Source organism: Dipodomys merriami, unplaced genomic scaffold (genome assembly GCF_024711535.1).
Source record: "Dipodomys merriami isolate MVZ:Mamm:240054 unplaced genomic scaffold, mDipMer1.0.p SCAF_11, whole genome shotgun sequence".
Taxonomy (NCBI): Eukaryota; Metazoa; Chordata; class Mammalia; order Rodentia; family Heteromyidae; genus Dipodomys; species Dipodomys merriami.
In genome coordinates this window covers 17,272,396-17,405,058 of record NW_027202382.1, presented here as the reverse complement: position 1 = coordinate 17,405,058, position 132,663 = coordinate 17,272,396, and the positions used below count along the sequence as shown (strand labels likewise).

Sequence of the window (132,663 nt, the reverse complement as noted above, 5' to 3'; positions counted from 1 at the left end):
GAAAGGTTTGGAAAAAATTATATTAAGTGAAGTAAGCCAGGCCCAAAGCAACATAGGTCCCATGGTTTCCCTTATTTGCAATATCTAGTATAGGTATGAGTCAAGCGGAAAAGGTCAGATAATGTGATGTTAGGAAAATGAATCCTTAAATATGTATTTTAATGTTTTCGTTTGTTTCATGCATGTGTTTCTAACGCATTTATAAGATTATTTCTTTGTTGCTTTGTATGTCCCTCCCCCACAGTGTAACCCCCGCTTTCACTTTATTTGATGTCAGTATAACATGTGGAGGAGATGGGGACAAACAAGTCGTTTAAGGATTCAGGTGGACCTGTTGCAACAATGAGAAGTACAAAATGTCATGTCAAAACCAACTTTACAATGTCGGTGTGTGGGGGGGGAGGGGGGTATAATCGGGTGGGGGGAGGAGGGAGGCTGGGAAGGGAGGTGAAGGATAAACAAAGGAGGAGGCTGCAATGCTTGGTAAGAAATGTATGCATTATCCTGCCCATGTAATTGTAGCCCCTCTGTACAGTATGTTCTCAAATAAAATAAAATAAAATTAAAAAAAAAAGTCCCCAATAATTAATGTCTTTAGATTTCTGTGAGATTTGAGGGAAAGTAGTGTTTCTTGGATAAATTTGGGTGCTCTGTTGTTTGGCAAATGGATATTTAGAATTGTAATAACCTCCTGAAGGAGAGATCCCTTAATTAATATTTAGCGAGCTCCTTTATCTCTTCTCACTAATTTTAATTTGAAGTCTATTTTATATGATATTAGGATTGCAACTCCTGCCTGTGTATGGGGGCCATTTGCCTAGTAGATTTTGTTCCAGCCTTTCACTTTCAAAATGTGTTTGTTTTTATGGGCAAAGCGTGACTCCTGACCATGTTTGTTTTCAAAAGTTCAATGTGTGATTGAGGTGGGCAAATATAGGGAAGATAATTAGAATGATTGATTATTTCTGTTTCTCTGGAATTTACATATTTATGCCCCAAATAAAATGTGCACATTTGTCATGAAGTATTTGGTTTCTGAAGGACATGCACAAATGATTACATGTAATGTGTTAATTAGGTGAAGTACGTTTAACTGTCCACATTTTCATAATGGAAAATTCTTTCATGAAAATACTAAAAAGTAAGAAAACATATGAAGATAAAATGATCAGGACTCATACTGAATTGTATGCTTCATAGAATTTGTATCTTTGATTTAGAAAGCAACAACCTAGAACAATGGATTAAGCTCAACAAATTAATCTCTTTAGGGGAAGGACAGAGAAGCAAGGTAACTACTGACATACTGATGGTAACTCCCACTCCTTGCCAGATTTGGAACAGTGTGTGAGGTGCCCAGATCATCAGTATGCCAACACAGAGAAAAACCTCTGCCTGCTGAAATCTGAGAGCTTCCTGGACTCTAGGGACCCTCTGGGGATGACTCTAGTCTGCTTAGCTCTCTGCCTCTCTGCACTAACCACTGCTGTTATTGGGATTTTTTACCAAGCACAACAACCTTCCATTGTCAAGGCCAACAACAGGGCTCTCAGCTACATCTTGCTCATCTCCCTCAACTGCTGCTTTCTTTGCTCCTTCCTCTTCATTGGACATCCCAATACAGCCACGTGTGTCCTCCAGCAGACCACATTTGGAGTTGTGTTCACTGTGGCTGTTTCCACTGTCTTGGCCAAAACTGTTACTGTGGTTCTGGCCTTCTCTGTCACTTCTTCAGGGAGAAGGATGTGGTGGTTGCTGGTGTCAGGAATGCCTAACTTCATCATTCCCATCTGTACGCTGATCCAGCTCATTCTGTCTGGAATCTGGTTGGGCACTTCTCCTCCATTTGTTGACACAGATGCACACTCAGAACATGGCCACATTATCATCCTGTGCAACAAAGGCTCAGCCACTGCCTTCTATTGTGTCCTGGGATACCTGGGCTCCCTGGCCCTGGCAAGCTTCACTGTGGCTTTCTTGGCCAGGAACCTGCCTGACACCTTCAATGAGGCCAAGTTCCTGACTTTCAGTATGTTGGTGTTCTGTAGTGTGTGGGTCGCCTTCTTGCCTGTCTACCAAAGCACGAAAGGGAAAACCATGGTGGCCGTGGAGGTCTTCTTCGTCTTATCTTCCAGTGCTGGCCTGTTAGGCTGCATCTTTCTCCCTAAGTGCTATCATCTTGTTGAGGCCAGATAGAAATTCTCTGCATGGTATACAGGACAAAACAGTCTTGGAGAAAAAACACATCTTAATATTAAATATAAATCTTCTAAAATCATAGTGCCTCCATTGCACCTCTCTACTAATTTTCTCCTCAGAACTTAGTTTAAGTTTGTGAAAATACATTAAATAATAATAGTTTTTTTACTCATCCTCCTAGTTTTATAATGTTCATTGCATGTAGACTATTTGTTGATGAACATTGAATTGATTACCCTGAATGTATTCCAAATGATTCTGGATTTATTTTTCCTATCTTCTCTATTCTGTTTTATTATCTTGAAGTAATTGTATAAAGGAGCTGCCAGATTCAAAGCAGTTCATGCATACATTGCATTTTGATCAATGTGTCTCCTTTCCACTTTTCTTATCTAATTATGAGTATATTATTTAGTTTTCTTTTAATTCACTTTCTTTTTTCCTTTATTGTCTCAAAATATTTTTGAGAATTTTATATATCACCAGTCCTTAATATTATAATCATTATGTATTTGATTTTCCTATGATAGATATATATTTTGCTGTTTGTATATTTGGCATTGTAGCCTCCTCCTTTGTTTCCCCTTCCCATCCCTTCCCATCCTCCCTCTGTTCCCCCCACCAAATTCTCCACCTCCTGCCCCCTCCACCAAAGTTGTAAAGCTCGTTTTTTGACATAACGACTTGTACATCTCGTTGTTGCAATGGGTCCACTTGTATCCCTATTTAAACGATTTGTTTTTTCCCTTCTCCCTCACAAATTATAGCAACCTCAAGTACAGTGAAAGCAGGGGTTATATTGTGGGGGAGGGACATACAAAGCAACAAAGAAATAATCTTATAAATATGTTAGAAACAATCGCATGAAAGAAAAAAATCATTGAAATACATATCAGGGTTCATTTCCCTAACATCAACTTATCTGACCTTTTCTGCTTGACTCAGACATATACTAATTATTGCAAATAAGGGAAACCATGGGACCTATGTTTCTTTGGGCCTGGCTTACTTCACTTAATATAATTTTTTCCAAGTCTTTCCATTTCCTAACAAATGGGGCAATGTCATTCATTCTAATGGAGGCCCAGAATTCCATAGTGTATATATACCACATTTTCTTGATCCATTCATCTACTGAGGGGCATCTGGGTTGGTTCCATATCATAGCTATGGTAAATAATGCTGTAATAAACATAGTTGTGCTAGCAGCTTTAGTATGGTCTTGTTTGTGATCATTTGGGTAAATGCCCAAAAGTGGGATTGCTGGGTCATAGGAGAGTTCTATGTGGAGTCTTTTGAGAAACCTCCATACTGCTTTCCAAAGTGGTTGAACAAGTTTAATCTCCCACCAACAGTACAGTAGAGTGCTCTTCTATCCACATCCCCTCCAGCATCTGTTGTTATTAGAGTTCTTGACTATAGCCATTCTAACTGGGGTGAGGTGGTATCTCAATGTTGTTTTGCTTTGCATTTCTTTTATGGCTAGGGAGGTTGAGCATTTCTTCATGTGTCTATTGGCCATCCTTCTTTCCTCTTCAGAGAAGTTTCTCTCTAAGGTTTTAGCCCACTTATTTATTGAGCAATTGTTTCTTTGAAGATTTGTTGTTGGGAGATTTAATTTTTTGAGTTCTAGGTATATTTTAGATATGAGACCCTTGTCTGTTGTAAGGCTAGTGAAGATCTTCTCCCAATCTGTGGACTTTCTATTAATCTTGCTAGCTATGTCCTTTGCCATGCAGAAGCTCTGAAATTTCATGCAATCCCATTTGTCCAACCTTTCTTTGATTTGTTGTGTTTCTCGGTCTCTGTGTTTCTGGCCAAGGAGACCTAGGGTTTCTCTTATTCCATCCTGTAATGTTTTCAGGGTGTCTACTTTGACTCCGAGGTCTTTGCTCCATTTGGAGTTGATTCTGGTGCAGGGTGATATATAAGGATCTAGCTTTAGTTTTCTGCAAGTAATTAAACAATTTTGCCAGCACCATTTACTGAAGAGGCTGTCTTTCTTCCATTCTATTTTTTTTAGCTCCCTTATCGAAAATTAGATTGCTATAGGTCTGTAGGTTTGTTTCTGGATTTTCAATTCTATTCCATTGGTCCTGAGGTCTGTTCTTGTGCCAGTACCAAGCTGTTTTGATTACTATGGCTTTGTAGTAGAGTAGGAAATTTGGTATTGATATTCCTCCAGGAGTGTTCTTTCTGTTGAGGATCGTGTTTTGCTATTTGGGTTCTTTAATTGTTCCATATGAATTTTTGGATTGCCTCTTTCATTCATTTTCTAAGCTGTTTTTCAGAATAGTATATATTGTAATTTCATAATTACATCATCTTACATATTTGTTTCCTCTAGTGGGAATATATAATATTTTTCTTCTTTAAGATATCTGTGTTAGAAATGTTGGGACAAAGGTGAACTAACTCAGCAGTGAATTCACTAAACAAAATGTTGAAAATAAACTATACAACTTGTGTGGTGAGGTATGGGCCATAAATTCTGAGAGTAATGGGGGATGGGAATATATTGATCAAAGAAATGTACTCATTCCCTGATTTATGTAACCATAACCTGTTTTGATTACTATAACTTTGTAATAGAGTTTGAAATTTGCTATTGGTATTCCTCCAGCACTGTTCTTTCTGCTAAGGATTGATTTCACTATTTGTGGTCTTTTATTGTTCCATAGGAACTTTGGATTGCTTCTTCCATTTCATTGAAGAATGAGATTGGGATATTGATAGGTGTTGCATTGAATTTGTAGATAGCCTTTGGCGGTGTTGCTATTTTCACGATGTTAATCCTCCCAATCCTGGAGAATAGTTCTGCTTTAATTTCATTTTTTCCTTTTTTATATTATTCATCACAGAGGTCCTTCTCTTCTTTAATTAACTCCTAGGTATTTTATTTTCTGTGTGGCTATTACAAAAGGAGTTACTTTCCTGATTTTGGCCACACTCTTCTCATTGTTGGCATACAGAAAAGCCATTGATTTTTCAGGATTAATTTAATACCCTGCTACTTGTCTGCAAATTTTTTAGAGTCATAGTAGCTAGAGTTTCTTTTATACTATTATCTTTGGGTTGGGGCACATAGAAGGATTATTTATTACATAGCCTCATAGTCCCAGTTCAAATGGGTACAGACTTCTGAATGGCTCATACCAGCAATATTCTCTCACTGGCTTTAGCCATGGTGGTGGGAGGTTCTCCCCATCATTGATTATGGAGGGTGATGGTCAATGACTTGGATAGGGCCTTTATTTGAATAACACTTTCTGTCCATTTTCTCTTGCACCTCACATTACAACCTTGATTCAGAACTTTTACATGATCCCATGAGGCTTTATTTGCAAAGTTTCTCACTACTGCCTGAGGGCCAATTCCAACAAAGTTGCATCCATCTCTGGAGTCTTACACCCTTCGGTCTTGATGAAATTTTAACACCTGGAGTGGAGAAGGGAACCATCCAAATATTTTGCATTGCATGTTTTTGACTTGGAGATAGGACCTCAGATGCAGAGCCCAATTATGAAAGAACACATTTGTCTACAGAAAGACAGCAGGTTATGGTGAAAGAAATAGGGGTGGGGGCAAAGTGGAAATATTAGACGATAAAATCACACTCGAATATTGTTATATTCATATATTACATATTTACTTATTTGCTGGCTACCACAAGCTCCACATATGTTCACAAGTAGGGTTTACATACCATTCTATGATGTTTCCTTTGATTTGTATATCAGTTATACTACAACTTCCATTTCTTGTCAGTTCCATCAGTGAAAGAAAATGCTTGCTCACCAAAAAGGAGACTACATATAAGAGTGGAGATATATCCAGATTGCTGGGTTTTTTCCCCTCACTTACATGGAAATAGCACGTAATGTTCCAAAATCCTCTGTTTGGGCCAGGAATGCTGAGATGGTGAGGTAAGTAACTTCTGAATTTTATTTTTATTCTCTGCTTGATTTTCAGTCTGAGAAGATCATTTGTCAATTAATGCTCTCTATATTCTCTACCATTTGCTACTATGCAACATTTGACTAGAAACAGCCCTGTATTTGTTTGTGTTTCTCAGATGAATACCATTCTGGTTTCCAAAGGGAGGGTACAATTTTCTTTTTCTGTTTTTAAAGCGTTATTGTAAAGATGATATACAGAGGGCTTACCATTTCCTAAGACAGGTAATGAGTACATTTCTTTTCGAAAAGTGTTACCACTACTTTCCTTTCACTTGGCTTTCCTTCCCATGATTGAAAACACTCTGCACTGTGAAGCCTCTACATTGTCTGTCACTTTCTCATTGCAAGAATCACACAATGCTACTTTAAAAAGCCATTGACAGAGGGGGGACCAAGATGGCGATGGGGCAGTAGGGAAACGCCACAGCTCTCCCCAACCAAAAAGAGAGTTCGAGTTCCAATGCTAATTTCCCCAAGAGACCGACAACAACAAAAAGACGAACACTCAGAGAAAAACCGGAGGTGGAAAATAACAAAAAAAGAAAGAGAGGAAAAGAAGAATTTCAGAACAGAGAAAAGCGAAGACCCCTCCCCCAACCTTTACTGGCCGCGGGGCAGTGCGCCAAGCCGCCGGCCAGCCGGCCCGGCGGGGGCTGCCGGAGCCCCAGAGACACAGGGGGCCACCTGCAAATCACCTACCTGAGGTACCGGCTTACAGAACAACTGATCGCCAGGAACAGAGAAACCTACAAGCCGGGAGTGTCCGCGAGGATCCCACCCCCACCCCTCACTCCCCACCCGAGCAGAGAGGCTCCATCCCACCAAAGCTGCCCGGCACCAGCAGCTCAACAAAGGGACCTGTCTGCAGATCACCCGAGCAGAGGCTGCCTGAGGTTACCGGACCTGCCCGATCGCGATCGCAATGACCCGGCGGGGCTGCCCAGGTCCAAGAGGCACAGGGGGCTGCCTGCAGATCACCCGAGCAGAAGCTGCCTAAGGCTGGTGTCAGACGCACCTGATCTCTATAACCCGTGAAGAAGCCGCCTGAGCGTGGACACTGTGGACCCGACAGTTTCGATAGAGGCAGAGACAGAAAAGAATCACACAGAGCCACCACCGCCCAACCCAGCCCACAATCACCCCAACTGAACTCGGATTGCAACAACAACTGACGATCTACACCACACAGAAACAACCAGCTCCAGTGTGAGTACCCCACAGGGGACAGTGTATCCCTCAAGGGAGACCAGAGCTGGAGGGAATCCCCAGACCCTGACCTAGACTCCCTACCCCAACACCCGGATCACAGGACCCACTAAAACTGGGAACTGTTCAAGAGCTCCACCAGCCTGTGGAGCACACTCCGCTGGCCAGGCTAGAGCAAGAGCGCCCCTGGAAGGGAGCTTAAATGCCCAATCCAGGAACAGCACCCCTGGGTCAAGACTACCAACAGTAGAAGAAATTTGAACTGTGTCCTCCAGGCTGCATAACCTAGGTGGTATACATATCATCACAGGCCTAACGAGCATGCTCCAGGCTGCATAACCTAGGTGGTATACACATCAGCACAGGCCTAACAAGCGCGCTCCAGGCTGGGGCCGGAACCAGGCCCGGGGATCGGGCACCTGAACACAACCAACTCCTCCCAACTGAAGTAAAAAGCTGAGCATACGCCTCAACAGAGGGGAGAAAAACAGGGAACAGCACTCCCTGGGAAGCACGCCTGTGACAATAAAAGACCTGGAGGCCCAGGACAAGAGAAGCCCAAACCCCACCAAAACTCCACCCATATACCCTAGACTGGGAATTGGGCAACACAGGCTGCCAGCACCTGATAGTAAGCAGGAGCTCAGGCAGATAAAGTGGCTCAGCAGTAGAGTGATAGTCTTGGATGTATGAGGCCCTGGATCTGATTCCTCAGCATCATAAAAGCAAAAAGGGTCAGAAGTGGTACTGTGGCTCAAATGGTAGGGTGCCAGCCTTGAGCTGAAGAGCTGAGGGACAGCACTCAAACCTTGAGTTCAAGCCCACAACCAACCCAAAACAAACAAACAAACAAAAACATACCAGGAGCCCACAGCAGACTCCAGTATTTGGGAGAGTGCATCCAGAGCATCTGATCTTCCCAAGAGCACCCATAGGAGCAAACACAAGCAGTCTAGGCTGCTCAACCTTTCCAATGGTGGGAATTGCCAGCAATCTACAGCAGAGAGCTGAGAGTCCTAAGTAAGTCAGAATAGCAGTTGGAAATAGGCTCCCAACAGAACCCGGATCAGGCACAGACTCTCTCTACTAATACAGAATCAGCAACCAAGCAAAGACAGACACAACAAAACAAAATTGCAGAGCAGTCTCCTGAACCCCCATGCGAAAATCACAGAGAAAAATCACAAGGTTTACCACCACCCAGGACAGCAAGCTCACCTCAAAAGCCAGTAGCCACGCAGGGGAGAGCCCCAGTGGGAACAAAGCAGGAATGGAAGACAAAAGCTATATCCAAGGGTTGCTGGAGGCAATGACTCAAGAAATAAAGCGAGAAATTGATCAGAAATTGAAAAAGCACAAGGATGAACTATCAAAAGAGATACAGGGTATCAAACAAGAGATGCATGCAAAAATAGAAGCTGCACAAACCTCAGTAAGAAGTGAGATAAACGCCAAATTAGAGGTAATGCATACCTCATTGAGAGGTGAGATCAGTACTCTGAGAACCAACATTGAATCCATAAAGGGATCCATTTCCTCCATGCAAACCGCAATAGAAGCCACAGTCAACAGAGTGAATGAAATGGAAGGTAGAGTGCCAGATACAGAAGACAGAATACACCAACTGGACCAAAAAGTGAAAGATATGGAAAAATCACTCAAATTAAACCAAAGGGAAATTCAAGAGCAAGCAGATAATGCTAAGAAATTTAACCTTCGCATAATCAGAGTGGACGAAGGTGAGGAATTCCAGAGCAAGGGAATGCAACACCTATTTAATAAGATAATCAGTGAAAATTTTCCCCACCTCAAAAAAGACCATCTTACCTACATTACAAAAGCTTATAGAACACCAAACAAGCAAGATCCCAGGAGAAACACTTCTAGACACATTATAGTAAAAATGATAGATCTGAATAATAAGGAAACAATCCTGCATGCAGCAAAAATGAAGAAGGAGCTATACTACAAAGGGAAAAAAATAAGAATCACTGCAGATCTCTCCACACAAACAATGAATGCAAGAAAAGCCTGGGAAAACACCATACCAGCCCTGAGAGCCAATAACTGCCAACCCAGACTGATATACCCGGCAAAGCTAGCATTCACATTCGATGGAGAACTGAAAACTTTTAATAGCAAAAAAAACTAAATGAATACATAAACACTAAGCCAGCATTACAAAGAATTCTAAGAGGGGGGACACAACCTGAAGAAAGCAACCAGGAACTGGGGCCTGCCCCAAACAGGCGTTACTCAAAGTCTAAATGAGCAAGCACAGGAGGAAAGGAAAGAAGAAAAACTTAGGAAAATGGAATGGCAGGGACAACAATGCATCTCTCTATACTTTCTCTTAATATAAATGGGCTGAATTTGCCAATTAAAAGAAAACAAACTGAGGACTGGATCAGAAAACAAGACCCATCCATCTGTTGCCTTCAGGAGACCCACCTCTCAGCCAAACATACAAACAAACTCAGAGTGAAGGGGTGGAAAAGGATCTACCAATCAAATGCCCCCAGTAAGAAAGCAGGTGTAGCTATCCTGATATCTGACAAAATAAACTTTTCATTAAAATCAGTACAGAAAGACAAGGACGGACACTACATTTTAATACAGGGAACAATCCAAGAGGAGGATATAACCATCATCAACTTATATGCCCCAAATATTGGTGCACCCAGATATGTCAAACAAATGCTCTCAAACTTACAGAATAAAATAGATACCAATACGATAATACTAGGAGACTTTAACACACCACTCTCACCAAAGGACAGGTCTACCAACCAGAGGATTGGCAAAGAAGCTACCGAATTAAGTGAGGCCATACTTCAAGCGGAATTAACTAACATCTACCGAGTATTTCACCCTAAAACAACACAGTACACATTCTTCGCAGCAGCTCACGGAATTTTCTCCAAAATAGACCATATCATAGTTCATGCAAGGAACTTAAGCAAATACAAAGGGATCGACATAATCCCCTGTATCCTATCTGACCACAGTGGAATCAAGCTAGCTCTCAATAACAAAGCATACCGCAGAAATTTTTCTAATACATGGAAATTGAACAGCACACTCCTTAACAATGCCTGGGTAAAGGAAGAGATCAGAGAAGAAATAAAGCATTTCCTACAACTCAATGAAAATGAAAACACCTCATAAAGAAACTTGTGGGACACAGCAAAAGCAGTCCTGAGGGGCAAATTTATTGCCCTCAATGCCCATATGAAGAGAATGTGACAGACCAAGTAAATAATCTCATGTTGCAATTAAAACAGCTAGAAAAACAAGAAAAAATGGGACCTAAAGCTACTAGATGAAGCCAGATAACCAAATTAAGAGCAGAGATTAACCAATTAGAAAATCAGAAAACCATAACCAAAATAAACCAAACAAAAAGCTGGTTCTTTGAAAAAATAAACAAAATTGATGGCCCATTGGCTAGATTAATTAAAAAAAGAAAAGAGGAAACCCATATTAATAGGATTAGGGATGCCACGGGAAACATCACAACACGTACCCAAGATATCCAAACAACTCTGACAGACTACTTTCAAAAGCTATACTCTCAAAAGGAAGAAAATCGGGCAGAAATGGATGCATTTTTAGAGAAATACAAGTTGCCCAAACTGAGCAAAGAAGAAGTTAACCAATTAAATAAGCCAATATCCTATAATAAGATACAGGAAGCTATCAAAAATCTTCCAACAAAAAAAAAGCCCAGGACCATATGGATTTACAGCAGAATTTTATAAGACCTTTAAACTAGAACTAATACCCATACTCCTCAAGCTCTTCAGAGAAACAGAGAAGGAGGGAGCTATCCCAAACTCATTCTTCGAAGCCAATATCACACTCATCCCCAAACCAGGCAAAGACCCAACCAAAAAGGAGAATTACAGGCCAGTTTCCTTGATGAACACAGATGCAAAGATCCTTAACAAGATTCTAGCTAACAGAATCCAGAAACACATTAAAAAAATTATACATTATGACCAGGTAGGCTTCATCCCAGAGACACAGGGATGGTTTAACATACGTAAGTCAATAAATATCAACAGAGCCAAGGTCAAGAATCACATGATTATTGCCACAGATGCAGAAAAGGCCTTTGATAAAATTCAACATTCATTCATGCTAAAAGCTCTGGAGAAAATAGGAATAGAAGGAACATTTCCAAAAACAATAAAAGCCGTTTATGACAGACCAATAGCCAATCTTATACTTAATGGGGAAAAGCTACAACCAATTCTCCTAAAATCAGGAACAAGGCAAGGATGCCCACTGTCTCCACTCCTCTTCAATATAGTCCTGGAACCCTTAACCATGGCAATAAGGCAAGAAAAAGACATTAAAGGGATCCACATAGGGAAAGAAGAAGTTAAACTATCCCTTTTTGCAGATGACATGATACTATACCTTCACGATCGCAAAAACTCCATCCCCAAACTCTTAGAAATCATAAATCACTTCGGCAAAATAGCAGGATACAAAATAAACCCAAAAAAATCAGTTGCCTTCCTGTACACTAACAATGTACAGGAAGAGAGGGAAATAAAGGGAGCAAACCCATTCACAATAATCTCCTAAAAAATAAAATATTTAGGAATTAACCTAACCAAAGATGTAAAAGAACTATTTAATGAGAACTGTAAAAAGTTAAAGAAAGAAATTGCAGAAGACACTAGGAAATGGAAAGACCTCCCATGCTCCTGGATAGGCCGACTTAATATAGTAAAGATGGTAATACTTCCAAAACTAATATACAATTTCAATGCAATTCCTATTAAAATCCCAATGATGTACATCACTGAAATACAGAAAACAGTCCAAAAATTCATATGGAACAACAAAAGACCTAGAATAGCCAAAACAATTCTAGGGGATAAAGACAATATGGGAGGGCTATCCATGCCGAACTTCAAACGCTACTACAGAGCTATAATAACAAAGACAGCATGGTACTGGCACAAAAACAGACCCGAAGACCAATGGAACAGAATAGAAGACCCAGAAATAAATCCACAAGCCTACAGCCAGCTGATATTGGACAAAGGAGCCAAAGACATACAATGGAAGAAACACAGCCTCTTCAACCGCTGGTGCTGGGAAAACTGGGCAGCCACATGCAGAAAACTAAAAGTGGACCCCAGCCTATCACCATGCACCAACATCAACTCAAAATGGATTAAAGACCTTAACATTAAACCTGAATCTCTGAAACTACTGCAGGACAGAGTAGGCGAGACACTTGAACTAATAGGCACAGGAAGGAACTTCCTGAACAAAGTCCCAGGGTCACAACAAGTTGGAGAGAGACTCGACAAATGGGACTACCTTAAAATAAAAAGCTTCTGCACAGATAAAGCTATCGCAACCAAGCTAGAAAGACAACCAACTAATTGGGAAAAAATATTTACCAGCAATATATCAGACAAGGGTTTAACATCCTGTATATACAGGGAACTCAAGAAACTAATCCCTCCCAAACCTAACAAACCAATTACTAAATGGGCAAGGGAACTAAAGAGGGACTTCTCAAATGAAGAAATAAAAATGGCAAAGAAACACATGAGGAAATGTTCATCACCCCTGGTGGTGAAGGAAATGCAAATAAAGACAACCCTGAGATACCACCTTACCCCAGTCAGAATGTCCCACATCCACAAATCAGCCAACAACAAATGCTGGAGGGGATGTGGAGAACGAGGAACGCTATTACACTGCTGGTGGGAATGTACACTTATACAACCACTTTGGAAAGCAGTCTGGAGGGTCCTTAGAAAGCTAAAGATTGACCTCTCTTACGACCCAGTCATACCACTTCTAGGCATTTACCCTGAACAACAGGAACCAATATACAAGGACATGTGCACCTCCATGTTTATTGCAGCACTGTTTGCAATAGCTAGGATATGGAAACAACCTAGATGCCCCACCACAGATGAATGGATCCAAAAATTGTGGTATCTATACACAATGGAATATTATGCAGCCATTAGAAATGACAAAATAATGACATTTGCAGGGAAATGGATGGAGCTAGAAAGAATCATGTTGAACGAGGTAAGCCAAGAAAGACAAGACAAACGGTACATGGTCTCCCTGATAAGTGGATGCTAAATCCAATATGTTAGGCGATACGACAAAACTAACAGAACTTAAGAAACAAAGAACTCCCACTCATCTGGTTGAACCACTACTAAATATCCCCATGCTGCTGATCACATATATGGTATATAACATGTGAACACCGTTATATGTTACAGACTGTGATAGACAATTTGCTCCAGGAAAGTTAGAATGAACTTTTGACTTTAAGTGAACATCATTATTCCACAATACTGTGAAATTCCGGAAATTATTTAATCACTTAATCACAATTAAAAAAAAAAAAGAACCTTGGGGAAGGGAGGGAGGGAGGGGATGGTAGGGGGAAAACAATGGAGGGGGTAACAATGTTCAAGAGGAAGTGTACTCAATACCTCACTCATGTAACTGCAGTATCTTTACAATAAAAATTCGAAAAAAAAAGACTAACTTGAAAAAAAGAAAGCCATTGACACAAGGTTTGAACTAACACGTTACAGGAACATGTATTTTCCTGTAATCAAATGGCAGATACTTTCTTACATATACATGATTTCTAATATCTGTTGGTCAGCATATTGATGTCCATCTGTTTGAGAAATAATTCTTATTGAAAGGATGCAGTTACTATCTCAAATTCATTGTGGGTCAGAACTTCATGTCAGTGGTGCTTTCATGTATGAGAGAACATTCTGTGAAACCTGAAGCAGGGAGGCAGTATAGAGAGTTTATACCCACCTCTTTGATTCTGGTACTTGTATACACACATTCTCAGTGCTTACATAACCACATGAGTTCTAACACAGGAGATTACATTTTCAAGGTCACATGACAGAATTTAGCATAAGTCAGCATTCTAATTTTAGTCCTATTAGAAGGTAAAATATTACTTGGAACTTTGAGTGCTTGCGTCCTTTCTCAAGTGTGGTAAATCAAGCTTTCCCTATGGTACCTGTTCATATTCAGGAACAGTGATGGCCTCTTCTGAACTATTCTCATGTGTAACACATAACTTTTGCTTATAGTTCATTGGATCAACAGGAATTGTGCTTATTCATTTTCCCATGTATTAATAGTAAGTATTTATTTGCATGTTTCACAGAAGTATTTATTAATATCATTGATGTTATGTTTTCTGCTGATGGGTTTGTCTTAGCTTCTTTCAGATATGCAAGTTCTGTGGGTGAATGTCACTGGAGACTGGTCTGACAATCAGGTATCCTAGAGTAAAACCTTTTGTCTGGTAGTGGCTAAAAATTATCAAATTACTTTTTATCCATGAAGGCTTTCCCTTAATTATTTGGATGAATGTGATGAGGCTTAGCAATGAATGAAATCCATGGAGCTAAATCTTTAGCACAGCATGGCCAAAAGGAACTGGTATTAAAAGTTCAGGATACCAGTTGATGGATGGAAAGTTACTGGAAGAAAATGATGCGTCTCTGCTATTGGTTGGAATATTTAATAGAGTTCATATTCCAGGCACATACTGTCATCTAATCTCACTCTACATCAGTACAGAATGAGGACTGCAGGATATCAAACATTATCACTTATTCAATTTATCACAAGCCAGAAATGATCTTCTAATAGTCCAACAGAGAGATGCAGAATTGACAGGATCTTCCAGGGGAATCAGGTAAGCTATGGCAGCATTCTTTTCTAGACAAGGCGGTAACTTCCACTCATATGTGATGGCAGCCTATGAAATCCTGTATTGTGAGGGCTTAGAAGAAGCCAGGTGAGGCTGCTGGCCTTGGCTTTGTGCTGTCTTTTATAAATTGCTCTATTCAGAGGGAACACTGGAGGCCTGAGAAGTGGCTCTGTACATAGTTTGGCTTGGGAAATCATACTTTTACCTGACACAATACAATCATAGTACCTCAGATTTTCTCCTGTTTGCTAATTCATTCATTAGACAAAGTTAGGAACTGGACGAAACATTTCAGTTCACTAATCAAATCAACAGTTGCAATAACCAGCTTCATGACTTGGGAACGTGATTCCACACACACTTAGAATATTTCTTTCTCTAGAAAACCTTCTGAACCCTTTCCCATTTTAATGGTCCATTGAGCATGTGACTTCATAGATACCTCAGGCCACAAATGTATGTCAATATTCCTATCCTGTATGCTATTTTATCACTGAGAAATAGAAATGATTTTTAAAAGAAATCTTTTCGAGCTTATCTCTTCTAAATATATTTTATTAGCAGACATTTATGAAATACTTACTTTAGCTGATTTTATGTTTTATTATATGACTTCTCTTTAACAACCACTTGATTTTTTCCTCAAGCTCTCTACAATATCTAAAATATACTTGCTTCTTACATTTATTTCTTTTAAGAAATGATTTGGCTTGCAATTTCTCCTCCAAATAAATATAATAAAGCTCTGTATATTGTAAAATAGATTATGTTGTTTACTGTATTTGGGAAATTGAATAATTCACTATTTCTATGCAATTTTCCAAAGTATCCATCTGATGGATACAACTTTCAGATATGAACCAAGGGTTTTTCTTCATTTTTTATGATATCATAGATATGTATCTATCGATTGTGCTGTCATTTCACCACATCGAAGTATTTTTCACAATCGTTATATTTTTTCCTTATCATTCTGAATTATTTTCCTAAAATTGACATGCTTCCAGAAACTGTCAAATGTTTGCAATGAGTATAAAAATCCCTTTTGTAGAAATGTATATATGTTCTTATTGTTGCTATTGAGAAAAGTGTATTTTTATGTGTACTAATACAGAGCTTTGGAAACAGATAGGTAACAGTCCAAAAGCACCACATCCCTCTCTCCAAAGTGTCAGGGTTTTGTATTGTTCTCCTGTTATTGGAATCCTAGCCAGGAACTCATTCTCTGTGCCTACTTCTTGAAAGATTTCTCCTTTGTGTTTCTCTACTGTTTACAAATTTTCAAGTCTCCTATTAAGATCTGTAAACAATTTTGAATAAATCCTTTATGTGATGAAAGAGTGCAATGAGATTTCAGTGTTTTACATGTTCATGTCTGTATTTTCAGAGCAACCACAGGTTATAGAGGCCATTTTTCAGTAAAAGAAGCTGTGTTCAATAGTCACATAGTTACAACTACATGGATTTTTATTGGGCTTTCTTTTGTATTTTGCAGTTTTCTCTGCCTATGAATAGACATGTTGAAATTTTCATAGTCTTTAGATAAAATGGTCATGCAATTATTTTCTGCCAAGGCTGTATCTGAATCACACTTCTCACAGCTCAGCATCTTCAATTGTAAGGAGTCTAGCCTTGAGGAAGATGCACATGTCCCTGACTTCTACTAGTCTATTTCTAAATTATACTGGGAGTGAATGGTGAATTTAAGATCTGGTATTGCCAATCGTTGTATTACTAAATTTTTTTAATTTTTTTTGTTTTCTCTTGCCTTTTTAGTATATTTTTTTTATTGTAAAGATAATGTACAGAGGGTTCACAGTTACATGAGTAAGGTAATGAGTACATTTCCTATCGAGCATTGTTACCTCCTCCTTGGTTTTTCCTGTACCATATCTTCTCTCCCCAAATATATGTTTTGTTTTGTTTTGTTTTTGTCAGTTGTGGGACTTGAATTCTAGGCCTGGGCACTGTATCTCAAATCATCTGCTTAAGGTGAGCACTCTACCACTTGAGCCACAGTACCACTTAGTGACTAGCTGATTTTTCCAAAAGCTTAGGTCATTTGAGGATTTTTTACTTAAAAGTTTTTCATTGTTTTTCTATTCCTGTGATGAATAATTCTGATATTTTGGTATGGACTCCATAAATATGTAGATAATTTTTACTACTGTGAATATTTTAACAATATTTATTTTTCTAGTCTATTTATGGAAAGATATGTTCAGGTACTTCAGTTTTGCTGTTGGTTCTTCTTTTTCATTTAAGAAATGGTTGTTCTAGTTGGGCGCTGGTGGTTCACACCTGTAACCATAGTTACTCAGGAGTCTGAGATCTGAGGATCTTGGTTCAAAGACTACCCAGACAGGAAAGTCCATGAGACTCTGATCTCCAATTAAACACCAGAAAACCAGAAGTGGCGCTGTGGCTCAAGTGGTAGAGCACTAGCCTTGAGCTGAAATGTGCAGAGACAGCACCCAGGCCCAGAATTAAAGCCCCAAAGCTGACAAACAAAACAACAACAACAAAAAATCCATATTCGAATTCAACATTGTTAGGGGTAAGTTTTCAATATATGCATGTTTTTTTCCTCAGGAAACACTTATTGAGGCTGGGAATATGGCTCAGTGATAGAGCACTTGCCTTGCATCCATGAGACCCTGGGTTCGATTGTTCAGCACCACATAAGCAGAAAAAAAAAAAGCTGGAAGTGGCACTGTGGCTTAAGTGGTAGAGTGATAGCCTTGAACTGAAGAGTTGAGGGACAGCACTCAGGCTCAGAGTTCAGGCCCCACGACCAGATCCCCCACCCAAAAAAAGAAAGAAACATTTATTATATTCCCTTAAGTCAATGCATAAGATTGAAGATACTTCCTGTGCCCTCTCTACAGCTATAACTTCAACAATTACCAGTTTATTCTAGCTTTGGCTTTTGCTGTTGAAGAGATCAACAAAAATCTTCATCTTTTGCCTAACGTCAGTATGGGATTTTCTATCCATTCAAATGGAATAAGATACCATGTGCTGTATAAGAGTCTTGTCTTAAGCCTCTCTGGGAAAGATTTTATCCTGAATTATGACTGTAAGAGAGAAAGTCAGACTGTAGGAACACTGTCTGGACCATCAGGCCAAATCTCTTCCCAGCATGCAACAGTGTTGGACCTCTACAGATTTCCACAGGTGAGAACAGGAGGGCTGCTGAGGGATGAAAGCATGACTAGTTGATGCCATTCTCAGGTTTTTGATGCATTTAGAAGAAGAATGTTGAATTGTAAATGCTCCAAATGAACTACCTTTGGTGAGATGTCCGTATGGGCTTGCTTTAGTGTAAGAACAGCCTATAGCAGACCACAGGAATACCTCCATCTCTTACCTGGTTCTTTTATTTTCTACATAGGCCTCAGGAATTGAAGATGCCACTAAACATGGGATAAACAAGCCTTTTTTGTAATTTAGGTGTTCCTTAATGCGCATCAAGATTGAGGATTGGTTTATGTCAATCTAATTGCTCACTTTCACATTTTCTTCTAGCTTAACTTTGGACATTTTGTTCCTATCCTGAGTAACTATCTCCTGTTCCCTTCTGTCTATCAGATAGCCCCCAAGGACACATCTCTAGCTTTTGCCATGGTTTCCTTGATGGTTCATTTCAGCTGGAAGTGGGTGGGTCTGTTGATCTCAGAAGATGAGAATGGTTTGTGGATGCCCCAATTGAGAGAAGAGATGAATAAGCACAAAGTCTGTATACCTTTTTTTTTTTCCTTTGGGGGGGTCCGGTCATGGGCCTGAACTCTGGGCCTCGGTGCTGTCCCTCAGCTCTTCAGCTCAAGGCTAGCACTCTGCCACTTGAGCCACAGTGCCACTTCCGACTTTTTTTTTCTTATGTGGTGCTGAGGAATCGAACCCAGGGCCTCGAGCATGCAAGGCAAGTGCTCTACCACTGAGCCACCTTCTCAGGCCCCTGTATAGCTTTTTTTTTTTTGTACTTACATTGTACTCTTTTTTTTTTAATTTTTTTATTGTAAAGATACTATACAGAGGGTTACAGTTACATGAGTGAGGTAATGAGTACACTTCCTCTTGAACATTGTTACCCCCTCCATTGTTTTCCCCCTACCATCCCCTCCCTCCCTCCCTTCCCCAAGGTTCTTTTTTTTTTTTTTGATTGTGAGTAAGTGATTACTTAATTTCCGGAAATTCACAGTATTGTGGAATAATGATGCTCATTTAAAGTCACAAGTTCATTCTAACTTTCCTGGAGCAAATTGTCTATCACAGTCTGTAATATATAACGGTGCTCACATGTTATATACCATAGATGTGATCAGCAGCATGGGGATATTTGGTAGTGGTTCAACCAGATGAGTGGGAGTTCTTTGTTTCTTAAGTCCTGTTAGTTTTGTCATATCACCTAACATTTGGATTTATCATCCACTTATCAGGGAGACCATGTACTGTTTGTCTCTTCATTCTTGGCTTACCTCGCTCAACATGATTGCTTCTAGCTCCATCCATTTCCCTGCAAATGCCATTATTTTGTCATTTCTAATGGCTGCATAATATTCCATTGTGTATAGATACCACAATTTTTGGATCCATTCATCTGTGGTGGGGCATCTAGGTTGTTTCCATATCCTAGCTATTGCAAACAGTGCTGCAATAAACATGAAGGTGCATGTGTCCTTGTATATTTGTTCCTATTGTTCAGGGTAGATGCTTAGAAGTGGTATGACTGGGTCGTAAGGGAGGTCAATCTTTAGCTTTCTAAGGACCCTCCAGACTGCTTTCCAAAGTGGTTGTATGAGTGTACATTCCCACCAGCAGTGTAATAGCGTTCCTCATTCTCCACATCCCCTCCAGCATTTGTTGTTGGCTGATTTGTGGATGTGGGACATTCTGACTGGGGTAAGGTGGTATCTCAGGGTTGTCTTTATTTGCATTTCCTTCACCACCAGGGATGATGAACATTTCCTCATGTGTTTCTTTGCCATTTTTATTTCTTCATTTGAGAAGTCCCTCTTTAGTTCCCTTGCCCATTTAGTAATTGGTTCGTTAGGTTTGGGAGGGATTAGTTTCTTGAGTTCCCTGTATATACAGGATGTTAAACCCTTGTCTGATATATTGCTGGTAAATATTTTTTCCCAATTAGTTGGTTGTCTTTCTAGCTTGGTTGCGATAACTTTATCTGTGCAGAAGCTTTTTATTTTAAGGTAGTCCCATTTGTCGAGTCTCTCTCCAACTTGTTGTGACCCTGGGACTCTGTTCAGGAAGTTCCTTCCTGTGCCTATTAGTTCAAGTGTCTCTCCTACTCTGTCCTGCAGTAGTTTCAGAGATTCAGGTTTAATGTTAAGGTCTTTAATCCATTTTGAGTTGATGTTGGTGCATGGTGATAGGCTGGGGTCCACTTTTAGTTTTCTGCATGTGGCTGCCCAGTTTTCCCAGCACCAGCGGTTGAAGAGGCTGTGTTTCTTCCATTGTATGTCTTTGGCTCCTTTGTCGAATATCAGCTGGTTGTAGGCCTGTGGATTTATTTCTGGATCTTCTATTCTGTTCCATTGGTCTTCCGGTCTGTTTTTGTGCCAGTACCATGCTGTCTTTGTTATTATAGCTCTGTAGTAGAGTTTGAAGTTCGGCATGGATAGCCCTCCCATATTGTCTTTATCCCCTAGAATTGTTTTGGCTATTCTAGGTCTTTTGTTGTTCCATATGAATTTTTGGACTGTTTTCTGTATTTCAGTGATGTACGTCATTGGGATTTTAATAGGAATTGCATTGAAATTGTATATTAGTTTTGGAAGTATTACCATCTTTAGTATTTTAAGTAGGCCTATCCAGGAGCATGGGAGGTCTTTCCATTTCCTAGTGTCTTCTGCAATTTCTTTCTTTAACTTTTTATAGTTCTCATTAAATAGTTCTTTTACATCTTTGGTTAGGTTAATTCGTAAATATTTTATTTTTCGGGAGGTTATTGTGAATGGGGTTGCTCCCTTTATTTCCCTCTCTTCCTGTACATTATCAGTGTATAGGAAGGCAACTGATTTTTGTGGGTTTATTTTGTATCCTGCTATTTTGCCGAAGTGATTTATGATTTCTAAGAGTTTGGGGATGGAGTTTTTGCGATCGTGGAGGTATAGTATCATGTCGTCTGCAAAAAGGGATAGTTTAACTTCTTCTTTCCCTATGTGGATCCCTTTAATGTATTTTTCTTGCCTTATTGCCCTGGCTAAGGGTTCTAGGACTATATTGAAGAGGAGTGGAGACAGTGGGCATCCTTGCCTTGTTCCTGATTTTAGGAGAATTGGTTGTAGCTTTTCCCCATTAAGTATAAGATTGGCTATTGGTTTGTCATAAATGGCTTTTATTGTTTTTAGAAATGTTCCTTCTATTCCTATTTTCTCCAGAGCTTTTAGCATGAATGAATGTTGAATTTTATCAAAGGCCTTTTTTGCATCTGTGGTGATAATCATACATTTATTGACTTACGTATGTTAAACCATCCCTGTGTCTCTGGGATGAAGCCTACCTGGTCATAGTGAATTATTTTTTTTATGTGTTTCTGGATTCTGTTAGCTAGAATCTTGTTAAGGATCTTTGCATCTGTGTTCATCAAGGAGATTGGCCTGTAATTCTCCTTTTTGGTTGGGTCTTTGCCTGGTTTGGGGATGAGTGTGATATTGGCTTCGTAGAATGAGTTTGGGATAGCTCCCTCCTTCTCTGTTTCTCTGACGAGCTTGAGGAGTATGGGTATTAGTTCTTGTTTAAAGGTCTTATAGAATTCTGCTGTGAATCCATCTGGTCCTGGGCTTTTTTTTTGTTGGAAGATTTTTGATAGCTTCCTGTATCTCATTATAGCATATTGGCTTATTTAATTGGTTAACTTCTTCTTTGCTCAGTTTGGGCAACTTGTATTTCTCTAAAAATGCATCCATTTCTGCCCGATTTTCTTCCTTTAGAGAGTATAGCTTTTGAAAGTAGTCTGTTAGAATTGTTTGGATATCTTGGGTATGTGTTGTGATGTTTCCCGTGGCATCCCTAATCCTATTAATATGGGTTTCCTCTCTTCTTTTTTAAATTAATCTAGCCAATGGGCCATCAATTTTGTTTATTTTTTCAAAGAACCAGCTTTTTGTTTGGTTTATTTTGGTTATGGTTTTCTGATTTTCTAATTGGTTAATCTCTGCTTTTAATTTGGTTATCTGGCTTCATCTAGTAGCTTTAGGTCCCATTTTTTCTTGTTTTTCTAGCTGTTTTAATTGCAACATGAGATTATTTACTTGGTCTGTCTCCATTCTCTTGATGTGGGTACTGAGGGCAATAAATTTGCCCCTCAGGACTGCTTTTGCTGTGTCCCACAAGTTTCTTTGTGAGGTGTTTTCATTTTCATTGAGTTGTAGGAAATGCTTTATTTCTTCTCTGATCTCTTCTGTTATCCTGGCATTGTTAAGGAGTGTGCTGTTCAATTTCCATGTATTAGAGAAATTTCTGCGGTATGCTTTGTTATTGAGAGCTAGCTTGATTCCACTGTGGTCAGATAGGATACAGGGGATTATGTCGATCCCTTTGTATTTGCTTTAGTTCCTTGCATGAACTATGATATGGTCTATTTTGGAGAAAGTTCCGTGAGCTGCTGCGAAGAATGTGTACCGTGTTGTTTTAGGGTGAAATACTCGGTAGATGTCAGTTAATTCTGCTTGAAGTATGGCCTCTCTTAATTCGGTAGCTTCTTTGCCAATCCTCTGGTTGGTAGACCTGTCCTTTGGAGAGAGTGGTGTGTTAAAGTCTCCTAGTATTATCGTATTGGGATCTATTTTATTCTGTAAGTTTGAGAGCATTTGTTTGACATATCTGGGTGCACCAATATTTGGGGCATATAAGTTGATGATGGTTATATCCTCCTCTTGGATTGTTCCCTTTATTAATATGTAGTGTCCGTCCTTGTCTCTCTGTACTGATTTTAATGAAAAGTTTATTTTGTCAGATATCAGGATAGCTACACCTGCTTTCTTACTGGGGGCGTTTGATTGGTAGATCCTTTTCCACCCCTTCACTCTGAGTTTGTTTGTATGTTTGGCTGAGAGGTGGGTCTCCTGAAGGCAACAGATGGATGGGTCTTGTTTTCTGATCCAGTCCTCAGTTTGTTTTCTTTTAATTGGCAAATTCAGCCCATTTATATTAAGAGAAAGTATAGAGAGATGCATTGTTGTCCCTACCATTCCGTTTTCCTAAGTTTTTCTTCTTTCCTTTCCTCCTGTGCTTGCTCAGTTAGACTTTGAGTAACGTCTGTTTGGGGCAGGCCCCAGTTCCTGGTTGCTTTCTTCAGGTTGTGTCCCCCCTCTTAGAATTCTTTGTAATGCTGGCTTAGTGTTTATGTATTCATTTAGTTTTTTTTGCTATTAAAAGTTTTCAGTTCTCCATCGAATGTGAATGCTAGCTTTGCCGGGTATATCAGTCTGGGTTGGCAGTTATTGGCTCTCAGGGCTGGTATGGTGCTTTCCCAGGCTTTTCTTGCATTCATTGTTTGTGTGGAGAGATCTGCAGTGATTCTTATTTTTTTCCCTTTGTAGTATAGCTCCTTCTTCATTTTTGCTGCATGCAGGATTGTTTCCTTATTATTCAGATCTATCATTTTTACTATAATGTGTCTAGAAGTGTTTCTCCTGGGATCTTGCTTGTTTGGTGTTCTATAAGCTTTTGTAATGTAGGTAAGATGGTCTTTTTTGAGGTGGGGAAAATTTTCGCTGATTATCTTATTAAATAGGTGTTGCATTCCCTTGCTCTGGAATTCCTCACCTTCGTCCACTCTGATTATGCGAAGGTTAAATTTCTTAGCATTATCTGCTTGCTCTTGAATTTCCCTTTGGTTTAATTTGAGTGATTTTTCCATATCTTTCACTTTTTGGTCCAGTTGGTGTATTCTGTCTTCTGTATCTGACACTCTACCTTCCATTTCATTCACTCTGTTGACTGTGGCTTCTATTGCGGTTTGCATGGAGGAAATGGATCCCTTTATGGATTCAATGTTGGTTCTCAGAGTACTGATCTCACCTCTCAATGAGGTATGCATTACCTCTAATTTGGCGTTTATCTCACTTCTTACTGAGGTTTGTGCAGCTTCTATTTTTGCATGCTTCTCTTGTTTGATACCCTGTATCTCTTTTGATAGTTCATCCTTGTGCTCTTTCAATTTCTGATCAATTTCTCGCTTTATTTCTTGAGTCATTGCCTCCAGCAACCCTTGGATGTAGCTTTTGTCTTCCATTCCTGCTTTGTTCCCACTGGGGCTCTCCCCTGTGTGGCTGCTGGCTTTTGAGGTGAGCTTGCTGTCCTGGGTGGTGGTAAACCTTTTGATTTTTCTCTGTGATTTTCGCATGAGGGTTCAGGAGACTGCTCTGCAATTTTGTTTTGTTGTGTCTGTCTTTGCTTGGTTGCTGATTCTGTATTGGTAGAGAGAGTCTGTGCCTGATTTGGGTTCTGTTGGGAGCCTATTTCCAGCTGCTATTCTGACTTACTTAGGATTCTCAGCTCTCTGCTGTAGATTGCTGGCAGTTCCCGCCTTTGGAAGGGTTGAGCAGCCTAGACTCTTGTGTTTGCTCCTAAGGGTGCTCTTGTGAAGAACAGATGCTCTGGATGCACTCTCCCAAATACTGGAGTCTGCTATGGGCTCCTGATGTGTTTTTGTTTGTTTGTTTTGGTCTGGTTGTGGGCTTGAACTCTAGGTTTGGGTGCTGTCCCTCAGCTTTTCAGCTCAAGGCTGGCACCCTACCTTTTGAGCCACAGCACCCCTTCTGACCCTTTTTTCTTTTCTGATGCTGAGGAATCAGATCCAGGGTCTCATACATCCAAGACTATCACTCTATTGCTGAGCCGCCTTAACAGTCTGAGCTCCTGCTTACTATCAGGTGCTGGCAGCCTGTGTTGCCCAATTCCCAGTCTAGGGTATATGGGTGGAGTTTTGGTGGGGTTTGGGCTTCTCTTGTCCTGGGCCTCCAGGTCTTTTGTTGTCCCAGGCGTGCTTCCCGGGGAGTGTTGTTTCCTGGTTTTCTCCCCTCTCTTGAGGCCTATGCTCAGCTTTTTACTTCAATTGGGAGGAGTTGGTTGTGTTGTTCAGGCGTTGGATCCCCGGGCCTGGTTCTGGCCCCAGCCTGGAGCGCGCTTGTTAGGCCTGTGCTGATGTGTATACCACCTAGGTTATGCAGCCTGGAGCGCACTCGTTAGGCCTGTGCTGATGTGTATATCACCTAGGTTATACAGCCTGGGGACACAGTTCAAATTTCTTCTACTGTTGGTAGTCTTGACCCAGGGACGCTGTTCCTGGCTTGGGCATTTAAGCTCCCTTCCAGGGGTGCTCTTGCTCTAGCCTGGCCAGCTGAGTGTGCTCCACGTGCTGGTGGAGCTCTCAAACAGTTCCCAGTTTTAGTGGGTCCTGTGGTCCGGGTGTTGAGGTAGGGAGTCTAGGTCAGGGTCTGGGGATTCCCTCCAGCTCTGGTCTCCCTTGAGGGATACACTTCCCCTGTGGGGTACTCACCCTGGAGCTGGTTGTTACTGTGTGGTGTAGGTCGTCAGTTGTTGTTGCAATCCGGGCTGGGTTGGGCGGTGGTGGCTCTGTGTGATTCTTTTCTGTCTCTGCCTCTGTCGAAGCTGTGGGGTCAAAATTGTCCACGCTCAGGCAGCTTCTTCGTGGTGCCTCTGGGGTTGGATCGTTGCGATCGCGATCGGGCGGGCGGGTGGTCTGCTGACAGGTCCCTTTGTCACGCTGCTGGTGCCGAGGGGCTTTGGCGGGATGGAGCCTCTCTGCTCGGGTGGAGAGTGGGGGGGGGATCCTCGTGGAGACTCCCGGCTGGTAGGTTTCTCTGTTCCTGGCGATCAGCTGTTGTGCAAACCAGTACCTGGTGATCTGAAAGCGGCCCCCTGTGTCTCTGCTGTGTCTCTGGGGCTCCGGCAGCCCCCCCGGGCCAGCTGGCCAGCGGCTTGTTGCACTGCCGCGCGGCCAGTAAAGGTTGGGGGAGGGGTCTTCTCTTTTCTCTGTTCTGAAATTCTTCTTTTCCTCTCTTTCTTTTTTTGTTATTCTCTGCCTCTGGTTTTTCTCTGAGTGTTCGTCTTTTTGTTGTTGTCGGTCTCTTGGGGAGATTAAGCGTTGGAACTCGAACTCTCTTTTTGGTTGGAGAGAGCTGTGGCGTTTCCCTACTGCCCTGTCGCCATCTTGGTCCCCCCTGCCCTGTATAGCTTTTGATCACATACTACCACTTTCTTTCTATCATGAAGTAACTGAATATGTATCCTTTCATCAGAAAATTAGAAATTCACTCATAAATATGGTACTCCTTTATGGTGACAATGAGTTCATGTTCAATTTGTTAAACACTTAATTTAGAAGACATTTAAGTCTAGGAAATGTCTGGGTCATAAACTCCCTTAGTACATTTCTGTCTGTGATGAAATATTTTTTGGTACACTCATTCCATGCACCTCTCATTTTCTCACACCACCATGGAGAGATTTCTGGTTTCAACAATTTTATCAAAACTGCTAATCCATCCAAATACCCAAAAGACTATTACCTTGCTTTGGTGTGGATTCGCTCTTTTAATTGTACATTTTCTTTTTTTTTAATTTAATTTTATTTTATTTGTGAACATACTGTACAGAGGAGTTACAATTACATGGGCAGGATAATGCGTACATTTCTTACCAATCATTGCAGCCTCCTCCTTTGTTTTCCCTTCACATCCCTTCCCAGCTTCCCCCCTCCCCCCCAATCCCAATCCTTCTCCTTCCCCCCCCTTCCCCCCCCCCCCCACCGACGTTGTAAAGCTTGTTTTGGACATGACAACTTGTACTTCTCATTGTTGCAATAGGTCCACCTGTATCCTTAAACAACTGGTTTTTCCCCTTCTCCTCCACAAGTTATACTGACATCAAATATAGTGAAAGCAGGGGTTATACTGTGGGGGAAGGACATACAAAGCAACAAAGAGATAATCTTATAAATGCATTAGAAACACATGCATGAAAGAAAAGAACATTAAAATACACATCTAAGGGTTCATTTTCCTGACATCACATTATCTGACCTTTTCCGCTTGACTCATACATATACTAGATATTGCAAATAAGGGAAACCATGGGACCTATGTTTCTTTGGGCCTGGCTTACTTCACTTAATATAATTTTTTCCAAGTTTTTCCATTTCCTAACAAATGGGGCAATGTCATTCTTTCTGATGGAGGCATAGAATTCCATTGTGTATATATACCACATTTTCTTGATCCATTCATCTACTGAGGGGCATCTGGGTTGGTTCCATATCTTAGCTATGGTAAATAATGCTGCAATAAACATAGTTGTGCTGGTAGCTTTAGTGTGGTCTTGTTTGTTAACATTTGGGTAAATGCCCAAAAGTGGGATTGCTGGGTCATAGGGGAGTTCTATGTGAAGTCTTTTGAGGAACCTCCATACTGCTTTCCAAAGTGGTTGAACAAGTTTACATTCCCACCAACAATGAAGTAAGGTTCCTTTCTGTCCACATCCCTTCCAGCATCTGTTGTTGTCAGAGTTCTTGATTTTTGCCGTTCTAACTGGAGTGAGGTGATATCTCAATGTTGTTTTGATTTGCATTTCTTTTATGGCTAGGGATGTTGAACATTTCTTCATGTGTCTATTGGCCATCCTTCTTTCTTCTTCAGAGAAGTTTCTCTTTAAGTCTTTGGCCTACTTATTTATTGGGCAGTTGTTTCTTTGAGGATTTGTTGTTGGGGGGTTTAATTTTTTGAGTTCCAAGTATATTTTAGATATGAGACCCTTGTCCGTTGTATGGCTAGTAAAGATCTTCTCCCAATCCGTGGGCTTTCTATTGATCTTGCTAGCTATGTCATTTGCCCTGCAGAAGCTCTGCAACTTTATTTAATTGCACATTTTCTGAGTCTTGCTGTGTCACTTGGAAGACCTGAACAGACAATGCATCCTTGGAATGGTTGCCTTGGTACCTTTTGACATGGGCATGATGGAAGAGAGTTACTATATATATAATGCTGTGTATGCTGTGGCTCAGGCCCTTCATGAGATGCTTATTGGTCAAGCAGAAACACAGCCAGTGGGAAATGGAAGAAAATGTCAATTTTCCCCTTTCCAGGTGAAGGATTTGCACTGGTAAATTCTATCAGCAAACTGACATTGTAAGAGGGATTCATTCAAATCAAACTAGATAGTCAAGACAGATTTTTTTAAAAGACAAAGGGAGGGACTAAACTAAGCTTAGCTGTCTGTGATGATTTTTGTTTTTGATATTTTTAGTGCCATTCCTTAGGCTTGAACTCAGAACCTAGGTTTCTTTTGCTCAATTGAGTAGTTGAGCATTTAAGCAAAACTCTACTTCTTATTTTTCTGGGTAGGTAATTGGAGATAAGTGTCTCTTGGTTGTTCATGTTCATGGTGGCTTCAGACTAGGATCCTCAGATCCCTGCCTACTATGTATTTTGGATTACAGTTGTGAGCCACCATTACCCAGTTTGATTTTGAAATAGTATTAAAACCATGTAGAATTTTCCTTGAAAAAAGTGTCCAGAATGAATTTTTAATTAATTTTTTAGATATTGTTTTCTTTCATTCCACCTGTCTGTGACATGTCAGTGCTCAAGCTTTCATTTTTGTATTGACTGATTTTCTATTTGAATTTGTAACAGGCAAGGGATAATTAAACTATTTTCACATCAGTATTTTGCATACATTTGTTCATATTTCAAAAGTGAAATAATTTAATTCTAATTCAGGTAGTTTTTGTAACTTTTCCACTAATTACACAGTGGAGTTATTCATAAAAGAAATCTCTGTGCCTGTGTAGCCAGGCAGTGGAATGTGTATGATTTCTGAATATTTCAGTGAACATACTAGATTTTTTATCTTGAAGTATTACCTTAGACAGTTACTTGAGTTATAAACATTATTTTATATTAGTTCTCCATAGAGTTTAAATTGTTCTGCTACATTACTCTGTTATATATGGATTCTGAAACAGAAATGAAAGTCAATGAGATACACATTCTTTCTTCCAGTTTTATGTGTGAACTTTTGACTAATTTTACTCTGGTCAATGCATGTCTTTTAGCTCCACTCCTTTCTGAAGAACATCCATTTCAACAATCCTGCTGGTGACCAAGTGATTTTGGATGAGACAAAGAAATTGGTGGCAAAGTATGACATTGTGAACCTTTGCAATTTTCCAGAAGGTCTTAGGCAAGTGATGAAAGTGGGAAACTTTTCTCCATATGCACCACATGGTCATCAGTTATCTCTATATGAAGGTAACGTAGAATGGCCCATAACCTTCACAGAGGTTTGTTGAATCAAACAATGATGATCTGAAATAGGAATGAACAAAATGTCTTGCTAGAATTTATTCCTCTTGTCTTCATTAATACTGAGGAAATGTAATTTACCAGTTTCCCACTTAGAACATTTTTAATGAAGTAATGGATTAATTGGTCCACATGGAGCATATTTATTTGCCAAGTTGTTTCCAAATATTTTTCTATTATGTATTCCAAATATAAATATCACGTTACAAGGCTCTGTGTCACTGTAACACAGTAACGTTGACAGTCAATTTATAACATAGAATGTTTAATTTTGTTCATTATTTTATGTTTCAATCATCAATTGGCCAGTTGTCCAATTTTTTTAGATGATTTCCCATCTTAAGAAGAATGGTTACTTAACAGTTCCTATGTTTTCCATTAAGAAGGTCAGAAGAAGGATTTAATGCACTCTTCTTTGAGTATGATATAATACCCGAAGTAATATCATCCAATTAAATATGTACACATATATATATTACTTGCAACTATATAGAAATTTTTATTCTGAATTATCAAATTGCCATAAATACTAGAATTTGAGTGCATTAATAATAACTGACCTGACTGTCATCAACACTAATCTGCTCTTTTTAGACTCCACAGTCTGTCTGCAGTGAGATTTGTGGTCCTGGATTCAGAAAATCCCTTCAGGAAGGAAAGTCTGTCTGTTGCTTTGATTGTATCCTTTGCTCTGAGAATGAAATTTCTAACAGGACAGGTAAGTGTGTAAGTATTGGAAACATTCTCCACACCTCCTTAGTGTTTCTTAATCAATGGTAGACAATAGAAATGATCCATCATAGGTAGATAGCATACAGAGACAAAAGCCTTCCTTTTATTGGGTAGGAATTTACATGTTAGAAAAAGATAAAATCCTGCCAGAAAAGTCATAACACCTGCCACAGTATAATAGATTTGGTTAAGTTTTGTAGACCAGTTTCCATGTATATGATATCCATTCCACCAAATAACATGTTAAACAGTTATCTGCATTATGGAAAAATATATTTTGAAGCAAAAAATTAAACTGAAGAGGCCCGCTTTAACTAAACTCTATCACACAATCCTGGAAAATGCAGCATTTGGGATAAAGGATATTGAAAGAGTACATTGATTTGAAATGAAAGTATATGCTAATGATTTTTATTGTTAGAGGAACATTCTAGACTTTTTGTTTTTTGTCGGTCATGGAGCTTGAACTCTGGGCTTGGGCACTGACCCTTAGCACTTCAGCTCAAGGTGAGTGCTCTACCGCTTGAGCCACAGCGCCAATTCTGGTTTTCTAGTGGTTTATTGGAGATAAGAGTCTCATGGAGTTTCCTTCCCGGGCTGGCTTTGAACCATGATTCTCAGATCTCAGCCTCCTGAGTAGCTAGGATTACAGGTGTGAGCCACTGTGCACTGCTTAGACATTTTTGAATATATATTTCAATTTCTACAGAATGAAGAGTGTATGGTTCAGAAATGATTTATTTGTACCATGAAATCATAAGTCATTAGTGCATTTTTTAGAAATGTTATTTAGTACCTGATAAGCAATGAAATATTAAGAGAAAATTACTGTTGTGATAAACTGTAGATATTGAAGAAACTGAAGTAAAAAATTAAAAGAATATAGAAATAAGAGTAAATATGAAGCCTATATAAGATGAGAAGACTCATAATTTAAAATGAGACTGTTACCAAAATTTGGGTAATGAATTAACGAAATATCCATCAAACTCAACCATGTTTACTTTGAAAAGTTCAATGGGTGATTGAGGTTGGGATACCGAGAGAAGATAATGAGGATTATTGATTTTTTTTGTTTCTCTAGAATTTACATATTCATGCACCAAATCAAATGTGCACATTTCTCATGAAGGATGTAGTTTCTGAAGGCATTGCACAGATTATTACATGTGTTGTGTTAAGTAGGTGAAGTAGATTTATCTTTCCACATTTTTTTCATCGGTTGTGGAGGCTGAACTCTGGGTCTGGGTGCTCTCCTTCAGCTTCTCAGCTCAAGTCTAGCGCCCTACCACTTAAGCCACAGCACCACTTCTGGCTTTTTTCTGCTTCTGCGGTACTGAGGAATCGAACCCAGGACCTCATGCATGCAAGACAGGCACTCTACCACTGAACCAACTTCCCAGCCCCTTTTCCACATTTTGTAATGGAAAATGCTTTCAAGAAAATACTAAAAAGTAAGAAAACATATGAGGATAAAATGATCAGGACTCACATTGAATTGTATGCTTCATACGATTTGTACTTTGGTTTAGAAAGTAACAATGCTGAACAGTGGGTTAAGTTTAACAAATGAACCTCTTTGGGGGAAGGACAGAGAAGCAAGGTAACCATTGTACAACTGACAGTAATTCCCACTCCTTGCCAGATTGGGAGCAGTGTGTAAGGTGCCCAGATCATCAGTATGCCAACACAGAGAAAAACCTCTGCCTGCTGAAATCTGAAAGCTTCCTGGACTCTAGGGACCCTCTGGGGATGACTCTAGTCTGCTTAGCTCTCTGCCTCTCTGCACTAACCACTGCTGTTATTGGGATTTTTACCAAGCACAACAACACTCCCATTGTCAAGGCCAACAACAGGGCTCTCAGCTACATCTTGCTCATCTCCCTCAACTGCTGCTTTCTTTGCTCCTTGCTCTTCATTGGACATCCCAACACAGCCACGTGTGTCCTCCAGCAGACCACATTTGGAGTTGTGTTCACCATGGCTGTTTCCACTGTCTTGGCCAAAACTGTTACTGTGGTTCTGGCCTTCTCTGTCACTTCTTCAGGGAGAAGGATGCGGTGGTTGCTGGTGTCAGGAATGCCTAACTTCATCATTCCCATCTGCACGCTGATCCACCAATGCACACTCAGAACATGGCCACATTATCATCCTGTGCAACAAAGGCTCAGCCACTGCCTTCTATTGTGTCCTGGGATACCTGGGCTCCCTGGCCCTGGCAAGCTTCACTGTGGCTTTCTTGGCCAGGAACCTGCCTGACACCTTCAATGAGGCCAAGTTCCTGACCTTCAGTATGTTGGTGTTCTGTAGTGTGTGGGTCACCTTCCTGCCTGTCTACCACAGCACCAAGAGAAAAAATATGGTGGCCATGGAGGTCTTCTCCATCTTAGCTTCCAGTGCTGGCCTGTTAGGTTGCATCTTTGTCCCTAAGTGCTACATCATCTTGTTGAGGCCAGAGAGAAATTCTCTGCATGGTATATGGGGCAAAACACATTCTTGGAGAAAAAAAATCCTTCCTAATGTTAAATATAAGTTCTTCTAAAATCATAGAGCCTCTGTAGAATGTCTCTACTAATTTTCTCCTCAGAACCTAGTTTAGGTTTGGGAAAATACTTTAAATAATGATAGTATTTTTTTTACTCATTCTCCCAGTTCTATGATGTTCATTGTAAGTTGACTATTATTTATGAATATTGAATTATTCTTGTTATTCCAATTACCCTGAGTGTATTCCAAATGATTCTGGACTTATTTTCCCCTATCTTCTCTATTTTAACTGTTTTATTATCTTGAAGTAATTGTACAAAGGAGTTGCCAGATTCAAAGCAGTTCTGAATACAATGCATATTGATTAATGTGACCCCGTTCCACCCTTCTTATTTACTTTTGAGTGTATTATTTAGTCTTCTTTTACTTCAGTTTCTTTTTTCCTTCACTGTGTCAAATCATTTTTGAGAATTTTATGTATCACCAATCCTTAGTAGTCTAATCATTATGTATTTGAGTTTCCTGTAATAGATATATGTTTCACTATTTGAAAATCTTTTTGGCTTTAAATGTTTTATTTGTAGATTTTATATATATCTTATTTACTTGTGTTTTTTCTATTGTCCCCTAGTTTTTACAAGCTTCCTCCATTTAGTTTTCACCCTTTCTCTATCATAAGTCATTGGAAATTAGATATAGTTATGCTCTAGGCACACACCTCAACTTCATGTGGAACTTGTTGACTTCATGAGATAACATTTAATGGAAGTTAGTCGGTGGACCAAGGATTCACATCCTTCTAGACATAATTGTTTAATCACCACTTGCTAACATGAATGAGGAGAAGAAAATTCACCTATTTTTGCTTAGTCAGGTAGATAAGTTACATTTGTAGCTATTGTGAAGGCCCTCTAGTCAACACAGGTGCACTGTTCTATTTTCAGTGTGCTGATTTCATTTATATTGAATACAGGGAAATGTGGGTAGAAGAGTAAATCCCTTTATATTCCATGCTATTATCCACAAGTGGGGTTCTAATTTACATTCTCACCTACAGTTTATAACATAAACTATCTTATCAGTGGTTTGAGTTACAAATGATTTTCACATTCCTATAGATAAACTTGCAGTATTATTACTTCATTCTTTCTATGTGAATTACATATATCATGGGCTAAACATACGATCTGAAGACAGTTTTTATACTTACAATAAATGATATTATTTATTCCAATATAGTTATAAGTTATTAATCCTTTTGCATACCTATGTGAAAGATGCATGCAAAAAACAAACCTCTGTGATTAGCTCTGTCTACAAAATTGAAATATGTTTGATTTGTGTTTATTTGAGTTGAAGATACCAGTGTTTTCATTTCAAGGTGACTATAGATACCTGTTTTAAGCAGCAAACATTGTATGCTACTTCTCTGTTATGTTCCACTTACTGTAATTCATTAGGCTTTTGTGTTGTATCTGGATTCTGAAGCAGGGATGAAATGCCATGAGGAATACTGATAATGCAGATTTTTTTGTCTCAACATTGAGACTCATTTCACCAAAAGATTATGCACTCATTTTACCTGCATCCCTTTCCGAAGAAAGTTTATTTTAATAACACTGCTGGAGATTAGCTAATTTTTGATGAGAAAAGGAAATTGGAGGCAGATTATGACATTGTGGCACTGAATAGAAGTACAATATTCAGAAATAATTTCTTCTATATTGAAATCATAAGTCATCAGAGAGTGTATTTCTTAAACTATTATATCTGAAATTACAAAATGCTTAGAAGTAGAATGATTGTTACAAAAGATAGTATTGGGAGACAACAAAAATTGTGTAACAGGAAAGACAGGAATATGTACATTTAAAGTATGTTTTCAGGCCAGGTGCTAGTGGCTCACGCCTGTAATCCTAGGTACTGCAGTTCAAAAGTCAGCCTGTGCAGGAAAGTCCTTGAGACTCTTATCTCCAATAAACCACTAGAAAACCTGAAGTGGAGTTGTGGCTTAAGCACTAGAGCCTTTGCCTTGAGCTGAAGAGTGCAGAGACAGCGACCAGGCCCACAGTTCAAGCCCCACGACCGACTTTAAAATATAGTATGTTTTCATCTGTAAACAGCTGCATTAAGATATTAGTTATTCATATAGTTATTCACTGTACTTATCAGTGTAGATCATTCAACCCCAGAATTTTTCTTTCTTTCTTCAGTCATGGGGTTTTAACTCTGGGCCTGGGCGCTGTCCCTGAGCTCTTCAGTTCAAGGCAAGCACTCTACCAATTGAGCCATAGTGCTACTTCTGATTTTCTACTGGCTTATTGGATATAAGAGTCTAACAGACTTTCCTGGCCAGGCTGGCTTTGAACCATGATCCTCAGATCTCAGCCTCCTGATAGCTAGGATTCCAAGTGTGAGCCATTGGCACCTGCAGTTATTTGTATTTCTTTTTTTAGTTTTTTGTGCCCTTTTTCTTGTATATAAGTTTTTTTTATGATTCATAGAGGAGAAAGGGAATCACAAAATAACATGACAAAGTATGAAATACAAAAATGATACTCCCTTGACACTGTGGTGGAAATGAACTATATACAACTTGTGGGGGAGTTAGGAGGGATGAGTAACTGGGAGAGAATGAGAGAGGGCGTAACAGTGTTTAAAACGAAATGAAATGTACTCATTACCTTATTTATGTAACTGTAACTCCCATTCATCACTTTTTCAATAAAGATATAAAATCTTTCTTGTTAAAATTTCTTGGAGTTTATGGGCATAAGAATAATTTTATATGCTCATGTGCACAAACAATTGAGTCTTTGAGATCATCTAAGAATGTCCTCCTTTGGTCTCATGTGTGACTATTTAGAGTCCCATTTAATTTTTTTAACATCTTATCATGTACAGGTATACTATTTCATCTTTTACTACTATAGCATTTGGTTGTAGATTTATAGGCACATCCTAATCATTACAAATGAGGGAAACTATGCAAGCTATATAACTTTGGTCTGCCTTCAATTCATATAATTTTTTCCTAATCTTTCCAAATGAAGCTATACCATTGTTTCTGATGGAAGCATAGAATTCCATTGTGTACATATACCACATTTTCCTCATCTATTCTTCCACTGAGGGGAATCTGGGTTGACTCTCTATCTTGGGTATAGTAAACAGTGCTATAAGGAACATGGTGGTGATGGTAGCTTTAGTGAGGCCTGGTTTGTGGTCAATTGCATAAATGCCCAGGAGTGGGAATGTTGGGTAGCAAAGGTATTTACTAAGGTAGTATATGAAGGGAGAAACTGCAATACTGTAGCCCTGCAAAACAACTAACTGTCTAATGATAATCCCAGAAAACATAAACAGTTTTCAATAGCAATGATTTAAGAAATACTTATGTTTGCTCATCTTGCATTTTATTTACAAATGAATTTTTGTTCCATTCTGTGTCATCCCTCTGTCCATTAGAGTCCAGTGTGTGTGACTCCTGGCTATATTCTTTTTTTTTTTTTTTTTTTTTTTTTTTGGATTTGGTCGTTTGGCCTGAACTCTGGGCCTGGGCTCTGTCCCTCAGCTCTTCAGCTCAAGATTAGCGCTCTACCACTTGAGCCACAGCATCACTTCAGGCTTTTTTCTTTTTTGCTTATGTGGTGCTGAGGAATTGAACTCAGGGCCTCATGCATGCAAGGCAAGTGCTCTACTACAGAGACACCTTCCCAGCCCTCTTTTTTTTTTTGGAAACTCTATTTATTTTTATTTTCTGGTATAATCATTAATGAATCTTCAGTTTGCTCAAAATGTGGCCCAGTTTGTAAGGTAAACTTTTCTTTTTAATTTTTTATTTCATTGTTAAAATGTTGTATGGAGGGGCTACAGTTACATGAGTAAGGCAATGAGTTACATTACTTGTCAATCATTGTTACCCCTTCTCTTCCTTGTGGTTGTCCTACCATCCCTTCCCTCCCCCACTTCCCACATTTCTATTCCCCCACCACCCCTCATCACCTGAAGTTGTAAAGTTTATTTCCAATATACTGTCCACTAGGTATCTTCGTTGCAATGGGTCATCCTGTGTCCTTATTTCAGTGTTTTGCTATTCCCCTTCTTCTTCTCAGATAACACATATGTATATACAAGATGCAGGATATCAAAATCAAGTATAGTGACAGCAGGGGATATACCATAGGGGAAAGAACATACAACAACAACAAAAATTAATAAAATCACATGGTCCATTTAAAACAGTAACAATAAAGATATACCTCTTGTGTCCATATCCTGGGGTTCATTTCACTTAGTATCAACTTACATAGTCATTTGTACATGGTTTTTGAGCTTTTCAGCTCATTTGATAAAATTATCCTATATAGATTTTAATTATTGCAAATCAGGGAAACCATGGGACCTAAATTTCTTTGGGTCTGGGTAACTTCACTTAATATGATTTTTTTCCAAGTCTTTCCATTTCCTAACAAATTGGGTAGTGTTGTTCTTCCTGATAGAAGCATAGAATTCCATTGTATAGATGTACCATATTTTCTTTATCCATTCATCTACTGAAGAGCATCTGGGTTGGTTCCATATCTTAGCCATGGTAAATAATGCTACAATAAACATGGTTGTGCTGGGAGCTTTAGTGTGTCCTTGTTTGTGATCCTTTGGGTAAATGCCCAAAAGTGGGATTGCTGGGTCATAGGGGAGCTCTATGTGAAGTTTTTTGAGGAACTTCCATACTGCTTTCCAGAGTAATAGAATAAGTTTACACTCCCACCAACAATTCAGTAGGGTTCCCTTTTGGCCACATTCCCTCCAGCATCTATTGTTAGATTTCATTTTTTTTGAAGTCTGTTGCTTTTGTGTGTGAGAGAGAGAATACCGTACAGAGGATTTACAATTACATGGGCAAGATAATGAGTACATTTCTTATCAAGCATTGCTGCCCCTCTTTGTTCCCCTTCTCATCCCTTCCCATACTCTCCCCTCCCCCCACCCGATCCTCCCCGCACCCGATCCTCCCCACACCACCCCGCCAAAGTTGTAAAGTTCGTTTTTCTACATAATGACTTGTACATTTCAATTTTGCAATGAGTCCGTCTGTATCCCTAGTTAAACGATTTGTTTTTTCCCTTCCCCTACACAAATTATACCAACATCAAATACAGTGAAAGCGTGGGTTTTACCACGGGGGAGGAAGATACAAAGCAACAAAGAAATCATCTTATAAATATGTTAGAAACAATTGCATCAAAGGAAACAAAAAACAAAAAAACATTTGAATACTTAACTTGGGGTTAATTCCCCTAACATCAACTTATCTGACCTTTTCTGCTTGACTCAGACATTCACTAGATATTGCAAATAAGGGAAACCATGGGACCTATGTTTCTTTGGGCCTGGCTTACTTCACTTAATATAATTTTTTCCAAGTCTTTCCATTTCCGAACAAATTGTGCAATGTCATTCTTTCTGATGGAGGCATGGAATTCCATTGTGTATATATACCACATTTTCTTGATCCATACATCTAATGAGGGGCATCTGGGTTGGTTCCAAAAAATATGGAACTCTTCACAAATTTGAGTGTCTTCCTTGCGCAGGGGCCATGCTAATCTTCTCTGTATCATTCCAATTTTAGTATATGTGCTGCTGAAGTGAGCACTCCTGGCTGTATTAAAGTTAGAGAGTTGCCTGATGTGTGGAATATGCTAAGTAGTAATCATAAATCAGGAACAAATTGACTACATATCCTTCAAGTTCTTCAAAGATGCCTTTATCTCTGCTCTGAAAAATTATGATGTCTACATGTACTTTTAGAGGGTGTGAAATAAATAAATGCCTAAATAAATAAGTAAAAGAAGAGAGTGTGAAATTCCACCCAAATGAAGAGGCTTGCAGATTCACCTAAATATCTGATTTCACAAGTAGGTCTTCTTTATAGAGTCAGTTCTAGAATTTAATAGAGTCAGTTCTAGAATTTCAATGTCAAATATGCTCTTTGTAAGCAAATTCAAAAGATACCTGGTGAAAAAAAGACTGGAGATACAAGAGGACCACAGAGACAGAAGTATAATCAGATTTAAAGAAATACTTCAAGGCTAAGAGAAATTCTGCTTTGTGCTCTTCCTGCTATTCCAAACAGGTTCTGAGACTGCCAAATAGGATGTGCTCAGGGAGCATGATTGAAGAACAGACACAAACCTTATTTGAATACAACTTAGTCATGCAACCAGTTAATTTCTTTATTTTCAGTTTGCTTAATTTGTAAAGAGCCTTTTGCAGGCAATGGAAGATCAGATGCTTTGTGAATCAACTACCTTGACCTAAGGATCTAGCACAGGCTGTTTACCCACAATCCATAGCTTCTTATAAATCTTGTTTAGTCCAGTGAGGCCTACTGTGCCTGATTATGTGCTATGGCCTCTGAATCAGAATGTCTCTTAGTACACAGAAAGTTCTTTAAATGTTTGGGAATTAGTAAAACAAGGTTGGATCTTCCACATTCTCCTTAGTGAAAATTCTTCGATTTCCAAATTTGTTTGAGAGTTGTAGCTTCACACTTGCCTAAAAAAATCCAATGAGAGTAACAAGGTGAATTTCCAGACAGAAGTCCTGGTTAAGTTTAGTGCCTATACAGTCAGGGTGATGTCTAGTCAAGTGTCACATAAGTTCTGAGACTGCATTTCAGGTCAGAGGTACTGCCTGTATTAGAGAACTTTCCATCAACTCAAGAGAAGGGCTGCATCATAAGAGATGTTGATGTATTTATCTGATTCTGCTTTACTTGCACAGATATCTGTGGGCTTCTATATTCTTCACAGGAATTCTTCAACAGTGTGTTCCATTCATAAACTTTTAAAGAAATATTCAGGGAATTTTTTTCCCAATATTTTATTATGATTAAGAGGCTACATAATTTCCCAAATTTCACAGTATTGTGGGATAGTGATGCTTAGTTAAAGTCACAAACACATTCTAACTTTCATGGAACAAATTGTCTATCATGATCTATAACATTTATGAGTTCATTGCAATACAGTTATTTCTTCCACATTGGGTGATATGTACATTTCTTTTGTTATGCATATCATCAGTTGTTCCCTCTTTCCCAATTGTTCCCTCCCTCCCATCCCTGCCATTGTTGACATTTTTTTCAGTTTAATTTCCCTCCTATTAGAAGGGTAGCATGTCATTTGGAACACTGCCTTTTTGCAGCCCTTTTTATATGTGGAAAGACAACCTTTGGCTTTGCTATCTGCTCAGATTTGGGAGCACAGATGGCAATGTTAGGAGTTACAACTTCTTTCATGTCTTAGATGATGCCTGTTCTGTTCTCATGTTATTCTTAGACATTTAATTATCTTTTTTATTACTAACATTTGCATATCTCTTTTATTACCAACCTTATCTAGGTTTATTTTCCCATAACTATACATAGTGTATTTGAGTGTTTTTGTTCATATGCTTTTATGACACTTTGAGGAATGTCGTTGGTGCTAGCAACAGTTTCTTTGTTCCTTCCAGATGTGGAAGATTTGTGTGTGGTTATGAGATATCTTTTCCGACTCTCCTTAGAAATCAAGGAAGAAGAAAAGTATGTCTGGTACTTGTTTGTCAGTGACATTTTCCCCTCAAGGCTCTCTCAGATACATTTGGACAAGTATGATGAGAAAAGTGGGGCTCAGCCTTGAGGATAGCCTGGCCCCAACAAAGTTACAGTCAAGGATGGAAATTTCTAAGAAGAAACCTGTGGCTGTCCAAAGATTCTACAGAGACTGTGTGATTAGTATTCTTGTTCAATGCAAGTTATGTGATCAAATATCTTTTCTGGCTTGTACAGGATGAATCTTGAATGATAAGCTTTGCCTGTGGCAGCTGTACAGATTTGAGAGCACCTGCAGAAGTTCTAGAAACTACAGTGTTTTCCCTGCTGTAGGAGATAATCTAGATATTTTTCACATACCATCCCTAGACCTTTTTATTAACACTTATATTATTAACACTTATTTTATTAACACGTATCACTTTCCTGTTTCCTGTTTCCTTTTCCATTAAAATCCAAGTGGTATTTGGCTATTTTGTAGATGTGTTTATATATTCTCCTTGATGTCTGTGGTTGCTGGTGGTGGTTCTTTCTTAGCTATTACCAGATATGCAGGCTTTGTGAGTGGGTGCCATGGAAATCTGACCCAACTCTCTTCAGACTCCCTGTTGTAAAATTCATACCTCGTAGGTCCTGAAGTTTATCAGCACCATTTTCCCCATGAAGGCTTTCTCATAGATATTTGTGAAGAGGTTTGGCAGTAGATGAAAAGATTGTACTCTACCTTGAACATGTTCTAAATAAATTGTATTAAATGCTCAGGAGAGGATTTGTGAAATAGAAAAAATTACTGAGAGGACATTGTGAGTCTCAAAGCATTCTGGCTAAATTGATTTAATCATGATCATATTCAATTTGTGTATGTGTGATCTAACATCATAGATTAATGATCATATACCAGAGCTGTTTGAAGTATGTATTGAATAGACAAGACAAGAGTGACAGGACTAACAGTGATTTCATGGGATATTCAGGTTAGCTCAGGATGCAGTCTTTGCCAGATGTGATGGGAACTTTGCCTCACATGGTCTTCATCCTAACAGAGTCTGTACTCTGAGAACTTCCTAGAAGCAAGGTGAGGCTGCTGAAAGAGCTCTTGTGCTCCGTTTTCCATGAGATGGCTCAGGAAGTGGCCCTGTACAGAAACTTGTACTCACAGCCCTATCTGCCTCTGACAAAAATACACTTGTTGTTACCTGAGATTTTTATATCCATGCCAATTCATTCAGTAGATAGATGTCAGGGGCTCAGTGGAATGTCTTGATTCATGATCAGATCCATAGGTGCAGAAAGTAACAGTAGGGTTTCACAATGTATTGCTATACAATACATTAATATTTGAGTCAAAATTTGTTTTTTTAACATCAGTGGTCTATTGGGTCAGATAATTTATACACAGCACGGGTACACAAATTTATATCAATATCCTTCTCATATGCTGTACATTATTGTTTACAATACATGTTAAGAGAAATTATTCTCTATCTCACCTTTGGGATTTTTGATCCTTTGGAGTCACCATGGCCAGTTTATATCTGTCTATCGAAGAGCCTCTAAAGACATATCTCTAGCCTTTCACACAGTTTTCTTGATGGTTGACTTCAGCTGGAGCTTGGTGGGTCTGATGATCTCAGAGGGTGAGAATGGTTTGTGAATTTGTTCACAATATAATTATTATAACTATGAACTAGTATGTGTGTATGTACTATAGAAGGGTATCATTGTGATCTCTCCAGACACTGATATAATGAACTCTGACCCAATTCTAATATCTTTATATGTTCTTCTTTATTTCCTCTCTGATTTTACTTTTTCAAACAGTATTTGTTGGGATACTTTTTTTGTATGTGTATGTGTACCTTACATACATGTATACATTGTTTAAGTGTGTGTACTTACTATACACATACCCATTCCAAATACAACTTACTAAGACATACAGGAAAAGACCATAGATCTCTCATCCGGGACTTACAGCAAATTGTTGGATGTAGTCATGTGTTTTTTGTTTGATTATGCTGGCAGCATTTCATGTGCATTCTATGCTCCACAATACAGCAAGCATTGAGAACACTAATGGAAAGGGATTAGCAAACCTACTTGTATGATAGAACCTATGATTAGTTTAAACACTAGTACAATGGCAGGATCCAAACAACTAATGTAGCAGGAATCTACAATAATCCTATTGCCTATATGCTAAGTGTAAGCTGTTCTCTTGGTTGAGTGTAAATTCTATATAGATGAAAATTTTATGTCATAATTTGCCTTGTGTGGGTGTCTCATATCTATTCTCAAAGTACTCAGAATGCTGAAATCTATGTATACCATAAGTAAGGGAGACAATGGAGAGGTGATCTTTAATAGAGGGATATTATTTGTACTTGCCCTCAAATAAGGCATATTACTGGAAACAATACTGAACTATGCTTAAAGCTAAACAGACAGAGGATGAGGCTCCAGCAATACTCCATGGGCATGTGCATCAGCATGTCATTTGGAAAAGTTTCAGAGCAGGCCAATTGAACAAGGTGAATAACGGCACAAAGTGGGATTTCTCAATCAGAAGGGGACAGTGCTTTGTGACAAGAAATTCATATAGAAATCCTCTCTTAAACAGTCCCTCTCTCTTTCTCTGTCTCCCTCCTTCACTTACTTCTCTTTACCTCTCACTTTTCTTTTCTCTTCCCTCTACCTGTAGCTCTACCTTTAAAATACTCAATAATGTTGGAAGGGCAGAGGCTGCCAGAGAGAAGGAATGTTTATCTCAATACAAGTAATTTCTCTTCTTATGCTGCAGTTAAGTTTAGAGAAAACTTGAGCCAAAAGTGCACAATTCAATTGGAAACACTCTCAAAACCCAAATCAGTTTCTTGTATTAGCAAGATACAAGAGCCAGCTTCAATATCTCATCATGTAGGAAAGGGCATTACTTAAATCATGATTCCCATTTTCACTTGCATGTGGTAAAATGATGGGCAACCATACAACAGCAAGTTGCAAAAAGAACAGCATTACGTAAAAGGGCTTCACTGCTTTAGAATGTTTGTATGCCTCCATCAGAAAGAATGACATTGCCCCATTTGTTTGGAAATGGAAAGACTTGGAAAAAAATATATTAAATGAAGTAAGCCAGGCCCAAAGAAACATAGGTCCCATGGTTTCCCTTATTTGCAATAACTAGTATAGGTATCAGACAAGCAGAAATGGTCAGATAAGTAGATGGTAGGCAAAATGAACCCTAAGATAAGGATTCAAATGCTTTTTCTTTCTTGCTATTGTTTCTAACATATTTATAAGATATTTCTTTGTTGCTTTGTATATCCATCTCCAAGGGTATAACCCTGTTTTACTGTATTTGATGTTGGTATAATTAATGGAGGGGAAGGAAAAAAAACAAATTGTTTAAATAGGGATACAGGTGGACCCATTGCTACAATGAGATGTACAAGTCGCTATGTCAAAAAAAGAACTTTACAACTTTGGCACAGAGAGGGGGGGACAGGTGAGGTGGGGGCCAGATGGGAAGAGATGGGAAGGGGAAACAAAGGTGGAGGAAACAAGGTTTGATAAGAAATGAACTCATTACCTTGCACATATAATTGGAAACCTTCTGTATGGTATTTTCACAAAAAAAATCTCTATGTTCGTTGTGCATAGAGTCTTCTGATGGCTCATGTGTGTGTAAACTATTTAGAGTGGTAGGAACTAGAGTTTCTTTTGTACTATTGTCTTTGTTTGCGGCACAGAGAAGAATTATTACACAAACTCATATTCAACTGGGCACGGATACCTGTATGGCTCATACCAGCAATGTTTTCTCACAGGCTTTAGCCATGGGTGTGGGAGGTTCTCCCCATTTTTGATTGTGGAGTGTGATGGTCAATGACTTGGATAGAGCCTTTATTTGAATAACACTTTCTGTCCACTTTCTCTTGCACCTCACATTACAAGTTTGATTCAGAACTTTTACATGATCCCATGAGGCTTTATTTGCAATGTTTCTCACTATTACCTCAGGGCCAATTCCAACAAATTTCCATCCATCTCTGGAGTCTTACACCCTTCAGTCTTGATGTAATTATAGCACCTGGGAGTGGAGAAGGAAACCATCAAAATATTTTGCATCTCATGTTTTGACTTGAAGATAGGACCTCAGATGCAGAGCCCCAGGGGTGAAAGAACACAGCATTTGTCTGGGGAAAGAGAGCAGGTTATGGTGAAAGAAATAAGGGTGGGCCAGAGTGGAAATCCTAGGCAATAAAATCACACTCAAACATATTCTTATACATTCTTTTATTCATGGCATATTTACTTATTTTCTGGTTATCATAAGATCCACATATATTCACAAATAGGTCTTACATGCCATTCTATGATGTTTCCTTTGCTTTTTACATCAGTTATACTACAACTTCCATTTCTTGTCAGTTCCCTCAGTGAAGAGGAATGCTTACTCAACAAGAAGGAGACTGCATATATGAGTGGAGATGTGTCCATTGTTGGATTTTTCCCCCTCTCCTACGTAACAGCAAAGCGTCCTCATCCCCAAGAAGAGAGGTATACTGAGGAGGTGAGGTAAGTGACTTTTGAATTTTATACTTATTCTCTATTTGATTTTCAGTCTGAGCAGACCATTGGTCAATTAATGCACTCTATAATCTCTACCATTTGCTACTGTGCAACTTTTAACTAGAAATAGCTCCATATTTCTTTTTTTGAAGTGCTATTGAAAAGATGATATACAGAGGGCTTCCCATTTCCTACTAAGTGATTTTTTGTTATACATATTTTGTTATGCAGTGTTAGCTCTAATTTTCTTGGACTTAGCATTCCTTCCCAGGATTGAAAACTCTCCTCACTGTAATGCCTCTACCTTGTCTCTCATTGTGTCATTGCAAATCAAGCAATGGTACTTGAAAAAGCCATTGGCATGAGTTTTTAACTATAAAGATAAAGGAAAATTTATTTCACCATAATCAAGAAGAACATATCTTCTTACATATTTATGATTTCTAATATCTGTTGATCAGCATATTGATGCTCATCTGTATGAGAAATAATTCTTATTGGAAGGATGCAGCTACTATTTCAAGGTCAGAACTTCACATCAGCGGTGATTCAGGTAGCAGAGGACATTCTTTCAAATTTGAAGAAGAGAAACATTGCCTAGGGTTTACACTTAACACTTTGAATCTGATTTAATTGTATACATATTCTCAGTATTTATATATCCACAGGAATTCTACCCCAGGAGATTACCTCTACAAGTGCACATGGCAGAATTTAGCAGAAATTAGCATTCTAATTTCAGGCCTATTAGAATGTAAAATATGACTTGGAACATCTATTGTTTGCTTCCTTTTCTCAGTGTGGGAAGTCAAGCTTTCCCTTTGGTATCTGCTCATACTCCAGAACAGAGATGACCTCTTATTTGCTTTAGAGAATGTCTGAACTTTTCTGATGTGTTACACATAACTTGTTTGATATATTTCTTTGGACCAACAGAACCGTGTTTACCCATTTCCCAATGAATTAATAGTAAATATTTATATGCCTGTTTTACATTTATATTTGTGTAATGTCATTGATGTTGTGTCTTCTGCTGATGGATGTTTCATCTCTACTTTGAGATGTACAAGTTCTCTGTGTGGATGTCATTGGAGTCTGGTCTGACAACCAGGTATCCTAGAGTGAAATCTTTTGTCTGGAAGTGGCTAAAAATTATCTTTTCTACATGAAGGATTTCCCTTAACTATTTAGATGAATGTGATGAGGGTTAGCGTGAATAAAATGCATGTTCCTAAATTTTTAGCACAGCATGGCAAAAGGAACTTATATTAAGAATTCAGAATACCAGTTAATGGGTAGAAAGTTACTGGAAGAAAATGATGTCTGTCAGATAATGGCTGAAACATTTAATAGAGTTCTTATTCCAGGTACATGCTGTCATCTAATGTCACTTTACATCAGTACAGAATGAGCACTGTAGGATATCAAACATTATTTATTCAATGTATCACAGCAGAGATGGTCTTCTAATAGACCAAGAGAGAGATGCAGAATTGACAGTGATCTTCCAGGTGAATCAGGTGAGCTATAGCAGCATTCTTTTCTAGACAAGGCGGTAACTTCCACTCATATGTGATGGCAGCCTATGAAATCCTGTATTCTGAGGGCTTAGAAGAAGCCAGGTGAGGCTGCTGGCCTTGGCTTTGTGCTGTCTTTTCTAAATTGCTCTATCAGAGGGAACATTGGAGGCCAGAGAGGTGGCTCTGTACATAGTTTGGCTTGGGAAATCCTACTTGTACCTGACACAATACAGTTGTCGTACCTCAGATTTTCTCCTATTTGCTAATTCATCCATTAGACAACGCTAGGAACTCGTCCAAACATTTATGTGTACAAATCAAATCAACAGCTGCAACAAACAACTTCATGACTTGGGAATGTGCTTCCCCAAACACTTAGAATATTTTTTCTCTAGAAAACCTTCTGAACACTTTCCATATTAATGGACCATTGAACATGTGACTTCATAGACACCTCAGGCCACAAATGTATATCAATGTCCCTATCCTGTATGCTATTTTATCACTGGCAAGTGGAAATGCTTTTTAAAAGAAATTATTTGAGCCTGTCTTTGTAAATATAATTTATTATCAGATATTCATAAAATATCTTAACTGGCTTTATGTTTTATTATATGACTTCTCTTTAATAACTGCTCAATTTCTTCTCAGGTTCCCTACAATATCTGAAATATACCTGTTGATCTTACCTTTTTGTTTTTTCATAAATTATTTGGCTTGCATTTTTCCTCCAAATAAATATGAAATAGGACTGTACATTGTAAAGTAGATTACGTTCTTGGTAATGGAATAATTCATTCTGTCTATGCCAATTTCAAAAGTTACCCTCTGATGGTCACAACTTTCAGATAGAAACCAACGTTTTTTGTTCATTTTCTATTATAACATAGTTACTTATCTATGGATTCTGCTGTCATTTTACTCCATCCAAGTATTTTACACAACAATTAAATTTTTCCCTTATCATTATGAATTATTTTCCTAAAATTGGCATGCTTCCAGAAACTTTCAAATGTTTACAGTGAGCATACAAACCATTTTATAGCAATGCATACATGTTTTCCTTTTTGATATTGAGAAAAGTGTATTTTTATGTGTGCTAATCCACAGCTTTGAAAATGAATAGGTAACAGTCCAAACGTACCACATCCCTCTCTCCAAAATGTCAGGTGTATGTATTGTTCCCATGTTATGGAATCCTAGGCAGAAAGTCATTACCTGTGCCTACTTCCTGAAAGATTTCTCTTCTGTGCTTCTCTACTGTTCTCAAATTTTCAAGTCTCCTATTAAGATCTGCAAACAATGTTGAATAAATCCTTTCTTTGGTGAAAGAGTGCCGTGAGATTTCAGTGTTTTGCAGGTGGATGTCTGTATTTTCAGAGGAACCACAGGTCATCGAGGCCATTTTTCAGTAACAGAAGCTGTGTTCAATATTCACTTTTGCAACTATGTGGTTTTTTATTGGACTTTTTATTGTATTTTGTTGTTTGTTCTGCCTATGACATGACACATTTTAATTTTCATAGTTTTTAGATGAAATAGTCATGAAATTATTTTCTGCCAAGGCTATATATCTGAGTCACACTTCTCACAGTTCAGTGTCTTCTGTTGTTAGGAGTCTAGGCCTGAGCAAGACACATATGTGCATGACTTCTACTAGTCTACTTAAAAATTGTACTAGGAGTCAATGGTAAAGTTAAGATTGGGTATTGCCAAACATTGTATTACTACTTGTTTATTCCACATACCTGTGGTCATTCAAGGATTTTTTTAGTTAGAAGTTTTTCATTGTTTTTCTACTCCCTTATTAAATGACCCCAGCATTTTGGCATGGTCTTCGTAAATATGTAGATAATTTTCACTACTGTGAATATTTTAACAATATTCATTTTCCCAATCTATTTATTGAGAGATATGTTCAGGGACTTAAGTTTTGCTGTTGATTTTACTCTTTGATTTAAGAAATGGTTGTTCTTTCATTTCCATTTTTTTAAGTTAGACTCTTATTGAGTTGGTAAGTTGAACAAGATTAATTCTTCTCTTTCTTTGGTTTATCTACTAAGACTTAGTCTTTTCTGGGTCCAACTTATTGTGATTTCTTCATCATCTTTGGTTAGGACTCCTAAAAACCTATTCTGCAGTGAAGAATAATAGGATCATCAATAGAATTTTTCATGTTTTTGAAGGTCTGTCTTTCACCATTAATAATTAAAAATGATGTGACTGCATAAAATCCACATGTTTACAAATATGAAGCCAAAAAAGAAACATAGCACCTTAAGGAGCTTTTATGTTTTCTCTTTAAGGGATTACCACAGATCAAATTAACTTGCTGATGTATGATAATATTTAGAAAATTGAATTCTTCCCTAGAATTTTTTCATTTTCTTAATTTTCCTTAATATGATTTAGAAAAGACATATTTTCCAATGCAAATCTTTCCTGCTGATTGTAACACCTTTAGTTTGGTTAATTTTTCTAAAGTCAATGGTTCTGGAAAAGGGTTATGAGAAATAACACTGAATTATTTTCATGTCTTCCTCCTCAGGAAATTGACTGCGAATCCTCATGTTCTATTCACCATTGCCAAGGGTTTAAGGAGATACTTTGGAATCCCCTAGCCCACTAGCAATTTAGGCACTCATTGTAATGTTATTTGTCTGGCAGAAGTAACATGGGGCATTTCCAAATACGGACAGCTCCAAGTTTGGCTTGTATCCTGGCTTGTACTCAAAGGCCTGGATTTAAATCTCTTTCTATATCATAAGTAGGGGAACATATATTTGGATGCAGAATAAAGGGAAATTAGTTCCTTTTCTATTTGCCAATGCATCTAATTTTCCTTTCTTTCAGTAAGTAAGAATTTAGTTCTGCTGCCTACAAAATTTGCTATTGTTCTCGGAGGTGTTTTCTGATTAATTTGCTTTTTCTGAGAAGGGGATTATTCTCATGTGTACTCTTGCTTTCCTTTTTATTTTTTTTTTTGTGGGCCATGGGGCTTGAACTCGGGGCCTGGGCGCTGTCCCTCAGCTCTTCAGCTCAAGGCGAGCGCTCTACCACTTGAGCTACTGCGCCACTTCTGGTTTTCTGGTGGTTTATTGGAGATAGGAGTCTCACGGTGTCTCCTGCTCGGATTGGCTTTGAACCGCGATCCTCAGATCTCAGCTTCCTGAGTAGCTAGGATTACAGGCGTGAGCCACCAGCGCCGGGCTGTGCTCTTGCTTTCCATGATTCTCTCACACAAAGTAAGACATTAATTGAGTAAGGTTATCCTCCAACAGAAGGAAAGAATACCAACTTTAGTGTGATAATAGGATTAACTTTGCTTCTTGTAGCATTTACAAGAGCAAACTTCAGACATGGACTGATTAGTTATTCATGAGAAAATGTCTCATGTTTCAAGAACAAGTTACTTGACAAAGGGGAAATGCACGTTCTCTTTGTTCTCTTACAAGAGTATAAATCTAATTCAGGAAAAACACTTTCATGATCCACTTAAAATGAATTACATACTTAAAACACATATTGTGCCAGGTGCTAGTGGCTTACACCTGCAATCCTAGCTACTCAGAAGGCTGAGATAAGAGATTGCCATTCAAAGCCAGCCCTGGCAGGAATGTCCATGATACTCTTATCTCCAAATACACACCAGACAACCAGAAGTGGCTCTGTGGCTCAAGTGGTAGAGCACTTGCCCTAAGCTGAAGAGCTCATGGACAGGACCCAGGCCAGAATACAAGCCACAAAGCTCACAAAAAAATCCCAAAACAATCATACCCTAATTCAACATGTTAGGGGTAAGTTTTCAATATATGCATGTTCTTTTCTAAACAAACATTTATTCCCTCAAGTCAATGCTTAAGATTGAAGATACTTCCTGTGCCTTCTCTACAGCTATAACTTCAACAACTACCAGTTTATTCTAGCTTTGGCTTTTGCTGTTGAAGAGATCAACAAAAATCTTCATCTTTTGCCTAACATCACTATGGGATTTTCTGCCCATTCACATGGAATAAGATACTATGTGCTGTATAGAAGTCTTGTCTTAACCCTCTCTGGGAAAGATTTTATCCTGAATTATGACTGTAAGAGAGAAAGTCAGACTGTAGTAACACTGACTGGACCAGCAGGCCAAATCTCTTCCCAGTATGCAACAGTGTTGGACCTCTACAGATTTCCACAGGTGAGAACAGGAGGGCTGCTGAGGGAAGAAAGCATGACTAGTTGATGGCATTCTCAGGTTTTTGATGCATTTAGAAGAGGAATGTTGAATTATAAATGCTCCAAATGAACTACCTTTGGTGAGATGTCCGTATGGGCTTGCTTTAGTGTAAGAACAGCCTACAGCAGACCACAGGAATACCTCCATCTCTTACCTGGTTCTTTCATTTTCTACATAGGCCTAAGGAATTGAAGATGCCACTAAATGTGGGATAAACAAGGCTTTTTTTAATTTCATGTGTTGCTTAATGCACATCAGGACTGAGGAGGAGGTTTATGTCAATCCAATTGCTCACTTTCACATTTTCTTTTCCTTCTAGCTGAACTTTGGGCGTTTTGATCCTGTCCTGAGTGACCATCGCCTGTTTCCTTCTGTCTATCAGATAGCCCCCAAGGACACATCTCTAGCTTTTGCCATGGTTTCCTTGATGGTTCATTTCAGCTGGAAGTGGGTGGGTCTGTTGATCTCAGAAGATGAGAATGGTTTGTGGATGCTGCCCCAATTGAGACAAGAGATGAACAAGCACAAAGTCTGTACAGCTTTTGAACACATACTACCACTTTCTTTCTTTCGTGAAGTAACCGATTATGTATCTTTTCATCAGAAAATTAGAAATTCATTCGCAAATGTGGTTGTCATTTACGGAGACAATGAATTCATGTTCAATTTGTTAAACACTTATTTCACAAGATATTTAAGTCTAGGAACCGTCTGGGTCATAAACTCCCTTAGTACATTTCTGTCTGTGATGAAATATTTTTTGTTACATTCACTCCATGCACCTCTCATTTTCTCACACCACCATGAAGAGATTTCTGGTTTCACCAATTTTATCAAAACTGCTAACCCATCCAAATACCCAAAAGACTATTTCCTTGCTTTGGTGTGGATTCGCTCTTTTAATTGCACATTTTCTGAGTCTAGCTGTGTCACTTGGAAGAACTGTCCAGCCAATGCGTCCTTGGAATGGTTGCCTAGGTACCTTTTTGACATGGGCATGATGGAAGAGAGTTACTATATATATAATGCTGTGTATGCTGTGGCTCAGGCCCTTCATGAGATGCTTATTGGTCAAGCAGAAGCACAGCCAGTGGGAAATGGAAGAAAACTTCAGTTTTCCCCTTCTCAGGTGAAGAATTTGCACTGGCAAGTAAATGCTATCAGCAAACTGACATTGTAAGAGGGATTCATTCAAACCAAACTAGGTAGTCATGACAGATTTTTTTAACAGAATAAGTGAAGCATGGTGCCAGTGGCTCACACCGGTAATCCTATCTACTCAGGAAACTGAGATGTGAGGATGGAGATTCAAATCCAGCCCTAGCAGAAAAGTCCTTAAGACTCTTATCTCCAATAAACCACTCAGAAAACTGAGAGTGGAACTGTGGCTTAAGTGGTAAAGCTCTAGCCTTGAGATGAAAAGCTCAGGGAGAGCACCCAGGCCCAGATTTCCAGCCCCATGACCAACAACAACAACAAATAAAATTAAAAAAGTAAAGGAGAGAGAGAAAAAGTTAAAAGCTTACTCAGCTTAGTTGTCTCTGATGGTTTTTGTTTTGATTTTTTTGTGCCATCCCTTAGGCTTGAACTCAGGGCCTCGGCTTCTTTTGCTCAATGTGAGTAGTTACCCACTTAAGGAAACACTGTACTTCTTGTTTTTCTCGGTAGGTAATTGGAGATAAGTGTCTCATGGTTGTTCATGTCCAGGCTGGCTTCAAACTGGGATCCTCAGATCTCTGCCTCCTAAGTAGTTTGCATTACAGTTGTGAGCCACCATCATCCAGTCTGCTTTTGAAACAGTTTTTAAAACATGTAGAATTTTACCTGATAAAACAGATTGGCAAGAGTGAATTTTTAATGAATTCATTACTTATTGTTTTCATTCGATCTATCTGTAACACGTCAGTACTCACACTTTCGATTTTCTACTTATTGATTTTGTATTTGAATTTGTAACAGGCAAGCAATAATTCAAAATTTGTCTACCTCAAAGATTTTGTGCACAATTTTTCATTTTTCATATAAGAAATACTTTATTTCTAATTGAGGTAGTTTTATAACTTTTTCATTGAATTACACAGTTGAGTTACTCATTAGAAAATCTCTGCCTGTGTAGCCAGACAATGAAATGTGTATGATTTGTGATTATTTCAGTGAACGTACTAGATTTTTTATCTTGAAATGTTATGTTGAACAGTTACTTGAGTCTTAGGATTTATCAGCATTATTTTATATTATTCATCCATAGACCTTCAGTTGTTCTGCTTCATTACTCTGTTATAAATGGATTCTGAAACAGAAATGGAAGTCAATGGATACATACTCTTTCTTCCCATTTTCTGTGTGAACTTTTGACTAACTTCACCCTGGTCGATGTATATCTTCTAGCTCCACCCCTTTCTGAAGAACATCTATTTCAATAATCCTGCTGGTGACCAAGTGATTTTGGATGAGACAAAGAAATTGGTGGCAGAGTATGACATTGTGAACCTTTGCAATTTTCCAGAAGGTCTTAGGCAAGTGATGAAAGTGGGAAACTTTTCTCCATATGCACCATATGGGCATCAATTATCTCTATCCAATGATAACATAGAATGGCCCACCTCATTTACGGAGGTGTGTTGAATCAATCAAACAATGATGATCTAAAGTAGGACTAAATGAACAAAATATCTTGCTAGAATTTATTCCTCTTGTCTTCATCAATAATGTAAGAATGTAAATTACCAACTTCCCATATAGAAATATTTTTATGAAGTAATTGATTAATGGGTTCTTATGGAGCATATTTATTTGCCAATTTATTTCTTAGTATTTTTTCTTATGTATTCCAAATATAAATATCATGTTACAAAGCTCCATATCACTGTAACACAGTAACTTTGAAAGTTAATTTATAATGTAGAATTTTAATTTTATTCATTGTTTTATGTTTCAATTAATAGTCAATTGACTAGTTGTTTCTTATTTTAGATTTCCCATCTTAAAAAGAATGGTGAGCTGGGAAGGTGGCTCAGTGGTAGAGTGCTTGCCTTGCATGCATGAGGCCCTGGGTTCAATTCCTCAACACTACATCAGCAGAAAAAGGTGGAAGTGGTGTTTTGGCTTAAGAGTGCTAGCCTTGAGCTGAAGAGCTGAGGGACAGTGCCCAGGCCCATTTTTCAGGCCCCCTGACTGACCAAAAAAAAACAAAATCAAAATGAAGAAAAATGGCTACTTTAAAGTTCCTGCTTTTTCCATTAAGAAGGGCATAGGAAGAAGTTAAATCACTTTTCTTTGACTATGATATAATACCTGAAATAATATCATCCAATTGTTTATGTATATACATATTTATGCATGCATCTTTATAGAAATTTTGATTCTGAATGATCAAATATCTATCATACTAGAATTTGAGGATATTAAGAATAAGTAACTTGTTTGTCATCAACACTAATCTTTTTTAGACTCCGCAGTCTGTCTGCAGTGAGAGTTGTGGTCCTGGTTTCAGAAAATCCCCTCAGGAGGGAAAGTCTGTCTGTTGCTTTGATTGTATCCCTTGCCCTGAGAATGAGATTTCTAATGGTACAGGTAAGAGTGTAAGTATTGGAGACATTCTCCATATCTCCATAGTGTTTCTCAATCAATAGTAGACAATAGGAACAATCCACAATAGATAGTATATAGAGACAAAAGCCTTCCTATTATTAGGTAGGAATTTGCATGTTATAAAAGATAAAATCCTGCCAGAAAAGTCACAACACCTGCAGAGTGATAAAAGATTTAGATAAGTTTTGTGGACCAGTATCCATATACATGATATCCTTTCTACCACAAAACATGTTAAATCATTATCTGTAATATGGCAAAATATATTATTATGTAGCAAAATTTAAACTCAAAAGGACCATTTGAGTGCTCGCTTTGGCAGCACATTTACTAAAATTGGAAAGATACAAAGAGGATTAGCATGGCCCCTGCACAAGGATGACACGCAAATTCATAAAGTGTTCCATATTTTTTTGGGGGGGTGGCGTTCGGTTGTGGGGCCTGAACTCTGGGCCTGGGCGCTGTCCCTCAGCTCTTCAGCTCAAGGCTAGCACTCTACTATTTGAGCCACAACACCACTTCCAGCTTTTTTCTTTTTGCTTATGTGGTGCTGAGGAATCGAACCCAGGGCCTCAGGCATGCAACGCAAGCACTCTACCACTGAGCCACCATCCCAGCCCAATGGTTCCATACTTTTTAACCCATGCTTTTACTGTATTTGATGTTGGTATAATTGTGGAGGGGAAGGGAAAAAAACAAGTTGTTTAACTAGTGATACAGGTGGACCCACTGCAACAATGAGATGTACAACTTGTTATGTCAAAAAATGAACTTTATAAGGTTGGTGTGGGGGGGGCGGTGCTGGGAGTGTGGGGGGGACAGGGTGGGGGAGGGGGGAGAAGGGGAAAGAAAGAGGAGGAAACAATGCTTGATAAGAAATGGACTCGTTATCTTGCCCATGTAATTGTAACTCCTCTGTACGGTATTCTCACACAAAAAAAATAAAACTAAAACCAAAAAAGAAAAGAGGACCACTTGAACTAACCTCTAGCTAAATTCCAGAAAAAATGCAGCGTTTGGGGTGAAACATACTGAAAGAACACATTAATTTGTAAGAAAGGTATATGATTATAATTTTTATTGTTATTAGAACATTCTGGACATATTTGAATATATATTTCAATTTGTAGGAATGAAGAGTGTAAGGTTCAGAAATGATTTAATTCTACTTTGAAATCATGTCATAAGTGTATTTTTTAGAAATGTGATTAGTACTTGATAAATTATAAAATAATAAGAGAAAATTATTGTTGATATATACTTTAGATACAGTAGAACATAAGGTAAAAAAATTCGGAGAGGACAGAAATAAGAGTAAATATGAAGCCTATATTGGATGAGAAGACTCACAATTAGGGTACTGAGTCAGGAAAATATCCATCAAACTCCACCATGTTTGCTTTGAAAACTTCAATGTGTAATTGAGGTAGGGAAATCTAGGGAAGATTATGAGGATTATTGATTATATCTAATTCTCTGGAATTTACATATTCAGGTTTCTGAAGCAATAGCACAGATTATGACATATGGTATGTTAATTAGGTGGAGGAGATTTTTATTTCCATATTTGGATAATTGGAAATGCTTTCAAGAAAATGCTGAATTGTAAGAAAACTTATGAGGAAAACATGATTAGGACTCACATTGAATTGTATGCTTCTTAGAATTTGCACTTTAGTTTAGAAAGCAACACCACAGAACAATGGATTAAGCTCAACAAATTAACTTCTTGGGGCAAGGGCAGAAAATCAAGGTAACTACTGACATACTGATGGTAACTCCCACTCCTTGCCAGATTTGGAACAGTGTGTGAGGTGCCCAGATCATCAGTATGCCAACACAGAGAAAAACCTCTGCCTGCTGAAATCTGAGAGCTTCCTGGACTCTAGGGACCCTCTGGGGATGACTCTAGTCTGCTTAGCTCTCTGCCTCTCTGCACTAACCACTGCTGTTATTGGGATTTTTACCAAGCACAACAACACTCCCATTGTCAAGGCCAACAACAGGGCTCTCAGCTACATCTTGCTCATCTCCCTCAACTGCTGCTTTCTTTGCTCCTTGCTCTTCATTGGACATCCCAACACAGCCACGTGTGTCCTCCAGCAGACCACATTTGGAGCTGTGTTCACTGTGGCTGTTTCCACTGTCTTGGCCAAAACCGTTACTGTGGTTCTGGCCTTCTCTGTCACTTCTTCAGGGAGAAGGATGCGGTGGTTGCTGGTGTCAGGAATGCCTAACTTCATCATTCCCATCTGTACGCTGACCCAGCTCATTCTGTCTGGAATCTGGTTGGGCACTTCTCCTCCATTTGTTGACACCGATGCACACTCAGAACATGGCCACATCATCATCCTGTGCAACAAAGGCTCAACCACTGCCTTCTATTGTGTCCTGGGATACCTGGGCTCCCTGGCCCTGGCAAGCTTCACTGTGGCTTTCTTGGCTAGAAACCTGCCTGACACCTTCAATGAGGCCAAGTTCCTGACCTTCAGTATGTTGGTGTTCTGTAGTGTATGGGTCACCTTCTTGCCTGTCTACCACAGCACCAAGGGGAAAACCATGGTGGCCGTGGAGGTCTTCTCCATCTTATCTTCCAGTGCTGGCCTGTTAGGCTGCATCTTTGTCCCTAAGTGCTACATCATCTTGTTGAGGCCAGAGAGAAATTCTCTGCATGGTATACGGGGCAAAACACATGCTGAGAGAAATAATCCATTTTAATATTAAATGGATGTCTTTCTATAAATCACAGAGCCTCTATCATCTCTATACTAGTTTTCTCACTAAAATTTTGTTGTATTTGAAAAAATATCTTAAAAAGTAACAGGGATTTACTCATTTTCTTACTTTTATGATGATTAATGCAAGTTGACTCTGTGAGTGTCAACATTAAAGAATTGTCATTATTTGATTTTCTCTGAATGTATTCCATGTAACTCTGTACTTATTTCTTTCCTATATACTCTTTTTTAATTGTTTTATTATCTTTTTAGTATATGGTTTTTATGGTGAAGATACTGTACAGAGAGTTTACAGTTACTTGAGTAAGGTTATGCATACATTTCTTGTCCAACATTGTTACCTCTTCCTTTGTTTTTCCTCTACTCTCCCTTCCCTCCCCACCTTCCCATCTCCTGCCTCCCTCCCACCAATTTCTAAAGTTCATTTTCAACATAGTGTCTTGTACATCCTATTGTTTCAATGGGATAGCCTGTATACTTATTTCAGGATTTTGTTATTTCCCTTCCCATCACCAAATTAGAAAGGTGTATATACAAGATGTAGGCACTGAAATCAAATACAGTAAAAGCAGGTGTTTTACCATGGGGGAAGAACATACAAAAGAAACAAAAAAAATCACATGGTACATTGTAAATGCATTGGAAACAACAATGAGAAAGATAATATCTCTTGTGTCCCTACCTTGAGGTTGATTTTGCTTAACATCAACTTATATGTTCATATTTACATAGTTTTTGTCCTATAGTATTGTAAATAAGGGAAACCATAGGACCTATGTTTCTTTGGGCCTGGCTTACTTCATTTAATAGAAAATTTTCTAAGTCTTTCCATTTCCTAACAAATGGGGCAGTGTCATTCTTTCTGACAGAAACATAGAATTCCAATGTGGATATATGTATCACATTTTCTTGATCCATTTATCTACTGAGGGGCATCAGGTTTGGTTTCATATCTTATCTATGGTGAATAATGCTATGATAAACATAGTTGTGCTGTTAGCTTTAGTATGGCCTTGTTTGTGATCATTTGGGTAAATGCCCAAAAGTGAGATTGCTGGGTCATAGGGGAGGTCTATGTTTTATCTTTGAGGAACCTCCATACTGCTTTCCAAAGTGAGTGAAACTAACAATGAGGGGTTCCGTTTTGGCCATATCCCCTCCAACATCTGTTGTTATTAGATTTGTTGTTTATAGCTATTCTAATTTGTTTGCATTTCTTTTATTACTACAGAAGTTGAGCAGTTCTTCATGTGTCTATTGGCCATTCTTAGTTCCTCTTCAGACAAGTGTCTCCTTAAGTCTTTAGCCCACTTATTAATCAGGCAGTTGTTTCTTTGAGGATTTGTTGTTAGGAAATTTAATTTTTTGAGTTCTAATATATATTAGCTATGAGACCCTTGTCCATTGTATGACTCCTGACGATTTTCTCCCAAACCCTGGGCTTTCTATTGATCTTGGTAGCTATGTCCTTTGCCATGCAGAAGCTCTGCAGCTTCATGCAATCCCATTTGTCCAGCCTTTTTTTGATTGTTGTGTTTCTGGGTCTTTATTAAGGAAATTCTGCCCTGTACCAAGGAGACCTAGGGTTTCTCTTATTTCTTCCTGTAATGTTTTCAGTATATCTGCTTTGTCTTTGGGGTCTTTGATCCACTTGGAGTTGATTCTGGTGTAGGGGGATCTACAAGCATCTAGCTTTAGTTTTTACAAAAGTTTAATCAATTTTGCCAGCACCATTTATTGAAGAGGCTGTCTTGCTTCCATCTGGTATTCATATAATTCCAGCACTATTCTTTCTATTAAGAATTGTTTTTGCTACTCGGGATCTTTTCTTGTTTCATATGAATTTTTGAGTTGCTTCCTCTATTTCATTGAAGAATGAGTTTGGGATAATCATAGGTTTTGTATTGATTTGTAGATAGCCTTTGGTACTACTGCCATTTTCATGATCTTAATCCTCCCAATCCAGGAGCATGGGAGGTTTTTCCTTAGTTCTGCTTTCATTTCCTTTCTGAGGTTTTCTTTTATACAATTTTTATTGCAAAAATGCTGCACAGAGTGGTTACAGTTACACGAGCATGGTAATGAGTACATTTCCTATTGAGCATTATTTCTTCTCCTTTGTTTCCCCCTACCATCACCTCATTTCGCACCTTCCCAACTCCTCCCGCCCCAACGACTGCATCCCCCCTCCCTCCCACAAGTTATAAAGTTCATTTAAAAAAGTGTGGTTTGTCCATCTCATTGTTAACAATGGATCCACCTGTATCCTTATTTAAGGATTTTTGTTTTTTTTCCCTTCCCATCCCGAATTAAAGAAGTGTATATAGAAGATGCAGGTCATCAACAACAAATACAGTGAAAATGGGGGTTATACCGTGGGGGAGGAACATACAAAGCAACAAAAGTCACATGGGGCATTATAAATGTGTTAGAAGGAATAACAAGAAAGAAAAAAGGTATTTGTGTCCCTATCTTGGGGTTCATTTTGCTTAACATGGTCTTATATGGTCATATTTACATGGCTTTGGGACTTTTCTGTTTGTCCTACACATGTACTAGTTATTGCAAATAAGGGAAACCATGGAACCTATGTTTCTTTGGGCCTGGCTTACTTCACTTAATATAATTTTTTCCAAGTTCCCTACTAGGATCCTGTTAACTAAATTTCTTAAACCTTTAACTTCTGTCTCTAGGCTCTCTTCTACATCCATTAGCCTTAAATTAGGCCTTCTGATGGTGTCTTCTAAATATTGAATCTATCATATTTCTTTGATTTGTCTTGAATACTTGTCTGTTCTTCCTCTATAAGGTCTAGGCTGTCTTCAATCCCAGAGATTTGATCTTCTGCATGGTCTAACCTACTGTCAAGACTTTCTACTTTGGTTTTTATTTCCTTTCCATTCTTATTGCTCAGATTTGATGACTTCAAATTCTTTTTGGAGCTTTGTTTTAGTTCTTGTAAGCACTTCTTTTCCTCATTGATTTGGTTTTCAGTGTTCATTCTCAAATCCCTTAGTTGATTGATTATAGTTTCATTGGACTCCCTTTCCTTCAGTTGGGCTTCATTCAGCATTCCCTTTGTGGCCTCCATGGATTCCTCCAGCTTTCTGTTTGTGGATTCCATGAATTCCTCCATTAATCTTTTTTTTAAATTCTCACCCTGCTATGGCTATTCCTGTATTAATTTTTGATTAGCTCCCAAAATTTCTGTATTAATCCTTGGTTAGTCTCATCACACTTGCTAAGTACCTGTATTAATCTTTGATTAACCTCATCACTCTCACATGTTTCCCTATCATGCTCACACAAAGACCTTTGCAGGCTCTCAATGTTTTAATTCCGCATGTTTAGCAGTAGTGTTTGTAGAGCATTTTAGGGAATCTCCCCCAGATTATTCATTAACTGCTCTGTTGCCTGATTACCATGAGTGGAAGTTGTGATTCCTGGACTTGTCATTTTTCTTGTGTTTCTGCCTGTTCTGCCCATTTGTGTATGATAGCCAAACCAATTCTGAGCTAGAACACTATTTTGAGGCAATATCAACCAGAAGCCTGTAGTTGCACAGGTTGTTTGACACAGTCAAAATGAGTACAGATACAATTTCATTCTACAGATACAATCTAGTTCAACAGCAAACAACTATGGATCATTGGACTAAGAAAATCAAAGAAGAAGGAGTCAGTGGACCACAAATTAATAGGTTTAACGAGAATTATGAGGAGGAAATAAGATTAGAGGAATGTGGGGAGGGAAAAGTAGAGAAGGAAGAAAACTAAGATATAAATTCAGAGAGAGGTAAAGGATAGAAGGAAAGGAGAAGAGAGATAAAGAAAAAAGGAAAAATGAGAAATAAAAAATCTAGACATGAACCAGAAAATTATAGAAAAGCTGGGCACCAGTGGCTCACATCCATAATCCTAACTACCCAGAAGGCTGAGATCTGAGGATCATGGTTCAGAGTGAGCCTGGGCAGGAAAGTCCATGAGACACTTATCTCCAATAAACCATCAGAAAAACAGAAGGGGCACTTTGGTTCAAGCAGTAGAGCATTCCCCTTGAACTGAAGAGCTGAGGGACAGCACCCCGGCCCAGAGTTCAAGCCCCACGACTGACAAGAAAACAATTCTATAAGTATAAAGAAATAATACTACAATTAAAGGAGTTAAGGCTGAGAATTTCTTTTTTTTTAATTTAATTTTATTTTAATTGTGAACATACTGTACAGAGGTGTTACAATTACATGGGCAGGATAATGTGTACATTTCTTATGAAGCATTGCAACCTCCTCCTTTGGTTTATACTTCACATCCCTTCCCAGCCTCCCCCCTACCCCCCAATCCCAATCCTTCTCCTTCTCCTTCTCCCCCCGCCCACCCCCCCACACCGACGTGGAAAGCTCATTTTGGACATGACAACTTGTACTTCTCATTGTTGCAACAGGTCCACCTGTATCCTTAAACAACTGGTTTTTCCTCATCTCCTCCACAAGTTATACTGACATCAAATATAGTGAAAGCAGGGGTTATACTGTGGGGGAGGGACATACAAAGCAACAAAGAGATGATCTTATAAATGCATTAGAAACACATGCATGAAAGAAAAAAACATTAAAATACATATCTAAGGGTTTATTTCCTGACCTCACATTATCTGATCTTTTCCGCTTGACTCACATATATACTAGATATTGCAAATAAGGGAAACCGTGGGACCTATGTTTCTTTGGGCCTGGCTTACTTCACTTAATATAATATTTTCCAAGTTTTTCCATTTCCTAACAAATGGGGCAATGTCATTCTTTCTGATGGAGGCATAGAATTCCATTGTGTATATATACCACATTTTCCTGATCCATTCATCTGCTGAGGGACATCTGTGTTGGTTCCATATCTTAGCTATGGTAAATAATGCTGCAATAAACATTGTTGTGCTGGTAGCTTTAGTGTGGTCTTATTTGTTAACATTTGGGTAAATGCCCAAAAGTGGGATTGCTGGGTCATAGGGGAGATCTATGTGAAGTCTTTTGAGGAACCTCCATACTGCTTTCCAAAGTGGTTGAACAAGTTTACATTCCCACCAACAATGAAGTAAGGTTCCTTTCTGTCCACATCCCCTCCAGCATCTGTTGTTGTTAGAGTTCTTGATTTTTGCCATTCTAACTGGGGTGAGGTGATATCTCAATGTTGTTTTGATTTGCATGTCTTTTATGGCTAGGGATGTTGAACATTTCTTCATGTGTCTATTGGCCATCGTTCTTTCTTCTTCAGAGAAGTTTCTCTTTAAGTCTTTCGCCCACTTATTTATTGGGCAATTGTTTCTTTGAGGATTTGTTGTTGGGGGGTTTAAGTTTTTGAGTTCCAAGTATATTTTAGATATGAGACCCTTGTCTGTTGTATGGCTAGTAAAGATCTTCTCCCAATCCGTGGGTTTTCTATTCATCTTGCTAGCTATGTCATTTGCCCTGCAAAAGCTCTGCAACTTTATGCAATCCCATTTGTCCAACCTTTCTTTGATTTGTTGTGTTTCCGGGTCTCTATTCAAAAAATTTCGGCCTGAGCCAAGGAGACCTAGGGTTTCTCCTATTCCATCCTGTAATGTTTTCAGAGTGTCTGCTTTGACTTCAAGGTCTTTGATCCATTTGGAGTTGATTCTGGTGCAGGGTGATATATAAGGATCTAGCTTTAGTTTTCTACATGTAGTTAACCAATTTTGCCAGCACCATTTACTGAAGAGGCTGTCTTTCTTCCATTCTATTGTTTTAGCTCCCTTATCGAAGATTAGATGGCTATAGGTCTGTAGGTTCATTTCTGGGTTTTCAATTCTATTCCATTGGTCCTGAGGTCTGTTCTTATGCCAATACCAAGCTGTTTTGATTACTATGGCTTTATAGTAGAGTTTGAAATTTGGTATTGATATTCCTCCAGCAGTGTTCTTTCTGTTGAGGAGCGTTTTTGCTATTTGGGGTCTTTTGTTGTTCCATATGAATTTTTGGATTGCCTCTTCTATTTCCTTGAAGAATGAGATTGGAATTTTGATAGGTATCGCGTTGAATTTGTAGATAGCCTTGGGAAGTATTGCCATTTTCATGATGTTAATCTTTCCAATCCAGGAGCATGGGAGGCTTTGCCATTTTTTTAGTTCTGTGTTGATTTCCTTTTTCAAGATTTTAAAGTTTTCATCATAGAGGTCCTTCACTTCTTTAGGTAAGTTAATTCCTAGGTATTTTATTTTTTGTGGGGCTATTACAAATGGAGTTGCTTTCCTAATTTCAGCCACACTTTTCTCATTGTTGTCATACAGAAAAGCCATTGATTTTGGGGGGTTAATTTTATAACCTGCTACTTTGCCAAAGTTTTGAATCAGCTTGAGTAATTTGGGAGTGGAGTCTATGGGATTCTTTAAATACAAGATCATGTCATCTGAAAAAAGGGAGAGTTTTATTTCTTCTTTCCTTATTTGGATCCCCTTTATGTTTGCATCTTGTCTTATTGCTGTAGCTCGGCATTCTAATACTAGATTGAAGAGGAGTGGAGAGAGTGGGCATCCTTGTCTTGTTCCTGAGTTAAGAGGAAATGGCTTTAGTTTTTCACCATTGAGTATAATGCTCGCTGTAGGTTTGTCATATACAGCCTTTATTGTATTGAGGAATGTTCCATGGATTCCTAATTTTTCCAAAACTTTCATCATGAAGGGGTGGTGGATCTTGTCAAATGCCTTTTCTGCATCTATTGAGATAACCATGTGGTTCTTATTCTTGCTCCTGTTGATGTGATGAATAATATTAATTGATTTGCGTATATTGACCAGCTTTGCATCCCTGAAATGAATCCTGTTTGATCCTGGTGTATGATTTTTTGGATGAATTGTTGAAGTCGATTGGCCAAAATTTTGTTGAGAAGTTTTGCATCAATATTCATCAAAGAAATGGGTCTCTAGTTCTCTTTCTTTGATGAGTCCCTGCCTGGTTTTGGGATGAGGGTTATGATGGCTTCATAGAATGTGTTCGGTAGTGAGCTTTCTCTTTCAATTTCATTGAAGAGTTGGAGGAGTATTGGTGTGAGCTCTGCTTTGAAGGCCTTGTAGAATTTCGCTGAAAAACCATCTCGTCCTGGGCTTTTCTTAGTTGGGAGGTCTCTTATTGCTGTTTCTATTTCAGTGCTTGATATGGGCCTATTATGATGGTTTAACTCATCTTGGTTTAGTTTCGGCATGTCAATATTTGCTAGGAAGAGGTCCATTTCTGCCAAGTTCTCAAACTTATTAGCATAGAATTTTGAGAAGAATTGCCTTATAATGTTCTGATTCTTGGTTGATTCTGTGTTGATGTTTCCATTCTCATCTATGAGTTTATTTATTTGGGTGTGTTGCCTGTTTTCTGATAAGATTTGCTAGGTGTCAATTTTGTTAATTTTTTCGAAGAACCAACTCTTCGTTTTGTTGATTCTTTCTATTTTTTTAATGTAATTTGTTTAATTCTGATTTAATTTTAATTATTTCTTTCCATCTACTGGATTAGGGTTCATCTTGCTGCTCTTTTTTAAGGAAGCTCAGATGTCTCATTAAATTGTTGGTTTCAGATCTCTCCAATTTGTTGATGTAGGAACTCAGAGCTATAAACTTGCCCCATAGCATAGCAAAGGCTGAGAATTTCTGAAATGAGTAATCGATATCTGAATTAAGTATGCACACAATGAAAGATAAGGTCTAATAATTGAAGATGAGTATATATCTGGGATTGAACAGACCAGCAATTAAGTGACACAAAAAGCAAAATATTAAAACCAAAAGGAGAGGGGGGAGCAAGATGGCTATGGGACACTAGGGAAACACCACAGCTCTCGCCAACAAAAAGAGTTCAATTTCCATCTGTTAAATTCCTGCAAGAGACAGACAACAACAAAAAGACGAATACTCAGAGAAAACAGGACGTGAAACCATTTTTAAAAAAAAATCTATTTAGTGATTTTTTTTCAGTAGGTAATTGGCAATGTCTCATGGTTGCTCTTGTCCAGGCTGGCTTCAAACTGTGATCCTCTGATCTCTGCCTCCTATGTAGTTTGGATTACAGTTGTAAGCCACCATCACCCATTTTGTTTTTGAAATAGTTTTTAAACCATGTAGAATTTTACTTGAAAAAGCAGTGGCAAGAATAAATTTTTAATTAATTCTGTATTTATTCTTTTCATTCCAGCTATCTCTAACACCTCAGTGCTCAAGCTTTCAATTTTGCACTTAGTGGTTTTCTATTTGAACAGGCCAGCAATAAAGAAAAATTTGTTCACCTCAATATTTTGTGCAAGTTGTTCATATTTCATAAGTGAAATAATTTAATCAGGTACTTTTTTTTTTATAAGAATTCAACTGAATTACAGAGTCAAATTACTCATAAAAGAATTCTCTCTGTCTGTGTAGCCAGGCAGTGGAATGTGTAAGATTTGTGATTATTTCAGTGAACCTAGTAGATTTTTAATCTTGAGGGGTTATCTTAATTACTTGCATCTTAGGACTTGTGAGCATTATTTTATATTAGTTCTCCATAGACTTTCAATTCTGCTACATTATTCTGTTATAGATGGATTTTAAAACAGAAATGAAAAACAATGATATACATACTCTTTCTTCCAGTTTTCTGTGTGAACTTTTGACTAATTTCACCCTGGTGGATGTATATCTTTTAGCTCCACCCCTTAGTGAAGAAATCCATTACAACAATCCTGCTGGTGAACAAGTGATTTTGGATGAGACAAAGAAATTGGTGGTAGAATATGACATTGTGAACCTTTGCAAATTTTCCAGAAGGTCTTTGGCAATTGATTAAAGTGGAAAACTTTTCTCCATATGCACCACATGGTCATCAATTATCACTATCCAAAGATATGATAGAATGGCGCATGGCATTTACAGAGGTTCATGGAATCAAACAATGGTGATCTGAAATAAGATTAAATGAACATGTGTCTTGCTAGAATTTCTTCCTCTTGTCTTCATTAATAATGCAGTAAAGTAAGCAATCAAATTCCTATTAAGAACATTTGTTTTTCCGTCGTGGGGTTGGAACTCTGGGCCTGGGCGCTGTCCCTCAGCTCTTCAGCTCAAGGCTATCGCTCCTTGCTCTTCATTGGACATCCCAAAACAGCCACGTGTGTCCTCCAGCAGACCACATTTGGAGTTGTGTTCACTGTGGCTGTTTCCACTGTCTTCGCAAAAACCGTTACTGTGGTTCTGGCCTTCTCTCTCACTTCTTCAGGGAGAAGGATGCAGTGGTTGCTGTTGTCACTAATGCCTAACTTCATCATTCCCATCTGTACGCTGATCCAGCTCATTCTGTCTGGAATCTGGTTGGGCACTTCTCCTCCATTTGTTGACACAGATGCACACTCAGAGCATGGTCACATTATCATCCTGTGCAACAAAGGCTCAGCCACTGCCTTCTATTGTGTCCTGGGATACCTGGGCTCCCTGGCCCTGGCAAGCTTCACTGTGGCTTTCTTGGCCAGGAACCTGCCTGACACCTTCAATGAGGCCAAGTTCCTGACCTTCAGTATGTTGGTGTTTGTAGTGTGTGGGTCAGCTTCCTGCCTGTTTACCACAGCACCAAGAGAAAAACCATGGTGGCTGTGGAGGTCTTCTCTATGTTGGCTTCCAGTGCTGGCCTGGTAGGCTGCATCTTTGTCCCTAAGTGCTACATCATCTTGTTGAGGCCAGAGAGAAATTCTCTGCATGGTATATGGGGAAAACACGTTCTTGGAGAAAAAAATCCATCCTAATATTAAATATAAGTCCTTCTAAAATCATAGAGCCTCTGTAGCACGTCTCTACTAATTTTATCCCTCAGAACATAGTTTAGGTTTTGGGAAATACTTTAAATAATGATAGTATTTTTTTACTCATTCTCCAAGTTCCATGATGTTCATTGTAAGTTGACTATTTTTTATGAATATTGAATTATTCTTGTTATTCCAATTACCCTGAATGTATTCCAAATGATTCTGGACTTATTTTTCCCTATCTTCTCTATTTTAACTGTTTTATTATCTTGAAGTAATTGTACAAAGGAGTTGCCAGATTCAAAGCAGTTCTGAATACAATGCATTTTCATTAATGTGACCCCGTTCCACCCTTCTTATTTACTTTTGAGTGTATTATTTAGTCTTCTTTTACTTCAGTTTCTTTTTTCCTTCACTGTCTCAAATCATTTTTGAGAATTTTAGGTATCATGAATCCTTAATAGTCTAATCATTATATATTTGAGTTTTCCTATAATAGATATATTTCACTATTTGAAAATTTTGTTGGCTTTAAATGTCTTATTTGTAGATTTTATATATATCTTATTTACTTGTGTTTGTTCTATTTTCCCCTAGCTCTTACAAGCTTTCTCCATTTATTTTTCACCATTTCTTTATCCTAAATCATTGAAAATTAGATATAGGTATGCTCCAGGCACAGCTCAACTTCATGTGGAAGTTGTTGACTTCATGAATAATATTTAATGGAAGTTGGTTGGTGGACAATAAGTTTCACATCCTTCTAGACACAATTGATTAATCACCACTTACTAACATGAATGAGGAGAAAGAATTCTTTTAGACTGTTGATGAGAATATAACCTAGTGCAACCACTATAGAAGGCAGCTTGAAGATTACTCAAGAAAATCAAGCCAGAACTCCCTTATTATTTAGCAATACAAGTTTTGGGCAGTGTTACACAATGTAAATATCTGTTTACGGTAAGGCACAACAGTATTGGTTGCTGCACTATTCCCCATAGAAACGTCATGGAAACAGACCAGAGAGACATATAGTAGTTTTACACATCAATGCAAAAAGATGGTATTATGTCATTTGTAGAGAAATGAAAGGCTCTTGGAAAGTTGTCCTGAAGTGAATAAGTCGTGGTCAGAGATGACAAAGATCATGTTTCCTCTGATATGTGGAAGTTAGATTCTAATTATGAATGCATATGTAAATCTACATATGTTAATTTGCATATAGCTATAAACCTCGTATTGAAAGCATGGTATACACAGGAGCAATATTAGTGGCATAATTCCTTTGAAAGCTAACTTAAAGTTTAGCAAAGATAATGCTAAAGTGTTGGAACTGGGGTTCTCATATCTCAGTCTTTTGAGTAGCTAGGGTTACAAAAGTAAGCCACTAACTCCCATTTGAGATATATGAAATTTAGACACAGTCATACTATATACATATTTATGCATGTATGTATATTGTTTCATGCTTCTTTGGTATTTCTTACAAAAATACACAAATTTAGGTACTGTGAATGTGTTACAATAAGCATGTTGCATTGTATTTTCATTGTGCTGATTTTATTTACTTTGGTTATATGCCAATGTAAATAGAAGGAAATTTTTCTTTTTGCTCTTTTAGCATCCCATGCTGTGATCCACAGGGGAACTCTAATTTGCATTTACCACAATGGCATTTACACTGACCTAGACTTTGCATATTCACAAACAAATTTTTGTGAGACTCTCTTTATTAATAGATTAAATTCCATTGTGATAAACAAGTCGTGTCAAAATTGTGAGTTCATAAAATCTTCAAATTATTTCATTGTTGACCTGTAAGGCCTTCCTTTGCCCATGGAGAAACACCACAAGTTGTCAATATTCTAATGTATTCTTCTATATTTTTATTCAAGACTTTATAGTTTTCCTTTTAAGGTCTTTTAGCTCTTGATTCAGCTTATCCCACAGTGATCTACATAATTTATATAATAGTAATAAACCAATTGTAACAATTCTAGCACAGTAATGCAATATGTCAGTACTAGGAAAACTGTCAGGCACATAATGGTTCATGTGCTCTTTGGGGTCACACATTTACATTTATATTTACAAAAATAAGACAGGAATAGATGCAATAAGATTTAATATAATGTATATTACACAAATTACATGATATTTAAATTGAAGGAATAATTGTTTAATTCTCCATAATTGATGCATGTATGCTAGCATTATTATCCTCATTTATTTTCATTATGTAATGAGATGAAATATATATTCACCGTAATTCAAAGTTGATGTTGTTTATGTATGTATGGTTAGTCTTCAGTAAAGGTGTGTCCTAACTCTCAAATGGAGCAACTCCAGATGTTAAAATTTTTCTCAACAGCATCAAAGGTAGTTTATTTTTAGGGTCCCTTTACATCCAAGCTTATCATGGTACTTCCCATAAGCTAACTTTTTCAAACAGCAATGATGTTCTTCTATATATGTATGGGAAACAGACGTATCTTGTACAAAATGGAGTTTTATTCGGCCATGAATATGATAGAAAACAAGGAGGCAATGTGACAAGGAAAACTTGGACAGTATTCACTTTAAAATGTATGCTGCATAGAATTGGTTTCTTTGGTGTATAAAACAACAAGATGCCATAATGGGCTAAACTGGACAATTGAATTCTTCTAGTGGAACAGAAGAGGAGAAATGAAATTGCTATATAACTGATGGTAATTCCTACTCTTGGCCAGATATGGCGTATGTGTGAGGTGGCTAGCTCATCAGGATGCCAACACAGAGAAAAGTCTCTGCCTGCTGAACTCTGAGAGCTTTCCGGAATATAAAGACCCTTTGGGTCTTTGGGGATTATTCTAGGCTGTTTAGCTCTTTACCTCTCTGCTCTTAGTTTTTTTAAAGCACAACAACACTCCCATTGTCAAGGCCAACAACTGAGCTCTCAGCTCATCTTCCTCAAGTGCTGCCTTCTTTGCTCCTTGCTCTCCATTGGATGTCCCAACACAGCAATCTTTTCCTATCTACTCTTGAGTATATCATTAGCCTTTCTTTTTTGTCTCTCCTTCATTTTATAAGTCCTTTTTCAGAATTTTATATACCGTAAATACTTAATTACATCATCCTTATATATTTGTTTCCTCTAGTAGGAATGTGTAAAATTTTTCTTCTTTAAAGTATCTATAAACTATACAATTTGTGGGGAGAGGTATGGGCCATAAATTCTGAGAGTAATGGGGGATGGGAAGACACTGATCAAAGAAATGCACTCATTCCCTGATTTATGTAGCAGTAACCCCTCTGTACATCACCTTTACAATAAACATTTTTACGAAGTTTGTTTTTTTGTTTTTCTATCCCTATATAAGCTCTTACAAACTTTCCTGTTTATTTTTTATGTTAAATATACTTTTTTATTGTAAAGATACCATACAGAGTGGTTACAGTTACATGAGCAAGGTAATGGCTCCATTTTCTATTTAGCATTATTACCCCCTCCTTTAATTTTCCCCTAACAATGCTTTCCTCTCCACCTCCTTCTCTCCTCCTCCCCACACCCCACAAAGTTGTAAAGTTCGTTTGCAACATAATTTCTTGTACATCTCATTGTTACAATGGGTCAACTGTATTCTTATTTGAGCATTTTGTTATTTCCCTTCCCCTCCCCAAATTAGGAAAAATGTATATACAAGATGCAGGATCTTTTTAATGTACTATGTGATTGTTTTTTGTTTCTTTGTATGCTCTCCCCTGATGGTACAACCCCTGTTGTCACTGTATTTGATTCCTTGGTCTGTTTTTGCAGGTATCTCTCTCAGAAATCATTAAGAGCAAGATGAGAACTGGTCAACTTTAGGTGGAAAGTTTTTGGATATACAAAATAATATTTTAGGAGAGTTAGTAGGTAGACATAGGTTTCACCTTCATGATCAGTTTTGTCTTTTTAGGTACAATTGTTTAATCTCACTCATTAAGGTGAGTGAGGAAAAGAAATGCTTTTACACTATTGGTGGGAATGTAATGTCTTGAAACCACTTTAGAAGGGAGCTTGGAGATTCCTCAAGAAACTAAACATAGAATTCTCCTATTATTTAGCAATAGAACTCTTGCAAATTTTCCCAAAGATTAGAAATCCAAATCCAATAAGGCTTCTCCTATTATTTAGCAATAGAACTCTTGCAAATTTTCCCAAAGATTAGAAATCCAAATCCAATAAGGCTGCTCTCATAGTTCATTGTTGAGCTACTCACCATGTCAAAATTATGCAATTATGTATGTATGTATGTTTTATTACCAACGTTTTCTAGGTTTATTTTCCCATAACTATACACAGTGTATTTGAGTGTTTTTGTTCATATGCTTTTGTGACACTTTGAGGAATGTCGTTGGTGCTAGCAACAGTTTCTTTGTTCCTTCCAGATGTGGAAAATTTGTGTGTGGTTATGAGATATCTTGTCCGACTCTCCTTAGAAATCAAGAAATCAAGGCTCTCTCAGATACATTTGGACAAGTATGATGAGAAAAGTGGGGCTCAGCCTTGAGGATAGCCTGGCCTCAACAAAGTTACAGTCAAGGATGGAAAATTTCTCAGAAGAAACCTGTGGCTGTCTGAGGATTCTACAGAGACTGAGCAATGAGTATTCTTGTTCAATGCAGGTTGTGTGATCAAATATCTTTTCTGGCTTGCACAGGATGAATCTTGAATGATAAACTTTGCCTGTGACAGCTGTACAGATTTGACAATACCTGCTGAAGCTCTAGAAACTACAGTGTTTTCCTGCTGTAGGAGATAATCTACATCTTTTTCACATGCCATCCGTAGACCTTTTTATTAACACTTTATTAACACTTCTTATGTTATTAACATGTATCTTCTTATTAATTCTTTCATGTTTCCTTTTCCATTAAAATCCAAGTGGTATTTGGCTATTTTGTAGATGTGTTTATATATTCTCCTTGATGTCTGTGGTTGCTGGTGGTGGTTCTTTCTTAGCTATTATCAGATATGCAGGCTTTGTGAGTGGGTGCCATGGAAATCTGACCCAACTCTCCTCAGATTCTCTGTAGTAAAATTCATCCCTGGTAGGTCCTGAAGTTTAGCAGTACCATTTTCCCCATGAAGGCTTTCTCATAGGTATTTTTGAAGAGGTTTGGCAGTAGATGAAAAGATTGTACTCTACCTTGAACATGTCCTAAATAAATTGTATTAAATGCTCAGGAGAGGATTTGTGAAATAGAAAAAATTACTGAGGGGACATTGTGAATCTTAAAGGACTCTGGCTAAATTGATTTAATCATGATCATATTCAATTTGTATATGTGTGATCTAACATCATAGATTAATGATCACATATCAGTTGTTTGAAGTATGTATTTAATACACAAGAGTGATAGGACTGACAGGGATTTCATGGGATACTCAGGTTAGCTCAGGATGCAGTCTTTGCCAGATGTGATGGGAACTTAGCCTCACATGGTCTTCATCCTAGCAGAGTCTGTACTCTGAGAGCTTCCTAGAAGCAAGCTGAGGCTGCTGGGAGAGCTCTTGTGCTCCATTATCCATGAGATGGCTCTGGAAGTGGCCCTGTACAGAACCTTGTACTCACAGACCTACCTGCCTCTGACAAAAATACACTTGTTGTTACCTGAGATATTTATATCCATGCCAATTCATTCACTAGACAGACGTTCGTTGCTCAGGGGAATGTCTTGATTCATGATCAGATCCATAGGTGCAGAAAGTAACAGTAGGATTTCAGAATGTATTTCTATATAATACATTAATATTTGAGTCATAGTTTGTTTTCTTTAACATCAATGGTGCATTGGGTCATAATTTATACACAGCACGGGTACACAAATTTATATCAATATCCTTCTCATATGCTGTACATTATTGTTTACAATACATGTTAAGAGAAATTATTCTCTATCTCACCTTTGGGATTATTGATCCTTTGGAGTCACCATGGCCAGTTTATATCTGTCTATCCAAGAGCCCCTAATGACATATCGCTAGCCTTTCACACAGTTTTCTTGATGGTTGACTTCAGCTGGAGCTTGGTGGGTCTGGTGATCTCAGAAGGTGAGAATGGTTTGTGAATTGTTCACAATATAATTATTATAACTATGAACTAGTATGTGTGTGCATACTATAAAAGGGTATTATTATGATCTGTTCAGACATTGATATAATGAACTCTTAACCAATTCAAATATCTATATATGTTCTTCTTTATTTCCTCTCTGATTTTACTTTTTCAAACAGCATTTGTTGGGATACTTTTTTTTGTATGTGTATGTTTACCTTACATTCATGTATACGTTGTTCAAGTGTGTGTACTTATTATACACATACCCATTCCAAATACAATTTACTAAGACATACAGAAAAAGACCATAGGTCTCTCAGCCTGGACTTACAGCAAATTGTTGGATGTAGTCATGTGTTTTTTGTTTGATTATGCTGGCAGCATTTCATGTGCATTCTGTGCTCTACCTTACAGTAGTCATTGAGAACACTAATGGAAAGGGTTTAGCAAACCTATTTGTATGATAGATCCTCTGGTTAGTTTAAACACTAATTAAATGGCAAGATCCAAACAACTATTGTAGCAGGAATCTACAATAAATCTATTGCCTATATGCTAAGTGTATGCAGTTCTCTTGGTTGAGTGTAATTTCTATATAGATGAAAATTTTATGTCATAATTTGCCTTGTGTGGGTGTCTCATATCTATACACAAAGAACTCAGAATGCTGAAATCTATGTTTACCATAAGTAAGGGAGACAATGGAGAGGCACTCTTTAATGGAGGGATATTATTTGTATTTGCCTTCAAATAAGGCATGTTACAGGAAACAATACTGAACTATGCTTAAAGCTAAACAGACAGAGGATGAGGCTCCAGCAATACTACACGGGCATGTGCATCAGCATGTCATTTGGAAAAGTTTCAGAGCAGGCCAATTGAACAAGGTGAATAACGGCACAAAGTTGGATTTCTCAATCAGAAGAGGACAGTTCAAAGCCAGTGTGCTTTGTGACAAGAAATTCATATAGAAATCCTCTCTATTAAACAGTCCCTCTCTCTTTCTCTGTTTGCCTCCTTCACTTACTTCTCTTTACCTCTCACTTTTCTTTTCTCTTCCCTCTACCTGTAGCTCTACCTTTAAAATACTCAATAATGTTGGAAGGGCAGAGGCTGCCAGAGAGAAGGAATGTTTATCTCAATACAAATAATTTCTCTTCTTAGGCTGCAGTTAAGTTTAGAGAAAACTTGAGACAAAAATGCACAATTCAATTGGAAACACTCTCAAAACCCAAATCAGTATCTTGTATTGGCAAAATACAACAGCCAGTTTCAATATCTCATCATGTAGGAAAGGCATTACTTAAATCATGATTCCCATTGTCACTTGCATATGGTAAAATGATGGACAACCATACAACACAAGTTGCCAAAAGAACAGCATTACGTAAAAGTGCTTTACTGTTTTGAAAAGTTTCTATGCCTCCATCAGAAAGAATGACATTGCCCCATTTGTTTGGAAATGGAAAGGCTTGGGAAAAATTATATTAAGTGAAGTAAGCCAAGCCCAAAGAAACATAGGTCCCATGGTTTCTCTTATTTGCAATAACTAGTATATGTCTCAGACAAGCAGAAACTGTCAGATAAGTAGATGGTAGGCAAAATGAACCCCATGATAAGGACTCAAATGCTTTTTCTTTCTTGCTATTTTTTCTAACATATTTATAAGATATTTCTTTGTTTCTTTGTATGACCATCTCCCAGGGTATAACCCAGGGATTTTGATGTTGGTATAATTAATGGAGGGGAAGGGAGAAAAACAAATTGTTTAAATAGGGATACAGGTGGACCCATTGCAACCATGAGATGTACAAGTCGCTATGTGGAAAAAAGCACTTTTCAAATTTGGCCGGGGGTGAGGGGTGGGGGGGGAGAGGGGGTGTACATGTGTGGTGGGGCCCAGATGGGAAGGGATAAGAAGGGGAAACAAAGGAGGAGGAAACAATGTTTGATAAGAAATTTACTCATTACCTTGCTAATGTACTTGGAAACCCTCTATGTTCTTTGTGCATAGAGTCTTCTGATGGCTCATGTGTGTGCAAACTATTTAGAGTGGTAGGAGGTAGAGTTTCTTTTGTACTATTTTCTTTGTTTGGGGCACAGAGAAGGATTATTACACAAACTCATATTCAAATGGGTACGGATACCTGTATGGCTCATACCAGCAATGTTCCCTCACTGGCTTTAGCCATGGGTGTGGGAGGTGCTCCCCATCTTTGATTGTGGTCAATGACTTGCATAGGGCCTTTATTTGAATAACACTTTCTGTACATTTTCTCTCTTTTTTGTTTTTTTGGTCCGGTCGCGGGGACTGTAGTCTGGACCTAGGGGCTGTTCCTTAGCTCTTCAGCTGAAGGCTAGCGCTCTACCACTTGAGCCACAGCGCCACTTCTGGCTTTTTTCTTTTTGCTTATGTGATGCTGAGGAATCGAACCCAGGGTCTCAAGCATGCAAGGTAAGCGCTGTACCACTGAGCCACCTTCCCAGCCCCTCTGTCCACTTTCTCTTGCACCTCACATTACAACTTTGATTCAGAACTTTTACATGATCCCATGAGGCTTTATTTGCAAAGTTTCTCACTACTACCTCAGGGCCAATTCCAACTAATTTGCATCCGTCTCTGGAGTCTTACACCCTTCGGTCTTGATGAAATTATAGCACCTGGGAGTGGAGAAGGGAGCCATCAAAATATTTTGCATCTCATGTTGACTTGGAGATAGGACCTCAGATGCAGAGCCCGAGGGGTGAAAGAACACAGCATTTGTCTGGGGAAAGAGAGCAGGTTATCGTGAAAGAAATGGGGGTGGGCCAGAGTGGAAATCCTAGGCAATGAAATCACACTCAAACATATTCTGATACATTCTTATATTCATGGCATATTTACTTATTTGCTGGTTATCATAAGATCCACATATGTTCATAAATAGGTCTTACATGCCACTCTATGATGTTTCCTTTGCTTTTTACATCAGCTGTACTACAACTTCCATTTCTTGTCAGTTCCCTCAGTGAAGAGGAATGCTTACTCAACAAGAAGGAGACTGCATATATGAGTGGAGATGTGTCCATTACTGGGTTTTTCCCCCTCTCCTATATAACAGCACAACGTCGTCCTCCCAAAGCAGAGAGGTATCCTGAGGTGAAGTAAGTGACTTTTGAATTTTATACTTATTCTCTATTTGATTTTCGGTCTGAGCAGACCATTAGTCAATTAATGCACTCTATAATCTCTACCATTTGCTACGGTGCAACTTTTAACTAGAGATAGCTCTATATTTCTTTTTTTGAAGTGCTATTGAAAAGATGATATACAGAGGGCTTACCATTTCCTACTAAGTGAGGTAATGTGTACATTTCTTGGCATGCTTCCAGAAACTTTCAAATGTTTACAATGAGCATACAGTCATTTTATAACAATGCATACATGTTTTACTTTTTGTTATTGAAAGAAGTTTATTGTTATGTGTGCTAATCCACAGCTTTGAAAATGAATAGGTAAAAGTCCAAACGTACCACATCCCTCTCTCCAAAATGTCAGGTGTATGTATTGTTCCCATGTTATGGAATCCTAGGCAGAGAGTCATTACCTGTGCCTACTTCCTGAAAGATTTCTCGTCTGTGCTTCTCTACTGTTTTCAAATTTTCAAGTCTCCTATTAAGATGTGTAAACAATGTTGAATAAATCCTTTCTTTGGTGAAAGAGTGCGATGAGATTTCAGTGTTTTGCAGGTGGGTGTCTGTATTTTCAGAGGAACCACATGTTATCGAGGCCATTTTTCAGTAACAGAAGCTGTGTTCAATATTCACTTTTGCAACTATGTGGTTTTTTATTGGACTTTTTATTGTATTTTGCTGTTTGTTCTGCCTATGACATGTTTTTAGATGAAATAGTCATGAATTTATTTTCTGCCAAGGCTATATATCTGAGTGACACGTCTCATAGTTCAGTGTCTTCTGTTGTTAGGAGTCTAGGCCGGAGCAAGACGCATATGTGCATGACTTCTACTAGTCTATTTTAAAATTGTACTAGGAGTCAATGGTAAAGTTAAGATTGGGCGTTGTCAAACATTGTATTACTACTTGTTTATTCCACATAGCTGTGGTCATTAAAGGGTTTTTTTAGTTAGAAGTTTTTCATTGTTTTTCTACTCCCTTATTAAATGATCCCAGCCTTTTGGCATGGTCTTTGTAAACATGTAGATAATTTTCACTACTGTGAATATTTTAACAATATTCATTTTCCCAATCTATTTATTGAGAGATATGTTCAGGGACTTAAGTTTTGCTGTTGATTTTACTCTTTGATTTAAGAAATGGTTGTTCTTTCATTTCCATTTTTTTAAGTTAGAATCTCATTGAGTTGGTAAGTTGAAGAAGCTTAATTCTTCTCTTTCTTCTGTTCATGTCCTAAGATGTAATCTTTTCTGGGTCCAACTTGTTGTGATTTCTTCATCATCTTTGGTTAGGATTCCTAAAAACCTCTTCTGCAGTGAAGAATAAAAGGATCATCAATAGAATTTTTCATGTTTTTGAAGGTCTGTCTTTCATCATTAATATTTAAAAATGATGTGACTGCATAAAATCCACATGTTTACAAATATGAAGCCAAAAAAAATAGCACCTTATGGAGCTTTTATGTTTTCTCTTTAAGGAATTACCATAGATCAAATTAACTTGCTGATGTAGGATAATGTATTAGAAAATTGAATTCTTTCCTAGAACTCTTTTCATTTTTTAAATTTTCCTTAATATGATTTAGAAAAGACATATTTTCCAATGCAAATCTTTCCTGCTGATTGAAACACCTTTAGTTTGGTTAATTTTTCTAAAGTCAATGGTTCTGGAAAAGGGTTATGAGAAATAACACTGAATTATTTTCATGTCTTCCTCCTCAGGAAATTGACTGCCAATCCTCATGGTGTATTCACCATTGCCAGGGGTTTAAGGAGATATTTTGGAATCCCCTAGCCTACTAGCAATTTAGGCACTCATTCTAATGTTATTTGTCTGGCAGAAGTAACATGGGGCATTTCCAAATACGGACAGCTCCAAGTTTGGCTTGTATCCTGGCTTGTACTCAAAGGCCTGGATTTAAATCTCTTCCTATACCATAAGTAGGGGAACATATATTTGGATGCAGAATAAAGGGAAATTAGTTCCTTTTCTATTTGCCAATGCATCTAATTTTCCTTTCTTTCAGTAAGTAAGAATTTAGTTCTGCTGCCTACAACTTTTGCTACTGTTCTGGGAGGTGTTTTCTCATTAATTTGCTTTTTCTGAGAAGAAGATTATTCTCATGTGTGCTCTTGCTTTCCATGATTCTCTCTCACACAAAGTAAGACATTAATTGAGTAAGGTTATCCTCCAACATAAGGAAAGAATAACAACTTTAGTGTGATAATAGGATTTACCTTGCTTATTGTAGCATTTACAAGAGCAACCTTCAGACATGGACTGATTGGTTATTCATGAGAAAATGTCTCATGTTTCAAGAACAAGTTACTTGACAAAGGGGAAATGCAAGTTCTCTTTGTTCTCTTCTGAGAGTATAAATCTAATTCATGAGAAACACTTTCATGATCCACTCAAAATGAATTACCTACTTAAAACACACGTTGTACCAGGTGCTAGTGACTCACACCTGCAATCCTAGCTACTCAGGAGGCTGAGATAAGAGATTGCTGTTCAAAGCCAGCCCTGACAGGAATGCCCATGATACTCTTATCTCCAAATACACACCAGACAACCAGAAGTGGCTCTGTGGCTCAAGTGGTAGAGCACTTGCCCTGAGCTGAAGAGCTCATGGACAGTGCCCAGGCCAGAATACAAGCCACAAAGCTCACAAAAATATCCCAAAACAATCATATCCTAATTCAACATGTTAGGGGTAAGTTTTCAATATATGCATGTTCTTTTCTAAACAAACATTTATTCCCTCAAGTCAATGCTTAAGATTGAAGATATTTCCTGTGCCTCTCTACAGCTATTACTTCAACAACTACCAGTTTATTCTAGCCTTGGCTTTTGCTGTTGAAGAGATCAACAAAAATCCTCATCTTTTGCCTAATATAACTATGGGATTTTCTGCCCATTCACATGGAATAAGCTACTATGTGATGTATAGAAGTCTTGTCTTAACCCTCTCTGGGAAAGATTTTATCCTGAATTATGACTGTAAGAGAGAAAGTCAGACTGTAGTAACACTGACTGGACCAGCAGGCCAAATCTCTTCCAAGTATGCAACAGTGTTGGACCTCTACAGATTTCCACAGGTGAGAACAGGAGGGCTGCTGAGGGATGAAAGCATGACTAGTTGATGCCATTCTCAGGTTTCTGATGCATTTAGAAGAAGAATGCTGAATTATAAATGCTCCAAATGAACTACCTTTGGTAAGATGTCAGTATGGGCTTGCTTTAGTGTAAGAACAGCCTATAGCAGACCACAGGAATACCTCCATCTCTTACCATGTTCTTTCATTTTCTACATAGGCCTAAGGAATTGAAGATGCCACTAAATGTGGGATAAACAAGGCTTTTTATCATTTCAGGTGTTGCTTAATGCACATCAGGACTGAGGAGGAGGTTTATGTCAATCCAATTGCTCACTTTCACATTTTCTTTTCCTTCTAGCTGAACTTTGGGCATTTTGATCCTGTCCTGAGTGACCATCGCCTGTTTCCTTCTGTCTATCAGATAGCCCCCAAGGACACATCTCTAGCTTTTGCCATGGTTTCCTTGATGGTTCATTTCAGCTGGAAGTGGGTGGGTCTGTTGATCTCAGAAGATGAGAATGGTTTGTGGATGCTTCCCCAATTGAGAGAAGAGATGAGCAAGCACAAAGTCTGTATAGCTTTTGAACACATACTACCACTTTCTTTCTTTCGTGAAGTACCCAATTATGTATCTTTTCATCAGAAAATTACAAATTCATTCCCAAATGTGGTTGTCATTTACGGTGACAATAAATTCATTTTTTTCAATTATTTCACAAGATCTTTAAGTGAAGGAACTGTCTGGGTCATAAACTCCCTTAGTACATTTCTGTCTGTGATGAAATATTTTTTGTTATATTCACTCCATGCACCTCTCATTTTCTCACACCACCATGAAGAGATTTCTGGTTTCACCAATTTTATCAAAACTGCTAACCCATCTAAATACCCAAAAGACTATTTCCTTGCTTTGGTGTGGATTCGCTCTTTTAATTGCACATTTTCTGAGTCTAGCTGTGTCACTTGGAAGAACTGTCCAGCCAATGCGTCCTTGGAATGGTTGCCTAGGTACCTTTTTGACATGGGCATGATGGAAGAGAGTTACTATATATATAATGCTGTGTATGCTGTGGCTCAGGCCCTTCATGAGATGCTTATTGGTCAAGCAGAAGCACAGCCAGTGGGAAATGGAAGAAAACTTCAGTTTTCCCCTTCTCAGGTGAAGAATTTGCACTGGCAAGTAAATGCTATCAGCAAACTGACATTGTAAGAGGGATTCATTCAAACCAAACTAGGTAGTCATGACAGATTTTTTTTAACAGAATAAGTGAAGCATGGTGCCAGTGGCTCACACCGGTAATCCTATCTACTCAGGAAACTGAGATGTGAGGATGGAGATTCAAATCCAGCCCTAGCAGAAAAGTCCTTAAGACTCTTATCTCCAATAAACCACTCAGAAAACTGAGAGTGGAACTGTGGCTTAAGTGGTAAAGCTCTAGCCTTGAGATGAAAAGCTCAGGGAGAGCACCCAGGCCCAGATTTCCAGCCCCATGACCAACAACAACAACAAATAAAATAAAATAAAATAAAATAAAGTGAAATAAAATAAAATAAAGGAGAGAGAGAGAAAGTGAAAAGCTTACTCAGCTTAGCTGTCTCTGATGGTTTTTGTTTTTGATTTTTTTTGTGCCATCCCTTAGGCTTGAACTCAGGGCCTCGGCTTCTTTTGCTCAATGTGAGTAGTTGACCATTTAAGCAAACACTGTACTTCTTGTTTTTCTCAGTAGGTAATTGGAGATAAGTGTCTCATGGTTGTTCATGTCCAGGCTGGCTTCAAACTGGGATCCTCAGATCTCTGCCTCCTAAGTAGTTTGCATCACAGTTGTGAGCCACCATCACCCAGTCTGCTTTTGAAATAGTTTTTAAAACATGTAGAATTTTACCTGAAAAAACACATTGGCAAGAGTGAATTTTTAATGAATTCGTTACTTATTGTTTTCATTCGATCTATCTGTAACACGTCAGTACTCACACTTTCGATTTTGTACTTATTGATTTTGTATTTGAATTTGTAACTGGCAAGCAATAATTCAAAATTTGTCTACCTCAAAGATTTTGTGCACAATTTTTCATTTTTCATATAAGAAATACTTTATTTCTAATTGAGGTAGTTTTATAACTTTTTCATTGAATTACACAGTTGAGTTACTCATTAGAAAATCTCTGCCTGTGTAGCCAGGCAGTGGAATGTGTATGATTTGTGATTATTTCAGTGAACGTACTAGATTTTTTATCTTGAAATGTTATGTTGAACAGTTACTTGAGTCTTAGGATTTATCAGCATTATTTTATATTATTCATCCATAGACCTTCAGTTGTTCTGCTTCATTACTCTGTTATAAATGGATTCTGTTTGTACTCTTTTTTTTTTTTCTTTTTTCTTTTTTGCTTATGTGGTACTGAGGAATTGAACCCAGGGCCTCAGGCATGCAAGGCAAGCGCTCTACCATTGAGCCACCTTCCCAGCCCTATAAATGGATTCTGAAACATAAATGAAAGTCAATGGATACATACTCTTTCTTCCCATTTTCTGTGTGAACTTTTGACTAACTTTACCCTGGTCGATGTATATCTTCTAGCTCCACCCCTTTCTGAAGAACATCCATTTCAACAATCCTGCTGGTGACCAAGTGATTTTGGATGAAACAAAGAAATTTGTGGCAGAGTATGACATTGTGAACCTTTGCAATTTTCCAAAAGGTCTTAGGCAAGTGGTGAAAGTGGGAAACTTTTCTCCATATGCACCACATGGGCATCAATTATCTCTATCCAATGATAACATAGAATGGCCCACCTCATTTACGGAGGTGTGTTGAATCAAACAATGATGATCTAAAGTAGGACTAAATGAACAAAATATCTTGCTAGAATTTATTCCTCGTCTTCATCAATAATGCAAGAATGTAAATTACCAACTTCCCATATAGAAATGTTTTTATGAAGTAATTGATTAATGGGTCGATATGCAGCATATTTATTTGCCAAGTTATTTCTTGATTTTTTTCTCTTATGTATTCCAAATATAAATATCATGTTACAAAGTTCCATATCACTGTAACACAGTAACTTTGAAAGTTAATGTATAATGTAGAATTTTAATTTTATTCATTGTTTTATGTTTCAATTAACAATCAATTGACCAGTTGTTTCTTATTTTAGATGATTTCCCATCTGAAAAAGAATGGTGGGCTGGGAAGGTGGCTCAGTGGTAGAGCGCTTGCCTTGCATGCATGAGGCACTGGGTTCGATTCCTCAACACAACATAAGCAGAAAAAGGTGGAAGTGGTGTTTTGGCTTAAGAGTGCTAGCCTTGAGCTGAAGAGCTGAGGGACAGAGCCCAGGCCCATTTTTCAGGCCCCCTGACTGACCAAAAAAAACAAAATCAAAAAAGAAGAAAAATGGCTACTTGAAAGTTCCTGCTTTTTCCATTAAGAAGGGCATAGGAAGAAGTTAAATCACTTCTCTTTGACTATGATATAATACCTGAAATAATATCATCCAATTGTTTATTTATACATGCATCTTTATAGAAATTTTGATTCTGAATAATCAAATATCTATCATACTAGAATTTGAGGATATTAAGAATAAGTAACCTATTTGTCATCAACACTAATCTCATTTTTTAGACTCCTCAGTCTGTATGCAGTGAAAGTTGTGGTCCTGGATTCAGAAAATCCCATCAGGAGGGAAAGTCTGTCTGTTGCTTTGATTGTATCCCTTGCCCTGTGAATGAGATTTCTAATGGTACAGGTAAGTGTGTAAGCATTGGAGACATTCTGCATATCTCCTTAGTGTTTCTCAACCAATAGTAGACAATAGGAACAATCCACAATAGATAGTATATAGAGACAAAAGCCTTCCTATTATTAGGTAGGAATTTGCATGTTATAAAAGATAAAATCCTGCCAGAAAAGTCACAACACCTGCAGAGTGATAAAAGATTTAGATAAGTTTTGTGGACCAGTATCCATATACATGATATCCTTTCCACCACAAAACATGTTAAATCATTATTTGTAATATGGCAAAATGTATTATTATGTAGCAAAATTTAAATTCAAAAGGACCATTTGAGTGCTTGCTTTGGCAGCACATTTACTAAAATTGGAATGATACAGAGAGGATTGGTATGGCCCCTGCACAAGGATGACACGCAAACTCATAAAGTGTTCCATATTTTTTTAGGGGGGGGGGCGGTTCTGATGTGGGGCTGGAACTCTGGGCCTGGGCGCTGTCCCTCAGCTCTTCAGCTCAAGGCTAGCGCTCTACCACTTGAGCCACATGGCCACTTCCAGCTTTTTTCTTTTTGCTTATGTGGTGCTGAGGAATTGAACCCAGGGCCTCATGCATGCAAGGCAAGCGCTCTACCACAGAGCCACCTTCCCAGCACAAGGGTTCCATATTTTTTAACCCATGCTTTTACTGTATTTGATGTTGGTATAATTTGTGGAGGGGAAGGGAAAAACCAATTTGTTTAACTAGTGATACAGGTGGACCCACTGCAACAATGAGATGTACAGGTTGTTATGTCAAAAAATGAACTTTATAACATTGGTGTGGGGGCGGTGGTCCTTGGAGTGTGGGGGGGGACTGGATGGGGGAGGGGGGGAAGGGGAAACAAAGAGGGGGCAACAATGCTTGATAAGAAATGGACTTGTTATCTTGCCCATGTAATTGTAACTCCTCTGTTTGGTATTCTCACAATAAAAAAATAAAATTAAAAATAAAACTAAAAAAGACCACTTGAAATAAACTCTATGCTAAAGTCCTGAAAAATGCAGCGTTTTGGGTGAAGCATACTGAAAGAACACATTAATTTGTAAGAAAGGTATATGATTATAAATTTTATTGTTATTAGAACATTCTTGACATATTTGAATATATATTTCAGTTTCTAGAGAATGAAGAGTGTAAGGGTCAGAAATGATTTAATTCTACTTTGAAATCATAAGTCCTAAGTGTATTTCTTAGAAATGTGATTTAGTACCTGATAAATTATAAAATAATAAGAGAAAATTATTGTTGATTTAGACTTTAGATACAGTAGAACATAAGGTAGAAAATTTGGAGAGGACAGAAATAAGAGTAAATATGAACCCTATATTGGATGAGAAGACTCACAATTAGGGTACTGAGTCAGGAAAATATCCATCAAACTCCACCATGTTTGCTTTGAAAAGTTCAATGTGTAATTGAGGTAGAGAAATCTAGGGAAGATTATGAGGATTATTGATTATATCTAATTCTCTGGAATTTACATATTCAGGTCCAAACCATAATGTGTACATTTCTCATGAATTATCTGGTTTCTGAAGCAATAGCACAGATTATGACATATGGTATGTTAATTAGGTGGAGGAGATTTTTAGTTCCATATTTGGATAATTGGAAATGCTTTCAAGAAAATGCTGAAATGTAAGAAAACTTATGAGGAAAACATGATTAGGACTCACATTGAATTGCATGCTTCTTAGAATTTGTACTTTAGAGAGCAACAACAAAGAACAGTGGATTAAGCTCAACAAATTAACTTCTTGGGGCAGGGGCAGAGAAGCAAGGTAACTACTGACATACTGATGGTAACTCCCACTCCTTGCCAGATTTGGAACAGTGTGTGAGGTGCCCAGATCATCAGTATGCCAACACAGAGAAAAACCTCTGCCTGCTGAAATCTGAGAGCTTCCTGGACTCTAGGGACCCTCTGGGGATGACTCTAGTCTGCTTAGCTCTCTGCCTCTCTGCACTAACCACTGCTGTTATTGGGATTTTTACCAAGCACAACAACACTCCCATTGTCAAGGCCAACAACAGGGCTCTCAGCTACATCTTGCTCATCTCCCTCAACTGCTGCTTTCTTTGCTCCTTGCTCTTCATTGGACATCCCAACACAGCCACGTGTGTCCTCCAGCAGACCACATTTGGAGTTGTGTTCACCATGGCTGTTTCCACTGTCTTGGCCAAAACTGTTACTGTGGTTCTGGCCTTCTCTGTCACTTCTCCAGGGAGAAGGATGCGGTGGTTGCTGGTGTCAGGAATGCCTAACTTCATCATTCCCATCTGCACGCTGATCCAGCTCATTCTGTCTGGAATCTGGTTGGGCACTTCTCCTCCATTTGTTGACACCGATGCACACTCAGAACATGGCCACATCATCATCCTGTGCAACAAAGGCTCAGCCACTGCCTTCTATTGTGTCCTGGGATACCTGGGCTCCCTGGCCCTGACAAGCTTCACTGTGGCTTTCTTGGCTAGAAACCTGCCTGACACCTTCAATGAGGCCAAGTTCCTGACCTTCAGTATGTTGGTGTTCTGTAGTGTATGGGTCACCTTCTTGCCTGTCTACCACAGCACCAAGGGGAAAACCATGGTGGCCGTGGAGGTCTTCTCCATCTTAGCTTCCAGTGCTGGCCTGTTAGGCTGCATCTTTGTCCCTAAGTGCTACATCATCTTGTTGAGGCCAGAGAGAAATTCTCTGCATGGTATACGGGGCAAAACACATGCTGAGAGAAATAATCCATTTTAATATTAAATGGATGTCTTTCTATAAATCACAGAGCCTCTATCATCTCTATACTAGTTTTCTCACTAAAATTTTGTTGTATTTGAAAAAATATCTTAAAAAGTAACAGGGATTTACTCATTTTCTTACTTTTATGATGATTAATGCAAGTTGACTCTGTGAGTGTCAACATTAAAGAATTGTCATTATTTGATTTTCTCTGAATGTATTCCATGTAACTCTGTACTTATTTCTTTCCTATATACTGTTTTTTAATTGTTTTATTATCTTTTTAGTATATGGTTTTTATTGTGAAGATACTGTACAGAGAGTTTACAGTTATATGAGTAAGGTTATGGTTACATTTCCTGTCCAACATTGTTACCTCTTCCTTTGTTTTTCCTCTACTCTCCCTTCCCTCCCCACCTTCCCATCTCCTGCCTCCCTCCCACCAAGTTCTAAAGTTCATTTTGAACATAGTGTCTTGTACATCCCATTGTCATAAGGGGATAACCTGTATACTTATTTCAGTATTTTGTTATTTCCCTTCCCATCACCAAATTAGAAAAATGTATACACAAGATGTTGACACTGCAATCAAATACAGTAAAAGCAGGTGTTTTACCATGGGGGAAGAACATACAAAAGAAACCAAAAGAAATCACATGGTACATTGTAAATGCATTGGAAACAACAATGAGAAAGATAAAACCCGTTGTGTCCCTACCTTGAGGTTGATTTTGCTTAACATCAACTTATATGGTCATATGTACATAGTTTTTGACCTATACTATTGGAAATAAGGGAAACCATAGGACCTATGTGTTTTGGGCCTGGCTTACTTCATTTAATATAAAATTTTCTAAGTCTTTCCATTTCCTAACAAATGGGGCAGTGTCATTCTTTCTAATGGAAACATAGAATTCCATTGCGGATATATATATATATATATATATATATATATATATATATATATGTATGTATATATAGTTATATATGTATATATATGTATATATATATGTATGTATATATATCACATTTTCTTGATTCATTATTTACTGAGGGGCATCAGATTTGGTTTCATGTCTTATCTATGGTGAATAATGATATGATAAACATAGTTGTGCTGTTAGCTTTATTATGGCCTTGTTTGTGATCGTTAGGGTAAATGCCCAAAAGTGAGATTGCTGGGTCGTAGGGGAGGTCTATGTTTAGTCTTTTGAGGAACCTCCATACTGCTTTCCAAAGTGATTATTCATATAATTCCAGCACTATTCTTTCTATTAAGGATTGTTTTTGCTACTCGGGATCTTTTCTTGTTTCATATTAATTTTTGAGTTGCTTCCTCTATTTCATTGAAGAATGAGTTTGGGATAATCATAGGTATTGTATTGATTTGTAGATAGCCTTTGGCAGTACTGCCATTTTCATGATCTTAATCCTCTCAATCCAGGAGCATTGGAGGTTTTTCCTTAGTTCTGATTTCATTTCTTTTCTCAGGTTTTCTTTTATACAATTTTTATTGTAAAAATGCTGCACAGAGGGGTTACAGTTACATGAGCAAGGTAATGAGTACATTTTGTATTGAGCATTGTTGCCTCTCCTTTGTTTCCCCCTACCATCACTTCATTCCGCACCTTCCCAAATCCTCCCTCCCCAACGACTGCATACCCCCTCCCTCCCACAAGTTATAAAGTTCATTTTAAAAAGTGTGGTTTGTACATCTCATTGTTAACAATGGATCCACCTGTATCCTTATTTAAGGATTTTGTTTTTTTTTTTTCCCCTTCCCATCCCCGAATTAAAGAAGTGTATATAGAAGATGCAGGTCATCAACATCAAATACAGTGAAAATAGGGGTTATACAGTGGGGGATGAACATACAAAGCAACAAAAGTCACATGGTGCATTATAAATATGTTAGAAGGAATAACAAGAAAGAAAAAAGGTATTTGTGTCCCTATCTTGGGGTTCATTTTGCTTAACATCATCTTATATGGTCATATGTACATGGCTTTGGGACTTTTCTCTTTGTCCTACACATGTACTAGTTATTGCAAATAAGGGAAACCATGGAACCTATGTTTCTTTGGGCCTAGCTTACTTCACTTAATATAATTTTTTCCAAGTTCCCTACTAGGATCCTGTTAACTAAATTTCTTAAACCTTTAACTTCTGTCTCTAGGCTCTCTTCTACATCCATTAGCCTTAAATTAGGCCTTCTGATGGTGTCTTCTAAATATTGAATCTGTCATATTTCTTTGATTTGTCTTGAATACTTGTCTGTTCTTCCTCTATAAGGTCTAGGCTGTCTTCAATCCCAGAGATTTGATCTTCTGCATGGTCTATCCTACTGTCAAGACTTTCTACTTTGGTTTTATTTCCTTTCCTTCCTAATTGCTCAGATTTGATGAATTCAAATTCTTTGTTGGAGCTCTGTTTTAGAACGTGTAAGCATTTCTTTACCTCCTTGATTTGGTTATCAGTGTTCATTCTCATATCCCTTAGTTGATTGATTATAGTTTCATTGGATTCTCTTTCCTTCAGTTGGGCTTCATTCAGCATTCCCTTTGTGGCCTCCATGGATTCCTCCAGCTTTCTGTTTGTGGATTCCATGAATTCCTCCATTAATCTTTTTTTTTAAATTCTCACCCTGCTAGAGCTATTCCTGTATTAATTTTTGATTAGCTCCCAAAATTTCTGTATTAGTCCTTGGTTAGTCTCATCACACTTGCTAAGTACCTGTATTAATCTTTGATTAACCTCATCATGCTCTCATGTTTCTCTATCATTCTCACACAAGGACCTTTGCAGGCTCTCAATCTTTTAATTCAGCATGTTTAGCAGTAGTGTTTGTAGAGCATTTTAGGGACTCTCCCCCAGATTATTCATTAACTGCTCTGTTGCCTGATTACCATGAGTGGAAGTTGTGATTCCTGGACTTGTCATTTTTCTTGTGTTTCTGCCTGTTCTGCCCATTTGTGTATGATAGCCAAACCAATTCTGAGCTAGAACACTATTTTGAGGCAATATCAACCAGAAGCCTGTAGTTGCACAGGTTGTTTGACACAGTCAAAATGAGTACAGATACAATCTCATTCTACAGATACAACCTAGTTCAACAGCAAACAACTATGGATCATTGGACTAAGAAAATCAAAGAAGGAGTCAGTGGACCACAAATTAATAAGTTTAACGAGAATTATGAGAAGGAAATAAGATTAGAGGAATGTGGGGAGGGAAAAGTAGAGAGGGAAGATAACTAAGACATAAATTCGGAGAGAGGTAAAAGACAGAAGGAAAGGAGAAGAGAGATAAAGAAAAAAGGAAAAATGAGAAATAAAAAATCTAGAAATGAACCAGAAAAATTATAGAAAAGCTGGGCACCAGTGGCTCACACCCATAATCCTTAACTACTCAGAAGGCTGAGATCTGAGGATCATGGTTCAGAGTGAGCCTGGGCAGGAAAGTCCATGAGACACTTATCTCCAATAAACCATCAGAAAAACAGAAGGGGCACATTAGTTCAAGCAGTAGAGCATTCCCCTTGAACTGAAGAGCTGAGGGACAGCACCCAGGCCCAGAGTTCAAGCCCCACGACTGACAAGAAAACAATTCTATAAGTATAAAGAAATAATACTACAATTAAAGGAGTTAAGGCTGAGAATTTCTTTTTTTTTTAATTTAATTTTATTTTAATTGTGAACATACTGTACAGAGGTGTTACAATTACATGGGCAGGATAATGCGTACATTTCTTACGAAGCATTGCACCCTCCTCCTTTGGTTTACACTTCACATCCCTTCCCAGCCTCCCCCCTACCCCCCAATCCCAATCCTTCTCCTTCTCCTTCTCCCCCCGCCCCCCCCACACCGACGTTGTAAAGCTCATTTTGGACATGACAACTTGTACTTCTCATTGTTGCAACAGGTCCACCTGTATCCTTAAACAACTGGTTTTTCCCCATCTCCTCCACAAGTTATACTGACATCAAATATAGTGAAAGCAGGGGTTATACTGTGGGGGAGGGACATACAAAGCAACAAAGAGATGATCTTATAAATGCATTAGAAACACATGCATGAAAGAAAAAAACATTAAAATACATATCTAAGGGTTCATTTCCTGACCTCACATTATCTGACCTTTTCCGCTTGACTCATACATATACTAGATATTGCAAATAAGGGAAACCATGGGACCTATGTTTCTTTGGGCCTGGCTTACTTCACTTAATATAATATTTTCCAAGTTTTCCCATTTCCTAACAAATGGGGCAATGTCATTCTTTCTGATGGAGGCATAGAATTCCATTGTGTATATATACCTCATTTTCCTGATCCATTCATTTGCTGAGGGACATCTGTGTTGGTTCCATATCTTAGCTATGGTAAATAATGCTGCAATAAACATTGTTGTGCTGGTAGCTTTAGTGTGGTCTTGTTTGTTAACATTTGGCTAAATGCCCAAAAGTGGGATTGCTGGGTCATAGGGGAGATCTATGTGAAGTCTTTTGAGGAACCTGCATACTGCTTTCCAAAGTGGTTGAACAAGTTTACATTCCCACCAACAATGAAGTAAGGTTCCTTTCTGTCCACATCCCCTCCAGCATCTGTTGTTGTTAGAGTTCTTGATTTTTGCCATTCTAACTGGGGTGAGGTGATATCTCAATGTTGTTTTGATTTGCATGTCTTTTATGGCTAGGGATGTTGAACATTTCTTCATGTGTCTATTGGCCATCGTTCTTTCTTCTTCAGAGAAGTTTCTCTTTAAGTCTTTCGCCCACTTATTTATTGGGCAATTGTTTCTTTGAGGATTTGTTGTTGGGGGGTTTAAGTTTTTGAGTTCCAAGTATATTTTAGATATGAGACCCTTGTCTGTTGTATGGCTAGTAAAGATCTTCTCCCAATCCGTGGGCTTTCTATTCATCTTGCTAGCTATGTCATTTGCCCTGCAAAAGCTCTGCAACTTTATGCAATCCCATTTGTCCAACCTTTCTTTGATTTGTTGTGTTTCCGGGTCTCTATTCAAAAAATTTCGGCCTGAGCCAAGGAGACCTAGGGTTTCTCCTATTCCATCCTGTAATGTTTTCAGAGTGTCTGCTTTGACTTCAAGGTCTTTGATCCATTTGGAGTTGATTCTGGTGCAGGGTGATATATAAGGATCTAGCTTTAGTTTTCTACATGTAGTTAACCAATTTTGCCAGCACCATTTACTGAAGAGGCTGTCTTTCTTCCATTCTATTGTTTTAGCTCCCTTATCGAAGATTAGATGGCTATAGGTCTGTAGGTTCATTTCTGGGTTTTCAATTCTATTCCATTGGTCCTGAGGTCTGTTCTTATGCCAATACCAAGCTGTTTTGATTACTATGGCTTTATAGTAGAGTTTGAAATTTGGTATTGATATTCCTCCAGCAGTGTTCTTTCTGTTGAGGAGCGTTTTTGCTATTTGGGGTCTTTTGTTGTTCCATATGAATTTTTGGATTGCCTCTTCTATTTCCTTGAAGAATGAGATTGGAATTTTGATAGGTATCGCGTTGAATTTGTAGATACCCTTGGGAAGTATTGCCATTTTCATGATGTTAAACTTTCCAATCCAGGAGCATGGGAGGCTTTGCCATTTTTTTAGTTCTGTGTTGATTTCCTTTTTCAAGATTTTAAAGTTTTCATCATAGAGGTCCTTCACTTCTTTAGGTAAGTTAATTCCTAGGTATTTTATTTTTTGTGGGGCTATTACAAATGGAGTTGCTGTCCTAATTTCAGCCACACTTTTCTCATTGTTGTCATACAGAAAAGCCATTGATTTTGGGGGGTTAATTTTATAACCTGCTACTTTGCCAAAGTTTTGAATCAGCTTGAGTAATTTGGGAGTGGAGTCTATGGGATTCTTTAAATACAAGATCATGTCATCTGAAAAGAGGGAGAGTTTTATTTCTTCTTTCCCTATTTGGATCCCCTTTATGTTTGCATCTTGTCTTATTGCTGTAGCTCGGCATTCTAATACTAGATTGAAGAGGAGTGGAGAGAGTGGGCATCCTTGTCTTGTTCCTGAGTTAAGAGGAAATGGCTTTAGTTTTTCACCATTGAGTATAATGCTCGCTGTAGGTTTGTCATATACAGCCTTTATTGTATTGAGGAATGTTCCATGGATTCCTAATTTTTCCAAAACTTTCATCATGAAGGGGTGGTGGATCTTGTCAAATGCCTTTTCTGCATCTATTGAGATAACCATGTGGTTCTTATTCTTGCTCCTGTTGATGTGATGAATAATATTAATTGATTTGCATATATTGAACCAGCTTTGCATCCCTGAAATGAATCCTGTTTGATCCTGGTGTATGATTTTTTGGATGAATTGTTGAAGTCGATTGGCCAAAATTTTGTTGAGAAGTTTTGCATCAATATTCATCAAAGAAATGGGTCTCTAGTTCTCTTTCTTTGATGAGTCCCTGCCTGGTTTTGGGATGAGGGTTATGATGGCTTCATAGAATGTGTTCGGTAGTGAGCTTTCTCTTTCAATTTCATTGAAGAGTTGGAGGAGTATTGGTGTGAGCTCTGCTTTGAAGGCCTTGTAGAATTTCGCTGAAAAACCATCTCGTCCTGGGCTTTTCTTAGTTGGGAGGTCTCTTATTGCTGTTTCTATTTCAGTGCTTGATATGGGCCTATTATGATGGTTTAACTCATCTTGGTTTAGTTTCGGCATGTCAATATTTGCTAGGAAGAGGTCCATTTCTGCCAAGTTCTCAAACTTATTAGCATAAAATTTTGAGAAGAATTGCCTTATAATGTTCTGATTCTTGGTTGATTCTGTGTTGATGTTTCCATTCTCATCTATGAGTTTATTTATTTGGGTGTGTTGCCTGTTTTCTGATAAGATTTGCTAGGTGTCAATTTTGTTAATTTTTTCGAAGAACCAACTCTTCGTTTTGTTGATTCTTTCTATTTTTTTAATGTAATTTGTTTAATTCTGATTTAATTTTAATTATTTCTTTCCATCTACTGGATTAGGGTTCATCTTGCTGCTCTTTTTTAAGGAAGCTCAGATGTCTCATTAAATTGTTGGTTTCAGATCTCTCCAATTTGTTGATGTAGGAACTCAGAGCTATAAACTTGCCCCATAGCATAGCAAAGGCTGAGAATTTCTGAAATGAGTAATCGATATCTGAATTAAGTATGCACACAATGAAAGATAAGGTCTAATAATTGAAGATGAGTATATATCTGGGATTGAACAGACCAGCAATTAAGTGACACAAAAAGCAAAATATTAAAACCAAAAGGAGAGGGGGGAGCAAGATGGCTATGGGACACTAGGGAAACACCACAGCTCTCGCCAACAAAAAGAGTTCAATTTCCATCTGTTAAATTCCTGCAAGAGACAGACAACAACAAAAAGACGAATACCCAGAGAAAATAGGACGTGAAAGCATTTTAAAAAAAAATCTATTTAGTGATTTTTTTTCAGTAGGTAATTGGCAATGTCTCATGGTTGTTCTTGTCCAGGCTGGCTTCAAACTGTGATCCTCTGATCTCTGCCTCCTATGTAGTTTGGATTACAGTTGTAAGCCACCATCACCTATTTTGTTTTTGAAATAGTTTTTAAACCATGTAGAATTTTACTTGAAAAAGCAGTGGCAAGAATAAATTTTTAATTAATTCTGTATTTATTCTTTTCATTCCAGCTATCTCTAACACCTCAGTGCTCAAGCTTTCAATTTTGCACTTAGTGGTTTTCTATTTGAACAGGCCAGCAATAAAGAAAAATTTGTTCACCTCAATATTTTGTGCAAGTTGTTCATATTTCATAAGTGAAATAATTTAATCAGGTACTTTTTTTTATAAGAATTCAACTGAATTACAGAGTCGAATTACTCATAAAAGAATTCTCTCTGTCTGTGTAGCCAGGCAGTGGAATGTGTAAGATTTGTGATTATTTCAGTGAACCTAGTAGATTTTTAATCTTGAGGGGTTATCTTAATTACTTGCATCTTAGGACTTGTGAGCATTATTTTATATTAGTTCTCCATAGGCTTTCAGTTCTGCTACATTATTCTGTTATAGATGGATTTTAAAACAGAAATGAAAATCAATGACATACATTCTCTTTTTTCCAGTTTTCTGTGTGAACTTTTGACTAATTTCACCCTGGTGGATGTATATCTTTTAGCTCCACCCCTTAGTGAAGAAATCCATTACAACAATCCTGCTGGTGAACAAGTGATTTTGGATGAGACAAAGAAATTGGTGGTAGAATATGACATTGTGAACCTTTGCAAATTTTCCAGAAGGTCTTTGGCAATTGATTAACGTGTAAAACTTTTCTCTATATGCACGACATGGTCATCAATTATCTCTATCCAAAGATATGATAGAATGGCGCATGGCATTTACAGAGGTTCATGGAATTAAACAATGGTGATCTGAAATAAGATTAAATGAACATATGTCTTGCTAGAATTTCTTCCTCTTGTCATCATTAATAATGCAGTAAAGTAAGCAATCAACTTCCTATTTAGAACATTTTTTTTTCAGTCATGGGGTTGGAACTCTGGGCCTGGGCGCTGTCCCTCAGCTCTTCAGCTCAAGGCTATCGCTCTACCATTTGAGCCATTTACACATCCGGTTTTCTTGTGGTTTATTGGAGATAAGAATCTCACAGAATTTCTCACTCCCTCTGGCTTTAAAAGCCATGATCCTCATATTTCTACCTCCTGATTAGCTAGGATTACAGGAATAAGCCATAGACACTCGCCATTTAGAACATTTTTTATGAAGTAATTGATTAATGTGTTCATATGGAGTACATTTACTTGTCAATTGTTTCTTAATATTTTTATATTTCCCAAAAATAAATATCATCTATGTTGCTAAGCTCTGTATCACTGTAACACAATAACTTTGAAAGTCAATTCATAATGAAGAACGTTTAATTTTATTCATTGTTCTATGTTTCAATAAATAATCAATTGTCCAGTTGTTTGTCAATTTAGATGATTATCCATCTTCAGAGAGTGGTTACTTAACAGTTCCTACTTTTTCCATTAAGAAGGGCAGAGCAATGACTTAAAATACTTGCATTTCAGTATAATACCTAAAATAATATCATCCAGATGAATATATATTATTATACATGCATTTATACAGAAATTTTGATTCTGAAAGATCAAACTGCTTACAATACTCGAATTTGAGTGTATTATATATAACTAACCTGTGTCTCATCAACACTAATCTGCCTTTTTTAGACCCCAAAGTCTGTCTGCAATGAGAATTGTGGTCCTGGATTCAGAAAATCTATTCAGGAGGGAAAAATAGAAGAGTAAATAGGAAGCCTATATTGGATGAGAAGACTCATAATTTAAAATGTCACTGTTACCAAAATTGGTTAGTGAGTCAATGAAATATCCATCAAATTCCACCATGCTTGCTTCTTTTTTTAATTGTGAAAATACCGTACAGAGGGGTTATAATTACATGAGCAAGGTAATGAATACATGTCTTATCAAGCCTTGTTGCCTCCTCCTTTGTTTCCCCTTCCATCCCTTCCCATCTCCCTGACCCCACCCTGCCGCCAAAGTTGTAAAGCTCGTTTTTTGACATAACCACTTTTACATCTCATTGTTGCAATGGGTCCACCTGTATCCCTATTTAAATGGTTTGTTTTTGCCCTTCCCTTCCTCAAATTATACCAACATCAAATACAATGAAAGCAGGGGATATACAGTGTGGGATGGACATACAAAGCAACAAAGAAACCATCTTATAAATATGTTAGAAACAATTGCATGAAAGAAAACACATTTGAGTATTTATGTCGGGTTCATTTCACCTAACATCAACTTATCTGACCTTGGATTCTTAGTTTTTCCAGAACCTTCATCATAAAGGGGTGTTGGATCTTGTCAAATGCCTTTTCTGCATCTATTGAGATAACCATGTGGTTCTTATCCTTGCTCTTGTTAACGGGATGAATTATATTAATTGATTTGTGTATATTAAACCAGCTTTGCATCCCTGAAATAAATCCTGTTTGATCCTGGTGTATGATTTCTTGGATGAATTGTTAAGGTCAATTGGCCAAAATTTTGTTGAGAAGTTTTGCATCAATGTTCATCAAAGAAATGGGTCTCTAGTTCTCTTTCTTTGATGAGTCCTTGCCTGGTTTGGAGATGAGGATTATGATGGTTTCATAGAATGAGTTCTGTAGTGAACTTTCTCTTTCAATTTATTTGAAGACTTGGAGGAGTATTGGTGTGAGCTCTGCTTTGAAGGCCTTGTAGAATTCCGCTGTAAAACCGTCTCGTCCTGGGCTTTTCTCAGTTGGGAGGTCTCTTATTGCTGTTTCTATTTCAGTGCTTGATATGGGCCTGTTATGATGGTTTAACTCATCTTGGTTTAGTTTCGGCATGTCAATATTTGCTAGGAAGAGGTCCATTTCTGCCAAGTTCTCAAACTTATTAGCATAAAATTTTGAGAAGTATTCCCTTATAATGTTCTGAATCTTGGTTGATTCTGTGTTGATGTTCCATTCTCATCTCTGAGTTTATTTATTTGGGCGTGTTGTCTTTTTTGTGATGAGATTTGCTAAGTGTGTGTCAGTTTTGTTAATTTTTTCGAAGAACCAACTCTTTGTTTTGTTGATTCTTTCTATTTTTTTGGATTCTAATTTGTTTAATTCTGATTTAATTTTAATCATTTCTTTCAGTCTACTGGATTAGGGTTTATCTTGCTGCTCTTTTTCAAGGAAGCTCAGATATTTCACTAAATTGTTGATTTCAGATCTCACCAATTTATTGATGTAGGAACTCAGAGCTATAAACTTGCCCCTGAGTACTGCCTTTGCTGTGTCCCAGAGGAGCTGGTAATTTGTGTGTACATTTTTGTTAAATATCATGAACATTTGAATTTCCTTTCAAATCTCTTCCATGACCCACTCATGATTCAGCAGCGTGTTGTTCAGCCTCCATGTGTTACATGACTTTCTTTGATGGTTTTTGGTGTTCAGTTCTAATTTTATTTCCTTGTCGTCTGAGAGATTGCAAGATATAACTTCAATGTTTCTGAATTTGGACAAGTTTAGTTTGTGGCCTAAAATGTGGTCTATTTTGGAAAATGTTCCATGTGCTGCTGAGAAAAACGCATATTCTGATGCCATTGAGTGAAATATTCGGTAGATGTCTGTTAAATCCAGTTGATCTATGCAGTTGTTTAGATCTGCTTTTTCTCTGTTGAGTTTTTGCTGAGTTGTCTATCTAGTGGGGAAAGTGGTATGTTAAAATCCCTAACAATTAATGTCTTTGGATCTATGTGGGATTTGAGGGAAAGAAGTGTTTCTTGGATAAATTTGGATGCTCTGTTGTTTGCCAAATAGATATTGAGAATTGTAATATCCTCCTGAAAGAGAGATCCCTTAATTAGTATGTAGCAACCTACTTTATCTCTTCTCACTAATTTTAATTTGAAGTCTATTTTATCTGATGTTAGGATTGCAACTCCTGCCTGTTTATGGGGCCATTTGCTTGGTAGATTTTGTTCCAGCCTTTAACATTGAAAATGTGTTTGTTTTTATGGGCAAGATGTGACTGCTGAAGTCAGCAGATAGAAGGAGCTTGCTTTTTAATCCACTAGACAGTCTAGGTCGCTTAATTGGAGAGTTCAGTCCATTCATGTTGAGAGAGAGGACTGAGAGGTATTTGGGAGTTTCTGTCATTTTATCCACCTTCTTGGGGGCTCTGAGGCAACTGGGTTCTTCCTATGGTTCTTGGATTCTCAGTTTGGATGCAGTTTCTTGGCCTTTATAGTGGTCTTGTTGGTTTTCTCTGTATAGGACTTCTTTAAGACTCTTTGTAGAGCTGGTTTGGTGGAGATATATTGTTTCAATTTTTCTTTGCTATGGAAGGTTTTTATTTGACCTTCAGTTATGAATGAGAGTTTAGCTGGGTACAGTATTCTTGGTTGATAGTTGTATGTCTTTAGCGTATGGCATACATCATTCTAGGTTAATCTTGCTTTGATTGCTTCTGCTGAGAAATCTGAGGTGATTCCAATTGATTTCCCTTTATAAGTGATTGATCTTTTCTCCTTGACAGCTTTAAGGATCTTTTCCTTGGTCTGAATTGATCCTGTTTGGATTATAATGTGATGGTGTGATGTCCTGTTCTGGTCTTGTCTATTTGGAGTTCTAAAAGCTTCTTGTATCTGAATAGGCCTATCTTTTTGCATGTTTGGGAAATTCTCTGCTAGGAACCTGTTAAACCAATTTCCTAGACCATTAACTTCTGTCTCTGGATGCTCCTCTATACCCATTATTTTTAATTAGGCCTTCTGATGGTGTCTTCCAAGTGTTGAATAGATCTATCATATTTCTTGGATTTGTCTTGGATGGTTGTATACTCTTACTCTATAATATCTAGGCTGTCTTCAATTCCCGAGATTTGATCTTCTACATTGTCTAACCTATTATCAAGACTTTCTACTTTGTTTTTTATTTCTTTTCCTTCTAGTTGGTTGGCTTTGATGGCTTCAAATTCTTTGTTGGAGCTTTGTTTTAGCTATTGTATGAAGTTCTTTACTTCCTTAATTTGGTGGTTAGTGTTCATTCTCAAATCACTTAGTTGATTGGTTATGGTTTCCTTGGACTCCCATTCCTTCTGTTGGGTTCCATTCAGCATTCCCTTTGTGGTCTCCCTGACTTATTTAGCTCTCTGTTTGTGGGTTCCATGAATGCCTCTAGTGATCTTTGTCTATTCTCATCCTGCTCTCTCAATTGCTGTATTACTCTTTGACTAGATTCCTTGTGTTCACACAATTTCTGTAGTTCTCTTTGAGTGTTCTCAGCCTGCTCATGCCATTCCTGACTTTCGCTTTTTCTGTTTTTGGCCAGCTTATGCAATTCCTGTCTATCTCTTTGACTGATCTCAGCCTGCTCACGCCATTCCTTTTTTTCTCTTTGAATGTTCTCAATCTCCAGACTTGCCATTTTTCTTGTGTTTTTCTGGCTTGTTCTGCCCATTTGGGATGAAAGTAACACCAGTTTTGTGCTAGAACACTATCTTAAGGCAAGCATCAACCAAAGTCTGTAGTTGCACAGTCAAAAGCCTTCAAATACAATCTAGTTCACCAGATATATCTAATCAATTTCAAACAATTTTGTATTAATGGGCTACGAACAGCAAAGAAGAATATGGCAAACCAGAAATTATTAGGTTTGGGGAGAGATGTGGGTAAAAATAAGAATAGAGGGATTGGAAAGGTAAAGGGAGAGTTAAATTAACTAAGTCCTAATCTCAAAGAGGGAAATAGATAGTAGAGAGAGAGAAAAAAGAAAAAAAAGAGAAAAAAGAAAAGAAAAAATAGAAAGACAAAAATTAAAAAGTAAAAAAATATAACACTTAAAAATTATGCAAATTTAAAAATGTAATATTCAGAGAAGAAGGAGGATAGGATGAGAGAAGGGGAGGGATAGAAAGGAGATGTGAAAAATTCAAAAATAAAAATGCTTAAAATATTATATAGCTATAAAGAGGTAGTATTGCTATTAAGGAATTTAAGTCTAAGAGGTTTTTAATTGAGTAATAAATTTCTGGATTAAGTGTGTGCACAATGGGGAATAAAGGCTAATAATTGACTACGGGTATAACTGAGGATGAGCAGAAGAGCAATTAAGTTACACAAAGAAGAGCAAAGGAGGAGAAAAAGTAAAAAGAATGAGAAAGAAAGAAAAAAAAGAATGAAAAGGTCAGTAGAGCTAAAAAAAAAAGAAAGAAAGAAAAAAAGAAAAAGTACACATACATATACCGTTAAAATAAAAATAAGAGAAAGAAAAAAGTTAATAGAAAATAATTTTTTAATTAAAACTTAAAAATTAAAAAAAGTTTAAAAAATGTTTTTGGTTTCTTAAGTCAGTTTGAGCAGGCAGAAAAATGCTCTGCTTTACCCAGGATTTTGTGATCCTCCTCACAGCCTAGTTCAATGGGAGAGAGATCTACTTTGAGTATCACAAAAGAGGGAGATGGCTGTTTCCTCTAGTTTGGAGATGCTGTGATGAGGCTAAGTTTTGGGTAGAGTTGAGGCCTTTCAGCAAACAGTAGCTTTTCCCTGAGGGGCTAGCTTCTGAGACATTCACAGAATCCAGCCTGGAGCCATTCTCAGGGTTTATGTTTACTGAATTTCCATTGATTGTCAAGGCTTCTGTAGGGAGGGGCAGCCTCTGGCTCTGTTTACCCAGTGAAGAAAGCCACTCCTGGGGCTGGCACAGCTTGCTCAGCCCGGGCTGGGTGACTTTTCCCTGGATAGAGCTGAGCCTGGCAGGTCAGGTTAAGTTCCTGTGACCTGCTAAATGACTTGTTTGTTTTCTTCCAAGGCCTGAGTTGGAGCTAGCTGCTCAGCCAGGCCTTTGTCAGTATCAAAGATGGAGATCTTCCTAGTGGGGAGGAAGGGGTGGCCTTCCCTCCTCTGCTCCCTGAGAAGGAGTGAGGATGTCAGGCTTCTACTCATGCTGGAGACTTGGTTCCTGGGTCATCTCTGGTCTGCGATCTGCAGGATGAAGATGTTTGCTCCTTGTCAGTTTTTGCTGCTGTTGAGTAGAATCTGCTCGCCCACTGCATCTGGCGCCTTAACCCAGATGTGTTGCAGGTTGGAGGCTATGGCCGCCACCGCCGCTGTGGCTGCTGGAAGTGCTCAGATCTGTCTCCTTGCCTGGATTTTTCCTCTCTGGCCTAACTCTCTGTACTGTGAAGGCACACTTGGTGTGAATCTCTGGCTTAGGACTGTTCACTGGAGCACTGACACTGCTTTCTATATGAGAGTTTGTTTTGCCTCTAGCTTCTCCTATGCCATCTTCCCGGAACTCCTCATTATTTTATGGTTCAAACATCAATTGGCCAGTTGTAAGATTTTTTAGATGATTTCCCAAGTTAAGAAGAATGGTTAGTTAACAGTTCCTACAGTTTTCCATTAAGAAGGTCAGAAGAAGGATTTAATGCACTCTTCTTTGAGTATGATATAATACCTGAAATAATATCATCCAATTAAATATGTACATATATATTACTTGCAACCATACAGAAATTTTTATTCTGAATTATCAAATTGCCTACAATACTAGAATTTGAGTGCATTAATAATAACGGACTGGTCTGTCATCAGCACTAATCTGCTTTTTTCAGACTCCACAGTCTGTCTGCAATGAGATTTGTGGTCCTGGATTCAGAAAATCCCTTCAGAAGGGAAATTCTGTCTGTTGCTTTGATTGTATCCCTTGCTCTGAGAATGAAATTTCTAACAGGAAATGTGAGTATTGGAGACATTCTCCACATCTCTTTAGTCTTTCTTAATCAATGGTAGTCAATAGAAATGATCCATCATAGGTAGATAGCACACAGACACTAAAGCCTTCCTTTTATTAGGTAGGAATTTACATGATAGAAAAAGATAAAATTACTGCCAGAAAATCACAACACCTGCATGTTAGGTTTTTTAAAAAGAGGTATCCGAGTAAGAACTGCACCAGCACGCACGTGGTATTCAGGTAAGGGGTAGGTTTATTCAGTAGACCTGCTGGGACCAGGCAAGGTTGGCACTCCACGTGGCTGGGAAAGGCCTGGGAATGAGAGAGAGCTGGGAAGAGAGGAAAGAGAGAGAAAAGAGCAGAGAGAGGGGTAAGAACAGTAGCACTCACGTGGTATTCAGGTAAGGGGTAGACCTGCTGGGACCAGGCAAGGTTGGCACTCCACGTGGCTGGGAAAGAGAGAGAGCAAGAAAAGAGCAGCAAGAGCTAGAAACGAACAGAGAGAGAAAAGAAGGGGCGTCTGGGCCTGGGCTAGGCCTAATGTAGGGTATGGGCGGGGAAAGGTGTGGCCACATCAAATTCAGATGTGACCTCTTCCAGGTATCCCAGTTGCCTAGGTAACGCAGGTACTGGGTGGAGACTTCACTGCGAGGAGGGTGGAGTCTGCTGGCCATCCAGGAGCGGACCTTACACTGCAGATGTATAAAAGATTTGATTAAGTTTTGTAGACCAGTTTCCATGTATATGATATCCATTCCACCGAATAACGTATTAAACCGTTATCTGCAATATAGAAAAATATATTTTGTAGCAAAAAATTAAACTACAGAGGACCGCTTTAACTAAACTCTATGCTACAATCTGGGAAAATGCAGCATTTGGGATATAGGATATTGAAAGAGCACATTGATTTGAATGGAAGGTATATCCTAATTATTTTTATTGTTATAGGAACATTCTAGACTTTTTTTGTCGATTGTGGGGATTGAACTCTGGGCTTGGGCGCTGTTCCTCAACTCTTTAGCTCAAGGCGAGTGCTCTACCACTTAAGCCACAGTGCCAATTCTGGTTTTCTAGTGGTTTATTGGAGATAAAGAGTCTCACGGAGTTTCCTGCCAGGGCTGGCTCTGAACCATGATCCTCAGATCTCAGTCTCCTGAGTAGCTAGGATTACAGGCATGAGCCAACGTGCCCACCTCAGACATTTTTGAATATATATTTCAATTTCTAAAGAATGTGAAGAGTGTATGGTTCAGAAATGATTTATTTGTACCATGAAATCATAAATCATTAGTGTATTTTTAGAAACATTATTTAGTACCTGATAAGCTATGAAATATTAAGAGAAAATTATTGTTGTGATAGACTTTAGATATTGAAGAAACTGAAGTAAAAAATTATAAAAAGATAGAAATGAGTAAATATGAAGCCTATATTGGATGAGAAGACTCATAATTTAAAATGAGACTGTTACCAAAATTTGGGTAATGAATTAATGAAATATCCATCAAACTCAACCATGTTTACTTTGAAAAGTTCAATGGGTCATTTAGGTTCGGATACCAAGGGAAGATAATGAGAATTATTATTTTTGTTTCTCTAGAATTTACATAGTCATGCACAAAATCAAATGTGCACATTTCTTATGAAGGATGTGGTTTCTGAAGGCATTGCACAGATCATTATATGTCATGTGTTAATTAGGTAAAGTAGATTTATCTTACCACATTTTTTTTCATCGGTTGTGGAGGCTGAACTCTGGGTCTGGGTGCTGTCCTTCAGCTTTTCAGCTCAAGTCTAGCATCCTACCACTTAAGCCACAGCACCACTTCTGGCTTTTTTCTGCATCTGCAATACTGAGGAATCGAACCCAGGACCTCATGCATGCAAGACAGGCACTCTACCACTGGACCAACTTCCCAGCACCTTTTCCACATTTTGTAATGGAAAATGCTTTCAAGAGAATACTAAAAAGTAAGAAAACATATGAGGATAAAATGATCAGGACTCAAATTGAATTGTGTGCTTCATAGTATTTGTACTTTGGTTTAGAAAGCAACAACAACAAACAGTGGGTTAAGCTTAACAAATGAACCTCTTTGGGGGAAGGGGAGAGAAGCAAGGTAACTATTGCACAAGTGACAGTAATTCCCACTCCTTGCCAGATTGGGAGCAGTGTGTGAGGTGCCCAGATCATCAGTATGCCAACACAGAGAAAAACCTCTGCCTGCTGAAATCTGAGAGCTTCCTGGACTCTAGGGACCCTCTGGGGATGACTCTAGGCTGCTTAGCTCTCTACCTCTCTGCACTTAACACTGCTGTTATTGGGATTTTTACAAAGCACAACAACACTCCCATTGTCAAGGCCAACAACAGGGCTCTCAGCTACATCTTGCTCATCTCCTTCAACTGCTGCTTTCTTTGCTCTTTGCTCTTCATTGGACATCCCAACACAGCCACATGTGTCCTCCAGCAGACCACATTTGGAGTTGTGTTCACTGTGGCTGTTTCCACTGTCTTGGCAAAAACTGTTACTGTGGTTCTGGCCTTCTCTGTCACTTCTTCAGGGAGAAGGATGCAGTGGTTGCTGGTGTCAGGAATGCCTAACTTCATCATTCCCATCTGTATGCTGATCCAGCTCATTCTGTCTGGAATCTGGTTGGGCACTTCTCCTCCATTTGTTGACACCGATGCACACTCAGAGCATGGTCACATTATCATCCTGTGCAACAAAGGCTCAGCCACTGCCTTCTATTGTGTCCTGGGATACCTGGGCTCCCTGGCCCTGGCAAGCTTCACTGTGGCTTTCTTGGCCAGGAACCTGCCTGACACCTTCAATGAGGCCAAGTTCCTGACCTTCAGTATGTTGGTGTTTGTAGTGTGTGGGTCACCTTCCTGCCTGTCTACCACAGCACCAAGAGAAAAAATATGGTGGCCATGGAGGTCTTCTCCATCTTAGCTTCCAGTGCTGGCCTGTTAGGCTGCATCTTTGTCCCTAAGTGCTACATCATCTTGTTGAGGCCAGAGAGAAATTCTCTGCATGGTATATGGGGCAAAACACGTTCTTGGAGAAAAAAATCCATCCTAATATTAAATATAAGTCCTTCTAAAATCATAGAGCCTCTGTAGCACGTCTCTACTAATTTTATCCCTCAGAACATAGTTTAGGTTTTGGGAAATACTTTAAATAATGATAGTATTTTTTTACTCATTCTCCAAGTTCCATGATGTTCATTGTAAGTTGACTATTTTTTATGAATATTGAATTATTCTTTTTATTCCAATTACCCTGAATGTATTCCAAATGATTCTGGGCTTATTTTTCCCTATCTTCTCTATTTTAACTGTTTTATTATCTTGAAGTAATTGTACAAAGGAGTTGCCAGATTCAAAGCAGTTCTGAATACAATGCATTTTCATTAATGTGACCCCGTTCCACCCTTCTTATTTACTTTTGAGTGTATTATTTAGTCTTCTTTTACTTCAGTTTCTTTTTTCCTTCACTGTCTCAAATCATTTTTGAGAATTTTAGGTATCATGAATCCTTAATAGTCTAATCATTATATATTTGAGTTTTCCTATAATAGATATATTTCACTATTTGAAAATTTTGTTGGCTTTAAATGTCTTATTTGTAGATTTTATATATATCTTATTTACTTGTGTTTGTTCTATTTTCCCCTAGCTCTTACAAGCTTTCTCCATTTATTTTTCACCATTTCTTTATCCTAAATCATTGAAAATTAGATATAGGTATGCTCCAGGCACAGCTCAACTTCATGTGGAAGTTGTTGACTTCATGAATAATATTTAATGGAAGTTGGTTGGTGGACAATAAGTTTCACATCCTTCTAGACACAATTGATTAATCACCACTTACTAACATGAATGAGGAGAAAGAATTCTTTTAGACTGTTGATGAGAATATAACCTAGTGCAACCACTATAGAAGGCAGCTTGAAGATTACTCAAGAAAATCAAGCCAGAACTCCCTTATTATTTAGCAATACAAGTTTTGGGCAGTGTTACACAATGTAAATATCTGTTTACGGTAAGGCACAACAGTATTGGTTGCTGCACTATTCCCCATAGAAACGTCATGGAAACAGACCAGAGAGACATATAGTAGTTTTACACATCAATGCAAAAAGATGGTATTATGTCATTTGTAGAGAAATGAAAGGCTCTTGGAAAGTTGTCCTGAAGTGAATAAGTCGTGGTCAGAGATGACAAAGATCATGTTTCCTCTGATATGTGGAAGTTAGATTCTAATTATGAATGCATATGTAAATCTACATATGTTAATTTGCATATAGCTATAAACCTCGTATTGAAAGCATGGTATACACAGGAGCAATATTAGTGGCATAATTCCTTTGAAAGCTAACTTAAAGTTTAGCAAAGATAATGCTAAAGTGTTGGAACTGGGGTTCTCATATCTCAGTCTTTTGAGTAGCTAGGGTTACAAAAGTAAGCCACTAACTCCCATTTGAGATATATGAAATTTAGACACAGTCATACTATATACATATTTATGCATGTATGTATATTGTTTCATGCTTCTTTGGTATTTCTTACAAAAATACACAAATTTAGGTACTGTGAATGTGTTACAATAAGCATGTTGCATTGTATTTTCATTGTGCTGATTTTATTTACTTTGGTTATATGCCAATGTAAATAGAAGGAAATTTTTCTTTTTGCTCTTTTAGCATCCCATGCTGTGATCCACAGGGGAACTCTAATTTGCATTTACCACAATGGCATTTACACTGACCTAGACTTTGCATATTCACAAACAAATTTTTGTGAGACTCTCTTTATTAATAGATTAAATTCCATTGTGATAAACAAGTCGTGTCAAAATTGTGAGTTCATAAAATCTTCAAATTATTTCATTGTTGACCTGTAAGGCCTTCCTTTGCCCATGGAGAAACACCACAAGTGGTCAATATTCTAATGTATTCTTCTATATTTTTATTCAAGACTTTATAGTTTTCCTTTTAAGGTCTTTTAGCTCTTGATTCAGCTTATCCCACAGTGATCTACATAATTTATATAATAGTAATAAACCAATTGTAACAATTCTAGCACAGTAATGCAATATGTCAGTACTAGGAAAACTGTCAGGCACATAATGGTTCATGTGCTCTTTGGGGTCACACATTTATATTTACAAAAATAAGACAGAAATAGATGCAATAAGATTTAATATAATGTATATTACACAAATCACATGATATTTAAATTGAAGGAATAATTGTTTAATTCTCCATAATTGATGCATGTATGCTAGCATTATTATCCTCATTTATTTTCATTATATGATGAGATGAAATATATATTCACCGTAATTCAAAGTTGATGTTGTTTATGTATGTATGGTTAGTCTTCAGTAAAGGTGTGTCCTAACTCTCAAATGGAGCAACTCCAGATGTTAAAATTTTTCTCAACAGCATCAAAGGTAGTTTATTTTTAGGGTCCCTTTACATCCAAGCTTATCATGGTACTTCCCATAAGCTAACTTTTTCAAACAGCAATGATGTTCTTCTATATATGTATGGGAAACAGACGTATCTTGTACAAAATGGAGTTTTATTCGGCCATGAATATGATAGAAAACAAGGAGGCAATGTGACAAGGAAAACTTGGACAGTATTCACTTTAAAATGTATGCTGCATAGAATTGGTTTCTTTGGTGTATAAAACAACAAGATGCCATAATGGGCTAAACTGGACAATTGAATTCTTCTAGTGGAACAGAAGAGGAGAAATGAAATTGCTATATAACTGATGGTAATTCCTACTCTTGGCCAGATATGGCGTATGTGTGAGGTGGCTAGCTCATCAGGATGCCAACACAGAGAAAAGTCTCTGCCTGCTGAACTCTGAGAGCTTTCCGGAGTATAAAGACCCTTTGGGTCTTTGGGGATTATTCTAGTCTGTTTAGCTCTTTACCTCTCTGCTCTCAGTTTTTTTTAAAGCACAACAACACTCCCATTGTCAAGGCCAACAACTGAGCTCTCAGCTCATCTTCCTCAAGTGCTGCCTTCTTTGCTCCTTGCTCTCCATTGGATGTCTCAACACAGCAATCTTTTCCTATCTACTCTTGAGTATATTATTAGCCTTTCTTTTTTGTCTCTCCTTCATTTTGTAAGTCCTTTTTCAGAATTTTATATACGTAAATACTTAATTACATCATCCTTATATATTTGTTTCCTCTAGTAGGAATGTGTAAAATTTTTTCTTCTTTAAAGTATCTATAAACTATACAATTTGTGGGGAGAGGTATGGGCCATAAATTCTGAGAGTAATGGGGGATGGGAAGACACTGATCAAAGAAATGCACTCATTCCCTGATTTATGTAACAGTAACCCCTCTGTACATCATCTTTACAATAAACATTTTTAAGAAGTTTGTTTTTTTGTTTTTCTGTCCCTATATAAGCTCTTACAAACTTTCCTGTTTATTTTTATGTTAAAGATACTTTTTTATTGTAAAGATACCATACAGAGGGGTTACAGTTACATGAGCAAGGTAATGGCTCCATTTTCTATTTAGCATTATTACCCCCTCCTTTAATTTTCCCCTAATAATCCTTTCCTCTCCAACTCCTTCTCTCCTCCTTCCCCCACCCCCACAAAGTTGTAAAGTTCGTTTGCAACATAATTTCTTGTACATCTCATTGTTACAATGGGTCAACTGTATCCTTATTTGAGCATTTTGTTATTTCCCTTCCCCTCCCCAAATTAGAAAAATGTATATACAAGAAGCAGGATCTTTTTAATATACTATGTGATTATTTTTTGTTTCTTTGTATGCTCTCCCCTGATGGTACAACCCCTGTTGTCACTGTATTTGATTCCTTGGTCTGTTTTTGCAGGTATCTCTCTTGGAAATCATTAAGAGCAAGATGAGAACTTGTCAACTTTAGGTGGCAAGTTTTTGGATATACAAAATAATATTTTAGGAGAGTTAGTAGGTAGACATAGGTTTCACCTTCATGTTCAATTTTGTCTTTTTAAGTACAATTGTTTAATCTCACTCATTAAGGTGAGTGAGGAAAAGAAATGCTTTTGCACTATTGGTGGGAATGTAATGTGGTGAAACCACTTTAGAAGGGAGCTTGGAGATTCCTCAAGAAACTAAACATAGAATTCTCCTATTATTTAGCAATAGAACTCTTGCAAATTTTCCCAAAGATTAGAAATCCAAATCCAATAAGGCTGCTCTCATGGTTCATTGTTGAGCTATTCACCATGTCAAAATTATGCAATTATGTATGTACAGGAGTTTTGCTCATCCACTAGAAAACATACTATAAAAACTCCTATGCTCCTGGATTGGAAAGGTCAACATTGTGAAAATGGCAGTACTTCCCAAGGCTATCTACAAATTCAATGTGATACCTATCATATTCCAACCTCATTCTTCAAGGAAATGGAAGAGGCAATCCAAAAATTCATATGGAACAACAAAAGACCCCAAATAGCAAAACGATCCTCAACAGAAAGAACAGTGCTGGAGGGATTTCAATACCAAATTTCAAACTCTACTACAAAGCCATAGTAATTAAAACAGTTTGGTACTGGCACAAGAACAGACCTCAGACGAATGGAATAGAATTGAAGACCCAGAAATGAACCTATAGACCTATAGCTGTTTAATCTTCGATAAGGGAGCTAAAAAAAAATAGAATGGAAGAAAGACAGCCTCTTCAGTAAATGGTGCTGGCAAAAACTTGGTTTACTACTTGTAGAAAACTAAAGCTAGATCCTTATATATCACCCTGCACCAGAATCAACTCCAAATGGAGCAAAGACCTAGGAGTCAAAGCACACACTCTGAAAACATTATAGGATGGAATAGGAGAAACCCTAGGTCTCCTTGGCACAGGCCGAAATTTTCTTAATAGAGACCCAGAAACCCAACAAATCAAAGAAAGGTTGGACAAATGGGATTGCATGAAATTGCAGAGCTTCTGCATGGCAAAGGACATAGCTAGCAAAATGAATAGAAAGCCCACGGATTGGGAGAAGATCTTCAGTAGTCATACAACGGACAAGGGTCTCATATCTAACATATACCTGGAACTCAAAAAATTAAGTCCCCCTACAACAAATCTTCAAAGAAACAACTGCCAAATAAATAAGTGGGCTAAAGACTTAAAGAGAAGCTTCTCTGAAGAAGAAAGGATGGCCAATGGACACATGAAGAATGCTCAACCTCTCTAGCCATAAAAGAAATGCAAATCAAAACAACATTGAGATACCACCTCACCCCAGTTACAATAGCTATAATCAAGAACTCTAATAACAACAAATGCTAGAGGGGATGTGGACAGAAGGGAACCTTACTGCATTGTTGGTGGGAGTGTAAACTTGTTCAACCACTTTGGAAAGCAGTATGGAGGTTTCTCAAAAGACTCCACATAGAGCTCCCTTATGACCCAGCAATCCCACTTTTGGGCATTTACCCAAATGTTCACAAACAAGACCACACTAAAGCTACCAGCACGACTATGTTTTTTACACCATTATTTACCATAGCTAAGATATGGAACCAACCCAGATGCCCCTCAGTAGATGAATGGATCAAGAAAATGTGATATATATACATAATGGAATTCTATGCCTCCATCAGAAAGAATGACATTGCCCCATTTGTTAGGAATTGAAAAGATTTCGAAAAAATTACATAAAGTGAAGTAAGCCAGGGCAAAGAAACATAGGTCCCATGGTTTCCCTTATTTGCAATAACTAGTATATGTCTGAGTCAAGCAGAAAAGATCAGATAAGTTGATGTTAGGGAAATGAACCCTAAGATAGGTATTCAAATTTTTTTCTTTCATGCAATTGTTTCTTTTTTTTTTTTTTTTTGTCGGTCGTGGAGCTTGAACTCTGGGCCTGGGCACTGTCCCTCAGCTCTTCAGCTCAAGGCGAGCACTCTACCACTTGAGCTACAGCACCACTTCCGGTTTTCTGGTGGTTTATTGGAGATAGGAGACTCACGGTCTCTCCTGCCCCAGCTGACTTTGAACCATGATCCTCCGATCTCAACCTCCTGAGTAGCTAGGATTACAGGCGTGAGCCACCAGCACCCGGATCATGCGATTGTTTCTAACACATTTAAAAGATGATTTCTTTGTTGCTTTGTATGTCCCTCCCCCACAGTATAACCCCTGCTTTCACTGTATTTGAGGTTGGTATAATTTGTGAAGGGGAAGGGAAAAAACAAATCGTTTAAATAGGGATACAGGTGGACCCATTGCAACAATGAGACATACAAGTTGTATGTTGAAAACGAACTTTACAACTTTGATGGGGGGGGGGGAGGGTTGCGTGGGGGGAGGGGAGAATGGGATGGGAAGGGGAAACAAAGGAGGAGGATACAATGCTTGATAAGAAATGTACTCATTATCTTGCCCACGTAATTGTAACCCCTCTGTACAGTGTTTTCACAATAAAAAAAACTGCATTTAAAAAAAGAAAAAAAAAACATACTGTATCAGTGTAGAGAAATGGATGGACCAGGAAAAATACATTAAGTGAAATATGCTGTGCTTATAGAGCAAGAGATGCATGTTTTCTCTCTTTTGTGGAAGTTAGAACTAGTTGTAAATATATGTGTAAATTTATACAACATCATTTTAAATATATAGATACCTGTGAACTGAACTATGGTACGTGCAGAGGAGGAGGATTCCAGTGGTGTAACTCGTTTAGATAATGAAGTTACAGTTTAACAAAATTAATACCAAGGACCTGGAATTTGGGGTCTCTGTAGTGGGTGATGTCACTGTGAGAGGGCAGAAGAAAAGATAAAGCAAAGGAGAGTGAAATGAGTCATACTTTTACAGCCCCTTTGTATGTGAAAATGGAATGTAGAACAATGAAGGAATATATCAAGTGGAGAGAAATAATGAATTACAAAAGTGGTGACATTGGTCAAGACACATTATACTCATAACTAGACATTGTGAATTGAAAATTGTTTGTACCAATCCCAATACATATTGTAGGGGTTAAAAACAAGCTTTGTGTTTACAAATTATACATTATTTTCTAAATTTATAAGACTTATTAATAAGTTTCAGTACTTCATCTTTTAGATTGAAATATCTTCACATTTTCTTAGAAAAATATTTCTTCTTGCAAGAAAGTATTTTCTTTATTCCCATGCTATTTATAGCACAATCACTTGAATTTGTGAGCCATATGACCTCCCAATGGAAGTCCATTTTCCTCTCTTTTGTTGTGCATTGATAGTTTTAGGAGAAGTTATTAAATTTAACCTACATTTCAGTTGGGAATATTATTTTTGTCTTCCAACACTCCTCTCAAATTCTTTACTGAATTTCTCAGTCCTAAGGTTGACTATTCACTCCAGTTCTTTACTTCCTACATATGTTTACCTTACTTCTCTTTGAGGTGATTGATTATTATTTACTCTAGTATTCTAAATTATTTGACCAACATTTTAATAATTTTAATGGATTTGCTTCTTGAGATTTTTGAATTATTTTCTTTTGTCAGTCCTGAGGCTTGAACTCAAGGCCTGGGCACTATCCCTGAGCTCGTGAACACAGTGCTAGGGTCCAACTACTTGAGGCCCAGCTCCACTTCTGACATTTTGTAGAGAAGAGTTTCATGACTTGTCTGCTTAGGCTTTCTTTGAACCATTATGCTCAGATATCCTACCTTTGAGTACCTAGGATTGCAGGAGTGAGATACCAGCTCCGTCTAAAGAATATTTCGTAGCTATATTTATGTATTTTGCTCTATGCTTTCACCTATTTTTGCTTAGTCAAGTAGACAAGTTACATTTGTAGCTATTGTGAAGGCCCTCTAGTCAACACAGGTGCACTGTTCTATTTTTAGTGTGCTGATTTCATTTATATTGAATACAGGGCAATGTGGATAGAAGAATAAATCTCTTTATATTCCATGCTGTTATCCACAAGTGGGGTTCTAATTTACATTCTCACCTACACTTTATAACATAAACTATCTTATCAGTGGTTTGAGTTACAAATGATTTCAACATTCCTATACATAAACTTGCAGTATTATTACTTCATTCTTCCTATGTGAATTACATATATCACAGGCTTGACAAACCATCTGAAGACTGTATTCATACTTAAAAGATATTAGTTATTCCAATATAGTTCTGTTATTAATCCTTTTGCATACCTACATCAAAGATGCATGCATAAAATAAACCTCTGTGGTTAGCTCTATCTACAAAATTGAAATATGTTTGATTTGTGCTTATTTGAGTTGAAGATACCAGTGTTTTCATTTCAAGGGGACTGTAGATATCTGTATTAAGCAGCAAACATTGCATGCTACTTCTCTGTTATGTTCCACTTATTGTAATTCATTAAGCTTTATATCTGGATCCTGAAGCAGGGATGAAATGCCATGAAGAATACTGATAATGCAGATTTTTGTGTCTCAACATTGAGACTCACTTCACCCAAAGATTAGGCACTCATTTTACCTGCATCCCTTTCCGAAGAAAGTTTATTTTAATAACACTGCTGGAGATCAGCTAATTTTTGATGAGAAAAGGAAATTGGAGGCAGATTATGACATTGTGACACTGAATAGAAGTACAATATTCAGAAATAATTTCTTCTATATTGAAATCATACGTCATCAGAGAGTGTATTTCTTATTTTTTGGGGGGGCGAGTCCGGTTGTGGGGCTTGAACTCTGGGCCTGGGCGCTGTCCCTCAGCTCTTCAGCTCAAGGCTAGCACTCTACCACTTGAGCCACAGCGCCACTTCTGGCTTTTTTCTTTTTGCTTATGTGGTGCTGAGGAATTGAAGCCAGGGCCTCAGGCATGCAAGGCAAGCGCTCTACCACTAAGCCACCTTCCCAGCCCCCCAGAGAGTGTATTTCTTAAACTATTACATCTGAAATAACAAAATGCTTAGAAGAAGAAAAATGCTTAAAGTAGAATGATTCTTACAAAAGATGGTATTGGGAGAAACAAAAAATAATGTAACAGGAAAGACAGGAATATGTACATTTAAAGTATGTTTTCAGGCCAGGTGCTGGTGGCTCACGCTTGTAATCCTAACTACTGAGGAGGCTGATATCTGACAAATACAGTTCAAAGCCAGCCCAAGCAGGAAAGTCTGAGAGACCCTTATCTCCAATAAACCACTAGAAAACCAGAAGTGGCACTGTGGCTCAAGCAGTAGAGCGCTCACCTTGAGCTGAAGAGTGCAAGGACAGCACCAGGGATCCAGGTGGACCCATTACAACGAGATGTACAAGTCGCCATGTCGAATAAAGAACTTTACAACTTTGGCTCAGAGTGGTGGGGACAGGCAGGGCAGGGGCCAGATAGGGAGGGATTGGAAGGGGAAACAAAGGAGGAGGCAACAATGCTTGATAAGGAAGGTACTCATTACATTGCTCATGTAATTATAACCCCTCTGTAGGGTATTTTCACAAGAGTGAAAAAGTGAGCCTAAAAACTCCAATGAGAGTAACCAGGTGAATTCCCGGACTGGTGTCCTGGTTAAGTTTATTGCCTGTGCAATCAGGGTGATGTCCAGCCAAGTGTCCCTGATGACGTTCACAACCTGGTGTTGCCTACATGAGAAGCATTCAAGTAGACAGTATATTCTCCTTATAGGACGAAGGAAAGAGTTCAGGATATAGCAAGAAGAGTCATTTGTGTGTATATGTCTGTGAGTGTGTGTGTGTGTGTGTTTGTGTGTGTGTGTGTGTGTATGTGTGTTTTCCTATGGAACACGCTTCACAAAAGAGTGATCACTACTGTATTTCCAAACTTGGATCCTTATTAGTTTTCTAGCCATCATTTGCCAAGTTGACTCATTTTCAATCATACATGTCCAATTTTGCACATGTGTCATACAAAAAAGCATGTTAAGTTTTAATTTATATTACAAAAACCAGTAATATCTGAATCTAATCTGTGTGTTTTTTAAATCTAGAATGTTCCATTATCAGAACCTCTTAGATTTAAAAGAAAGTTGATCAGAAAGGACCCAACTAACAGTTTAACAAATTGAATACCAGGAAGCTCGAAAAGGTGTTGGGGTGAGAGGGTTGAGGAGGGAAAATAACGCACAAAAGAGAGGTGCAGGCACATACATTTCTAATTGTCAATGTGTATGTGTAGAAATGGAACCAAATAAATCGAAAGGATTGGAACTGTTCATAGAAATGGGTAAATTGATGAGAGAGATGACACTGACCAATGTGACACATAGTTTAAAACTAGCACATTTAATTGTAAAGCCTACTGTACAACTCTCTTTGGATAATAAAATATAAATAAGGAAATATTAATAGATCCTGAAATTTGCTATGACCACCTCACGTAGTCTTACCCCCCTGTTACTGTTTCCCATAAGTTCTGAGACTGCATTTCAGGTCAGGCGTGCTGCCTGTATTAGAGAACTTTCCATCAACTCAGGAGAAGGGCTGCATCATAGGAGATGTTGATGTATCTGTCTCATTCTGCTTTACTTGCACGGATGTCCTTGGGCTTCTATATTCTTCACAGGAATTCTTCAACAGTGTGTTCAATTTATAAACTTCAGGGAATTTTTTCCCAATTTTTTATTGTGATTAAGTGGCTACATAATTTCCCAAATTTTACAGTATTGTGGGATAGTGATGCTTAGTTAAAGGTACAAACACATTGTAATTTTCATGGAGCAAATTGTCTATACATGATCTATAACATTTATGAATTCTATGATCTTTGCAATACAGTTATTTCTTCCACATTGGGTGATATGTACATTTCTTTTGTTATGCATATCATCAGTTGTTCCCTCTTTCCCAATTGTTCCCTCCCTCCCATCGCTGCCATTGTGGGAATTTTTTGCTTACTTTTACTCCTATTAGAAGGGTAGCATGTCATTTGGAACACTGATTGTTTGTAGACCTTTTTATGTGTGGTAAGACAACCTTTCGCTGTGCTATCAGCTCAGATTTGGGAGCAGAGATGGCAATGTTAGGAGTTACAACCTCTTTCATATCTTAGATGATGCCTGTTCCCTTCTCCAATGTTATTCTTAGACATTTCCTTATCTTTTTTATTACTAATATTTGCATATCTCTTTTATTACCAACCTTATCTAGGTTTATTTTCCCGTAATTATACATAGTGTATTTGAGTGTTTTTGTTCATATGCTTTTATGACACTTTGAGGAATGTCATTGGTGCTAGCAACAGTTTCTTTGTTCCTTCCAGATGCAGAAGATTTGTGTGTGGTTATGAGATATCTTGTCCGACTCTCCTTAGAAATCAAGGAAGAAGAAAAGTATGTCTGGTAATTGTTTGTCAGTGACATTTTCCCATCAAGGCTCTCTCAGATACATTTGGACAAATATGATGAGAAAAGTGGGGCTCAGCCTTGGGGATAGCCTGGCCTCAACAAAGTTACAGTCAAGGATAGAAATTTCTAAGAAGAAACCTGTGGCTGTCCAAAGATTCTACAAAGACTGAGCAATTAGTATTCTTGTTCAATGCAAGTTATGTGATCAAATATCTTTTCTGGCTTGTACAGGATGAATCTTGAATGATAAGCTTTGCCTATGATAGCTGTACAGATTTGAGAGCACCTGCTGAAGCGCTAGAAACTACAGTGTTTTCCCTGCTGTAGGAGATAATCCAGATCTTTTTCACATACCATCCCTAGACCTTTTTATTAACACTTATTTTATTAGCACTTCTTATGTTATTAACATGTATCTTCTTATTAATACTTTCCTGTTTCCTTTTCCATTAAAATCCAAGTGGTAGTTGGCTATTTTGTAGATGTGTTTCTATATTCTCTTTGATGTCTGTGGTTGCGGGTGGTGGTTCTGTCTTAGCTATTATCAGATATGCAAGCTTTGTGAGTGGGTGCCATGGAAATCTGACCCAACACTCCTCAGACTCTCTGTAGTAAAATTTATACCTGGTAGGTTCTGAAGTTTAGCGATACCATTTTCCCCATGAAGGCTTTCTCATAGATATTTGTGAAGAGGTTTGGCAGTAGATGAAAAGATTGTACTCTACCTTGAACATGTTCTAAATAAATTGTATTAAATGCTCAGGAGAGGATTTGTGAAATAGAAAAAATTACTGAGAGGACATTGTGAGTCTCAAAGCATTCTGTCTAAATTGATTTAAACGTGATCATATTCAATTTGTGTATGTGTGAGCTAACATCATAGATTAATGATCACATACCAGAGCTGTTTGAAGTATGTATTGAACAGACAAGAGTGACAGGACTGACAGTGATATCATGGGATATTCAGGTTAGCTCAGGATGCTGTCTTTTCCAGATGTGATGGGAACTTTGCCTCACATGGTCTTCATCCTAGCAGAGTCTGTACTCTGAGAGCTTCCTAGAAGCAAGGTGAGGCTGCTGGAAGAGCTCTTGTGCTCCGTTTTCCATCAGATGGCTCAGGAAGTGGTCCTGTACAGAACCTTGTACTCACAGCCCTATCTGCCTCTGACAAAAATACACTTGTTGTTACCTGAGATTTTTATATCCATGCCAATTCATTCAGTAGACAAATGTTAGGGGCTCAGTGGAATGTCTTGATTCATGATCAGATCCATAGATGCAGAGAGTAACAGTAGGATTTCAGAATGTATTGCTATATAATGCATTAATCTTTTAGTCATAGTTTGCTTTCTTTAACATCAGTGGTCTATTGGGTCAGATAATTTATACACAGCAAGGGTACACAAATTTATATCAATATCCTTCTCATATGCTGTACATTATTGTTTACAATACATGTTAAGAGAAATTATTCTCTATCTCACCTTTGGGATTTTTGATCCTTTGGAGTCACCATGGCCAGTTTATATCTGTCTATCCAAGAGCCCCTAAAGACATATCTCTAGCCTTTCACACAGTTTTCTTGATGGTTGACTTCAGCTGGAGCTTGGTGGGTCTGCTGATCTCAGAAGGTGAGAATGGTTTGTGAATTTGTTCACAATATAATTATTATAACTATGAACTAGTATGTGTGTATGTACTATAAAAGGGTATCATTGTGATCTCTCCAGACATTGATATAATGAACTCTGACCCAATTCAAATATCTTTATATGTTCTTCTTTATTTCCTCTCTGATTTTACTTTTTCAAACAGTATTTGTTGGGATACTTTTTTTGTATGTGTATGTGTACCTTACATACATGTATAAGTTCTTCAAGTGTGTGTACTTACTATACACATACCCATTAAAATACAATTTACTAAGACATACAGAAAAAACCCCCTAGATCTCTCATCCTGGACTTACAGCAAATTGTTGGATGTAGTCATGTGCTTTTTGTTTGATTATGCTGGCAGCATTTCATTTGCATTCTATGCTCCACGATACAGCAGGCATTGAGAACACTAATGGAAAGGGATTAGCAAACCTACTTGCTTGATAGAACCTATGATTAAACACTAGTACAATGGCAGGATCCAAACAACTAATGTAGCAGGAATCTACAATAAACCTATTGTCTATATGCTAAGTGTATGCTGTTCTCTTGGTTGAGTGTAAATTCTATGTAGATGAAATTTTTATGTCATAATTTGCCTTGTGTGGGTGTCTCATATCCATACTCAAAGAACTCAGAATGCTGAAATCTATGTATACCATAAGTAAGGGAGACAATGGAGAGGCGATCTTTAATGGAGGGATATTATTTGTACTTGCCCTCAAATAAGGCATGTTACAGGAAACAATACTGAACTATGCTTAAAGCTAAACAGACAGAGGATGAGGCTCCAGCAATACTCCATGGGCATGTGCATCAGCATGTCATTTGGAAAAGTTTCAGAGCAGGCCAATTGAACAAGGTGAATAACAGCACAAAGTGGGATTTCTCAATCAGAAGGGGACAGTGCTTTGTGACAAGAAATTCATATAGAAATCCTCTCTTAAACAGTCCCTCTCTCTTTCTCTGTCTCCCTCCTTCACTTACTTCTATTTACCTCTCACTTTTCTTTTCTCTTCCCTCTACCTGTAGTTCTACCTTTAAAATACTCAATAATGTTGGAAGGGCAGAGGCTGCCAGAGAGAAGGAATGTTTATCTCAATACAAGTAATTTCTCTTCTTAGGCTGCAGTTAAGTTTAGAGAAAACTTGAGCCAAAAGTGCACAATTCAATTGGAAACACTCTCAAAACTCAAATCAGTTTCTTGTATTAGCAAGATACAAGAGCCAGCTTCAATATCTCATCATGTAGGAAAGGGCATTACTTAAATCATGATTCCCATTGTCACTTGCATATGGTAAAGTGATGGGCAACCATACAACACAAGTTGCCAAAAGAACAGCATTACGTAAAAGTGCTTCACTGCTTTGAAAAGTTTCTATGCCTCCATCAGAAAGAATGACACTGCTCCATTTGTTGGGAAATGGAAAGACTTGGAAAAAGTTATATTAAATGAAGTAACCCAGGCTCAAAGAAACATAGGTCCCATGGTTTCCCTTATTTGCAATAACTAGTATATGTCTCAGACAAGCAGAAACTGTCAGGTAAGTAGATGTTAGGCAAAATGAACCCCAAGATAAGGACTCAAATGCGTTTTCTTTCTTGCTATGGATTCTAACATATTTGTAAGATACTTCTTTGTTGCTTTGTATGTCCATCCCCCATGGTATAACCCCTGTTTTCACTGTATTTTTTGTTGGTATAATCAATGGAGGGGAAGGGAAAAAAACAAATTGTTTAAATAGGGATACAGGTGGACCCATTGCAACAATGAGATGTAAAAGTAGCTATGTCAAAAAAGAACTTTACAACTTTGGCACAGAGAGGGGGAGACAAGTGGGGTAGGAGCCAGATGGGAAGGGATGGGAAGGGGAAACAAAGGAGGAGGCAAAAATGCTTGAGAAGAAATGTACTCAATACCTTGCTCATGTAATTGGAAACCCATCTGTAAGGTATTTTCACAATAAAAAAACTCCCTATGTTCTTTGTGCATAGAGTCTTCTGATGGCTCATGTGTGTGCAAACTATTTAGAGTGGTAGGATCTAGAGTTTCTTTTGTACTATTTTCTTTCTTTGAGGCACAGAGAAGGATTATTACACAAACTCATAATCAAATGAGCACGGATACCTGTTTGGCTCATACCAGCAATGTTCTCTCACTGGCTCTAGCCATGGGTGTGGGAGGTTCTCCCCATTTTTGATTGTGGAGTGTGATGGTCAATGACTTGGATAGAGCCTTTATTTGACTAACACTTTCTCTTGCACCTAAAGGTGCAACTTTGATTCAGAACTTTTACATGATCTCATGAGGCTTTATTTGCAAAGTTTCTCACTACTACCTCAGAACCAATTCCAACAAATTTCCATACATCTCTGGAGTCTTACACCCTTCGGTCTTGATGAAATTATAGCACCTGGGAGTGGAGAAGGGAACCATCAAAATATTTTGCATCTCATGTTTTGACATGGAGATAGGACCTCAGATGCAGAGCCCCAGGGGTGAAAGAACACAGCATTTGTCTGGGGAAAGAGAGCAGGTTATCGTGAAAGAAATGGGGGTGGGCCAGAGTAGAAATCCTAGGCAATAAAATCATATTCAAACATATTCTTATACATTCTTATATTCATGGCATATTTACTTATTTGCTGGTTATTATAAGATCCACATATGTTCACAAATAGGTCTTACATGCCACTCTATGATGTTTCCTTTGCTTTTTACATCAGTTGTACTACAACTTCCATTTCTTGTCAGTTCCCTCAGTGAAGAGGAATGCTTACTCAACAAGAAGGAGATTGCATATATGAGTGGAGATGTGTCCATTACTGGGTTTTTCCCCCTCTCCTATGTAACAGCAAAGCGTCCTCATCCCAAAGCAGAGAGGTATCCTGATGAGGTGAGGTAAGTGACTTTTGAATTTTATATTTATTCTCTATTTGATTTTCAGTCTGAGCAGACCATTGGTCAATTAATGCTCTCTATTATCTCTACCATTTGCTACTATGCAACTTTTAACTAGAAATAGCCCTATATTTCTTTTTTGAAGTGCTATTAAGATGATATACAGAGGGCTTACCATTTCCTAAGTCAGGTAATGTGTACATTTCTTTTTATACAGTGTTAGCTCTAATTTTCTTGGACTTAGCTTTCCTTTCCAGGATTGAAAACTCACCTCACTGTAATGCCTCTACCTAGTCTGTCATTGTGTCATTGCAATTCAAACAATGCTACTTGAAAAAGCCACTAGCATGAGTTTAACTAAAAAGGTACAGGAACATTTACTTCACCATAATCAAGAAGCAGATACCTTTTTACATAATTATGATTTCTATTTTATCTGTTGGTCAGCATATTGATGCTCATTGGTATGAGAAATAATTCTTATTGGAAGGATGCAGCTACCCTTTCAAATACATTCTGGGTCAGAACTTCACATCAGTGGTGCTTCATATAGCAGAGGACATTCTGTCAAACCTGAAGAAGGGAGGCATTGCTTAGAGTTTACACTTAATGCTTTGAATCTGGTTTAATTGTATATATATTCTCAGTACTTATATATCAATACCAATTGTACCGCAGGAGATTACCCCTACAAGTTCACATGGCAGAATTTAGCAGAAATTAGCATTCTAATTTCAGTCCTATTAGAAAGTAAAATATGACTTGAAACATCTATTGTTTTCATCCTTTTCTCAGTGTGGGAAGTCAAGTTTTCTTTGCGGTATCTGCTCATGCTCCAGAACAGAGATGATCTCTTATCTGCTTTAGAGCATGACTGAACTTTTCTAATGTATTACACATAACTTTCTTGATATAGTTCTTTGGACCAACAGAATCGTGTTTACCCATTTCCCAATGAATTAATAGTAAATATTTATGCCTCTTTTACATTTATATTTGTGTAATGTCATTGATGTTGTATCTTCTGCTGATGGATGTTTCATTGCTACTTTGAGATGTACAAGTTCTGTGTGTGAATGTCACTGGAGTCTGGTCTGACAATCATCATGTATCCTGCAGTAAAAAACTTTTGTCTGGTAGTGGCTAAAATTTATCTTTTCTCCATGAAGGTTTTCCCTTAGCTATTTGGATGAATGTGATGAGGGTTAGCATGAATAAAATACATGTTCCTAAATTTTTAGCACAGCATGGACAAAATGAATTTGAATTAAGAATTCAGAATACCAGTTAATGGATGGAAAGTTACTGGAAGAAAATGATGTTTGTCAGATATTGGCCAAAACATTTAATAGAGTTCATATTCCAGGCACATATTGTCATCTAATGTCACTCAACATTAATACAGAATGAGCACTGTAGGATATCAAATATTATCATGTATTCAATTTATCACAGCCCAGAAATGGTCTTCTAATAGAGCAACAGAGAGATGCAGAATTGACAGTGATCTTCCAGTACAATCAGGTGAGCTATGGCAGCATTCTTTTCCAGTGAAGGAGGTAGTTTCCACTCATATGTGATGGTAACCTATGAAATCCAATATTCTGAGGGCTTAGAGAAGCCAGGTGAAGCCAGGCGCGGGTGGCTCACGCCTATAATTCTAGCTACTCAGGAGGCTGAGATCTGAGGATCACGTTTCAAAGCCAGTCCAGGCAGGAAAGCCCGTGAGACTCTTATGTCCAATAAACGACTAGAAAACTGGCAGTGGCATTGTGGCTCAAGCAGTAGGCACTCGCCTTGAGCTGAAGAGTGAAGGGAAAGCGCCCAAGACCAGAGTACCAGCCCCATGGCCGACAAAAAGAAAAAGAATAAGAAGCCAGGTGAGGCTGCTGGCCTTGGCTTTGTGCTGTCTTTTACAAATTTCTCTATTCACAGGGAACACTGGAGGCCTGAGAGGTGGCTCTGTACATAGTTTGGCTTGGGAAATCCTACTTTTACCTGACACAATACAATCGTAGTACCTCAGATTTTTTCCTGTTTGCTAATTCATCCATGAGACAATGTTAGGAACTCGTCTGAACATTTATGTGCACAAATCAAATCAACAGCTTCAACAAACAACTTCATGACTTGGGAATATGCTTCCCCAAACACTTAGAATATTTCTTTCTCTAGAAAACCTTCTGAACCCTTTCCCATTTTAATGGTCCATTGAGCATATGACTTCATAGACACCTCAGGTCACAAATGTATGTCAATGTCCCTATCCTGTATGTGATTTTATCACTGGCAAGTAGAAATGTTTTTTAAGAGAAATTATTTGAGACTGTATTTTGTATATATATTTTATTATCAGATATTTATAAAATATTTATCTTAACTGGCTTTATGTTTTATTAAATGACTTCTCTTTAATAACTGCTCAATTTCTTCTCAAGTTCCCTACAATATCTGATATATACGTGTTGATCTTACCTTTATATTTTTTCAGAAATTATTTGGCTTGCATTTTTCCTCCAAATAAGTATAAAATAGGACTGTATATTGTAAAATAGATTACGTTCTTGGAAATTGAATAATTCATTCTGTCTGCACAGTTTTCAAAAGTAACCATCTGATGGATACAACTTTCAGATAGGAACCAAAGGTTTTGTTCATTTTTTATTATATCATAGCTGTGTATCTATGGATTCTGCTGTCATTTTACTCAATCCAAGTATTTTACACAACAGTTAAATTTTTCCCTTATCATTATGAATTATTTTCCTAAAATTGGCAGGCTTCCAGAAACTTTCAAATGTTTACAATGAGCATACAAACCATTTTATAGAAATGCATATATATTTTCCTTATTGTTACTGAGAAAAGTGTATTTTTATGTGTGCTAATCCACAGCTTTGAAAATGAATAGGTAAAAGTCCAAACGTACCTCATCACTCTCTCCAAAATGTCAGGTGTATGTACTGTTCCCATGTTATGGAATCCTAGGCAGAAAGTCATTACCTGTGCCTGCTTCCTGAAAGATTTCTCGTCTGTGCTTCTCTGCTGTTTCCAAATTTTCAAGTCTCCTATTAAGATGTGTAAACAATGTTGAATAAATCCTTTCTTTGGTGAAAGAGTGCCGTGAAATTTCAGTGTTTTGCAGGTGGATGTCTGTATTTTCAGAGGAACCACATGTTATCGAGGCCATTTTTCAGTAACAGAAGCTGTGTTCAATATTCACGTTTACAACTATGTGGGTTTTATTGGACCCTCTATTGTATTTTGTTGTTTGTTCTGCCTATGACATGACTCATTTTAATTTTAGTCGTTTTTAGATAAAATAGTCATGAAAATATTTTTCTGCCAAGGCTATATATCTGAGTCACACTTCTCATAGTTCAGCATCTTCAGTTCTTAGGAGTCTAGGCCTGAACAAGATGTATAACTCCATGACTTCTACTAGTCTAGTTTAAAATTGTACTAGGAGTCAATGGTAAAGTTAAGATCGCGTATTGCTAATTATTGTATTACTACTTGTTTATTCCACATAGCTGTGGTCATTCAAGGATTTTTTTAGTTACAAGTTTTTCATTGTTTTTCTACTCCTTTATTAAATGACCCCAGCATTTAGATATGGACTCCATAAATATGTAGATAATTTTCACTACTGTGAAAATTTTAACAATATTCATTTTCCACTCTATTTATGGAGAGATATGTTCAGGGATTTCAGTTTTGCTGTTGATTTTACTCTTTGATTTAGGAAATGATTGTTCTTTCATTTCCATTTCCTTTAAGTGAGAATCTTATTGAATTGGTAAGTTGAAGAAGCTTAATTCTTCTCTTTCTTTTGTTCATCTCTTAAGATGTAGTCTTTTCTGGGTCCAATTTATTGTGATTTCTTCATCTTCTTTGGTTAGGATTCCTAAAAACCTCTTCTGCGGTGAAGAATAAAAGAATCATGAATAGAATTTTTCATGTTTTTGAAGGTCTGTCTTTCACCATTAATATTTCTAAATGATGTGACTACATAAATTTCACATGTTTACAAATATGAAGGCAAAAAAGAAACATAGCACCTTATGGAGCTTTTATGCTTTCTCTTTAAGGGATTACCATAAAACAAATTAATTGCTGATGTATGATAGTATATTAGAAAATTGAATTCTTCCTTAGAATTTTTTTCATTTTCTTAATTTTCCTTAATATGATTTTAGAAAAGTCGTATTTTTCAATGCAAATCTTTCCTGCTGTTTATAACACCTTTAGTTGGTTAATTTTTCTAAAGTTAGTGGTCCTGGAAAAGGGTTATGAGAAATAACAGTGAATTACTTTTCATGTCTTCCTCCTGAGGAAATTGACTGCCAATCCTCATATTCTATTCACCATCGCCAAGAGTTTAAGGAGATACTTTGGAATCCCCTAGCCTACTAGCAATTTAGGCACTCATTCTAATGTTATTTCTCTGGCAGAAGTAACATGGGGCATTTTCAAAAACGGATAGCTTCAAGGTTGCTTTATATCTTGCCTTGTAGTCAAAGGTCTGGATTTAATTCTCTTTTTATATCTTAAATAAGGGAACATAAATTTGGATGTAGAATAAAGGGAAATTAGTTTCTTTTTCTATTTGTCAATGCATCGAATTTTCCATTGTTTCAGTAAGTAAGAATTTAGTTCTGCTGGCTACAACTTTTGCTACTGTTCTGGAAGGTGTTTTTTTTTTTTTTATTAATTTGCTTTTTCTGAGAAGAGGATTATTTTCATGTGTGCTCTTGCATTCAATGATTCTCTCTCACACAACGTAAGACATTAACTGAGTAAGGTTATCCTGCAACACATAGAAAGAATATCTACTTTAGCGAGATAATAGGATTTAATTTGCTTCTTGTAGCATTTAGAAGAGCAACCTTCAGACATGGACTGGTTAGTTATTCATGAGAAAATGTCTCATGTTTCAAGAACAAGTGATTTGACAAAGGGGAAATGCAAGTTCTCTTTGTTCTCTTATGAGAGTATAAATCTAATTCATGAGAAACATTTTCATGATCTCACTCAGAATGAATTACCTACCTAAAACTCATATTGTGCCAGGTGCTGGTGGCTCAAACCTGCAATCGTAGCTACTCAGAAGGCTGAGATAAGAGATTGCCATTCAAAGCCAGCCCTGGCAGGAATGCCCATAATACTCTTATCTCCAAATAAAAACCAGACAACCAGAAGTGGCTCTGTGGCTCAAGTGGTACAGCGCTGGCCCTGAGCTGAAAAGCTCAGGGACAGCGCCCAGGCCCAGAATGCAAGCCACAAAAGCTGACAAAAAAATCCCCAAAACCTCATGTTCTAATTCAATATATTAGGGGCAAAGTTTCAATATATGCATGTTCTTTTCTAAACAAACATTTATTCCCTCAAGTCAATGCTTAAGATTGAAGATACTTCCTGTGCCTCTCTACAGCTATAACTTCAACAACTACCAGTTTATTCTAGCTTTGGCTTTTGCTGTTGAAGAGATCAACAAAAATCCTCATCTTTTGCCTAATATAACTATGGGATTTTCTGCCCATTCACATGGAATAAGATACTATGTGCTGTATAAGAATCTTGTCTTAAGCCTCTCTGGGAAAGATTTTATCCTGAATTATGACTGTAAGAGAGAAAGTCAGACTGTAGTAACACTGACTGGACCAGCAGGCCAAATCTCTTCCCAGTATGCAACAGTGTTGGACCTCTACAGATTTCCACAGGTGAGAACAGGAGGGCTGCTGAGGATTAAAGCATGACTAATTGATGCAATTCTCAGGTTTTTTGATGAATTTGGAAAAAGAATGCTGAATTATAAATGCTCCAAATGAACTACCTTTGGTGAGATGTCCGTATGGGTTTGCTTTAGTGTAAGACCACAGGAATGCCTCCATCTCTTACCTGGTTCTTTCATTTTCTACATAGGCTTAAGGAATTGAAGATGCCACTAAACATGGGATAAACAAACATTTTTATAATTTCAGGTGTTGCTTAATGCACATCAGGACTGAGGATGTGGTTTATGTCAATTCAATTCCTGACTTTCACATTATCTTTTCCTTCTAGCTGAACTTTGGGCGTTTCGATCCTGTCCTGAGTGACCATCGCCTGTTTCCTTCTGTCTATCAGATAGCCCCCAAGGACACATCTCTAGCTTTTGCCATGGTTTCCTTGATGGTTCATTTCAGCTGGAAGTGGGTGGGTCTGTTGATCTCAGAAGATGAGAATGGTTTGTGGATGCTGCCCCAATTGAGAGAAGAGATGAACAAGCACAAAATCTGTACAGCTTTTGAACACATACTACCACTTTCTTTCTTTCATGAAGGAACCGATTATGTATCCTTTCATCAGAAAATTAGAAATTCACTCACAAATGTGGTTCTCCTTTATGGTGACAATGAGTTTATGGTCAACTTGTTAAATGTTCATTTAACAAGGTTTTTAAGTCTACGAACCGTCTGGGTCATAAACTCCCTTAGTACATTTCTGTATATGATGAAATATTTTTTGTTACATTCACTCCATGCACCTCTCATTTTCTCACACCACCATGGAGAGATTTCTGGTTTCAACAATTTTATCAAAACTGCTAACCCATCCAAATACCCAAAAGACTATTTCCTTGCTTTGGTGTGGATTCGCTTTTTTAATTGCACATTTTCTGAGTCTAGCTGTATCACTTGGAAGAACTGTCCAGCCAATGCGTCCTTGGAATGGTTGCCTAGGTACCTTTTTGACATGGACATGATGGAAGAGAGTTACTATATATATAATGCTGTGTATGCTGTGGCTCAGGCCCTTCATGAGATGCTTATTGGTCAAGCAGAAGCACAGCCAGTGGGAAATGGAAGAAAACTTCAGTTTTCCCCTTCTCAGGTGAAGAATTTGCACTGGCAAGTAAATGCTATCAGCAAACTGACATTGTAAGAGGGATTCATTCAAACCAAACTAGGTAGTCAAGACAGATTTTGTAAAAGACCCACTGATGCCTGGCACCAATGGCTCAAAGCTATAATCCTATCTACTCAGGAGACTAGCTGGAGGTTCAAAGACCGCCCAGGAAAGGAAAGTCCTTGGGACTCTTATCTCCAATAAACCACTCAGAAAACTGGGAGTGGAACTGAGGCTCAAGTGGTAAATCTCCACCCTTGCGATGAAAAGCTCAGGGACAGCACTCAGGCCCAGATTTCAAGCTCCTGTACCAACAAAGAAAAAAAAAGGAGAGAGAGAGAAAGTGAGGTTACTCAGCTTAGCTGTCTGTGATGGTTTTTGTTTTTGTTTTTTTTTGGAGCATCCCTTAAGTTTGAACTCAGGGCCTCGGCTTCTTTATCTCAATGTGAGTAGTTGACCATTTAAGCAAACACTCTACTTCTTGTTTTTCTCAGTAGGTAATTGGAGATAAGTGTCTCATGGTTGTTCATGTCCAGGCTGGCTTCAAACTGGGATCCTCAGATCTCTGCCTCCTAAGTAGTTTGCATCACAGTTGTGAGCCACCATCACCCAGTCTGCTTTTAAATATTTTTAAAACTGTGTAGAATTTTACCTGAAAAAACACATTGGCAAGAGTGAATTTTTAATTAATCTGTTACTTATTGTTTTTATTCCAGCTATCTGTAACACGTCCGTTCTCACGCTTTCAATTTTGTACTTATTGATTTTGTATTTGAATTTGTAACAGGCAAGCAATAATTAAAATTTTTTGCATAATTGTTCGTATTTCATATAAGAAATACTTTATTTCTAATTGAGGTAGTTTTATAACTTTTTCATTGAATTACACAGTGGAATTACTCATTAAAAAAAATCTCTGCCTGTGTAGCCTGGCAGTGGAATGTGTATGATTTGTGATTATTTCAGTGAACATACTAGATTTTTTATCTTGAAATGTTATGTTGAACAGTTACTTGAGTCTTAGGAGTTATCAACATTATTTTATATTATTCATCCATAGACCTTCATTTGTTCTCTTCATTACTCTGTTATATATGGATTCTGAAACAGAAATGAAAGTCAATGGATACATACTCTTTCTTCCCATTTTCTGTGTGAACTTTTGACTAACTTCACCCTGATGGATGTATATCTTCTAGCTCCACCCCTTTCTGAAGAACATCCATTTCAACAATCCTGCTGGTGACCAAGTGATTTTGGATGAGACAAAGAAATTGGTGGCAGAGTATGACATTGTGAACCTTTGCAATTTTCCAGAAGGTCTTAGGCAAGTGATGAAAGTGGGAAACTTTTCTCCATATGCACCACATGGGCATCAATTATCTCTATCCAATGATAACATAGAATGGCCCATCTCATTTACGGAGGTGTGTTGAATCAAACAATGATGATCTAAAGTAGGACTAAATGAACAAAATATCTTGCTAGAATTTATTCCTCTTGTCTTCATCAATAATGCAAGAATGTAAATTACTAACTTCCCATATAGAAATGTTTTTATGAAGTAATTGATTAATGGGTCGATATGGAGCATATTTATTTGCCAAGTTATTTCTTAATATTTTTCTCTTATGTATTCCAAATATAAATATCATCTATGTTACAAACCCCATATCACTTTAACACAGTAACTTTGAAAGTTAATTTATAATGTAGAATGTTTAATTTTATTCATTGTTTTATGTTTCAATTATCAGTCAATTGACCAGTTGTTTCTTATTTTAGATGATTTCCCATCTTAAGAAGAATGGTGGGCTGGGAAGATGGCTCAGTGGTAGAGCGCTTGCCTTGCATTCATGAGCCCCTGGGTTCGCTTCCTCAGCACCACATAAGCAAAAAGAAAAGAGTCAGAAGTGTCACTGTGGCTCAAATGGTAGAGCGCTATCCTTGAGCTGAAGAGCTGAGGGACAGCGCCAAGGCCCAGAGTTCAGGCCCCATGACCGGACCCAAAAAAAAAAAAAAATGGTACTCTGGGAAGGTGGTTCAGTGGTAGAGTGCTTGCCTTGCATGCATGAGGCCCTGGGTTCAATTACTCAGCACTACATAAGCAGAAAAAACTAGAAGTGGTGTTATGGCTTATGAGCGCTAGGCTTGACCTGAAGAGCGGAGGCACAGTGCCCTGGCCCATTTTTTAAGCCCCCTGACCAACCCCCAACCCCCAAAAAAGAAGAAGAAGAATGGTTACTTAACAGTTCCTACTTTTTCCATTAAGAAGGACATAGGAAGGATTAAAAACACTTTTCTTTGATTATGATATAATACCTGAAATTATATCATCCAATTGTTTGTGTATATACATATTTATACAATCATCTATATAGAAATTTTGATTCTGAGTGATATAAATACCTACCATAGTAGAATGTGAGGATATTAAGTATAAGTAACCTGTCTGTCATCAATATTAATCTGCTTTTTTTTAGACTCCTCAGTCTGTCTGCAGTGAAAGTTGTGGTCCTGGATTCAGAAAATCCCCTCAAGAGGGAAAGTTTGTCTGTTGCTTTGATTGTATCCCTTGCCCTGAGAATGAGATTTCTAATGCTACAGGTAAGTGTGTAAGCATTGGAGACATTCTCCATATCTGCTTAGTGTTTCTCAACCAATAGTAGACAATAGGAACAATCCACAATAGATAGCATATACAGACAAAAGCCTTCCTTTTATTAGGTAGGAGTTTGCATGTTATAAAAGATAAACTCCTGCCAGAAAAGTCACAACACCTGCAGAGTGATAAAAGATTTGGATAACTTTTGTGGACCAGTTTCCGTGTACATGATATCCATTCCAACAGAAAACATGTTAGAACATTATCTGCAATATGGCAAAATATATTATGTAGCAAATGTTAAACTCAAGCGGACCACTTGAAATAAATTCTATGCTAAAGTCTAGAAAAATGCAGCATTGTGGGTGAAGCACACTGAAAGAACACATTAATTTGTAAGAAAGGTATATGATCATAGTTTTATTGTTATTAGAACATTCTAGACATATTTGAATACACATTGCAATTTCTAGAAAATGGAGTGTAAGGTTCAGAAATTATTTATTTCTACTTTGAAATCATAAGTCATAAGTGTATTTTTAGAAATGTTATTTAATACCTATTAAATGATAAAACCATAAGAGAAAATTATTGTTGTGATTGATGTTAGATATTGTCAAACATGAGGTAAAAAATTAGGAGAGACAAAAATAAGAAGCCTATATTGGATGAGAAGACTCACATTATAAAATGTCACTGTTAGCAAAATTAGGGTAGTGAGTCAGGAAAATATCCATCAAATTCCACCATGTTTGCTTTGAAAAGTTCAATGTTTAATTGAGGTGGGGAAATATAGGGAAGATAATGAGGATTATCAATTATATCTGATTCTCTGGAATTTACATATTCAGGTCCAAAATATAATGTGTACATTTCTCAGGAAGTATTTGGTTCTGAAGGAATAGCACAGATTATTACAGATGGTATGTTAATTAGGTGGAGTAGATTGTTCCTTCCATATTTTAATAATGAGAAATGCTTTCAAGAAAATGCTGAAATGTAAGAAAACTTATGAGGATAAAATGATCAGGACTCACATTGAATTGTATGCTTCATAGGATTTGTACTTTGGTTTAGAAAGCAACACCACAGAACACTGGGTTAAGCTCAGCAAATTAATCTCTTGGGAAAAGGATAGAGAAGCAAGGTAACTACTGCACAACTGTTTACAGATTTGGAGCAGTGTGTGAGGTGCCCAGATCATCAGTATGCCAACACAGAGAAAAACCTCTGCCTGCTGAAATCTGAGAGCTTCCTGGACTCTAGGGACCCTCTGGGGATGACTCTAGTCTGCTTAGCTCTCTGCCTCTCTGCACTAACCACTGCTGTTATTGGGATTTTTACCAAGCACAACAACACTCCCATTGTCAAGGCCAACAACAGGGCTCTCAGCTACATCTTGCTCATCTCCCTCAACTGCTGCTTTCTTTGTTCCTTGCTCTTCATTGGACATCCCAACACAGCCACGTGTGTCCTCCAGCAGACCACATTTGGAGTTGTGTTCACTGTGGCTGTTTCCACTGTCTTGGCCAAAACCGTTACTGTGGTTCTGGCCTTCTCTGTCACTTCTTCAGGGAGAAGGATGCGGTGGTTGCTGGTGTCAGGAATGCCTAACTTCATCATTCCCATCTGCACGCTGATCCAGCTCATTCTGTCTGGAATCTGGTTGGGCACTTCTCCTCCATTTGTTGACACCGATGCACACTCAGAACATGGCCACATTATTATCCTGTGTAACAAAGGCTCAGCCACTGCCTTCTATTGTGTCCTGGGATACCTGGGCTCCCTGGCCCTGGCAAGCTTCACTGTGGCTTTCTTGGCCAGGAACCTGCCTGACACCTTCAATGAGGCCAAGTTCCTGACCTTCAGTATGTTGGTGTTCTATAGTGTGTGGGTCACCTTCCTGCCTGTGTACCACAGCACCAAGGGGAAAACCATGGTGGCTGTGGAGGTCTTCTCCATCTTAGCTTCCAGTGCTGGCCTGTTAGGCTGCATCTTTGTCCCTAAGTGCTACATCATCTTGTTGAGGCCAGAGAGAAATTCTCTGCATGGTATACGGGGCAAAACACATGCTGAGAGAAATAATCCATTTTAATATTAATTTTATGTCTTTCTAAAAATCACAGAGCGTCTATTGCATGTCTATGCTAGTTTTCTCGCTAAAATTTTGTTGCATTTGAAAAACTATCATAAAAAGTAACAGGGATTTACTCATTTTCTTACTTTTATGATGATTATTGCAAGTTGACTCTCTGAGTATCAACATTAAAGAACTGTCATTATTTGATTTTCTCTGAATGTATTCCATGTGACTCTGTACTTATTTCTTTCCTATCCACTCTTTTTTAATTGTTTTATCATCTTTTTAATATATGTTTTTTATTGTGAAGATACTGTACATAGAGTTTACAGTTACATGAGTAAGATTATGGATATATTTCCTGTTGAACATTCTTACCACTTCCTTTGTTTTTCCTCTACTCTCCATTCCCTCCCCACTTTTCTATCTCCTGCCTCCCTCCCACCAAGTTCTAAAGTTCATTTTCAACATAGTGTCTTGTACATCCCATTGTTTCAATGGGATAGCCTGTATACTTATTTCAGTATTTTGTTATTTCCCTTCCCATCACCAAATTAGAAAGATGTATATACAAGATGTAGGCACTGAAATCAAATAGAATAAAAGCAGGTGTTTTACCATGGAGGAAGAACATACAATAAAAACAAAAAAAATCACATGGTACATTGTAAATACATTGGAAACAACAATGGAAAAGATAAAACCTCTTGTGTCCCTTTCTTGAGGTTGATTTTGCTTAACATCAACTTATATGGTCATATGTACATAGTTTTTGACCTATATTATTGGAAATAAGGGAAACCATAGGACCTATGTTTTTTGGACTTGGCTTTCTTCATTTAATAGAAAATTTTCTAAGTCTTTCCATTTCCTAACAATTGGGGCAGTGTCATTTTTTCTGATGGAAGCATAGAATTCCATTGTGGATATATATACATATATATATATGTATATATATATATATATACATATATATATGTATGTATCACATTTTCTTGATCAATGTATCTAATGAGTGGCATCAGGTTTGGTTTCATATCTTATCTATGGTGAGTAATGCTATGTTAAACATAGTTGTGCTGTTAGCTTTAGTATGGCCTTGTTTATGATCATTTGGGTAAATGCCCAAAAGTGAGATTGCTGGGTCATAGGGGAGGTCTATGTTTAGTCTTTTGAGGAACCTCCATACTGCTTTCCAAAGTGGTTGAAACTAACAATGAGGCAGGGTTCCCTTTTGGTCACATTCCCTCCAACATCTGTTGTTATTAGATTTGTTGTTTATAGCTATTCTAATTTGTTTGCATTTCTTTTAGTACTAGAGAAGTTGAGCATTTCTTCATGTGTCTAT

General features: G+C 37.9%; 4 protein-coding genes and 3 non-coding genes across 7 annotated transcripts; 6 read left to right on the top strand and 1 right to left on the bottom strand.

The window, feature by feature from the left end:
• Nucleotides 1-15,106: 15,106 nt before the first annotated feature.
• On the top strand, nucleotides 15,107-32,736 carry LOC138817161 (vomeronasal type-2 receptor 116-like). Its single transcript, XM_070007547.1, is given in 8 exon segments — nucleotides 15,107-15,201; nucleotides 18,003-18,291; nucleotides 18,643-18,805; nucleotides 28,053-28,240; nucleotides 29,213-29,440; nucleotides 30,057-30,180; nucleotides 31,840-32,311; nucleotides 32,313-32,736. Coding segments are annotated over 8 exon segments (1,983 nt in total).
• A 5,497-nt stretch (nucleotides 32,737-38,233) lies between these two features.
• Nucleotides 38,234-38,340, bottom strand: LOC138822389 (U6 spliceosomal RNA). The gene has a single exon (XR_011370423.1). It is a non-coding gene; the product is annotated as a U6 spliceosomal RNA (small nuclear RNA).
• Nucleotides 38,341-40,162: 1,822 nt separating this feature from the next.
• Nucleotides 40,163-56,904, top strand: LOC138817151 (vomeronasal type-2 receptor 116-like). Its single transcript, XM_070007537.1, has 7 exons — nucleotides 40,163-40,272; nucleotides 44,713-44,859; nucleotides 50,268-50,556; nucleotides 50,915-51,724; nucleotides 52,984-53,211; nucleotides 54,045-54,168; nucleotides 55,982-56,904. The coding sequence occupies exons 1-7, from the start codon at nucleotides 40,163-40,165 to the stop codon at nucleotides 56,902-56,904; spliced, it is 2,631 nt and encodes an 876-aa protein (XP_069863638.1).
• LOC138822391 (U6 spliceosomal RNA) lies at nucleotides 54,493-54,599 on the top strand. The gene has a single exon (XR_011370425.1). It is a non-coding gene; the product is annotated as a U6 spliceosomal RNA (small nuclear RNA).
• A 9,275-nt stretch (nucleotides 56,905-66,179) lies between the features above and the next one.
• LOC138817142 (vomeronasal type-2 receptor 116-like) lies at nucleotides 66,180-85,578 on the top strand. Its single transcript, XM_070007529.1, has 7 exons — nucleotides 66,180-66,465; nucleotides 75,753-75,924; nucleotides 78,764-79,052; nucleotides 79,411-80,211; nucleotides 81,632-81,859; nucleotides 82,682-82,805; nucleotides 84,656-85,578. The coding sequence occupies exons 1-7, from the start codon at nucleotides 66,180-66,182 to the stop codon at nucleotides 85,576-85,578; spliced, it is 2,823 nt and encodes a 940-aa protein (XP_069863630.1).
• LOC138822393 (U6 spliceosomal RNA) lies at nucleotides 83,130-83,236 on the top strand. The gene has a single exon (XR_011370427.1). It is a non-coding gene; the product is annotated as a U6 spliceosomal RNA (small nuclear RNA).
• Nucleotides 85,579-100,096: 14,518 nt separating the features above from the next.
• On the top strand, nucleotides 100,097-131,330 carry LOC138817132 (vomeronasal type-2 receptor 116-like). The gene is made up of 9 exons (XM_070007520.1): nucleotides 100,097-100,442; nucleotides 103,009-103,704; nucleotides 115,092-115,170; nucleotides 119,593-119,739; nucleotides 125,174-125,462; nucleotides 125,806-126,615; nucleotides 127,830-128,057; nucleotides 129,114-129,237; nucleotides 130,408-131,330. The coding sequence occupies exons 1-9, from the start codon at nucleotides 100,097-100,099 to the stop codon at nucleotides 131,328-131,330; spliced, it is 3,642 nt and encodes a 1,213-aa protein (XP_069863621.1).
• Nucleotides 131,331-132,663: the final 1,333 nt, after the last annotated feature.

Coding starts and splice junctions, on each gene's coding strand:
- LOC138817151 (XM_070007537.1), top strand. CDS start 40,163: ATGTCGTTGGTGCTAGCAACAGTTTCTTTGTTCCTTCCAGATGTGGAA. Junction 44,860..50,267: donor AGGTATACTGAGGAGGTGAG/GTAAGTGACTTT, acceptor CCTTCTCTACAG/CTATAACTTCAACAACTACC. Junction 53,212..54,044: donor GGCCCACCTCATTTACGGAG/GTGTGTTGAATC, acceptor AATCTTTTTTAG/ACTCCGCAGTCTGTCTGCAG.
- LOC138817142 (XM_070007529.1), top strand. CDS start 66,180: ATGCAGTGGTTGCTGTTGTCACTAATGCCTAACTTCATCATTCCCATC. Junction 66,466..75,752: donor GGCCAAGTTCCTGACCTTCA/GTATGTTGGTGT, acceptor TTTTTACATCAG/CTGTACTACAACTTCCATTT. Junction 75,925..78,763: donor GAGAGGTATCCTGAGGTGAA/GTAAGTGACTTT, acceptor GCCTCTCTACAG/CTATTACTTCAACAACTACC.
- LOC138817132 (XM_070007520.1), top strand. CDS start 100,097: ATGAAGATGTTTGCTCCTTGTCAGTTTTTGCTGCTGTTGAGTAGAATC. Junction 119,740..125,173: donor AGGTATCCTGATGAGGTGAG/GTAAGTGACTTT, acceptor GCCTCTCTACAG/CTATAACTTCAACAACTACC. Junction 126,616..127,829: donor TTCAGTTTTCCCCTTCTCAG/GTGAAGAATTTG, acceptor TATATCTTCTAG/CTCCACCCCTTTCTGAAGAA.